The following is a 103,228-nucleotide window of genomic DNA, read 5'->3' as shown; positions in this document are numbered from 1 at the left end:
ATATTTGGTGGACAGCTTGTAGCACACTCAGTGAGTCAGAACAGATGAAAAATCTTGTAATGCGATGCCTGTGAATCCACACCAGTGCCATTACGTCATGTAACTCTGCATCATAAACTATAAATTGTTACGGAAGCACTCTTTGAGAATCCTATCAACAAAAACAGCTGAACAATTGAGCACTTTCCCTTTCAGGGCTCCATACATAAAAACAATGATAAAACTCTGGTCCATATCTAAAATTGAAGAAAACCAACTTTTAAATCTTAATCTGGAGTACAAGTTTTCTTCTGCTCTATCAACCTTAAAATTACTGTGGGCCTCAGAACATATCAAGGCAGCAATTTGTTCCACCCGTCTGTGTGTTTAGAGGTCTAATATATCCAGATCCCTGACACTGTTAGTAGTTCATACACCGAATGGCATGGTCACATGGAGTCAATTCTTGAACAGCTGCAAAAATTGTCAATGACCGAGGCAACACAGATTTTTAGGCCTATTGAGCCAGAAGGAGATGCTGCCAAATCCATAATGGTGATTCACCAGCTTCTGCCCATGAGCTTTGATGTGTGCTGGTAGAAAAGGCTGCAGTCAATATCCAAATGTCTGCATACTGGACAGTGCCTAATATCTTGGGGTAGGAAATATGAGCTGATCCATAAAGCACACTGCTGTAATCTTATCATATTCTAACAAATATCCCATGATACTGCAATAAGTGGGACTTATCAAAGTTCCACATGTCTTTTCACCGAGGCATTTCGAAGTACACACATCAAAAAAAGTTTTGCATCACCCTGGTTCCCAGAAATCCTGAAGATAGACGTTGACTGTGGATATTGTATCACAGACACATTCCCTGTGACTGTCCAGAGATGTCACTAAACCCACCCAAAGATGAAAACAACCATGCATGAGCAGTGCCTATTAGACGGAGGGGTCATTTTACCAGGAAGGAGGTACAAGGCTCGTGTTGTCTGTAGTTCAGCCATGCCTAGACGGTCACTAACACAGCTCAATTGTGTCCACATTGTTACTTTGTGCCAGGAAGGGGTCTCAACAAGGGAAGTGTCCAGGCATATCGGAGGGAACCAAAGCGATGTTTTTGGACACAAAGGAGATACAGAGAAACAGGAACTGTCGATGACATGCCTTGTTCAGGCTGCCCAAGGGCTACTACTGCAGTGGATGACCGCTACCTATGGATTATGGCTTGCAGGAATCCTGACAGCAATGCCACCATGTTGAATAATGCTTTTCATGCAGCCACAAGACGTTGTGATATGACTCAAACGGTGCGCAATGGTCTGCATGGTGCGCAACTTCACTCCCGATGCCCATGGCGAGGTCCATCTTTACAACCATGACACCATGCAGAGTAGTACAGATGGGCCCAACAACATGCCCAATGCACCGCTCAGGATTGGCATCACATTCTCTTCACCGATGAGTGTTGCATATGCCTTCAACCGGACAATCGTCAAAGACATGTTTGGAGGCAACCCGGTCAGGCTGAACGCCTTAAGACACACTGCCCAACAAGTGCAGCAAGGTGGAGGTTCCCTGCTGTTTTGGGGTGGCATTATGTGGGGCTGATGGACACCGCTGGTGGTCATGAAAACAGCTCTAGGATACACGAACGCCATCCTCCAACCGATAGTGCAACCACATCAGCAGTACATTGGCGAGGCATTCGCCTTCATGGACAACAATTCGCACCCTCATCCTGTACATCTTGTGAATGACTTCCTCCAGGATAACGACATCGCTCGACTAGAGTGGCCAGAATGTTCTCCAGACATAAACCCTATCGAACATGCCTGGGATAGAGAGAAAAGAGCTGTTTATGGATGACGTGACCCACCAGCCACTCTGAGGGATCTATGCCAAATCATCATTGAGGAGTGGGACAATCTGGACCAACAGTGCCTTGATGAACTTCTGGATAGTATGGCATGACGAATACAGGCATTCATCAAGGCAATAGGACATGCTATTGGGTATTAGAGGTACGGTGTGTACTGCAATCTATACCACCGCCTCTGAAGGTCTCGCTGTATGGTGCTGCAACACGCAATGTACAATTTTCATGAGCAGTAAAAAGGGTGGAAATGATGTTTATGTTGATCTCTATTCCAATTTTCTGTTCAGGTTCCGGAACTCTCGGAACTGAGGTGATGCAAAACTTTTTTTAATGTGTGTATTTAACGATTTGAAGTCCTTTGTTCGTACGTCTTTCATGTGTGGAAGCCAGGTTAATTCAGAGTCGGACAGGAGATACAAAAAGCAGACATTGTTCTTAAAATGTGAACTACTGTCCCCATTGTGAGCTCTGGTTGGTTAAAAATTCGACAAGCATGGTTAAAATGGACACACAAAATCTTCTCTGGCAAGAACCCACAACCAGTTATATTGGCCCAGGCTTCCAACCTCCTGGTGGTCAGCGGTGGTTGCCTTGTTGTCTTAAATTTGGAGGAAAAGTAGCAGACTGTAAAATCATCCACAAAGAAGGAGCATTTACTAGGGTGGCTTATTGTGGAGGAGGTGCCATTGATAGCGATTGCAAACAATGTGACACTGAATACACTGCCTTGGGGGACCCCACATTCCGAAACATACCAATCAGACAAGGCATCATCAACACAATATCAAAAGCACTGGTCTTTATGAAGGATCTGATAAAAAGTCGCAGGCGTCCACATAATCCCCAGTTATGAAGTTGGCAAAGGACGACATATCTCCAAGTGGTGTCATATGCTTTTCCCAGGTCAAAAAATACACCAAACAAATGGTTTCGGCGAAGGAGTCTTGTCTCCATCTCCAGTAGAATTACGTCGTCAAGGGCAGAAATACAGCACCTGTAACTGTACTGGGAGCAGCACAGGTGACATCAGGATTCGAGAAGCCAGTGGTTGAGCACGTGTTCAAGAGTTTTACCCATACAACTGGTAAATGCTAGACTAACGTAACTGTTAGGGTCTGTACAATCGTAGCCTGCTTTCCATTCTGGAATTAATGTTGCCTCCATCCAAGTCATGAGTTAATGTGAATCAAACCAGATCTTATAAGAACTTGCCTTTGGCTCCAGGGCACAGATGACAAAATGAAACTGATCCGGTCCTAGAGCAGTGTTTCTGACCACAGACAGAGCTGATTCCAATTCCCACATGGAGAATCAAATATTGTAAACCACCTCGTTATAAAAGAATGAAACAGAGCCTTGTGATCTCCAAAGTCCTACGGAACACCTGGAATGCAAGAGTTTGTCTGAATGACACAGTGACAGTGAACACATGTGCAGTTAAAACTTGCGCCATGTCTTTAGGTATGTCCCCCAAGATCCCTTTTGTCGACAAGGCCATGAGGGGAGGTGTACTGTCCTGGCCTAAAAACCACCTTATTGAGTTACAAACTTGTACAGTGGTAGTGGACAGATTAATGGAGGCCATAAATTCCTCCCAGCATTTATTTTTCTGTTCTTTTATCACTCACCTCACTTGTGCTCTTACAGACCTGCAGGAACAAATATTTTCTGTAGTTGGACTGTGATTTTCCACAATGTTGCACACCTGCCTGATTGTCAAGTGACATTCACCATTCCACCAAGGGACATCTTGTGATCCGAGATGGTTCATAGACTGGGAAATGGAATCTATGAGAGCTTGCTGAATCACACAGCTGATAAAGTGAATGGCTCAAAGGGCAAACTGGTTGTGATACAGTCAGCAGACTATCTTCAAACAACAGGATTGTGCCCTCGAGATGGTGCACCTTATCCACTATCTCCTGCTGTTTGAAAATGGCCTGCTGACTGTATTCTTTGACAGATATTCTTTGAATGGATGAGGCACTCAATAATTTGATCCCTGGAGCAAGGGGTAGCTGAGCCCCGCAGCACATTGTGTGCACTGAAGTCATGTAAGAGGAGAAATGGGTGGGGGAGTGTCCAGAAGAGTTCTGCCAGGGTACAAAGAGCGTTTAAAAAGTTTTGCACAGTCGTCTCTAATTTTTTTTATTTTTTGCAGGAGAAGACAAATTTTTTATGAACATACTTTGAAGATTTAGCTATAATTTGGTATATAAAAGTATTTTCTTTTATTTACGGGTGAGCCATAATGGACTGTAAGTAGATATCAGGTTGCGACAACGGTCAGTGATGGAGTTCCTCTTCCAGACCGGCAATGACTCCGCTACATCGGATCACAGGAAGGTTCTCCCCATTTGTGGGGAGGACACAGTGGATCACAGCAGTATCCAGTGGTGGTTGCAGGGGTTTAAAGTGGGTGATTTCTGTCTACTGGACAATCCATGATGTGGTAGACCATCAACGGCAGTGAGTGATGTGAATAAGGACACCATTGATCAAATCATCCAAAATGACAGATGTGCGACAACACGACAGCTTGCTGATATGACTCAGTCATTGGGTAGTGTAGCATCACTAGGGTACAAAAAAATCTGTGCACGTTGGGTGCCTAATTATTGACAAGAGAAACGAAAATGATGAGGAAGAATGTGTGCGAGGGTCTCATGATGACCTTCATTGAAGAGTGGAAACAGTGTTTTGACGGTGTCATTACCCAGGATGAAACATGGTTGTTTTTGTCTGAACCTGAGAGCAAAACCCAATTCAAGGAGTTGTGTCATCCGGTGTGGGGCGGCTGTTAGAAAATTTTCTGTTGTTTAAATGTTTGAATGTTGAAACACTTCACGGCCGATTAGCCATATGTGGGGCGGCGGGTGGAATTATTGTTATTTAAAATGTTCCTATTATTTATGCTGTCTTTTGCCGTTCTCAACACTGGCTCTCTAACTACAATATTGGCAACCAGAAAGTGATTAGCAAAACGTGAAGCCTGTAATTAGAATTCCTAGTGCCCACTTCATCTGAGAAATACACTTATAGCTACAACTTAGAGCTCTGAGAAATTAGGAGATTGTCTGGGATTCATAATCAAAAACGATTTTGATTAAAAATAGTTCAGTATATTCTGAAAGTCACAGATCAAAAAAAGAAGAATCCACACAATCTGACTAACAGAGCAGTTCAGAGTCTAATGCGCTGATGCAACTATAACTGTCCAAATTAAATGTTTAAATGAATGCTCGCCATAATTTGATGATAATGTTCATCAAACGCCACGCTAAATAATGGTAGAATGTCTGTCCCGCGGCGGCACGTGAAAATACGACATATGCAAACTGAAGATATATCATTAAAGTCATCCCAGAATTAACAGTTCTCTCGAAAATGATTTCATGGTTACGTGTATCCCGAGTAACTTAATACGGCATCCGAGGCTGTTTATAGCAATGATACCGACGCGACGCGACGCGACGCGACGCGACTCCCGACACAGATGGCGTGCTATTCAGTGTCTGGAGAGAACTGGGGCCTTGCTTCCTCGCGCCGCGTTCTTATATATAAAACCGCGATGCGGACGGCTAAGGGAACGCCTGATCTAATCGGCTCTCCCAACTAGCCGCTGGGCTAGTAATACACCACATTAAGTTACCGAATAAATCATAGCTTCTTTTGCTGATGGCCGATGAAGCTCTCAATTTAAATGTGCATTCAGCACACAGGTAAGTAATCATAATAACAGTCTGACGTGGCTAAGTAAAATATTTTGGGCGAGAGAATTAATTTAATTACACTGCACGCAGTAGACGAGCTCTGAACTTGCCCTTTGGAGATACGCTATCGCTATAGTTTTATAGTTGTTCTAATTAAACTTCTCACATCTTTATGGTTATAGCGGATCTCCATTCTACTTAAATATAAACATCCTAGCCTTACTTATTAGCCTACTTAATCTATCTTGCTTCCTTAATTTTTAAGACAAAAACCAGAAAATCATGAATTTCCACTAAAATCTTAATTTGTGAGATCCAAAGTACTGTTTCTATTAAATTATTATGAAAAAGGAATCTAAATATAAATTTTTAAGTCTCTAGCTCTTTTCTGTTGCGCCAATGATTTTTACAGAAAAACATCCAAATTTCGAAAATGGTTAAAGTTATCGAACTGATATTCAACACATATTAATTTAGTATTACTCCTGACATGCTAGAAACATTTTAGGTTATTTACTTGATTTTTAAAGTATCGCGCAACCTTTATGACGTCAGAGCTAGTTACAGCGGACTGGCTGGCACACAATGGAAAGACTGATGTGAATTTACTGCGGCGTGAGTAGGCTGCTTCCCTACACCGGGTTCCCCTCAGAAGAAGAAACCAAGATTTTCAGGAACAGCAGGCCGAAAGGTGATGGCCTCCTCCTTCTGGTGTCATTTTCATTGACTTTTTGGAACCTGGCTCCACAATTAACCGGGACTGTTACTGTTTGTCACTGGACAAGCTGCGATGTGCCATCAAGACCCACAGACCAAAGCTTCAGGGTCAGCTCATCAGACTACATCATTACAATGCCAAAGACCATACAGCCCTTATGAGATGGGAGAAAATCAGGAAAAGGGGTTGGAAAATTGTTCCTCATCTTCCCTCCAGTCCGGACTTGGTTCTGTCTGATTTTTACCTCTTTGGTCGTCTGAAGGCCCACCTGCATGATAAAACATTTGATAGTGAGAAAAACCTTATTTTCTCTGTCAAGCGATGGTGTAAAAGTCAATCCCCAGAATTTTACCAAAGTGCATTTACATCACAAAAAGAATGCGGGGCCAGATGTGTCACAGCTGATGGAGGCTACATTGAGTAGGCTCAATGTCTAGGTAAATGTTCCAAGTACGCTCACAAAAAATTTCATTCTCCTCCTGCAAAAAGTAAAAAAATTAGAGACGACTGTCCAAAACTTTTTGAATGCCCTTTGTACCTGCATCCAGCAGATCATGAGATGGAAGATTTACAGAAAACATTGTGATTTTAATTGATGTGAACACTTCCAGTGCAAACACTTATAAGGCCGTGGTAAGTGGGACAGGAGAGGAGTGGCGCTGTAACAAAGCATGTGGATTTTTCCCCATTATGTTTTTCTTCCCCATAAATATTTATTCTATTTATCTATTTTTGCAAATATCTTCCGTATTATCACTTATATGGCATGTGTACCACACCAGAATTCTTTAATATTAACTCAGGGTGCCAGCAACCATGTGTGCTGCGGACATTACCTCTTGTTCATCAGGTGCTCCATGGGTATGCAAATTAGATAGATGCTGAATCTACACTCTAGATCATACAAACTGATAGTTTACCCCCATGAAGCTAATAGGCTACTTGAAAATTCAGCACCAGCGCATATCGGAAAACATAATTGGATAAGTTCCTGCACTTGTCAGGGGCCTCACCAATTGCATTTCGGTTGAATAATAGATTTTGATGGTTGCTGAATGACAAGAGTTTAATCTGGTAAAGTAATATCTATTTAAACTGTGTAAAAATTATTCATGACAAACATCGAGGTTATAAAACAATTTGAGAATAAATTTACATAATTAAAACAGAACAATGATAAGACAATGAATGGTTGTCAGAGTCACCACCAGCATGATACTGGACAATTATGCCTTAGATGATGCCCAGACACACGAATGGTGCAAATTATGCTTTCAACTGTGATTGCAAAACTTTAAAATTACCCAGAAAAAGGTGTGAATTTGATCAGACCATACAACAGGTCAATGAATAAAGGAAGAATCAGAAACAAACACCTCTAGGTGAGTGAGCTCCAATGAGTTAACTTGATAGTGAAACAAACATGGGTGGCTATGAGAAAAATTCTCTTTGAAGCAAGAACCAGATTGCAGAAAAATCTGCAAACCAGTGTGTGAAACGTGTAGATCAAGTTAGGAAGACTAAAAAATAGAAACAAGGAATGAACCCCTCTTTCCTCAACATATCACAATTCCCAAATTCAGGAGTGTGCATTGCAAATACGGTCTTATCAGGATTGCCATATAGATGGTTGTCGACAAGTCGGGGTGTGTGAAACCGTGGTTGCTGTTGACTGTTGCTGGGTTCAGCCGTTGTGATGAGATTGTGAATCATGGATCTCATCGTCCTCCCAATTACTCGTCACGGGTGGGCCTAAGCTCAAAGTGAAGCTTCGAAGAATTGGCAGAGGTCTGAAGTCAAGTGAAATACATAGGAGCTCAAGTTCAGAGTAGCCTCACCAAGTAGAAGATGGAATCAGAATCTACATGTACATCGATAATCTGCAAACCACAGTGAGGTGCATGGCATAGGGAACATCCCACTGTACCAGTTATTAGGGTTTCTTCCTGTCCCACTGATGTAAGAAGTGTGGGAAGAATGATTATTTGAATGCCTCTGTGTGTGCAGTAATGACTAATCTTATTATATTCTCACTATGACTATGTGAGCAGTGCATGGGGGATTGCAGATATTCCTAGAGTCAGCATTTAAAGCCAGTTCTTTAAACTTTGTTAACAGACTTTCTCGGGATAATTTACGACTGTCTTCGAGAGTCTTGCAAGTTCAGTTCCATCAAATCTCTGACTCTCTCCCATGTGTCGAACAAACCTGTGACCATTCACGCTGCCCTTCTCTGTAAACATTCAATATCCCCTATTAGTCCAATTTGGTACAAGTCCCACACACTTGAGCAACATTCGAGAACTGCTCGCACAAGTGATTTATAAACAATCTCCTTTGTAGGCTGCCTACACTTTCCCAGTACTCTGACAGTAAACCAAAGGCTACCACCTGCTTTATCCTCAACATAACCTATTTGATTATTTCATCTCATATCCCCAACAAAGTGTTACAAGCAGGTATTTGTACCAGTTGGCCGATTCCAACAGTGACTCATTGCCAAGTTTATTTTTCATTTTGTGAAGCGCAAAATTATACATTTCTGAACATTTAAAACAAGTTGCCAATCTTTGCACCACGTTGAAATCTTATCAAGATCTGACTGACTGCTGATGCAGCTTCTTTCAGATAGTACTTAATTATAGATAACTGCACCATCTGCAAAAAACCTAATTTTACTATTAATATTGTCTGCAAGGCCAGTAACATACAACATGAACAGCAAGGGTCCCAACACATTTCCCTGGGGCACACCCAGTATTACTTCTACATCTGACAATGACTCTTCACCCAAGATAAGATGCTGTGTCCTCCGTACCAAAAAATCCTTAATCCAGTCACAAACTTCACTTTATACCCCATGTGATCATACTTTTAACAGTAAGCATACGTGCAGTACTCAGACAAATGCTTTTCGGAAATCAAGCAATATCACATCTAACTGGTTGCCTTGATCCAAAGCTTGCAGTATGTCATGTGACAAAAGTGAGAGTTGGATTTCACATGATTGATGTTTTCGAAATCCATGCTGGTTGGCACTGCGGAGGTCATTCTGTTCAAGGTACTTCAGAATATGTTCTATGATTCAACAACAAATCTATGCCAAGGATACTGGACAGTAATTTTGTTGATCACTAGCGCTGTTTTAGACAGGTGAGATCTGTGCCTTTTTCCAAGAACTGGGCACAGCGTTTTGTCTGGAGAATCTATGATAGACCATAGTTAGCTATAGTTAGAAGAGGGGCCAACTCAGCCGCAAATTCAGTATAGAATCTGACCGAGATTCCATCAGGACCTGGCACTTTGTTCAAGTCCAACGATTTCAGCTGTTTCTCAACACCACTGATACTAGTACTTGTGTCATTCACCTTTCCAGTGGTATGAGGAGTAAATTCGGGCAGTTCTACTGGGCTTTTCTTTGTAAAGGAACATTTGAAAAATGGAGTTAAGCATTTCAGCTTTTGCTTTGCTCCTCTCAGTTTCAGTTCCTGTCTCATTCACTGAGAAGTGGATGCTAACTTTGATGCGACTAACAGCCTTTACATATGACCAGAATTTCTTTGGTCTCTGTGAAAGGTCATATAACAATATTCTGCTGTGGTAGTCACTGAAGACATTGCGCCTTGCTCTCGACAGACACACATTTCATTCGCCATCTCTCTGTCTTTAGCCCTACACTTTGTTTTACAGCTGTTATGCGGTAATTTCAGTTTCTTAAGAAGTTTCTTTATAGTTACTGTATACCAAGGAGGTTCCCTCCCATTATAAACTATTCAATTGGGTACGTATCTATCCAGTACATGGATAACTATTCTTTTAAATTTGAGCCAGAGTTCCTTAGATCCTCCTGCTCTGTGCTGAAAGTTTCAAGTTCCTCATTCATATATGAAACTACTGATTTTTTATCTGCTTGTTTTAGCTGTTCTTTGTGCTTTGGTTCATTGTTGCCACAACCATGTCATGGTCACTGACCCCAGTTTTGATGTGGACGTCCTTAAAGAGGTCAGGTCTATTAGAAGCCATTAGATCCAATATTTCCATCATAACTAGGGTTCCTAACTATTTGTCCTAGATAGTTTTCAGAGAACGCATTTAGTAAAGTTTTACAGGATGTCTTATGTCCACCACTAGCAGAAGTGCAATTTTCCCAATTGATTGTTGGATGATTAATGTCTCCATGGATGATTACAGTATGACTGGGGAACTTAGGTAGATGTGAACTGAGGTTTTCTCTGATGTTTTCAGTTACAGCACAAGATGAGTCTGGTGGGCAACAGAAGGATCCAATCATCATTTTACGCCCACACCAGATACCAAGTCTTGTGCAATTAATCTCCATTTCTATCTCAGTGGATTCGTGTTTCTTGTCTATTGCGACAAATACACCATCGCCATTTCCTATCCTTTCAATGCACACTTAAATTTTCCCCAAAAATCTCACCACTATCAATATCAGGTTTCAACTAGCTTTCTGAACATAGTATTATGTAAGCTTCACTGCTTTTTAAGACTGCTTCAAACTCTGGCACTTCATTGTGAATGCTTCGGCAGTTTACCTTTCAGATTTTAATACTCTCACCTGTGGGAGGCATTTCTTTCAATCTTACACTGATACTTCTGGGTTTCCTACAGTATCGTTATCTGGATTGGAAGGAGAGCCGCAAAAAAAAAAAAAAAAAAAACACACACACACCCGAAGCTTGTGTGCGTGCCACACAAGAGTCAGATACCTAAGTAGCAGCTTCTGATGTGTATTGCACATCTGAGCTATTTAGGGGGACCCTACAGTTCTCAACCCTATGGTGGAAGTCACAGCCTAACAGGGTGCCGCCTCATGAGGGCTTAGCCAACTTTATTGTCCATTATATTTTTTTATTAACTGGAATTTTTAAGTGTGATTTGTTTACATAAAAATTGTGCCAACTGCGAAACACCAGTAACTGCAAACTTTGTTATCACCGTTTGCATATAAACATATACCCAATTACTGACTTTCAGATAAAGCAGACCAAGAGTACACATAAATAACTGAAGTATATAGACAGCCAATGTTGAAAATATGTTAGCAACTTCTACACTTCTTTAGTTTTAGAGTAATTGCTATTATAATCAAAAACATTGTTACTGAAGTAGTACCCAGTATTTTGGCAAATGAGACAATTGAATTCAATAGTAATTATTGTTTACGTCCTCATTGAAACAAATCTTGTTCCACTATTCAGTTACTCAGGAATGTAAATGTTTAATCATAACATGTGCCAATAGCAAACAATAATAGCTAAATGTAGTTTTCAGTATTGCAGACTTATGAAAGAAACATTTCAAAAGCCAGTTGAGTTAGTCTGCAGGTTACGAAACGAGCAAGATCTGTGCCCAAAATTACCAGGCAATGTACTGCAGATGATTTAGTACACAATGCAAATAAAAAATGTATCTCTAGTTACCTAAATTTCGTGCATGAGTGTTTATTCAGGGACTGTCTTTAATGATCGACTGTGAACTTGTATTTAACTTCATGAAATATGTCGATCTTTTAATAATGCCTTCTGTTAACTGTGACAATAGAGTGTGAGTGTGTTTTGATGTGACTACCTACTTGAGATGATAGTGTCATTAGTAACTTTGTTAATGATTTACTTGCCACACAATTTTTTGGGTCACTTCAGTGTTAGGTTACTGCCCTGGAACAATCGCAATACAAGACATCAGTCAAGTGTAGTAAGTGGCTAGCTGTTTACCTGCAAATGAACTGTAGTGAATGAACTGTAGTGAATGAACTGTAGTGAATGAACTGTAGTGAATGAACTGTAGTGAATGAACTGTAGTGAATGAGACTCAGTCTGGCCATAAAATGTAGGTTATTCAAAAACTAAATGCGATTAAGCTATTTGGACTAAAAATCTGATGAAAACCATATAATTTAAAATAGCTTACTTTAGACAAGTTTTCAGCCATATTCGGTGGAGGTGCAGCTACCGGAGGCACATTAGCATAGGTAAATATGACCGATTCAGCATCTGTAATCGACAAAAACAGCCACTCCACCCTTATCCCTTTCTCCGTATCATCATCCTTCCTGCAGGTGTGGTAACCTTTAATGCAGGTGTATCAGTGACTTTAAAATGCGTTTCTTCTAAGCAGATGCAGAATGTTCTCTCCTGGGCCAGGAGCTGCAATTCTTTTAACTGCAATCGCTATCCATTTAAGTTCCATTGGAATAGGTAAGCCCCTGTGGGAGTCACTGATTGCCAATGGTTCTCCTTGTCTGTCCCCCTCGGCAGTAGTGATTCACCCAAGAGGTCAGTGGGAACATGAGATGGTCACCAGCTTTCTAGTTCCTCTGTGTTCATGTTCATACCAGTGTCCTTAACCATAAAATCACCACAGGAAAGAGAGAGTGCTCACCAACCCAATGGTTCTGCTGTCAATTCAACTTAAAAAAATAACTTTTTGTGTGACTTTCTTACTGATAGGAGGAGTTAGTTGCATGGGCAGAGGGGACAGCTTAGTGGGATTCTGATGCTGTGCAGTGGGATGCATCTGAGCGCACACACACACACACACACACACACACAAAATTGCCACTAATGCACAAATGCAACTGGCTCGTCACAATACGCCACTCACTACTCTTGATTAACTGTGGTATCGTGTTGAAGCTGCATGGGCAGCTGTACCTGCAGTTGCAACAAAAAATCTTAATGCTGAACATGCCTTTTAATATTCACCAGTGGTACCATTTACCCTTTGGCATGGTTAGGGCATTGCTTGTATTCCAGCATTATACAATGCATTATACAATTGTGCTAACCACCCTGACAATATTATTGTAACAGAGCTCACACAGCAGCTGTGTATGCAAAGTCCGCAGTTAATATTCACTCACTACAAGAACAACAGTTTAACTGCTGAGGCCAGTATTAAGTACTTACGTCATGTATTGAGAAAGAGTCCATGTTGGACTGTATGGAGGAAATCATCAAACTACTGATACCCAAAAATCTCAAAGAGCATCAAATTTTTTGGGCAAAGTTAACTACTATGGCAAATTTATACCTAAAACAGCTTAAATTTAATGACCACTGAACAGACTCCATGAAAAAGGTGTGAAGTTCCAGTTGTTCCTGTCTGTCAACAAACCTTCCTCAAATTTAAAAAATCAACATTCAGTCTGCCCAGAACTTTTACATCCAGGATGTGCCTTATGGTGGCAACCCCAATAAAACGTTAGCACTGTGCTGTTACACAAAGCTTTGCATTGCATGGAATATCTAATTGCTGTCACAATAAGACGTGCGATAGAAACTCAAACTATTCATGAATTACAAAAGATGGTTTAGCAATACTTCATGGCCTAAGGAGGTTGTATTTCTGCTTGCAGATCACAAGCTGATCATCTGACTTCCTTCAAAATAAACTGTGGCCAATACTGCTCAACATTGTAAAACCTTTGTGAATTTTTGTATCAGTTCATGCACAAAATAGTTCAGCAGCAGCAGCAGCAGCAGCAGCAGCAGACCCTAGTTTAGAGCAAATAAGAGATCCACTAGCAACTCACTGGTTAACATGTGACTGGGGGGCACAGTGTTGCACCCGATACTCAACATACCTTGCTTTTTCCCCTGGGCTGCGTATGCAAATTAGCTTCTCAGACTTCTGAATACCCCATTCGTAAAGTAGCTGCGACTTCTAGCAGAAAACTGGTGTGATGTGAGAATGCTTACTAACTAGCTATATAACCAAATAAAACACATTCCTAGAGAAGAATACTCATTCCTTCACACATCTCCAAGTATTACTTGCAGATTTCGACATCTGCGTTTTGCTATCAATGTTCTTCCAACTGAGCCATCAAAGCATGCCTGACATATTCCCTAATACATTTTCTTCTTCCCTCCCAAATTCAACTGAGGTTAGCTATTGAAACCTGATAATTTATAGTAAGGTATGAAGTATGTAACAGAATGCATATTAAAACATTGGCTAAGTAATTCATTAAATTATATCATATCTTCATGGATGCTAGTTCTACAGTGTTGCAGAATATGGCGTTTAGAAAGGCTGGGCAGAAATAATTAAAATTAAGTTCGGTATTGACCCATGAAGTTCACTTGGGCGGCTGTATAGGTATAGCACTGCCAAAAAAATAAATGCAATGGGCTCACAGAACAGGTGTTTTACTCATAATGTATCATACCTTTCCATTCTCTTTCTTTCTTTTTGCTGTTTTATTTGTATTAATAGTGTCCTTTTAACTATCTTTCCTTAAAATAATGAAAATTCTCTCTTTTCTCAGACTGTTCCACTGCCACTGTGATGTTTATGTTTGGTTGGGCAGACGAGTGAGGTGCCGTTGCCAATAGAGAACCACCTGCCTATCCCTCTTCAGACTCCTGACACTTCAGTTCTGTAGCACCTCCTGGTCCTGCAAATCTTTCCCTCTTCCACCTGACCCAACTCTTTCCTTCCCCCCTCAAACTCATTTGCTTAGGCAAGGTCTCAATCAGCATCAAAATGAATATGTGCATGTGCACACTCATTTTCACTAAAAACTGGAGGTAGTGAATAAGTGTGACTAGCAGATGAGCAGGATGCCTCAGAGACACAGGCATGAACTGTACCATCAAATCAGTGAGTTTGAAAGAGGGCACATTATTGGCACGAGATAATGTGATGCACCCATCTGGGAAACTTCTGCTGATGTGGAATTAAGTGTTTCAGCAGTGCAATGGGTGTGTGCATATTGGTTCACGGCAGGTCATAGAACACGACAAGATGAGTCAGGTCGCACCACCCAAACCACTCCTCTGAGAAAATTCACACCTCATCCAAATGACACTACAGGACAGATCTGCATCATCCTCGGGTCTGGCACAATATTAGAAGAGTGTAACACATTGTAGACTATCAGAGGTGACTGTCACTGTTTATTACACCATGGGTTACGTACTCACAGGCCACTTCTCGGCCTACCTTTGACGAATGGGCAGGAAAGTGCTGGACGGCAACAGTGTATTCAACTACATCACTGGGGACAGAACTGGCATCACATACCGTTTTCGGATGAGTGCAGTTTGTTTGTTCGAAAATGATGGCCACATTTTGGTTCACCGCAGACAGGGGAAGTGGCATCTCAGTGACTACATTGGCCCAATACATACAGCACCAACTCAAGGCCTTATCGTGTGAGGTGCTATTAGGTACAATTGCGTATCACAGCTGGTGTGTGTCCAGTGCACTGTGACCAGTGGGACACCTTAGACACTATTTTTCAGCAAGACAATGCATGACCACATGATGCTGCATGAACATGTGCCTTCTTAGTGTTACAGGATACTAGCCTTTACCCTGACCTACCCGATCACCAGACTTGTCGCCAGTCAAAAATGTGTGGGGTATGGTGAAACAACGGGTGCAGTGCTGTGACCCAATGCCGGTCACCACAGATGAACTTTGGAACCAGGTGAATAGAGCATGGATGGTTATACCATAGCATACCATTCACACCTTATATACATCAATGCCATCATACATGGAATAAGTTATCAGGACGCATGGTGGACCACATGTCTACTAGGCAACAGGACACACACTGAACTGAGGTAACACACACACACACACACACACACACACACACACACACACACACACACACGTACGTTCAACTGCAGAACACTGATTGCCTCATTTTCTTCATTTGTTTACAAAATTGTTAGACTTCCCACCTCACCAAATAATTCTTTTCTCTAATATTTGGATTTTATGTAATGACTCTACTTGATGTAGATAGTATCCCCAACCAAAAGAAAGATCTGAATTACAAAATAAATTTGATTTCCTTTTACAACATAATATTTTTATGTTCATTAATAATGAAAATGTCTTTTGTTGATTACCTGCAGATTCTGCAGATGCAGAGAATTGGGTGAAATGCTTAAAGGTAATAAATTATGTACTGGTAACTCGCTATTCACTATTCATAAATAAATTACTTTAAAATAATTTTCTTAATTTAGACCAGTATATTTATTTGGTTATGTCCATACTATTTAATACTGGCAACCGAAGTCAACAATTACAAAAGATAAAAATCAACATTACTTTTGACATGAAAAAGTTACACAGATTTCTTGTACAATTAACAAAAAAATATATTTATATTATAATTACAATGCCATAATTATGTTGTTTTTGGCAGTGAAAGTTCAAAGGGCTCCAAATGATTTGTGAGCCAAGCTTCGTACAATTTATTTCAAGATTACATAACAAGATAGTACCATGCAACAACCCATTGAACATACGGTCTTTCTCAAAGCTAGCTTTTAATTTCAGTTCAACCTAACTTCCAAAACCGATCTGGGTTTACTTTAACAGTCCTTCACAGTTACTTTTCTGCAATACTTTCACTACAAGGTATTATCTCAATGATGTTTTTGAGATGGTCAGTAGAACATACACTAAATAAAATAACACTGCTTAAATTTCTTCGTGCATAAAACTAACAGTTGTTGAAAGAATGTCAAAACCATTCAAGTTATGATCTTCTCATGGTCAACATTGTGTTAATTTCCCATATTATGCGGCGCAGATGGTCTATTATTTCTTTCAAGTGCCTATTCTTCAGGATAACTTGCTGGAAAGGAAGTGAAGATTTCTATTAGCACAGTACATAGTGAGATCTTTTTGTACAAATTTTAAGGATAAAGCTACAAAAAATTATGGCATTATTAAATGAATGAACAATCCTAGGGAAAAAAACCAGTCATTTCTTGGTAGAACAACAAAATTATACATGAAAATCGCTACATTGTGTATGTTCCAAAAATTAATATATTTAATTGATTGGCTGACTTGGGATGGAGGGGGGGGGGGGGGGACCGAACAGTGAGGTTGTCAGTCCCATGATTAACATGGCAGAAATCAAAGGAGGAACAACGCGAACAGTACAGTTCAATCAAGAGGAATTGGCAAAGCACAAACAAAGAGGATAAATGATCAGGGCAGCAGAAAAAGGAAAGAATAGGAGGGGGTGGGTGGAAACGGGGGCAGGGGTGCCTCAGAAACCCTGCGTGCAGCACTGCCACTGACCCGTCCTGACACCTATGTCATGCCATTATCACGATACAATGGAGACAATACCAGGGAAAGACAGAACAGAAGTGGAAACAAAACTGTGTAACAGACCAGACAAAATGTAAGGAAAAGCTGACTGGTATGAAGGCAAGGCCAAAGTCTCCATAACCAGTGCCTACACTGAGGGACTCAAGTTCTAGAGGAAAATTCAATGACTTAAATCTGAGAACAAGCCACTTTTGGGAAGAAAACCGTGGACAGACCATGCGAGAGTCATCCATTAACACCCAAGACAGGAAGGTGGAAGGGCATATTTAGTCTGAAGGGTCAAAAGGCAGTGGAGCCCCACAGAAGGGGGGGCCGGGTCACTGTGACATAAAAACTATGCATCAACCTAGTATGGCCAATACGAAGCAGCAGAGGATGGTAGATTCCTGTGGGGATAGGCAGAGTTTAGAGTGCCACTTGGTGGATGCCTCCTTGATTGCGTGAAGTTTATTAGACAGTGGGGGTATCCTCCCAAGAGTTGGCCACAATTGAGGGGGGTAGGTGAACATTTCCCTGTCAGACTATCAGCAAGTTTATTACCTGGCTTACCAATGTGGCCAAGAAACCAAAGTAAATCAACGGAACAAGCAACATCACCATTATCAGCGAGAAGTCATGGATTGCAGAGGCCAAGGGATGGCAGGAAAACTAACGACAGCCCGAAGGCCACTCATTGCGTCCATGTGTAACAAAAATCGGGTTAATAAGGACCATTTAACGAAGCAGAGGGCCCAACAGGTGGTCACCAATTCCACAGTAAACACTCCATGCATGGCAGGCAAGGGATGGTGTTCAGTGCCAACAGAAGATGGTAACGCATATCCCACATGACACATGCATTTAGAGCCACCAGTGTAAAAAAAAAAAAACAATGGCATCCTGAAACTCCTGTACGAGCATTTGGAAGAAACAATGGAACAATATTGGAATTACGAGGCTTTCAGACCCCAGAAGAGATTCATCCGAATCCGCAGCTGAGGTTCAAACAAGTGGGGTCGAGAGAGGTCAGGAGAGAACATGGTGATGAGGACAAGGGGGAAGATGGAAGTCACAGCGAAGACAAGCTACGCGGGACCCAAATGGTAAACCCACATGAGGGCTTACAGCGGGTGGGCGATGGTCTGAAGCTGCAAAACTAACAGGAGGGAGGGACAGGAGAGAGCGGATATCATGGTGTAGGAAACCAGGAGCTGGGACCACTGAATCAAAAGGGAAGGGATCGCATAGGGCTAGTGCGAAAGGCAGCGATGGCTAAACGGATACCACGATGGTTAATCGGATCCATGAGCAGCAGCAAAACTGCTGCCAAGATGGCGACACTGAGAAAAGTTCTGCTGAACTGTGGTTTCCAATTGAAGCAGATGATCAATAGGAGACTGTACCTTGGGAAAGCCACACTGATAAGGAGTTAAAAGGTCCCAAGAGTCAAGGACCCAACTGAGCTGATGAGCCAGAAGCTGGTCTAATAACTTACAGGGGTCTTTGGTCCCACTGAGTGGCCAGTAACTAACAAGAAATGACGGACCCTTGCCAGGCCTAAGAACAAGAACCACAATACTGTCTTTCCACTCAGAGGGGTAATGCCTTGGAGCCAAATATGGTTCAAGACCTGGAGGAGACAATGTCTTCATGGGGGATTGATGTGTTGAAGTAATTGGTTACTGATGGAGTCTGGGTCAGGAGCTGAATCATGGGAAGAAAAGAAGGCCAGAAGCAGCTCTCATTCAGTAAAAGGTTCATTGTAAGATTCTGCCTGGCAAGTGGTAAAACCATAAGCAGGTAGCTTCAGCCCGCTGCTTCCGGAGGAAAAGGCGGCTGAATAGGAGGCCGATGTCAATGCTATCACAAAATGGTCCCGAAGTGTTCCATGAGAACTGACAGACCTGCACAAAGGCCACCTGGAAGGGGAACACACAGAATGGTATACTGCGCTGACAACCTCGGGGTTCGCAGAATATAGCCCACACCCGTAATGGAGGGACTGATGACCGTAGAGATGAGATGAAGCATTCCCTACACACCCACTTGCTCTGTTTGATTAAGTAACAGGCTTTGGTGCAAAGATATTTAAGTAATAAGACCATCTGACGATGTGTGCTGCTTAAGATGATGCAAGGCGCAATGACAATCACAGATAGCGGTGGCAATGTGTGTGCTCCACCACAGAACTAGACGACAATGAACAGAGCCTGTTCAAGCGGTGGACAGCAATGTTGGCAGTGCGGATTAGCAGGGTAACCTGGTCATCAGGAGGGCATCCTCAGTGGCTGCTTAAGAAGGGAGACACTGCTTCTGCCAGTGACAGGGAGCAGGTCTCAGAAGGGAGGGCATGGGAACCACAGGGGATGGGGAGAGGAGACAGGGACAGGACTGGGATAATGAAGAGGTAAGAGCTGTGCTTAAAAAATGTCAAAGTGCAAAAGGGTGGTGTTATCATAATAAACATCACTGATTAATTAAAAAATGGGAGAAATTTGTATTAAGTCAGCCAACAAGTGTGATGTAGGTATCTGTATGAGGAGCAATATTAAGAAGAATACCAATTCAGTTTTGAAGTACACCTGCAAAGTTGATAATGAAGACGTGAGTAAACATCAAAGTGATGATGGTTTTTACAAAAACAATCAACTGAGCAACCAATATCTGGTCCTTTGCTCAATGAAAAAGGCATTACAGTTAGACAAATAAATGGGTGGCAATGAACTGTTTGTGGCAACTAATGGATGGTTGTACAGATTTATATCTTGCCATGGAATTCTGTGAACCAGAAACAAGGTAAAAAATGCTGATGTAGATGCAGTAAATTTTATTTTAAAGATGGTTTTCAAAAATAAATGGAGGAAAATGACCAACTTGGACTTTGTTTACAACACTGATGAAACTTGATTAAATTGGAAATCATTACCATCAAAATCTTCAGGGTTCTCGGCAAGATACTTCAACTCCAGGATATAAAACAAAGAGCGAGCGACAATACTGATTTGAACAAATGCTACCAGGAGCCAAACATTCGAAAGTCCTAGATGCTTTAAAAATATCAAGGTTCACTTAACTAATTTATTATTTACTGTGTGTTTTAGGGTGTTAAGGCTCTCTCTTACATCTGACGTAACATCTTACAAAAACATTCACAAGGATAATAATAATAATAATAATAATAATAATAATAATAATCCCGTGGAGGCCCAGGAAAAGAATGGGCCTCCGGTATGTTCTGCCAGTCGTAAAAGGCGACGAAAAGAACAAACCACTAATAGGGCTAACCCCCCTTTTAGTGTAATTAGTTGGTTCAGGAGAGAACTAAAGAAGCCTCGGACAAGCGCCGTCATGGTCGGGGACGACGCTTGAACCCTATGCCCACCCACAATGGTAATGACACTGCTAGCCAACTGGAAAATGATTCAAATCCAAATAGAGGTGTTTTGCAGGATATGCTTCCTGCAACCACCCTAGAAGGAAAAGAAAGACAGAGGATGAGATGGTCAGATGAAGTTAATCGATACCTCATGTTCTGTTATTACCAAGCAACAAACCTAGGAACCAACACAACTGGATACACATCACAAGTATACACAACATTTATTACCAGATACCCAGAATTAAAATTTTTAACAGAACGAGGACTAGCTGATCAGATCCGTGTAATAATCAAAAAATAACAGGATACCCCAGTCAGAATTAGAAAACGTCAAACAACAAGTACAACAAATACTGGAACAAAATAATGTGCAATCAGAAGAAGAAGAAGAAGAAGAAGAAAATACAGTAATGGACTCAAACATCCCAGAGCGAACAAAGAACAACACGCATCAATTAAACAATCAGAGGAAAACGAAATCTTAAGACAGCCACCAGAACAAGCACAAATAGAACACGAAGTGACACACATGTTAGATATAGAAGAAAAATTTCAGCTGACATATATAGAATACAAAAACACGAATACAGACATTAGACCATTCTTGCATAGACCGCCAAATAACCCACAAGTCGAAACAACAATAAAAACTATTAACACAATCATACACAACAAAATAAATGAAAACACAACTATGGAAGAGTTACAACTACTGGTTTATATAGGAGCACTCACTACACTAGGCAGAGATCAGAACCAACCAACACACAGAAGAAACCCACAAAACCAGCATGGCAACACAGGCTACAAATCAGAATAGAAAAACTGAGAAAAGACATCGGACAGCTAACACAATTTATAAGAAATGAAATATCAGACAAAAAACGAAAAAGGTTAGGTAAAACCTCACAACAAGAAGCGATAGAGCAATTAGATGAAAAGAAGCAGAAATTACAAGCATTGGCCAAACGACTTAGAAGATACAAAAAAAGTGAAAATAGAAGGAAACAAAACCAAACATTCAACACAAACCAAAAGAAGTTTTACCAGACAATAGATAACACACACATTAAAATAGACAATCCACCAAACATAACAGACATGGAACACTTCTGGAGCAACATATGGTCAAACCCGGTGCAACATAACAGGCATGCACGGTGGATACAAGCAGAAACAGATACGTACAATATGATACCACAAATGCCTGAAGTGATAATTTTGCAACATGAAGTCACCCAAGCAATTAATTCTACTCACAATTGGAAAGCCCCTGGAAAAGATAAAATAGCAAATTTCTGGCTAAAGAAATTCACCTCAACACATTCACATCTAATTAAATTATTTAACTTAATGATATGAATATAATAGAGGGAAACATTCCACGTGGGAAAAATATATCTAAAAACAAAGATGATGTGACTTACCAAACGAAGCACTGGCAGGTCGATAGACACACAAACACACACAAACAAAAACACAAAATTCAAGCTTTCGCAACAAACTGTTGCCTCATCAGGAAAGAGGGAAGGAGAGGGAAAGACGAAAGGATGTGGGTTTTAAGGGAGAGGGTAAGGAGTCATTCCAATCCCGGGAGCGGAAAGACTTACCTTAGGGGGAAAAAAGGACGGGTTTACACTCGCACACACACACACACACACACATACACATATATCCCTCCACACATATACAGACACAAGCAGATGTCTGCTTGTGTCTGTATATATGTGTGTGTGTGTGTGTGTGTGTGTGTGTGTGTGTGTGTGTGTGTGTGTGTGTGTGTGTGTAAACCCGTCCTTTTTTCCCCCTAAGGTAAGTCTTTCCGCTCCCGGGATTGGAATGACTCCTTACCCTCTCCCTTAAAACCCACATCCTTTCGTCTTTCCCTCTCCTTCCCTCTTTCCTGATGAGGCAACAGTGTTGCGAAAGCTTGAATTTTGTGTGTTTGTTTGTGTTTGTGTATCTATCGACCTGCCAGCGCTTCGTTTGGTAAGTCACATCATCTTTGTTTTTAGATATAAATTATTTAACTGTTACGTTGCAGACCCATACACATTCCCTGATACACTTACACATGGAATAACTTATCTGAAACCTGAAGATCAAGCAGACACAGCAAACCCAGCTAAATATCGCCCCATAACATGCCTTCCAACAATATACAAAATATTAACTTCAGTCATTACACAGAAATTAATGACACATACAACACAGAACAAAATTATAAATGAAGAACAAAAGGGCTGTTGCAAAGGAGCACAAGGATGTAAAGAGCAACTGATAATAGATGCAGAGGTGACATATCAAGCTAAAACTAAACAAAGGTCGCTACACTACGCATACATTGACTACCAGAAAGCTTTTGATAGTGTACCCCACTCATGGTTACTACAAATATTGGAAATATACAAAGTAGATCCTAAATCGATACAGTTCCTAAACATAGTAATGAAAAATTGGAAAACCACACTTAATATCCAAACAAATTCAAATAATATCACATCACAGCCAATACAGATTAAGCGTGGAATATACGAAGGAGACTCATTAAGTCCTTTCTGGTTCTGCCTTGCTCTGAGCCCACTATCGAACATGCTAAATAATACAAATTATGGATACAATATTACTGGAACATACCCACACAAAATCACACATCTGCTATACATGGATGATCTAAAACTACTGGCAGCAACAAATCAACAACTCAACCAGTTACTAAAGATAACAGAAGTATTCAGCAATGATATAAATATGGCTTTTGGAACAGACAAATGTAAGAAAAATAGCACAGTCAAGGGAAAACACACTAAACAAGAAGATTACGTATTTGATAACCACAGCGACTGCATGGAAGCGATGGAAAAAAACAGAAGCCTATAAATATCTAGGATACAGACAAAAAATATCAATAGATAATACAAATATTGAAGAAGAACTAAAAGAAAAAAATAGACAAAGACTAACAAAAATACTGAAAACAGAATTGACAGCAAGAAACAAGACAAAAGCTATAAATACTTACGCTATACCAATATTGACCTATTCTCTTGGAGTAGTGAAATGGAGTAACACAGAACTAGAAGCACTCAATACACTTACACAATCACAATGCCACAAATATAGAATACATCGCATACATTCAGCAACAGAAAAATTCACATTAAGCAGAAAGGAAGGATGAAGGGGATTTATCGACATAAAAAACCTACATTATGGACAGGTAGACAATTTAAGAAAATTCTTTATAGAAAGAGCAGAAACTAGCAAGATACACAAAGCAATCACTCATATAAATACATCGGCTACACCACTGCAATTTCATAACCACTTCTACAACCCTTTAGATCACATAACATCAACAGATACGAAGAAAGTAAATTGGAAAAAGAAAACACTACTCACGAGTAAAAAGAAGAAATTAACACAACTAATCGAAATATCCATACCCAATACAACAAATATACAAAAGAAAACAGGAGAAAAAATTGAAAAATACATCCAACTGGCTGAGAAAGTCAAGGACATGTGGCATCAGGATAAAGTTGACATTATACCAATTATACTATCAACTACAGGAGTCATACCACACAATATCCACCAGTACATCAATGCAATACAGCTACATCCAAACTTATACATACAACTACAGAAATCTGTAATTATTGACACTTGTTCAATTACCCTAAAGCTCCTAAATGCAATGTAACATATACCATACAGTTAAAAGGAAGTCACGCTTGATCAAGCTCCGCGTCACCTTCCATTTTTAACCAGACATAACGTCTGAGGCAAGAAAGAAATAATAATAATAGTAGTTCACAAAATTAAATCCCAGTGCCTCATCGATAGAGCACAACAACAACTAGAATAAAAAACTGGAGAATATCAGGTAGGACTCAGACCAGGCCGTTCATGTCCAGAGCACATTCTGAACTTGAAACTAATCTTAAGACATCAGAGAATAAGCGGCAAAGATTTAGTTTGCTCATTTGTTGACTTTAAAAAAACCTACAATTTAGTTGATCGTCAATCTTTATTCCAAATATTAAAAGAACAGGGTTTAGATCAGAAAACACTTGGAATCATACAATAGACACTGAGACAAAATCTTTAGTCTAATTTATGGGGGAAATCTCTGAACCTTTTCTGATGAAAACAGGAGTAAGACAAGGAGATGGACTCTCTCCACTACTGTTCAACTGCATCCTCGAAAAGGTGATACAAGAATGGCACTAACTGAAAACAGTCCTTAAGAGTGACCAACCCATTACTCTCGGCAGAGGAAAATTAACAGTAGATTGCTTAGCATTTGCAAATGATGTAGCCATGATGTTTCAACAACCAAAAAACAGATTGAACTCCTGAAAGAAGCTGCGGAAGAAGTCGGCCTGAAAATATGTTTTGGAAAGACAGAATATATGACTTGCAACAAACAAGCATCAAAATTCATGGAGACAAAATATGGCAAAATTAAACGAGTCTCACAATTTAAATATCTCAGTAAAACGATTCAGGAAAATGGAATAGAAACAAAAGCCAATGAAGTCAGATGCCTAAAGATGGACACTGCTTATTGGCTCACTCAAAATATCTACAGTAAAAAAATGTGTCCAAGCACACAAAACTACAACATTACAATACTGTCATAGAACCAGAATGCCTATATGGATGAGAAACTGACATAGAAAACTGACATAGAAAACATTCAGAACAAGGGAGGATTATCCCTTGCGAATCCCAAAAGACAGTCGCCATAACCTCTACTGGCCAAAGGAATGGTCTTCGCCTGTTTTGGTGCAGATTCTCCCTTGTTAACACATTGTGTAGACTGTTGTTTGGTCTCGAGAGTCTAGTAATGTATCGGAAGTTTCATCCACAGTGACAAAACAAAGCTTGAAGCCCTGCAGATTCTTCCTGAACAGTTGCAAACCTTCCTTGCAACACTTAACACGATTCTGTTTTTGGTCAAGTGTGAGCAATTGTGGAACCCGTCTTGCGAACAGCTTTCTCATGTCCAAATGTTTATGCAAAATATTATGTACCTGTTCATTTGAGATGCCGAAACCACCAGCAATCTCACGCACCTTAACTCTTCTGTCATGCATCACCATATCACGGATTTTATCAATGATTTCTGTAGTCGTAACCTCCACAAGGTGTCCAGAACGTTTAGCATCACTTGGGCCCATATGGCCACTCCAAAAATTTTGAAACCACTTATAAACTGTTCTAATCGAAGGTGCAGAGTCACCGTAATGATTATCAAGATTCTCTTTAGTCTCCTGAGGCGTTTTGCTTTTCATAAAGTAATGTTTAATCACCACACGAAATTCTTTTTCATCCATTTTTTGACAATTACTCAACTTTTTTGATTCACACGAATACCAGACACAAAGGAATAAACCAATATGGCTGAAACTTTGTGTACGTTCTTTCCAAAGACTCTGCTAACTAAACATTACCTCGATACGAGCCAGTGGTGCCATCTCTCTAACTTTTCATAGACTTTTCAAATGCCCTCATATTATAATAATAATACCAAAGGACATTAAGGATAATATAGATTACTATAGCACATTTGAGTAAACATTTAGTATTACAGGAACAGAAGGCATACGGGAGGAAGAAAATTTTGATGTAGGAAACTGTCAAGTTGCTTTTTTTTTTTTTTTTTTTTTTTACTTAATTGATGCCTAGTTTTGGGTTACCTGAGTCCATTTTCAAATCATCCAGCAGACATAGCATGCAAACCACGTTACAACCATACATACTCTTATCAAAGTCAAGGTTTTCAACAAACAATGGCAGGACAAACCAACAACTCCTGCCAATGTTAAATGAGAAATTTGTTTTTGATGTAAGTGTAGGTACAATCTTAACACGGTTTGCATGCTATTACAGAATACACTATTTTGTCTGACGATGTTTTAAGAACGCATGCTAACAAAATATACATGTTTCATACAAAGCACTAACTAAACGGTACTGGTTACTTCCGCACAAGATGCAATTCAACATACACAGTTATTACAGTCACAAAGATCAGTCTGCATTAGATAGGCTTATACACTCCTGGAAATTGAAATAAGAACACCGTGAATTCATTGTCCCAGGAAGGGGAAACTTTATTGACACATTCCTGGGGTCAGATACATCACATGATCACACTGACAGAACCACAGGCACATAGACACAGGCAACAGAGCATGCACAATGTCGGCACTAGTACAGTGTATATCCACCTTTCGCAGCAATGCAGGCTGCTATTCTCCCATGGAGACGATCGTAGAGATGCTGGATGTAGTCCTGTGGAACGGCTTGCCATGCCATTTCCACCTGGCGCCTCAGTTGGACCAGCGTTCGCGCTGGACGTGCAGACCGCGTGAGACGACGCTTCATCCAGTCCCAAACATGCTCAATGGGGGACAGATCCGGAGATCTTGCTGGCCAGGGTAGTTGACTTACACCTTCTAGAGCACGTTGGGTGGCACGGGATACATGCGGACGTGCATTGTCCTGTTGGAACAGCAAGTTCCCTTGCCGGTCTAGGAATGGTAGAACGATGGGTTCGATGACGGTTTGGATGTACCGTGAACTATTCAGTGTCCCCTCGACGATCACCAGTGGTGTACGGCCAGTGTAGGAGATCGCTCCCCACACCATGATGCCGGGTGTTGGCCCTGTGTGCCTCGGTCGTATGCAGTCCTGATTGTGGCGCTCACCTGCACAGCGCCAAACATGCATACGACTATCATTGGCACCAAGGCAGAAGCGACTCTCATCGCTGAAGACGACACGTCTCCATTCGTCCCTCCATTCACGCCAGTCGCGACACCACTGGAGGCGGGCTGCACGATGTTGGGGCGTGAGCAGAAGACGGCCTAACGGTGTGCGGGACCGTAGCCCAGCTTCATGGAGACGGTTGCGAATGGTCCTCGCCGATACCCCAGGAGCAACAGTGTCCCTAATTTGCTGGGAAGTGGCGGTGCGGTCCCCTACGGCACTGCGTAGGATCCTACGGTCTTGGCGTGCATCCGTGCATCCGTGCGTCGCTGCGGTCCGGTCCCAGGTCGACGGGCACGTGCACCTTCCGCCGACCACTGGCGACAACATCGATGTACTGTGGAGACCTCACGCCCCACGTGTTGAGCAATTCGGCGGTATGTCCACCCGGCCTCCCGCATGCCCACTATACGCCCTCGCTCAAAGTCCGTCAACTGCACATACAGTTCACGTCCACGCTGTCGCGGCATGCTACCAGTGTTAAAGACTGCGATGGAGCTCCGTATGCCACGGCAAACTGGCTGACACTGACGGCGGCGGTGCACATATGCTGCGCAGCTAGCGCCATTCGACGGCCAACACCGCGGTTCCTGGTGTGTCCGCTGTGCCGTGCGTGTGATCATTGCTTGTACAGCCCTCTCGCAGTGTCCGGAGCAAGTATGGTGGGTCTGACACACCGGTGTCAATGTGTTCTCTTTTCCATTTCCAGGAGTGTATATACAATATTACCTTAAGTCAAAATTTTTAAGGCTGCACTTAATCACTGTGACTGGGTCACCACAGTCATAAATAAAACAATTCCCTGCAGCGTAATTGCCTAGTGCAATGGTTAACATAGAAACCTGACGTCTGGAAGACCACAGACTCAAGTCCCATCATATGCAGCATGTGTGTCATTTTTTTACATCTAATGAAAAAACTATCATTTTTATTCGATTAACTGGTTTCACTGTTTTTAGTTTTTATATCTAATGCTTTACCATGTTATTTTCATCACTTTATTGACTTTTTTATTTGTTCTTATATTTCTGGAATCTGCTTGTGTTGCTATAATTTGCAACTAAGTGCCAGCCAAGACTGCTCATTCGTAGCCAGTATGAGGACAGTTTCAGGTAATCAAGAACAGCGAGAAATTACAGTTTGCTTTTACTGCTGAAACTGAAATTTTGTTGCAGAAGATGGCTACACAAATAAACATAATATGAAATTTCCCTGTCTTGAGTTTGCTCTTAGACGTTTGCCTTAAACCCAGGAACAAAGTGATCAGATCATTGATCATTGTTTTCTGGGATACATTGCACATCATGATATAGTGGTTAGGTGAAGACCCAGGGCTACAAAACATATCGTCTGCTGCAGTCCAGTCTTTGGTCATATAAAGTCAGCTGTCGACAGAGGATCTCCTATTTCCAGTGGCCCCTTCCCACATTGCTCTGCATTACACATAACAAGCATTCGTGAAGTGACCTGTTGTGTTTATGAGTCACCTATAACCAAGCTGCAGCTGGCAGCAGATGTGGCAACATTGAAACGGCAGGTGACAGATGTCAATTATCAAGTAATTTTGATCAGACTACAGTAATCAATTAAATAAAGAAACTGAATCTTGCAACTTTGGCCATTTTCCACATCAAACTTGTTCATACAAGTTTCAGTCCCCTTATTAACCCAGCAGGCTGGAAACCCCATAAAGAACCAAGATTGAAATGACAGTGACTGTGGCTGTTAGGAAAGAACAAAATTTAAATGAACTCTGCTATAATAGGGGAGGGAGAAGTCATAGGGGAGGGGAGAATTGGTGAGAGTAGGCTGTAGACTAGCATAGGGGAGAAATGGCTATTGTGAAACATGATGGACCATTAAGTTTGAGAGGAATTTAATTTCTGTGATTTTTTAAAGGGCAACTGTTCTAAAGTTACGTTCCTGATACAGGGAACTATTTTCAGAACATTGCAGTGTTATGTGATGGTACAGAAAAAAAATTCTACTTTGTCGAGAACGAATATTTCTGCTGTGCCATTCAGATAGCACCATGAGAGTTGAAGTTACGTAAGAGGGTGTGCTAGATTGAGAATATGATACAGCAGACAGAATATGATTTATAAAAACCAAAAATAGGTGTGGATGAATACCAAAATATTCGCTGACTGGTTTGACAAAAACTTTTATCCACGAAGTAAAAAATTTCAGCACAAAGTTAGTGAAGAGGGAAAGTCCTACTTTTACTGGATAATATGCCAAACCATCCTTTGGCTGAACTGTTGGAGAGAGGAAATGCAAGTTTACAATAAAATTTGTGTCTCCTAATGTGACATACTCACTACAACTAATGGATCAAAATATTACTGAAACATTAAAAGCACTATACAGAAAAAAAAACTTTTACTAGGGTCGTTATCTGTTGCTGAAGGTAACACAGAAATCATTTGGTCTTTTGTTGAAGGAAATGAATTTAAAGGACACTTCTTACATGGTTGCAGATGCACAGGATTGACTGAAAGGAACACTTTGAACAAAGCTTAGAAAAAATGCTGAAACAAGAGCAATAACTCTTAAGGATGATTCTGTTTTGGAGAATATAAATGAGCTGCTGACAAACATACAAATATTCCTGTACTGCGATGCTGATGATAAGAAGAGTGGCTCACTTGTGATAGTAGTGACTGAAGTTCTCAGATCATGCTGGATGGCAAAATTGTTGAAACCGTATTGCAGGCAAACAAACTACAGAAAGTACAAGAACATGAAACAAAATTAAACAGAGATAAAGAACCATTTCATGTGGAAGCATTTCAAGCCCCGGAAACAGTTTTTAAATGGTGACACCTTGTGATTACTGCAATTAAAACAAATTCATGATGCAGCAGCAATGAAAATAATAAACTATTTATGTAAAGTGACAAATATTAAATATTTAAAACAAAATTAAACTGCATTTACCGTCCTATGTGACTTGTGTTATGTATTTCATGATTAAGGTTACAGTACTTTAGTCATTTTAACGAAGTGCATACGTAGTATGAAATGTGTGCCTAATATCTAAACAAACCTTTATTTTCATTGATTTTAGTAAGTTTTTCTTGTTTTGAATATACCTCTAGCATTATACATTAATTTCATGAAATTTATTTGCAATTGCGGAATCTCTCTGGCATTAGTCACATTAGGTATGAAGATATTACCTACTGATGAAACACGAATATTTGTGCCAGACCATGACTAACTCAAATTTCCTGCTTGTCCTGAGTGGCTGCCGTCCGTATGTCATACTGACTATGACTCCATCACTCACAATTTTAGTTGGATTCCTGGTGTAGGATTTCAAGGAGACAAACATATTCAACATCAGTATTACGATTTTCATTGTGCTTGTTGAGGCTTCTAAAAAATATCTGAAGAAACAGACACTGGTAATGATCTTGCAGCTGCATGAAATTTATTCACAATTGCAGAATCTTTCTGAAATTAACTTGCATTGGGTACAAAGATACAGTGGAGCATCAATTACCTGAATTTGGTCAATCGAATGACCATTTCACTGTACTCACTGAAGCATGGCTTACAGGGCAGTTGAAAAGCCAGAGGAAAGGGTATAATACAGTTAGAACAGATACAAATAAGTAAAAATTAATATCGGGATAAAAATGAAACCATGGAGAAGTAGTGAGAGGAATGTAAAGACAAGAAATGAACCTGTCAATTTAAAAAAAAAAAGGACAAATAGGGAAATTAAAATAAATTTAAAAGATTAGCTTACTGGCACAATTCAATTTAGGAATGGGTCAAAATGGAAAAAAAAGAGGTCGCAACAACAGGATCAGTTGGCAAAAATAAGGCCAAGAGGAGGTACAAACTGAGCATATGCTGCTGCAAGAAAGAATTAGTATCACCTGCATGGTGAAGCAGGAACTAAAGTTGCAATAACTGAATTGCAGTGCATGCATTATAGCCTGTTATTGTGTATTACCTCATTAATACACAGTTTCTTTGCTGACATGGAAAGCTGAAATGTGATCTTATATACTATATGAAACATTTATGAGTTATGAGCATGGAGCAGATAACAAAGACACAGCAAATTAGCAATTTTTGCAGTAAGTGTACTCACAAGGATATTAGACTCACGGCAACAAAATGGGTTAAGCAGTGATGTTAGAATGGTGTAAAAGGTATAGTCAGGATCTAATGTCACGTTAGTAAAAGGTACAACCATGTGCAATTCTTCGTTTTATCTGATTTGATCCATTATAAATGGTTTTTGAAAGCCTGCGACTGTAGAAACAATAGGTTTGTTTATAAATAAATAAATCTTCTGCTACTAGTCACGATTTTTCTTTATTTTACTATTCGCACAACGCGTTTCGAGAAATAATTCCCATTTTCAAGTGCATTTTGTGTGTGTATTAAGCCATTTCTTTTGATGTTGTCAGTGTGTGAGAGTATGCTTCATTTTGTTGACTTTTAAGTTTTCTAATGGGCAATTTGTGTAGAGTCTCACACACATTTAACATCACATACAACTTCTTGTACACTTTACACATCGAAAATATCTTATATAAACAAAACAGTTACGAAGATCTTACAGATCTTAGAAAACTTAAAAGTCAACAAAATGAAGCACACACACACACACACACACACACACACACACACACACACACACACACACACACACTGACAACATCAAAAGAAATGGCTTAATATCTTCATTTTATGTTTACCGGTTACCAGGTACAATATTTCAGCGATCAGACAAGTTGCCAATGGCAGGGGCACTGCCAAACTGACCTCCTGGGGCACATGGCCAACTTACATCCCCTTCCCTTTGTGAGCCATTTCCTATGCGGTCTGCGCCCGAGGCATGCGTCTGGGGCAGCAGAGGTGTTGACATCGGCGTCTGTGGTAGTGCAGGTGTAGTTACCCCATTTGGACTGGTCGCCAGATCGTTGTATTTTCTGAGTGTCTTCTTAATTAGGTTCAGTGCTGGTTCTAAAGTCTCACTAAGACTTTGTGGTCTACTTTGGGGAGAGGGGCGTGTGATGTCTATCTACCTCAATCACTGTTAACTGAACTTGCCACTGTTTTGCAAGAAGAATGGTTTATGGTCCCTTTGAAAGCCATACAAGACCTGTATTTATCCATTCTGAGATGGCTGGAAGCTATTTTGACTGTCAATAGTTACCCTACACTGTATTAGGCACGATTATGTGTTGTGACTGGTTTTTCCAAATTTTTGCCCACTCCCTTTATCTCCTCACCACGTACGGCAGAATTTTTTTTCATTTTTTACTTGAATTATAAAGTCAGAACCCTCACTGACTGAAAAGCCTGCTTCACCTCATTATCACAGCTATTTAAGTCAAGATCCCATTCATTCACTGTTCACCTGCGTGGTACAGTCCTGATTACACTACTAACCTTGAGTTCATTGACTAACATATCTCCAAGATTTTGCATCAGAAAATGCTTTCCATTGTTTTCACATGTAATGCTTCCCACCAATACAGGATTAAGTATTTGAAGTAAAGGTATTTACTCAAATATAGATTTACTACACATATATACATCCAGCCTTGGCACTTTCTTCGATTCTTACAATTACCCCATTCGCTTATTTTCCAAGTGTTTTTCTAAGCTGTTTTAGTCAATCTCAAAATGTCAAAATAAACAGTCCTGGATGATGCGAGCTGTTTGAACAGGCTGTTTCATCTTCGAACATAGCATCACCATTGGGGAACAAGTATTTATGTTATTTATTCGTTCGGCATATACAAGGCAAATATTATAGTGTCATTACAATCCACCAGGAAATTACAACACTACACAATGCTACTTATAGTTTTGAGCCAATCTATGGCTAGGTCAGGCAGGTAATGTATGTCCTTCAGTTCACCACTATATCCTACCACTTCACACACCAGTAGGTGGTCCATTGTCTGGATTTCACCACATTCACACACGGGACTCTCCCCAAGTCCCCACTTATTCATTAGATGTTTGCATCTTCCCACGCTTGTTCTAAGGTGATTTAAGGCAACCCAGAGCTTCCGAGGGAGATCAAAACCATTTATCTTCTTGTACCATGCGACAGACCTGATCAGCCATAATGATCGCATAAACCTTGGCCATAATGTGACCTTGATAATAATCATGGGGCCCCTGGAATATCACAATATGGCTGCCCACATCATAACCCAACACCTGCCATGTTTCACTCTTAACAGCAAACAGTCTGCATTGTAGGCTTGGGACAAAGTAAGCCAGATTGAAACTCAACCAGAAGTTGGAAAGAGTGTGAAACAAGTCTCATCTAACCAAATGACATTCTGCCATTGCTCCCTACTCTAGGTTTTATAATGTCTGCACAGTTTTCTGGTACAGGCATTTGCACCACAGAGCAGCTTTGGAATTCCAGCTCACCCCTAAATTCCCTACTTACGTAGCTCCCTTCATGTCTTGACACTAATGGGATTCACAAGTGCGACATCCAGTTTTGTAGTGACTTTTGCAGCTTCTTGTCCCCCTCTTCTTTGTCACAATCCTCTGCAAAGACTGTGTCACAGTTACTGAACACACACTTTTATCCAAGCTGTGACTTAGCAGGTGATGTTTCCCTGCTTTCCCTGTATGTGGTATGCTGCCTCTTGAAATACCAAACATTTCAGCTCCTTTTGTTATGGAAGTTCCCACAATACAAGCACCAACATGCTCATGTTCAAATCCACTTAGCTCCAGCACAATGCACTCACAACTAAATAAAACATTGTTCTGACCTTGGCTGACACTTCAAAATGTTGAGGGCATGGCACAGTTGTCATTCAGGTTCTAATACAACAGCAGAACCTGCAGGCTTGGCTAGCATGTGCATTTACGTTCAAGCATGAATTTCTGGAATGTTCCCACATTTTTGTCCATTTGTAGCATTGATCAAACAATCAGTAAAATAGGTATAAAAGTATGGTGCAACTAACCATATAGCAAACATACCACCTGACAACACCAAAGAAAAATTAAGCCACATGTTTGTGCACTATACCTCAAGTGAAGTAGCTGGAAGTACAAATCACTGAGCCAGGTACTGTTATTTGTTGGTTAGTTTACAATGTGTTTATGTATAGAAATGACCTACAACAGTTCAGTAGAAGCTGCATCAATGGAAGTCACAAAATGGTATAAAGAAAGTATTAGTTATGAAAAATTATTCATGTCCTACAGAATTTCATCATTCAACTTCATTGCGGATTGAGGTAATGACATCAACACCATCAACAGAAAAAACTGTCATGGTTGCACAAGATAGATGTATGTAATCTTCACACATGAAGTTTTTCACCTGTTCTGGACGTCAGACAATCTAGGGCAATTACAAACTGGTTTAAGTATAAATAGCCAATAAAGGCAATAATAATAAATGAATAAATTAAAAGTAACAAGAGGAAGACACTGATTGGACTATGAGGCACAAGCCCACATTTGTGCTTCAGGGAGAGGAGAGAGGTATAAATTTCAACTAATAAAATATTGCACGACAATTGAGCTCATTGATAAAAATTCTTGCTGATCTTAACCAAGGCACTGAACCTAACGGCGTCCCATAGAACTGGAAGGTATAAGTCAGATAGCCATTGTCAATGCTTTATTACATCCCTAGAAGCAACACGAAGAAAGATAATGACAGTAAGGAAAAGAAACCTACTTGAGCATGCAAGGCAAATAGGTATATTCAGTGACCAGAAAAACAAGTGTAAAGTTCGCCCATATAATGGCTAGGCTAATACACCTTTGGCAAATGACTGGGTACTAACAAGAATAGAGGAACAGCTAAAATTTTTAGTAAAAATATGAAGCAACAAAGCCACAAGTAATGGTGAACTGGAATACCGACTGTAACAATGATAACTTACCCACACAGAAGCTGCCCCATGAGCACAAATATGGTCAGTTTACAATATTGTGAGCACGTGCTGTCATGCTGGCAACATTGTCAAGTAAATGTCAAGGCCCCATGGAGACATAGTGAGAAAAGGTTCAAATGGTGGTGTGCTAAAACTTAACTGCGGACTAAGGCTTAAACAAAACAAAAAATAAGTAATATAGGTGGCAGCCATCATTTAAAGATACGCATCATAATATCAAAGAAGGTTTGACATTTGAACAAAACTTTCGTATAGTAGATTTGGAAATTTGAAAAAGATACGATTAGAAATTTCAAACTCTTCCAAAAAATTCAGTTTCTTCCCTTTGTTGGCCATGAATGATTTTAAGGTTTTCTAAATCTGGAGGCTGATGGCCATTACATTTGAGATGCTGGGCAAAAGTGAAAAATTTTTTCACCTTATAATGTAAGTAAGTTATACAGAACTGCAACCAGTCACTTTTTTGAATAATTATGTTTTATTCCATGAACCGGTTTTCGAACCTTTTCAGGTTCATCTTCAGCATGGTTTCAGGAAGTTACATCATTATTGCTAGCATAATGCTGGGTGCTGGCTTGCGACAGCATAGGCCACTTTTTTCGGTTAGTGTCCATCTGCCTGCCTTCATTTTGGTGTCCAGTTGTTATATCACTACACACACTTCCACACAAACTATATTAATTTGCACTCTGACAGCAAAACTTTTCCAGCATCCAGCATGAGCTTTACAACTGTTGCTGTTGAACCATTCATATGCATAACGAAAGAACACTGTAGTCTCTACTATTAATTTTTCCCTTAGATCCACAATGTGCAACAGCACACTTCTGACTATATCATTTTCATACAACTTGGCTATGCTATTTCAGCATACTAATGTTCAAGTTGTTTTTTCGAAGGCTCTCCCATGCAATACACACTCCATAACGAGCAACCTATCAGAAATTCTTTAAGCTAGGTGTCTACAAAATGAGGTGTACAGAATATTCCACCAACTATATCAGTCAAACGTGGAGACCTTTCGCTGTTAGGTTTAGTGAGCATCTACTGACAAAAAAGGTCATGTGAAAAAATTTTCCCCTCTGCTCAGCACCTCAAATCTTCTGGCCATCGAACCCCACATTTTTTTATGTACCTTGAATTCTATCAGGTGGTTTTCTTTTTCAGCACCCCAAAAAATTATGCCCTATCTTACAACTGATATAAAATATGGCAACAAAGCCAACAAAGGCAAGAAACTGAATTCATTGGAAGAGTTTGAAATGTCTAAGCATATCTTTCTGAAATTTCCGAATCTGATACACGACCAAGCCTCTTCAAAACACGACCAAGCCTCTTCAAAACACGACCAAGCCTCTTCAAAACACGACCAAGCCTCTTCAAAACACGACCAAGCCTCTTCAAAACACGACCAAGCCTCTTCAAAACACGACCAAGCCTCTTCAAAACACGACCAAGCCTCTTCAAAACATCAAATATTTTTTGATATTACTACGCATATCTTTAAATGATTGTTGCCACCTGTTTTACTTTTTGGTTATTTTATCTAAGCCTTAGCCATCAGTTAAGTTTTAGCACGCTACTTTTGAGCCTTTTCTTACTGTGGCTCTATGGGAGTTTGACACTTACTTGAGTCTAGATGCCGGCACGACAGCACATGCTCTTGGTATTGTAAACAGACCATATGTGTGTTCATGGGGCAGTTTCTTTAAGGGTGAATTACCTATGTTACAGACAATCTTCCAGTTTAGCACTGCTTCTGGCTTTATTACTTCATGTTTTTACCAAAAAAATTTTAGCTATTTCTTTATTCTTAATAGAGTCCAGTCATTTGAAAGGCTGTTTTAGCCTAGCAATTCTGTGTATGTCTTTCATGTGCTCAGGTTTTTTCTGCTCACTGAATATGCCTATTTCCTTAAGTTAGGTATCCTTTTAACACTTTAGTAGCTTTCTTTTTCCTACTGTCTTTGCCTTCCAGGGATGTAATGAAGCACTGATTCTGGCTATCTGGCTGTTACCTCCCAGTCCTATGAGAAAACTCTTAATAACATTCAACATCTTGGTTATGATTAGCAAGAATTTTTGTCAGTAAGTTCAGTTATGGTGCAGTATTTTATGAGTTGAAATTTATACCCCTCACCAAACCTTTAAACACAAATGTGGCACTGTGCTCCATAGTTCAATCAGTGTATGCCTTCCTCTAGTTATCTTTATTCTTTTGCTATTGCCTTCAATACTATTTACACGTAACACCAGTTTGTAATTTCCCCACATTGTCTGATGATGCCTAAAACAGGCAAAACACATTACATGTGAAGATTAAATAAACGTATCTTGGGGAATCAAGACTGTTTTTTCTGTTCAAAAGACCTATTACAATTGCTGCACCAATACTACAGTGGTAGCCATGGAGTGGGATGATTTTAATGAACACCATTAATTTACTGGAACTAGACGAATAGCTAGTAGTTCTTGGGCTCTAAGGCATCCCTCTAATAGCAAATCATGAGACAACTACCTCAAATACCAGAATTTCAAGATGGCACCTTGGGTAAAGTCATAGGCAAAAACTGCACCACTAAAAATGAAGTTAAGAGTGCAAACAACTGCAAGATTTGTGACAAAGTGTTAAAAGGTATCCAGTGTAGCAACTATCAATGTTTGTTTCATGAGAAGTGTTCCAAAGTAAGCATAAAATTTTTAACTGTCTATTCACAGTCCTGTCTTAACTGCATTAGTGATGGTTGTGGACGCAAATGTAGACACATTATCAGAAAAGGGGCAAAATAATCATAGCATTTCAAAGCGGTATGTTTGGTATAAACAAAAAATATACTGCTCTGAAAACTAGGAGTGCATTTTTGCAAAAGAAACACATCTATCCATCACTCGAAGATCACGATAAAGAATCCAATGTAAACACAGTTGACATGTTGATTCACTCTACGAAATGTACTTCAGCAATAGAAGACAGCCTTTAACACCAGTTAAGTGTAAAAAGTATCTCAGCTTCTTGTAATAACCGATTTTCAAAGATATATGCTCAATGTACATCAAACGACAGCTCAGCAGAGGTAAAACAGCTACAAAAGAAGAAAGTGAAACTATTTGGCGACAGTCGTGCACACAACATTCCAAAATTATTGATAAACAATGTGAATGGCAAGTGTTCAAGTTTCTGACATCGTAAAGCCTTGAGCAAATTGCAATTGTGTAGCAATGAGTATTAATGAAGCATGTTCTGATCTCAGGAGGACTGATTGTGTTGTGCTCACAGGGGGTGCTAATAATGTTAACAGAAACAAAGCTAATGCCTTTATTAAAAAGCTGTTTACATTGCTGAAGTCCTCAAATTTCACCAATGTCATCATAATAACTTTGCCATTAAGGTATGATCTAACAGACTGGTGATGCGTTAACAAAGAAATTAGACTATCTTATTTGAAGCTGAACAGTTTCTGCACCAAGTTTGCGAATGTTAAGGAGATAGAAATTATTAAACAATGGAAGACACCGTTTCACACACCATGAGCTGCACCTCAACAAACACAGTAAAACGATGCTAGCTTCTAACACAAGCAATGCTCTTTAAGAGATATCTCTTGTCAACAAAAGTAAAAATAAGTTTGTTCTTGTACTAGGTGCTATCTCATGTGGAAATGAACACTGAGTGGACCAATTCCCATAGAATTTGGTCCACAAGAAACAAAATAACAAATGAATGCAATTTAGAATTAAAGACCCATGCAGGTGCCACATTCAACGAACGATTAAATAATTAACTGTTTGATTTAGTTCATAATAATTCCATAATGCATCTTGATATAGGCAGCCATTAGTAGGAACAATGAAAAAGTTGTATGAACTGGAAGTATTTCTGGAGAACACAAATTCTGCAGAACTTGTATGCTTAAATGAACAATGGCTTAAAAGTGAAAACAAATTTGATAACTTCATTTTCAGATTACAATTTGGCAGCAAGTTTCTGTACGAAAAACTAGTTTGGTAGAATGTGCATTCTAGTAGAAGATTCATTAAGCTTTGAAGAGAGAAACTTAATTGCTTGAACAGCAGCTGTTATTTGGAAACCGCTGCATTGAACTTTTGGAACATGGCGTATTAACTACTACCGTATGTCATATCCCTGACTGTTCAGCTACATGTCTATTTGTAGACAAATCTGAAACCTTGCTGAGTAGGTTGCAGGTAGGAAAGTTGTGTAAGAAGATCATAATTTGCACCAACTTCAAAATTTTTGGTTTGTAATGGGGACTCATTTCAGTGAACTGCAGTGCTCATTTAGTTAAAATGACAAGAATCTTTGGCAAGGTGGCACCATGTACGTTGTATGTGTTGATAAAGTGAACAGAAGTTACAATGAAGCAGTAAAAAGTGATTTTGTAGTGACGAATGGGGAAATTGTGAAATTAAATAAATGCTTAATGAGTCTACACTTCATAATGGATGCATTAAGAGATAAAAATTCCCACCTAACAAAAAATTCTGTGCTGTGAAAATCTACAGACATCAGAAGTTCCTGACCTTCCAGCAAGTAGGCCTAAATTGTAAGACTGCAAACAAGTAAGTGTTGTAACAGCAAAAAAGGTATGAATTGCAGCAAACACACCAAAGTTTGTTGATAGAAACAGGTATAATACACAATCAATAAATGATCATACCAATGGCAGTAAACTTACAGAACTGGATAATGAACATGGTGAATGCAATTTTGAAAGAGTGAGAAATATGAAAGAAAAATGTAACACCACATCCTCAGTAAAAAACTGTAATGAATCTCTGAAAACTAAAAAACAAACAAAAACAGACAGTTAATAAGGAAAACACACAGTTCACAGTGTGAATATAACTATGGCAATGCAGTCAGCGACTAATTCAATGAACTCTGTAGTTCTGGTACTTTGAAACATACAGTTAAGTGCAATGTGATTTTACTCTCCAACAGCCATGGAAGAAATCTAGCTGAAATCCTAAATAACTCAATCATCTTCAAGTAAGCAGTGTTGAAAATCCCCAAAGAGAAAACAAGAAGAGTCGTAAAAGGTGCTAACCTGAAATGAAATTCTGCGAAGCAATGATTTTATGGTTTCTGTAACTGGTGCAAATGATGTGGCAAGCAATGAAGTTTATGTCTGCATTGAAGCTCTGAAGAATTTTCTTGAAGAAAAGCAAAAGAACTTGATTGTCGCTACTGTCCCACATGGGTATGGTCTGACCTACAACTCGTGCCTAAACTGGGATATAAGAAAAACAAGTACCAGAATTAAGGCACAATGTTCAAACGATGGAAATTGTTCAATTCTAGATATAGGAAAGCTGAGTAGACATCAACACACCCATCATGGATTGCATGTAATTGTGCAGGTAAACATTATTTGTGTGAAAAATTAAATCAAATAATAAAAGGAAAGGTCAAACTGAAAAGCCTTGTGTATAAAAACAGTTTGTTTAGAAGTGAAAGTAGCTCTACAGACACTTTTAGAGTACAACAGCCTTCACTACGCACACGTGAAGGCAAAGCACTTGACACACCACCATAACTGACAGTAAATTCAAAATAATATGACAAAACGTCCAGTACGTTACCAACAAGTGGTAGTAGTCCTCATTTTTCTTGTGAATGAACAAGGGTGAAAAACTGAAGAAATGCATATTATTAATTTAAGTAATTATGGAACTGTCCGTGTCTACTGTAGGAAACAACAAAGATGATTGTGTTGCTATTGGTGTCTACAATAATGTCCAGTGCAAAAAAAATGATTAGATATATAAATTTGCATGTGGGATGATTTTTGAAACAGCTGAAATAAGAACAAAGCTCAGAAACAGCACTTTCATAATAATTCAGATCCCTTAACAGTAAGAAGAAAGAATTCTTTTGTCATTTAGAGGAACTTGTTAATAAATTCACCTCATAAAAACAGACTATAATAGTAGGCATTGTATAAATTACCTTAGATATGCTGCTATGTTACAGTCCAATAATTACACCCATTTGAATTAAACACCAATGAGAGTGACATGTGTCTTTCAGGCATGTACTGACCATGTCGTTACGAACTGAAGGAAGGGAGATCTTTTAGTTTGAATTGTTTGAAACCACTTTTCAGTTCATAGTGCATTACTCTTATAGCTTCATACAGACAAAGAGATAGTATCTCATGGGGACCTATTTACCAATAAAAGAAAGCTAGATTACCATTAAAGGTAACTCTGGCACACAAACTGGTACTGGGTAGGCCTACAGGAAACAGAAGATGTAAGTGGAAAGTAAGACATATTTTATACAAAATAAACCCACTGTCTTTATCAAACGTGCCCAGTGATCAAAATACTAAGGAAAACCGAGTTCCAAGGATCTTAAGCCAACATCATAAAATTAAAGGAAGATATGAAGGACTTATACATTCTCTTTAGAAACGCCAAACTGCAGTACTTCCAATCTTCATAGAAAGCCTGTAGAAAAGCATACAGTGATGCACTTGAGACATTAAAAGCACAGATATATGCAGAACAAATTAGGCAATCCAGTAATACAGTGTGGAGTATAGTGAATTGTGTATTGTTCATCTAATGACGTACATTTGCAATCCATTTGATTTGCATACCGGAGACATGTCAAAATTTATAAAATAATTACAATGATTTTTATATTAATAAATAATAGCACTATAATAAATAACAACACTCTAAGGATAACATTGTACCCAGCTCAAATTTCCAGTTTGTCTCACATGAATTCATCCACTGAGTAATAACACTTCAGTGTCAGTACCTCCTATAGCTTTCTTTTAAGTGAGCCTAAATTAATCTGCATCAACTTGTTCCCTTTTAATTTATTACAAATTTTCATTCCCATGTACCGAGATCCCTGGGCATACAGTCTGACGCAGTGGGTGGGAAGCATAAAATTTTCTTTGTTTCTGGTATCATGTGAATGGACAAAATGGTTTCCCTCAAATAATTCATGTCTGGTGTACAAAAATACAATAATCTCATATGTATAAGGATAGCAGAATTAGTATTTTAAGGTTTCTAAATAATGGTTGACATGGTTCTTTGTGATTTGCAGTGCACATATTTCACATGATTTTTTTCAATATTTTTAGTATCCGCACTATGTTTGTCGAGTTACCCCAAAAACAATACCATACCAAAAGGGGATTCGAAATAGCTTGTATATGCTACTTTCCGTGTGTCCGTGTCAGTTACAGTTGAGAATATTTGCATTGCAAATGTAAAGCTGCTCAGTTTGTTTGCCAGGTATTCCATGTATGCCTGCCAGCCCAAATTTTTATCTACATTTAAACCTAAGAATTTGATTGAGTCAATTTCTTCTATACCTTGGTGGTTGTGTACAATCTTAATCTGCTCACATTTTGACAGTTTGGTTCTAAACTGCGTCACATGCGTCAGATATATCTAAATTCAACCCTTTTAGCTGAAACCAAGTTTCTAAGGTAGTGAGGGTACTGGTCACAGATTTGGGAAGTTTTTCTGAGTCCTGATCTTCAACTAAGGCAGAAATATCATCTGCGAACAGAACTGATGGGGAGCTGATATTTAATGGTAGATCATTAACATAAAATAATAGGACTGGGCCTAATATGGTGCCTTGTAGAACACCATGAGATTTTTTTCCAGAAAGAAAAATAATATGTGCCATTTGAAGAAATGCCAACTCTTTGCTTTCTGTTGGACAAGTAGGATTTAAGCCCTTTTAGGGCACTGCCACTAATGCCATATTTTTCAAGTTTGTAAACAAGCAATGCATGGTTTACGGAATCAAACACCTTTGTGAGGTCGCAGAAAATTCCTGCCACCTTATTTCTCTTGTCTAATGATTTAATTATTTTCTCAATGAAACTGTTTACTGCATTGATGGTGTTTTTACCCTGCTGAAAACCAAAGTAATTGTTTAGAACAACAGAATATTTTGCAATGAAGTTTTGGATTTGTGCAACACCAAGTTTTTCAAATATTTTAGATAGGACTGGGAGAATAGAGATAGAATGATAATTTCCCATGATCTCTCTTGATCCCTTCTTGAAGAGTGGTCTGACTTCAGCATATTTCAGTACCTCTGGGAAACAGCCCTCTTCAAAACATTGATTAATTATCTAAGCTAGTGGGTTTGCTACTCTATTTGGTGGGTATTCCATCCCAACTTGCAGAATTTTTGTTTCTTAATGTTAGAATAGCATTTTCTGTATTCTCCACAGAAACTTTTGAGAATTTTGTAACGTTTTCAGAGTTTTCGCCTAGGCCAGGGGGATTTACTTTGTTGTGATAATCTGCTACATCTACATCAGACTTTGCTACATTTAAAAAGAATTATAAAGTACTCTGGTATTTGAGTTGGATTTACAGCAGTATTTCCTTCAATGTAAACTTTTGGAATTTCTTGGTTACAGGCTCTAACAACTAACTCAGATTTAATGACTGGCCACACAGCCTTTGTCTTATTGTTATGATTTAAAATTAGCCTGTTATTTGCCAGTTGTTTTACAGAGTTTAACATATTTAATCAAATCAATATCTTCATTATATTTTAGTTCTCTGTGCAGTTTCCTTTTCGTTACACTGGAAATTTTTTTGCCCTGGGTAATCCACTTTATTTGTTATTTTACTGCTGCAGAGTCTAGGTGGATATGTTTCATTAAAGTCTCCAAGAAAACTATTTAGGAATTTCTCAACGTTTTCGTTACTTGAGTTACAATAATCAAAAGGCCATGTTTTATCTCTTAGCTTCTCACTAAATGTTAGCAAGTTTTCTTTGCTGAAGTTCCTGCTCATATGGGTTCTCATACGTGAAATGTTCCTGTCCGTGGCAGCTCAATGAACAATGCACAATGATCTGAAATACCTAGATCTAGACAAAATTTACACACATCTTCATATACATAATTAGTTAGAACATTGTCAATGCATGTTGGTGATTGCCCAATGTCTCTGGTAGATTCAAAGGAATTCAATTTGAAACCATATTTCTTTACTAAGTCAGTGAAACTTGAAGCGTGGCTACTGTCAAATATGATATCAATATTAAAATCAGCAGCTATTACAACTTTCCTCTTTTTTTCCTGCAAAGGTCTTCTAGCATAATTTGAAGCTTAGATAAGAATAGTTCTGTTGTTGACGTCCCTGGAATTCTGTATATTGAGATTATTGTAACATTTGCTAGTGAGTCCACTATTTCTACACAACAGCTCTCTAACACACATTCTTCATTTAAATAATTAAAACCATTTGTGGTCTCATAATTTATATCACTATGTAGAAGGATACGTGAGCCTCCACGTGACTTGTTTCTTCTGCAAAAGCTACTTGCTAATCTGAAGTTCCCTATTTTGTTTAGAATTTTAATTGTGTCTTCAGTAAACCAGTGCTCATTTAAGCAAACAACTTTAATATTTGCACATTCTGTCAGAATGATTTCCAAATCATCTATTTTGGAGCTTTTATTGTTAGAAGCATCAGTGTTAAAGACATTTACATTCCAGTGGATAACATACCTACTTTGACTATCACTTACAGGCTTTAGCACATTTCCTGCCAGATGATTGATTGGTTCTGTCTTTCTTAATGCTACACAAGTTTTTTCACCCCCATCACTACTTACAAGTTTCCCTTTTTTTATGATATGGCAAGTATCTACGAACATCTTACTGAATATTTTTGAGCCCAGCCTATTCAGATGTAGACCATCTTTGGCAAGACACTTTGCACTTAGAAAGTTGTTGGGATCAATGAAAACGACTCAGTTTATTGCACTGTTCTTTAATATTGCCATTTTTCTCTGCACATAGCTGTCACTCACTGATCTTCTGTACACAATGCCACGTATTATTATTCTGGAATTCGGGTAGAGTCTCCTGGCTGCTATCTGCTGCTTTCTCTCTTGAGTTTAAGATCTTGTTTAGGTGTGTATGCAATTGATGCATCCTGATTCCAGGTCAAATGTCCATTTCGGAGTTTGGTACAACTATGTTTCTCAACAATGAGTCACCTATAATAAAGAATTCACTTTCTGTCTTATTATAATGCTTCTTTCTGTCTTTTTTGTATGTTATGCTGGTCCACTTATATTTGTTTGGTTCTTTAGCATCTTCAGTTTCTTTTCCTTTTGTAATGGCAGCTGAAATTTTTTGTTGTTTGTCAGTTGTATCACTCCGTGTATTTGCCGAAGTAGGCCCATCTAATACTGAAGTTATTCAAAGACATTGCTGTGGTTTAGGACCGTCATGGAAGTCCACTTTTGCGGCCAGCTATTCATGTGTCAGAGACACCAGGTTGATAAAGTGAGACCACAATAATCAATACATGCAAAGATAACTTGTGCGGATACTCTGAGAATCAATGCGAATGAGGATAGTTAGCAACTCAACATAAAGATGATCGTTGAGCTGCAGACAGGCACGTAGAAAAGACAATGACTCTCCCAACTACATTTTTGGCCATGCCTTTTTCAGAAAACAGAGAGAGAGAGAGAGAGAGAGAGAGAGAGAGAGAGAGAGAGAGAGAGAGAGCACACAACTGCCATCTCCAGCCACTTCATCAACACTCTCTGAGAATCAGATCTGAACAAACCACTCCTCACACCTCCCTGCCTCTCGTCAGCAGCTGCTAGGCTAGTGGCAAGAAGTGGTGGCAGCAATGACTGCAAACTGAGGGGTGTGGTAGAAAGGGGAGAAGCAGTACGAATGAGGGAGTAGGGAAGCAGCGCACGTACTCAGCTGCACCCAACCAGTGATGATGCACGACATCTTGGTAAACAAACCATTTCATCTTCTGAGACAAAGATTTTTCCAGTCCTTTTTTTTCAGATTCCCTAATAAGTTTGAAATTCTCCGATTTCCAGAAATTGTGGCAACCTTGTTAATGGATATCTGACCATCCAGCTGCTTTTATCTCATTGTCAAATTTAGATAAAGCTGTGAACAGTGAAATGAGTCAGGAACTTCCGCCAACAAAATATAAGTACATATGTCTGGAGACTAAATGAAGCTTCCCAGCTGATCAGCAACTGGTATTCGGTACACACCAAATTACAACACTTTTGTATCAGAATTCATGAGTGTTTTCAATGAATGTTTCCCCTTTACAACAGCACATCACAAAAACTGTAAAAAAGACTTGTGCATAACTGAAGGTATCAGTCTCTCTAGAATTAGAAAGAGGAAACTGCACATGGAAGCAAAGCAACTTTGGTGGGGAGTTTGTCAGGTATGTAAACAAATACAAAAGAATATTTGGCAGAGTAGTTAAACTGGCAAAACAAATGGCGAACAGTAAATACATGTCAAATGCCATAAATAAATGAAAAGCTGTATGGCAGATTGTTAAGACTCAAATAGGTGCTGAAAAAACAAAGTTTTAATCCTAAATTAGAAATTGAGGGGGAAATGATTACAAACTCCAGACTTATATGTGACAATATAATGTAATTGGACAGACGAAAAATCTACTCACTAAGCAGCAGCAGGATAACACATATATAAAAGGAGATTATACTTATGCAAGCTTTTAGAGCCAGTGTGTCCTCTTGCCATGAGTAAGACACTTTGGCTCCAAAAGCTCGCATAAGTATAACCTCCTCCTCATGTGTTTATTCTCCTGCTGCCACTTTGTGAGTAGATTTTTAGTCTATCCATTTACATTATATTGTCAAAAACTGGTTATTTTCGTTGTTTTAGACATTCGTTGAGAACTCAACCAGTATTTTATAACTACAAACAAAATTGTTTATCTCCTTGCTCCACACGAAAGTCCCAAAATAACGCAACACAGACCAGGAGAATTCAAACTGACTCATGCATTCTGCTATGAAGTGGCTAACGTTATGAAAATCCCTAAAGAATCTTAAATCTGTAGCCTGGGACAAAATTCCAACAAAAATAATAAAGGCGAGAGTCTACATTACTAATATAGAAACCAAATCTAACAATGGAAAATCCAGGAAGGAAGATAACAATATTACAGAAGGAAAGTTGCTTCTTACCATATAGCAGAGATGCTGAGTCGCAGATAGGGACAACAGAAAGATTCTCACAATTATAGCTTTCGGCCATTAAGGTCTCAGTCAACAACAACAACAACAACAACAACCAAACAAACAAACAAACAAAGAACTTGCACATACAACTGCAGTCTTAGGCAACTGAACCCACACTGCGAGCATCAGCACCAGTGCATGATGGGAGTGGCGACTGGATGGGGTAAAGAGGAGGCTGGGACGGGGAGCCCAAATTTTTCAAAGCAAACAAAACTGAAAATAGCAGGATCATTTATTATGAACATTATGTTCATGGCATCTTAATAATATACATCCCAAAATACAATTTACAGTTGAACACCGAACACAAGAAGTAATTTTTTTGACCTAAACATAACCTGTCATAACAATAAAATCCCAAATTTATAGAAATCTACTATATCAGACGTCATAAATAACACATCATGCCACCCAAAACAACACAGATGAGCAGTTTTCGGATCAGCACTCAACCATCTAAACAAAATGCTTATGACCCATTCATAGTCGAAAAATTAGATGAAAAGATAAAAACCACGCAAACAGTGTTAATAACACTGTCATCAATAGCACAAGAAACTAAATATATCTCCATACCATTCCTCAGTAACATCTCATACCAACTTGCAAAATGGTTTAAATCACACCGAGCCAAAATAGATCACCACACAACCAACGAAATACAAAACAAAATAGTTTATAACACCTTTTCAAAAATCTGGTACATATAAATTATCCTGCGACAGTTGCTCCTGCTACTACATAGGGAATACAGGACAAAACTTTGAAATCCGATACAAAGAACACACAGATGCACTACGTTTACAAATTTAAGGGACCTAGTCTTACAGCCCACGTAGCACAAATAGGTCATTCAGTTACACACATCAAAACAAACTTCCATATCCTACAAGCTGCAGAACAAAGGAATAAAAATGGATCTCCTGGAACAACTAGAGATTTTTGCTCATAAGAAAAAGCCCCTCCAAACCTTAAATGAACAAACAGATTTAGCAAATAACCCATTCTACCAAAATTGTGGAAAATTTAATTTAGTATTGTAGCCTTTATTATTCTGTTCTTCAGCACCATGATCAATTAGCAAATAGGCAGATGACTGATCCTTGACAAATTTTAGATGGAAGCTTAGCTTTGAGATCATTTTACGTCTGAACTGTTTTGGTCCCACTGGGAGTGAACTAGACCTTACATCCCTCTTCATAGCTAATTTAAGTACTGCTAACATATAAAATTAGTACTGCAAATAAATAGCAACTGTAACCTTCAATGTTCAATGTTGACATAAAAATGAACTTAAAGATACATTGAGACATTATGAAGCAGTAATAGCGGTAATTAAATATACAATTAACAATGAGAGAACCATACCTCCATAATCTCTTTGTTTTCATCACATGCCAAACGGTATGATTCAGATGTTTTCTTCTCATCTGATTTCATATCCCATTCTTCTTTCAATGGAATTAAGCTCTGTAAAGTTGTTGAAAGTTTATTAGTAGCAATGATACCACTGGAAATAAGTTATAAAGGATTAAATGCTTGCAATAAACATATATAAAATAAATACCAGCTGAAAGTAAAAGGTTTCACTGCCAATTTCTTCACTAGTAGTTAAGGTGTTAAACATACATACAGGGTGATTGTAATTAAAGTTAAACTTTCAATCCGCTGTAGAAATAATACCACTGGTCCAAATGACATCAAATTGCAATGGAATATTATCAGAGAAGGGGGAAAATGAATGGCAGAAGAAAAATAAATAGTTACAAAATGTAGCAATAGATGGAGCTGTAAGCAATATAATTTAATATTGGTGAACTACAAATGACAAATGAATCATACAACAATGCCTAAGGTGCATGTTTGATGTTTAACAAACTGTACTATTCCATGTGCATGGATGTACAGGTGTGATACTGTTAGCTACGTAAGCCCATGCACCACGGCAAGGTCATATCACACTGAATGGGGACGATCTCTTTTTAACTGTCCTGAGGCCAAGAACTGCATAAAATGCATCAATCAAAATCAAATCAGATTATTAATTTCTGTGTGACTGGCGCAAAACATGTTCAATATGCCGTCCACCATTTTCTGCAACAAGCTGAAATTAGAAACAGCACATTCCACAACTGACTGAAGTGTTCCCAGTGCCACATTCAGAATGTGTTGCGCAATGCGTGCCTTCAACACAGCAAAGTTTGGAATTGAAACACTGAACACAACATCTTTCAGATAGCCCCACAGCCAGAAGTCACGTGGATTAAGACCAGGTAAGCGCAACGGCCAAGCTGTAGGGAAATGGCAGCTGGTAATTCTAGCCTTTTCAAAATGGCACTTCAGCAGCTGCTTAACTGGATTTGCAATGTGCGGTGGGTGCCATCTTGCATAAAAATAATCCCATCCACGCTGTTGGAGAGCTGGAATGATGTAGTTGCACAAAAGACACTCCTAGCACTTACCAGTGACAGTACAGGTAATACGTCTGGAAGCACCTATCTCTTCAAAAAAATATGGTCCGATGATAAACGATGCTGTAAACCCGCACAAGACTGACCTTTTCAGAATGAAGTTCTACTGGTTGATTTGCATGTGGATTTTCCATTGTCCATATTCAATTCGCCAGTTCTGTGTACCAACATATCTTGTCAGATAGAAGGGAGCTTCGTCTGTCCAAAAAATCTTCCAAGGCCAATAATCTTCCACTTCCATGCGAGCGAGAAATTCTAAAGCGAAGGTCTCTCTTGCTGGCAGGCCAACAAGAGGCAACTTGTGCACATGCATAATTTTGAATGGATAGTAAAGAAGTATGTTTCATAGGATTTTACGCACCGTGCTCACAGTTATGTCCAACATTCGGGCAATTCTCCGTGCACTACACATTTGCACACCACCACTCATCTCCTCCTGCACTGCTTGGCCACTGCTTCCACTGGTGTCTAATCCGTTTTCTCCCTCTACCAGGTTGCACACCAAAAGAACCTGTCTTTTCGAATTTCTGAATAGTTTTCTCCAGACCCACAGCAGTCATCAGACCAACGCCTTTTTTCGAACCCTTCAGTGTCCAGAATGTCTGCAGAGCAACGTGTGCACAGTCATCACTCTTGTAATACAGCCTTACAAGTAGAGTGCAATCCTGCATTGAGACAGTCATGGCTAACATCGCAGACGCGAAAGGAGGAAAAAACCTGGCATGTTTATACCAACTTCAATGGGTCATGCGCATGACAGTTGTTTTCATTTAGCTTATCTGACACAGAGCACCATCTATTGATCAATTTTCACACTATTTTTTTTTTCTTCTGCATATATTTTGCCCCTTCTTCAATAATATTCTGTTGCAATTTGACGTCATTGTGACCAGTGGTTTTATTTCTACAGTGTTTTGAAAGTTTAACTTTAATTATAATCACCCTGTACAGAGAACTGCGAGCTATTTACTGAACTGCTTGGAACGCATCCCCTTCAAATGTTTTACACAATCCTAACTTCAACAAGCAATCTATCAAAAGTTGCAATTTAATATTTCCCTGTGACACACATTCAATGAAAACCAGCTCGAGGTCTTGTGAATTGTGGTTTATTTGTCTCATAACATACGTAATCTAAATCATTTGATTCAGTTACAGGAGACACATCAAATTGTGCTAAAATTTCACCATAAACAAAGAACAGCTGATGTTAACAAACAGCATCATAGTAATAATGAATAGTAGCACTTCTCCCACACAATCTGCTGTAGCCTCGTTTTAAACATTTCTGACTTCATATTAAATATGTTTGCCCACTCATTTGCTGTATACTGTCATCCCCACATACTGTGGAGTTCGTGCACATAATTTCAACTGGTGCGTGGGTAGCATAAAATTATTTTTATTTGTTGTATGTACGGTTAAAATTATTCTCCTCAAATCAAGATGGTAATATGTATGAAGCAACACACAACAACTTAAATTTTTTATCCACTAACATGTTTCCTTTCACTTTATTCAGAAGAATTTTAGAGTGATATACACTGCTCACAGTAAATTATGTTAGCCTCCTGATCAGTCACAAAATACTAGGCCTTGTGAGTCCCAGAAAATCATTATCATCATCTCACTTGCAGACAACTATGATTTGAAAATTCTCTCAGTGGATGAACACAAATGTTTCCATTTAAGACTGCTGTTTCGATTCAGGTTCAAACATGTGCTGACAAGTTACAATTCCACCTAGAATTGACGCGCAAGTCGCCGAAGTGGCGTCAAATCGAAAGACTTGCACCAGATGAGCGGTCTACCTGACAGGAGGCCCTCGTCACACACCATTCATTTATTTTCCACCTAGAAAGTCATTTAGGTAACACAAAAAACTGTTGATTAAAAAAAGCAAACATTTATTTCCTAAAGAATATCACTGAACTTTATTGGAACCAACATCAAATGCATTTTGCAAAAAGTTTAAAATGCATGAATGACAATGTGCTCGCCAACTGTAGCACTGCACACATCCATATTTCTCACAATTTTTACGCAAATATCTTCACAAGTGAGGACATTTATGCTATTTTGTAGCATGATGGTTGAAAAAGCAACAAATATTGTTGACATCCAACATTAAACACTTACAGCTTCTGTACTTTAAAAACTTTAAACCGTAATGTTCAAATATTCTTGGGTAAAATTAAGCTAGTTTTGCATTTTTGAAAAGTAAATGTGAGTGAATATTGCTTTTCTGGCCTACATATTTTTAAAGAAACTGAAATTTCATAGTGATCAATAGCATTTCTGTTTCATTCGAACAGCCAACTACTTGTCCCTGAGTATGCCAACTTGGCCCACAGAAAGTTTTAGTTAATAATATTAATAATAGTTCTCCACTACCTGTAACTCAATCTGTCACATTTATCATTTAAGTACCTCATATTGTGCGCTTATAATTAAACTAATGGTGTTCCGAGTGCCACAGTGCTGGCTGCCTACATTGCAGGATGCTGCAACATCTTAGTATGTTCATTAATAGGTGCACTTGCGGAGTATACTGGAAAAAATAATAGTTACACTTTCACCAGCAGAAAATATGGCACTGTAAGCAGTCAGAATGTGGCGTGGCTGCACAGAAGAGGGAGAACGATCAGACAGGTGGTTATGTTGGTTCTGGCACATTTACTAGGATGGTCACGAATTATGACACACATTCAGTACTGTGTCCTCACTCAGCAACATGCTGCATATATAACATGGCATGGCCGATAGTTGACAGCAAATCCCTTATCAGATCCCTTTCAGATCAGGAAGAGTCCCAGTAAATCCAGGATGGACACGATCTTTCAGATATCACCACAACCAGGAGTCGAATGGATTGAAGTTGGGAGTTCTGTAAGGTCGCACGTCTTTCGATTGTAAAGAGACGATGCCGTCGTTACCAAAAGTTTCTCGAAGCAAATCCTTCATCTGGCAAGTGACATGTGGTGTCGCAAATCTTGCATGAAAATATGGTGTGACACATCTCCATTCTTGTAATGCTTCAGTCAAGTGTTGCAGGAGGAGGTCCACACAGCATGCAGCTGTTGCTGAGTGCTGAGTGCAATGTGTCATCTCCTAGATGAAAAACAGACAGAGATTGAAGGAGCTTGAGTAAACACACCACACAGTCACATAAGCTGAGTGCAGTGGATGTTACTGCATAATATGTGGCAGAGTAGAACGCCATATGTGACAGTTCTATTCCTTCAAGGCACCGTGTAGAGTATAATGTACCTCATCCATCCAAAAAAATATTCCCTGGCCCCAAGTCATCCATTCTCATTTGTGTGAAAAAAATGACTGGCAAAATCACAGCATTGTAGCCTATCTTGAGCCCCATTTGCTGCACATTCTGAATGTTTGAGGGATGCCAGTGTAAATATGTGCTGCATAATCTTTTGAACTGTTGACTAGAGGGAGACAGTTACATTGACTTTTGGCATGCTTTAATTTTTCCGGAAATACTCTATTTTGCCATATCATTCCACAAACTCGAATTTTCTTTTCAAGTAACTTCTCTGCAAGTTCTACACTGTTATAATTATCCATGTGGAGGTGATGCCACTTTAAATAAGAAGCCGTAAATAGTTCCAGCACTGTTTTCGCTGAAGGCTGTCCAGTGCCGGAATATATCGAATGAGGAAATGTATCCTGTACTCTAATCAAACAGTGTGCGAGTGAGTAGGCCATATTTCATAATTTTCGACGGATTGTAAACTTTAAAATTTAACAATCTTCACTACGGTATCATTCCTTCATCAATTGAGATGTTTTGACTTACATTAAAAGTTTCTTTGAACTCTTTGGAAAAATAACCAATTACGAACTACACTTTGAAAAGCTGGTCAGCATTATCCAGTTTGTTGCTGTTGTCGGAGTAATGTAAAAATTATAATATTTGTCTGAATCGGTTGTGCGGCACCTTTTTGCGAAACACCGTTGTGTCTTTCAACGGATTCGTTGGCCAATAATCACTGATCGTTGCCTTTTCTTTTTTTTACAATTTCCATAAGGATAGCAAGTCCAAACCATTTTCTAAGATCGGGTCCCGTAACATCGACAAATTTGACATTTTTAAAATCCAGTTTCCTTCTGTTGCAATTTTGACTGTAGTACTTGTCGGTTTCATTGTTAATATATTCAACTAGATCATTTCCCATGTATAATTCTACGATATCCTCGATGCTCTGTTTATCTCTAGGAAATGTGTTTGGACCCGGAGATCCTTCAAATTTATTATTGGTTCTCGATAAATCAAAGTCTGACCACTATGCACTGTCTTCTTCATCTGATTTGTCCTTATCAGTTGGCAACCGTAGTGTTCGCCAAATTCTTCTTTGATGTATTTCACTACCTTCCAACAACTCTGCTTCACTTTCTATTTTTTTTATATCCAATGTCTTCTTCCCAATCGGCCAAATTGTCCAGAACGTCACACAAGACGTCCACGCATTTACCGTAAATAATGACGTCTTTTTTGGCGGCTATTATGAAAGGGCACAAGCACTGTGTGCGTAACTCACTGTTACCTAAACAAAACACAAACAGAATGCAAAAGATACTAAAGTGCTGTCGCCAGCCACTGAGCGATACTACGCATACGACACCACTGTGGTGTCATTGGATGGCATAGTGTTAATAAGTGATTCCCATACAGAGGCCTGAGCTCATGGTGCCCCTTGCACCTACCACTGTCGACCTCTGTTCACCATCTAGCCCATATGCAATGATGTGGGCACATCTGACATGGAATCTCATTGACTAGAGTAGAATTGTCTTCAGTGATGAGTCCCATTTCGAGCTGACTCCCGATGACCAAGAAGGATATGCCTGGAGATGCCCTGGACAGCGGTGGGATACCAACCTGACTATCACCTGCCATACAGCCAGACAATCAGAAGCGATAGTCTAAAGGGCCACTTCATTTCAAAGCAGGACTACTTTGATTGTCATCCGCAGCACCCATTATGCCGATACTCTATGCTCCAGTTTGTTGCCCTTCATGGCAAGCCACTTTGGGCTTACGTGTTCACCACCACGTGGTAAGAGTTTCTACTGCCTGTCTTCATGCTGCCAAACCCTACCTTGGCCAGCAATGTCGCCGAATCTCCCCAACTGAGAATGTTAGGAGCATTTTGTTCAAGAACCTCCAATTGGCTCAGAATTTTGAGAATCTAATGCAGCAATTGGACAGAATTGTGGCACACTATCCTTTCAGAGGACTCCCAACAAGTATATCAATCAATCCCAAGCTGAATAACTGCTTGTGTAATGATCAGAGGAGGATCAATGTGTTAGACTTGCTCAATTTGTGAAGCTCTTTCTCCTCAATAAATCTTCCATCTTTTCTGGCATTACAATCATTCGTTTGTCTGTACATGTACATCATACTACCTATTTCATTTCCATTCAGTTTGTTAATGTTACTTCTACAGTCAATTGTAAATACATTTTGCTCAGATAATGTACTCACCTCAATGTGCGTATACTCCATACCCTGACAATTTTCATTGCATTTATCATATATTAACCTTAATCTCTTGAAAAGAATGCGAACATTTCGGATCTGTTCCTGAAGTTTTGCCTTCCTTTCAGCGCTTGTGTTTGTTCCTTGTGCTGTGCCATTTGGGGGCTGCAAAGAAAAAAAAAGGTGTTGAGTAAGTACGATGATATATTCTAGTCAAAATGTGCTAGCACCGATGATATGCTACGGATCCTAGGGAAAATATCGTGGCTGCAGAAGTTTTATGTACACCTGCTCAGAATTACTCCATGAAGAAGGAACAAGTCAGTCCACTCTTCTTGAAGTGTCACAGAGATAAACAATATATGAGGCTATTGGTCAAGCTTTGGAGCTGTAGGAATTACTCTTCATTCTGATGTGAGTCAAGATCATGAAATGTCTCACCAGTGTAGCTACAATCTGTAGCTTGATGAGCTTTTGGATGCACAAGAGCTGCTCAGTCTTAGTAAGAGGTAATAAATGATGTGAATGACCAGAAGGATATTTTTCCAATATTTTCAAATAACTGGACAGGAAGAGAAGGGCAAGATCATCCATGAACAACCACAAGCTAAGCAATATTTGCTTCTTGTTCAGCAGTTACTCTATTAATAGGTAACAAAATAAGTGGTCCTGAAACAATGGAGATGGCAGCATGATAAGCAACCACACGAGATGTTGACCACACTTCTTGTTGCAGTGCAGTCTAACTAGAAGCACAAAGGTCATGTCCACACTCATAATTAAGAAGTCAATATTGTACCTGTGTCAACTGCTATTACCATTATTACTATGACCATTGCTTGTAACGCAGACTGTTTAGACTGATTCTGCAACACCAGTACACGGTTGTATTGAACTCTGCACATCGTGATCATAGTCCACCCCCGGTAGCTGGAATGGTCAGCGCGACAGACTGTCGATCCTAAGGGCCCGGGTTCGATTCTCGGCAGGGTCGGAGATTTCTCCGCTCAGGGAGTGGGTGTTGTGTTGTCCTAATCATCATCATTTCATCCCCATCGCCGTGCAAGTCGCCGAAGTGGTGTCAAATCGAAAGACTTGCACCAGGCGAGCGGTCTACCCGACAGGAGGCCCTCGTCACACGCCATTATATCGTGATCATAGAATTAAATACAATAGACAATACAGTGGTCGTGATGCTATTCTATGATCTGTACATCATTGTAGATGTAGCATTGGTAAAATCTGGGAACAGTTACATTGACAGTAACTCGCACTTCACTAGCAACAACTGATACAGCAAGAAAAACACCAGGAACAGCAAGAAAAATGTTATCTGTAGCAATGTGAACACCACTAGCAGCAACAGCCCCTGCTGAACTGGCTTCTGCGACAGTCCACTTCATCTACTGTGCCGATTGGAGTGTCCTCGTTTCGATTCCTGTCCCCACATTTGCACCCCAAATTAACATAAAGGATCAGGACTCATATGTTCCATGGCTTTGGCAGCATTTTCACTCATTCTAGGCAACAGATCCACAATCTCAATAGTCTTTCATCATGTTTGTTGCCTAATTCTAAGATTGATTGATTGATTGAATTTCCAGCTTCGAACTAGTTCATGCAGTAAAACTAGAAGAATTATCATTTGAGGAGGGTTGGGTTGTTTGGGGGAAGAGAACAAACTGTGACATCTGTCTCATTGGATTAGGGCAGGATGGGGAAGGAAGTCGCCCATGCCCTTTCAAAGGAACCATCTCGGCATTTGCCTGGAGCGATTTAGGGAAATCACGGAAAACCTAAATCAGGATGGCCGGACACAGGATTGAACTGTAATCCTCCCGAATGCGAGTCCAGTGTGCTTACCACTGCACTACCTCGCTCGGTATCATTTGAGGAAGTAAGTGACTTATTAGGCTACAGTTTGTAGCCTGACTAACAATCGACAAATTTTGCAGACAAAAATAAATCGTCTTATTGCTCATGAGTTACTGACTTGTTTGTCTAGTAGTAAATGTAAATTCACTGTGGAAAGTGTCAAACATCTCATGCAGATTCACAAATCCATGACCTTACGTTTTGCTATGTCTCTGCCAGGGAAATTTGGGAGAAAGCTTGAAATCAGAAGGTCCACTGTTAAGAGGCAGTGCTGGGCACAGCTGAGGATTCCGAGGAGATACTCCACACAATAGACAAACAGCTGCAGGTGGCGCTGTCTTATCACATGTAAACAACTTGGCTCAGCACTGGCCCTCTTTTTCCTCTTAGGACTGATCAGACCAAACATGAAGCTGGCCAGGTGTCTACATTTTTGTGCATTGCAAGAATGCAGTGCCACATTTTGTACTAGTCTTCTGATAGTAACTAATGAAACAGCATTTCCTCACCATTTTAGCAACCCTATCACACACAGAGCTCTGCATCACAGTGAGCCATTTATGTGGAAAGTGTTTGGGGTATACATCCTTGATTCACATGTCCAACAGCAACTCTGACAACACAGATAAGAGCTCCTTGCATGAAGGTACAGACCTGTAGACTGCATGTGTCTTGCCATGTTCCCATAGAACATAGGTGTCGTCTACATACCAGGAGAAGTGATTAGGTTTGAACCATGCAGTTTTTAGTGCCATCTCCTCAAAGTGCTCTGTACTGATACCGGTAAACACTAGGGGCAAGTGACAAGCCCCTGACTATGCTACCAACTTGTTAACAGAACTCTCTGCAACATTTAGGTTGTGATGAGTGCATGTTCAAACAGCTTCACCCTTTCAAGCTCATAGCTTCACCATTTGAAGATCAAAATAATCTGGTAGGAGCACCAAGGCACCTGTAAGTGGTATTCGTGTGGAAAGAGATGTGATGTTGAAGCTTGCATGCCCTTCAGCTGCATCTCTTTCAGTATGGTTCCGAATTCAGCCGAGTTCTTCATATGATGACTACAGTGTCCTACTATGGTTTTCAGAGGGGCGGCTAGATACATGGCCATTCCATACTTGAATGCATTAATGATGCTGATTATAGGCTACAGTGGTGTACATTCTTTAAGAATTTTATGCAAGCCACACAAGCATTGTGGTAGTGGAGTCTTTGGATATAGTGGCTCCATCCACTAGACTGTCACTTTGGCACTGTAAGTTCTGAGTTGCAATGATCATCCATTAGTGATAAATTTCCTTGAACTTGATATGCTACAGTGTGTTCACATTCCTGTGAAATGGGACTTTCATCCAGCACATACTGCTGACATGAACCTGAATGTTGACATCATACATAAACTAAGTGTTCCCTATACCCACACGGAAGGATGGTCACGTTGTCAACATATGCTAGAGATTCTAGAAAAAAAGACTTGGCAAAAAGTATCACTGAGTCATCATCTGGCAGGTTATGTTGTTTATCAAGCAGAATCAGCTCCAAAATGCCACGTCTGGAATTTGTCTGAAATGCCACTCTGCTTCCATATTTAGAGATTATGGTTCTACCAAAGGAAAGACATTTCTCCCATATAAATCGGAAGGCATTAGCGAAGTTTCCTACCCAGGTGGAAAATACCACAATGATACAACTTCTTGGGAACAATTCACAAAGTGACAGTGATGAATGTCTAGACAATGTAGATCACATTAGTTCTGACTTTTCCAATGTAAGATGCTTCTTAGATCATGTGATGGACATCATTTCTGAACTGATTCTTCATTATGTGATATGCTTGTTTTTCATGGTAATTAAACTTGGATAGAGCCAAAGATCTCAAAAACAGATGCCTAACCAGAAACAACATAAAAGGACATCTAAATGTTCACACATTTATTTATTTCACTATATATATTTATGCTCATAACTTCTGTCATAGCAGTGCTTCCTCAGTTCACAAGCAGCAGCCAGGTGGGGCAGGTGAACTATGAGGAGTCAGTACACTTTCTCTTCCACCTGCTATGAATGTGGATTACACAAACCTGAATTGTTTTAAGTGCCATGAAGACTTCCTGAGTACGGGCTACAATATCTTGAACAGTTTCTTGGCCAAACCGGCAGAGGGAAGCTGTGTTGATTTCTTTTGATTGTGCAGGCTGCTGTGGAACTTGCTGCTGTGGCTGTTGCCCTCCAACTCCAACCTGAGACTGCTGGGCTCCTTGAACTGCTGCTACCTGCTGTTGCTGCTGGATTTGCTGCTGAACAGCTGCCTACAAAAAACATTTAAATCATATGTAATTTTAAATATATGCGACCCAAACTAATATTTTTAAAAGTGAATGGTGGTGTTACGATTACAAGTATGGTAAAGCAGCACATGGGGGCAGGTGGCAAGGCGAAGGTAAGCAAACATATTCTGTATGATCTCATGAAGAATGGGTAGCCCACTCTTTGATTCAGTTATTTTACAGATGAGAAGTCTCATATTAAGCTTTTGGAGACAATACAGTTAATAAATTACATTCTTTAGAAAATGATGGAAGCACAGAAAAGGAATGAGAATTTCTGCTACATCAATAGTAAAGCAGACCAATATATATGGCAATAGTAGGTAGGTAGTTGTTGGCTGCCCCAACTGCTGATTGGTTACTGAAACCAAATGTTTCTGTTGTCCGTTGGCAATTTTACCATCATTTCATGAGCAAGACAATATGGAACTCATCAAGCCAGAAAGAGGGTTTGATATTAACAAAAATACTAGCTATGTTTTGAAACTTACATTGTATTATTTTACCTTTTAACCAATTTCAATGTAATTACTTTTAAAATTCATGGTAAACCTTCAGCTGTCCTTTATTTTGCACAATGTGCTTTGCTACTAGTTTCAGTCAAATGACAATTATTAAGCATAAGCTGGTATGAATGGCTGGGATGTTATACTATAATAAAAGTAACTTGCTATTTTGACCCCACCACAGTAGCAATATTTTTTTTTTTTTTTTAATAGCGGTGTACAACGGATTTCGTAAGGACGCAAAGATCATGATGACAGCTAGTCACACACCGAGCTGAGCATGTGACTAGCTGTCTTTGTGATCTTTGCTTCTTTATGACATCTATTGTACACGGCTATTACTGTAAAAAATTTTGTAGAACTATGGTGAGCTCAAAACAGCAAATTACTTCTATTATACTCCAACTTCCCAGCCGTTCATAGCAGCTAATGCTTAATAATGGTCATTTGACCGAAACTAGTAGTGACGTGCATTGTGAAATTAAAGGGCATCTGAAGGTTCACTATGAATTTTAATAATTATTTGGCCTGCAAACATACATAAATAATTCCCATGTCACTTAGAAACTTCATTTTCTGAGACCACTCCCCAAATAATAGTGTCTCAAAAGTCTTCTCATAGTGGACTACCAACAATTATGGAAAAGATAGATTGGTACTAACCATAAAGAGGACACCTTGAGTTGCAGAGAAGACTGTTGCAGAAAAGACTGTTACATATAAGCTTTTGGTCAAAGCCAAGTTCAGTAAAGAAAAATGCACAACCCCCCCTCCCCCCCCCACCCCTCTCTCTCTCTCTCTCTCTCTCTCTCTCTCTCTCTCTCTCTCTCTCTCTCTCTCTCTCTCTCTAAAAAACTGCCTCAGGCCACTCCAGCCAGACTAACAGAGAAGCGTTGAATGAGAGCAATAATCTGGAGAGAGAGGAGGGGGAGGGGGGGGTGAAGGATAGCAGGGCTCAGATGGGTGGAGAGGGATCAGTGTTGGCTGGCAGAGCATGCAGGGACTAGAGATGTCAGGACAGGGACAACACATACGGCTTTGGGAGGCTGTGGGGAAGGGAGAGGGGAAGGGAGAGGGAGAGGGGAGGAAGAGGAAAGGAAAAAATGGGGAGCAGAAAGAAGAGTGAGCAGAGGAGGAGAAAAGACTGATGGACACACCGACAGATAGCAGCACACAATGAGTGTAAAGGGAGGCGAATTGTGAGGATGTGACAAGATAGAGGACAAAACTCTTCAGTGGAGGGTGTGAGGACAGTTTCCACTCCCTCTGTCTGATCCCCACCTCCCAACTCACTTCCCCACCCTCACTTCACATTGATCCCTGCCAATGATCCACCAATCCGTTCCCCTTCTCTGCTCCTCTCCTTCCCATTCCTTTTTTACCTTCCCTCCCTCCCCCACAGTCTTCCTACACTGCACTGGATAGCACTGTCTGCTATCTGCAGAACCCTGCACACTGCCAGGCAGCTACAATATTACCACAAACTTTTTATTATGTGCTGGACTATTATGTAAATGAGCTAGAATATCAGACTGGGCAGGATTCACACTTGGCTCACACTCGCAATAGTAAGTTTCATACCTTAGATTGCTCTGTTCCTCTGACAATTTCTGGACTCTTGAGTTTCGGGCTCATTTCAAGATCACTGTATAAAAAACTATGAATTCCAGCTCAATAAGAAACACACTGAAGCTATGTAGTTTAACGGTAACACTACAGTATTTTGCATTTCGGTAACTGAAAGAAACGAGTGATCAGTATAGAAAAAGATGAACTACTACTTTCAATCGGAAAGTACCCATAATACATTCAATCTTCAGAATCTTCTTGTGGAAAGTTATTCATAAAACAGTTGGCACTTGATAGAAGTTACGGATAACTATGCTGCAAATGAGACAACTACCACAAACTTACAAGCATTAGTAATCTGCACATCTCTTTATGGAAACTCAACTAATGAACATCCAAAGAGCAACAAAAATTCTACAATGCTAATGAACATTCTTCGCTGTCTCAGTTGAGCCCACATGTTGCGGCTGCATACAGCTCTACCCATCAGGCATGGTGAAAGGACAGTCTTAAACCACAAAGACTTTGGTACAGCTTTGCATATCTGGCTCTGAGACGACACCACATGATCGCCGTTACACACGCCATACACTGGCCCATACGAAGTTCTGGTAAAAGGAAAGAATACCTTCACTATTGATCAAAATGGCAGGCATGAAAAACCTACACCTGCCTGCCTCAACAGGGAAGACTCTCAGAAGCTCAGTTCTGGTTGCAAACGTCTAGCACAGAACAACATGGCAGTCAATCAAATAATGCAGTAGGACAACACCAATCAGCCAGCAGCTGTTGTAATACAAACACCCCGACCAGTTATCATGAGGGCAGGCCAACAAGTTAAGCACCAGTATCCCAACATTCCTAGGGCACCAGTTTTGAAGGGCATGGGGGCAAGGCGGGTCTGTAGTGCACCAACAAAGTACTGTGTGCACTGCTACTCTCAACGACTTTCAGACTCTACAACCACTACCTCATTCCCAAAACACCTTCCTAACTAAATTGTAACACACAACTGCTACTCCTTTGAAGGGACAGTATGCTAACAAATCCATCGCACAGCCACACGCACCCCTTCTATGCCTATCTATTTATGGGCCATCTAGAGGAAATCTTCCTAAGCCTCCCATAACCCCAAATTCCTGATATGGTTCTGGTCCATTAATGAAATCTTCAAGCTCTGGACCCATGGCCAGAACATCCTATCCTTATTCCTTCACAACCACAACACCTTTTCTTCCATCCACATCACTTGGTCCTGCTAAATCCAGCATGCCACCTTCCTGGTTGGTGACAGTCCTCTCTGATAGTTCCATCCACACCTCTGTCCACATTAAACCCACCAACCACCAACATTACTTGTATTTTCATTCCTTTCCAGACCAAAAAATTCTTTCATATAACCTGGCTACCCAGGGACAGCATACGTCAGTGATGGGAGCTTCCTTGCCCAGTATGATTGTCTCACTAAGGCCTTCACAGGCAGACACTAACCCCCAAACCTTATCGGCAAACAGATTCCTCGTGCCATGTCCCCACACACCTCCTATCTTCCCACCACCTCCAAGAACCAGCTACTGAAGAGGGCCCGCTTTGTCACCCAACATCATCACAGACTGGAACAACTGAATCATATCCTTCATCAGAGCTTTGATCACATTGTCAACATGCCCCGAAACCAGGGACATCCTACTCAACATCCTTCCAAACCCTCTTTAAGTGATGTTCCATCATCCAGCGAACTCCAAAACATCCTAGTCCATCCATACGCCACTCCCAACTCCAACTCCTTGCCACAGGGATCATATTACTGTGGAAGACCCAGGTGCAGGACCTGCCAATCTGCCCACCCAGCACTTCCTATTCCAGTCCTGTCACAGGCTTATCCTATACCATCAGAGGCTGAGCTATCTGTGAATGCTGGTATGTTATACACAAACTCTGCTGCAATCATTGTTCAGCTTTTTATATTGGTATGACTACTAATGAACTGCCCACAATGATGAATGGCCACTGCCAAACTGTTGCCAGGAGTAGTGGATTACTTTGCTGGACACAACATGCTTTATTTCAATCACTGTTTCACAATCTGGGCCATTTGGATCCTTCCCTCCTTCGCCAGCTTTTTTGAGTTGTGCAGACTGGAGCTATCATTGTAACACATTCTCCACTTCCAAAATCATTCCGGCCTCAATGTATGGTTCTACTGCCCCCGCACCCTCCACACAACTGCTTCCGCCTGCTCTGACCTGCCACCTCACAGTTCACCTCCCTTTACCCTCACTGTGCACTCCTCTCTGCCAGTGCATTCACCAGTTTCTTCCCTTCTCTATTCCTCTCCTTTGCACTCTGTTTTCCCCCTCCTCTCCCTCCTGATATTGTGCCTGTCAGCCCTGTCCTCCCACCTCTAGTCCCTGCAAGCTATGCCAGGCAGCACCAATTCCTCTTCCCCGACCTGTGTTCTGCTACTCCTCCCATTCCCCACCATATTCCAGATTGTTGCTCCCATTCAATGTGTTTCCATTGTTGTCTGGCTGGAGAAGCCCAAGATAGCTGCCATGTGTGTGAGGTGTGCTTGTTTGTGCAAATGTGAGTCTTTTTCTGATGCAGACTTTGGTCAAAAGGTTATATGTAACAGTCTTTTCAGAATGCCTGTCTGCAATTCAAGGTGTCATCTTCATGGTGATTAGTAACTATCCTTCTAACAATACTGTTAACATTTCAACATCAACTTTCCATTGTTAGATATCATTAAATCTTAGTTTTCAGACTGTCTTGCATTTGCTATATTAGTGCCGAGTGTTTTAAACATGAATTGTAGTGTACTTGACTGTTAGTCTCAATTCTACGTTTACCACTGCTTAATGATTTATTAGCTACAAAACTGGCACATGACAGCTACCAGTCCACTAAGTGTGGGAACTCTACAATCTGCAACTCTTAATACTTTTTTCTCTTACCTATTCATTTGCCTTCATTTTATCTCTCATTACTGACAAACATTCTTCAATCTTTTGCTTTCTCCTCCTAAAGAACACACTGTAGTTTTCCTTAAAAGATGTGCAGTATCATTATTTTTCCATTTTAACTTAAATGGAGTATGTAAGGCTACATTATAAACAACATATGGGAAGCCATAACTGTGTTATATTATCAGCCCACCGTGACAAGAGGCACACATCCACCAGCAGAGGTTTCTTGTATACGGAGCTTGTAAGTCACTGAGCTTCATCCTGTACTATTTGCCATAACCCAACTAACCTAGGCCTCTTCTGGCTGCATGGTAGGAGCTGCACGTACAACCACCCTATGTTCTTATGAAGCCTGATTTAGTAGAAACCACACACTGGTGATTTATGATGCTTAGTTACGTTAGGAGCATGTGGAAAACAATGAGTCTGTTTAGATTTTCAAAATAGTGACCAATACCTAAAGTTGTTCAGATCAAATGTGTCTTAGTAAAAGGAGGACACAGCTCCTGAAAAAGAATCCTACTTTTTCATAAATGTGTCTTTTCTTTGTGTAGGTATGTTAACAAGTATCATCTTTTGCAACTGAATGTTTGGGTTTTGTCTCACTTAAAACATTCCACAAATCATTAACAGCATTTTGCCATTCATGCTGTGGAATCAGTTTCCTGACTCTTGATTCTTGTCTTGTGCCAACCTCTTCATCTCCGAGTATTCCATTCTGTCTTCCCTTGCAGGTTTTACCCTTTACAGCTTCTCTAGTACCATGGATGTTGTACCTTTATGGCTCAATACATGTCCTATCATCCTGTCCCTGCTTTTTACCCATGTTTTCTGTGTGTTCCCTTCGTCACTGATTCTGCAGAGGACTTCCTCATCTTATCAGTCCACCTAATTTGCAACATACTTCTATAACGCCACATCTCTAACACTTTGATTCTCTCCTTTTCTGATTTTCTTAGAGTTGATGACATACATTTCCAGAAATTTCACCAGCAGATTAAGGGGAGAGAGGATGGGAGTAAGAGGTCACATCCATAAAATTGACTGAAAAGTCCATTTTCAATTTATTTTTCATTTATTAGTAGAACTCATAGGCAAAGTTTCAATGATGAAATCACATCCGAAGTGACTGAAAAATAAATATCCAACACAACCTTCCTGCTGGGACCACTTTTTGAAGAAACACTTCAATATCTAAAGGCTCAGTGGATAACAACTCCTACATTCAAAAGGAGAAGATTCTGAATATTATCCTAGATCTTGCCACCCCCACTTACAGGTTTCTGGCCAATCCTTAACTTCTAAAAAGTGTGCTCCTGGTAAAACCTAGAATCCAAATGAGAGTCTAAATTCCCTTATATGGAAACCATGCCCCCAAACCACATTTGCATCTGCTACAGTTGTCAAAATCACAACTTATCATGCAGTTCTTGTATTTAATAATGAAAATGTGGGGAGAATGAAGGTTTGAGAGAGACTGGGCATTAAGATGGGAAATTTCATCCAAAACATCTTGAGAAAAATAGATTTACAGCACCTCTCTAGAGCTGAAAAGAAAGTTGAAGCCCTGGTAAAGGAAAAAGCTGAACAAGAAACCAGAATAGAAGCCTCAAAGCAGAGGAGGGCCCTGAGTACATATCTGGAGCCATCTGAAATGGTGACATAAGGAAGTAGTTAGGACGAACTTTAATTGCATTTCATGGGAATTGGGTTTTTCAAAAGTTTTTGTACCTTGTTCTCAGAATTTATGAAGGCTAGATTTATGAAATTTTGTACACTTATTTCCATAAAACCAATAAAATTTTTCTCAAGGGTAAACTTTGAAATTCTGCAGGTAAGGTGAGATATGGGGCAAAGTGCTCGGAATTTCACAGGAATTTCTTTATCCAATACTTAAAATAACAGAATAGTAATTATTTTTTAAAAAATTCTCCTATTAAATATATTACAAAACCCTCATAAGAGAAGCTTACAATATGCAAAGAGATTAAACATACAATATTTTGTAGAAAGCTCCAACAGTTCTCTAGAAAAAGACAACACTATTTTATGAAAATAAGATTTTTAAATTCCGTAAAAAATGTTAAATATGTTGTTGTTGTTGTTGTTGTCGTCTTCAGTCCAGAGACTGGTTTGATGCAGCTCTCCATGCTACCCTATCCTGTGCAAGCTGCTTCATGTCCCAGTACCTACTGCAACCTATATCCTTCTGAATTTGCTTAGTGTATTCATCTCTTGGTCTCCCTCTACAATTTTTACCCCGACGCTGCCCTCCAATATTAAATTGGTGATCCCTTGATGCCTCAGAATGTGTCATACCAACCGATCCCTTCTTCTAGTCAAGTTGTGCCACAAACTTCTCTTCTCCCCAATCCTATTCAACACCTCCTCATTAGTTATGTGATCTACCCATCTAATCTTCAGCATTCTTCTGTAGCACCACATTTAGAAAGCTATGCTCTTCTTGTCTAAACTATTTATCATCCATGATTCACTTCCATACATGGCAACACTCCATATAAATACTTTCAGGAAAGACTTCATCTATACTCGATGTTAAATTTCTCTTCTTCAGAAATGCTTTCCTTGCCATTGTCAGTCTACATTTTATATCTCCTCTACTTCGACCATCATGAGTTATTTTGCTCCCCAAATAGCAAAACTTCTTTACTACTTTAAGTGTCTCCTTTCCTAATCTAATTCCCTCAGCATCACCCGAGTTAATTCGACTACATTCCATTATCCTCGTTTTGCTTTTGTTGATGTCCATCTTATATCCTCCTTTCAAGACACTGTCCATTCCGTTCAACTGCTCTTCCAAGTCCTTTGCTGTCTGTCAGAATTACAATGTCATCGGCGAACCTCAAAGTTTTTATTTCTTCTCCATGGATTTTAATACCTACTCCGAACTTTTTTTTTTGTTTCCTTTACTGCTTGCTCAATATACAGATTGAAGAACATCGGGGATAGGCTACAACTCTGTCTCACTCCCCTCCCAACCACTGCTTCCCTTTCATGCCCTCTACCCTTGTAACTGCCATCTGGTTTCTGTACAAATTGTAAATAACCTTTTGCTCCCTGTATTTTACCCCAGCCACCTACAGAATTTGAAAGAAAGTATTCCAGTCAACATTGTCAAAAGCTTTCTCTAAGTCTACAAATGTTAGAAACCTAAGTTTGCCTTTCCTTTATATATCTTCTAAGATCAGTCTTAAGGTCAATATTGCCTCCCACGTTCCAACATTTGTAACGAATCCAAACTGACCTTCCCACAGGTCATCATCTACCAGTTTTTCCATTCGTCTGTAAATAATTCGTGTTCGTATTTTGCAGCCGTGACTTATTAAACTGACAGTTCGGTAATCTTCACATCTGTGAACACCTGCTTTCTTTGGGATTGGAAATTTTATATTATTCTTGAAGTCTGAGGGTATTTCGCCTGTCTCGTACATCTTGCTCACCAGATGGTAGAGTTTTGTCAGGACTGGCTCTCCCAAGGCTATCAGTAATTCTAATGAAATGTTGTCTACTCCTGGGGCCTTGTTTCGACTTAGGTCTTTCAGTGCTCTGTCAAACTCTTCAAACAATATCGTATCTCCCATTTCATCATTATCTACGCCATCTTCCATTTAAATAATATTGTCCTCATGTACGTTGCCTTTGTATAGGCCCTCTACACAGGGTGTTACAAAAAGGTACGGCCAAACTTTCAGGAAACATTCCTCACACACAAATAAAAAAAAGATGTTATGTGGACATGTGTCCGGAAACGCTTAATTTCCATGTTAGAGCTTATTTTAGTTTCGTCAGTATGTACTGTACTTCCTCGATTCACTGCCAGTTGGCCCAATTGAAGGAAGGTATTGTTGACTTCGGTGCTTGGGTTGACATGAGACTCATTGCTCTACAGTACTAGCATCAAGCACATCAGTACATAGCATCAACAGGTTAGTGTTCATCACGAACGTGGTTTTGCAGTCAGTGCAATGTTTACAAATGCGGAGTTGGCAGATGCCCTTTGATGTATGGATTAGCACGGGGCAATAGCCGTGGCGCGGTACGTTTGTATTGAGACAAACTTCCAGAACAAAGGTGTCCCGACTGGAAGACATTCGAAGCAATTGATCGGCGTCTTAGGGAGCACAGAACATTCCAGCCTATGACTCGCGACTGGGGAAGACCTAGAACAACAAGGACACCTGCAATGGACGAGGCAATTCTTCGTGCAGTTGACAATAACCCTAATGCCAGAGTCAGAGAAGTTGCTGCTGTACAAGGTAACGTTGACATCATCACTGTATGGAGAGTGCTACGGGAGAACCAGTTGTTTCCGTACCATGTACAGCGTGTGCAGGCACTATCAGCAGCTGATTGGCCTACACGGGTACACTTCTGCGAATGGTTCATCCAACAATGTGTCAATCCTCATTTCAGTGCAAATGTTCTCTTTATAGATGAGGCTTCATTCCAACGTGATCAAATTGTGAATCTTCACAATCAATATGTGTGGGCTGACGAGAATCCGCACGCAATTGTGCAATCACGTCATCAACACAGATTTTCTGTGAACGTTTGGGCAGGCATTGTTGGTGATGTCTTGATTGGGCCCCATGTTCTTCCACCTACGCTCAATGGAGCACGTTATCATGATTTCATACGGGATACTCTACCTGTGCTGCTAGAACATGTGCCTTTACAAGTACGACAACATGTGGTTGATGCACAATGGAGCTCCTGCACATTTCAGTCGAAGTGTTCATACGCTTAACAACAGATTCGGTGACTGATGGATTGGTAGAGGCGGACCAATTCCATGGCCTCCAAGCTCTCCTGACCTCAACCCTCTTGACTTTCATTTATGGGGGCATTTGAAAGCTCTTTCCTACGCGACCCCGGTACCAAATGTAGAGACTCTTCGTGCTCATATTGTGGACGGCTGTGATACAATACGCCATTCTCCAGGGCTGCATCAGCGCATCAGGGATTCCATGCGACGGAGGGTGGATGCATGTACCCTCACTAATGGAGGACATTTTGAACATTTCCTGTAACGAAGTATTGGAAGTCATGCTGGTACGTTCTGTTGCTGTGTGTTTCCATTCCATGACTGATTTGAAGAGAAGTAATAAATGAGCTCTAACATGGAAAGTAAGCATTTCTGGACTCATGTCCACCTAACATATTTTCTTTCATTGTGTGTGAGGAATGTTTCCTGACAGTTTGGCCTTGCCTTTTTGTAACACCCTGTATACTCCTTCCACCTTTCTGCTTTCCCTTCTTTGCTTAGAACTGGGTTTCCATCTGAGTTCTTCATATTCATACAAGTGGTTCTCTTTTCTACAAAGGTGTCTCTGATTTTCCTGTAGGCAGTATCTATCTTACCCCTAGAGATGTGTGCCTCTACATCCTTACATTTGTCCTCTAGCCATCCCTGCTTAGCCATTTTGCACTTCCTGTCGAGCTCATTTAGGAGACATTTGTATTCCTTGTTGCCTGCTTCATTTACTGCATTTTTATATTTTTTCCTTTCATCAATTAAATTCAATATTTCTTGTGTTACCCAAGGATTTCTACTAGCCCTCATCTTTTTACTTACTTGATCCTCTGCAACCTTCACTATTTCATCTCTCAAAGCTACCCATTCTTCTTCTACTGAGTTTCTTTTCCCCGTTCTTATCAATCATTCCCTAATGCTTTCCCTGAAACTCTCTCCAACCTCTAGTTCTGTCAGTTTTTCCACGTCCCATCTCCTTAAATTCCGACCTCTTTGCAGTTTCTTCAGTTTTAATCTACAGTTAATAACCATTAGCTTGTGGTCAGAGTCCATATCTGCCCCTGGAAATATAATTTAAAACCTGGTTCCTGAATCTCTGTCTTGCCATTATATAATATATTTGAAACCTTCCAGTGTCTCCAAGGCCTCTTCCATGTATACAACCTTCTTTCATGATTCCTGAACCAAGTATTAGCTATGATTAAGTTGTGCTCTGTGCAAAATTCTACCAGGCAGCTTCCTCTTTCATTCCTTACCCGCATACCATATTCACCTACTACTTTTCCTGCTCTTCCTTTCCCTACTATCAAATTCCGGTCATCGATGACTATTAAATTTTCGTCTTCCTTCACTATCTGAATAATTTCTTTTATTTCATCATACATTTCATCAATCTCTTCGTCATCTGCGGAGTTAGTTGGTATATAAACTTTTACTACTGTGGTATGCATAGGCTTTGAGTATCATTGCTACAATAGTGTATTCACTATGCTGTTTGTAGTAGCTTACCCACTCTCCTATTGTTTTATTCATTATGAAACCTACACCTGCAGTACACCTATTTGATTTTGTATTTATAACCCAGTATTCACCTGACCAGAAGTCTCGTTCCTCTGCCACCGAACTTCTCTAATTCCCACGATATCTAACTTTAACATATCCATTCCCTTTTTTAAATTTTCTAACCTGCCTGCCCGATTAAGGGCTCCGACATTCCACGTTCCAATACATAGAATGCCAGTTTTCTTTCTCCTGGCAATGACGTCCTCCTGAGTAGTCCCTGCCCGGAGATCCGAATGGAGGACTATTTTACCTCAGTGATATTTAACCAAAGAGGATGCCATCATCATTTAACCATAAAGTAAAGCTCTGCATGCCCTCAAGATAAATTATAGCTGTTGTTTCCTCTTGCTTTCAGCCATTCACAGTACCAGCACAGTAAGGCGGTTTTGGTTAATGTTACAAGGCCAAATCAGTCAATCATGCCGACTGTTGTCCCTGCAACTACTGAAAAGGCTGCTGCCCCTCTTCAGGAACTACATGTTTGTCCTGCCTCTCAACAGATACCCCTCCATTGTGGTTGCACCTACAGTACGGCTATCTGTATCGCTGAGGAACGCAAGCCTCTCCACCAACGGCAAGGTCTATGTTCATGAGGGGAGGACGATTCAATAACATGCACCCAAAAATTAATTTCACTTTAGAGTTGAAACAGGATTGTACTACTAATTACCTTGAACTGACCATGACTAGAAGAACAACAAACACGCATTTAGAATTCTCAGAAAGCCAACTTGCACTGATGATCCATTGTTTGTTAAATATACTGTTACGAAGGATGAAGTTAATAAAGAAATTGGCATCTTAAAGCAGATTGCACTAGCTAATGGATATAAAGTTTCCAATGTTAGTAGCATCTACAATAAAATACCAAAAAAAAATTTACATATAATATAGTCACTTGCCTACTAATGATAGCAACCATACACCACACCTTAGGTCGTGGCGCTCTACCCAGATCAGCAGTCTTGTTACCTTATTTTTATTTATTTAATCTTATATACTATCATGTATGATAAATCAGTTGCCTTCCATTGTAATTTTCTAACAGATTGTATTAAAACATAGTGTGCTCAATTTGCAGCTTCTCTGTTAAACATTATATGCCCAATCTTTGTGCTGTGACACTTTTTCTTGTAATTTTTTTTATATTTTCTTTGTGTCAACGTTCTTATTGCATATACAGAGGGTTCCATTTATCTGAGGAACACATATGCAGGGTTGCACTTGCTGCCTACCAGAACTGTGCAGGTATGTCTTCTCAGCCAATGTCTTTTGAACAGTGGAACATTCATTTTGAATTTAACAGGAAGCCTACAAATTCAACAATGGCAAGATCGAATTATTCCATTCCCAAGTGTTTATTTGTAATTCGTACATGCATACAGAGTCCACTCATATTACCCAGAGGTCATTTAACCAAAACTTTCCAGATGTTCAAATTCCGAGGATTGATGCAATTCGCAAATTAGTGAATAAATTTCATGAAATGGGAAATGCGCCTGACAAGAAATGTGAACGATGCCATACTGTGCTCACAGGAACTCACCTATACAACACTTCATACTGCTTTGAAAATTTCTCTACAAAAATTCCATTTATATGGGATGTTAATTCCCAAAACTGTCAACAATCAAACACCAATAGACCTATTCTTTTTCATGATGAACCCTTCTCCATCAGAAAACAGGAACAAGGTGCACAGTTAGTGAAGACGATAGTATATCCAATTTTCTTAATGATACAGCTAACTTTGAAAAATATGCGCAAAACATTTTTGCAACTGTTTTTTTTTTTTTTTTTAAAGAAGTGAGTGAAAGAGAATGAAGCTTCACACTTTTTCCAAGAGGAGTCAGCAAGACCTCATATAGCCAGTGTTGCTTTGGACACAACTCATTGTGTGTTCCAGGACAGAGTCATTAGCAACAATATCTGGCCCACTCGAAGCCCTGATTTAACCCCCATGTGATCTGTATTTTAATCTATACTGCAATTATTCTTGTTCTTATTCATGATGTATGATGTAAGTGCGTATACTTTAACTCCAACTACTTGCCTTTCTAGCAACTTTCAACTTGACCTTCACAAGTGCAGGAGTTAGTCTTGCTACAGCTGTGAGTAGGCCACAATCAAATCAGAGCTACATGTTGCTTTGACAGGTTACTCAATGTAACGAAGTATATATAGATTTTGTGTAACTGAGTGCGATCTCAGTAAGGATGGTATGATCCTTTTTGCATAATGTTGCTGTTTTTATCTTTGTAATAGTTTTCGCCATCTAACCGTTTCTCTTGTTCCGATCAGTTTTGAACTTTTTGGTTTTACCTTACTGGTTCAGCTTATTTATTGGAAGAATTACTCATATGGATGTGGTATGCTTTACACATTACCTCTTTGATGTAATGTTGTTAATTTATATATAGTTGACCCTTATCTGATAGCCATTTCCTTTCTCATAACTAACTCCCAGCTACATAAACGATGCAGCGTTTCCAATACACTATTTGCCGACACATTTACTACAAATGGTATATTATTACTTTTCTTTATTTCCACACTTCCAAACTTTTCTATGTTCGAGGTTTAATTTGTAAAATTTAACTTAAGGCAATTTTCTGCTCTACACTTTATCTCAAATCTGAAGATAGTTGCTGAGTCAACTGAAAGTAGTCATCTCATTTTAATGCTATATAATGTGTGCTATCTAGACATCCACAAAAAATTTTAAATAGTTTTAATTTTAAGATATCCTTATTTTATTGCTTTCTCCTTTTCTTCCATCAGATATAACCAACTAAATTCTAAATTTGCTGTGAGCAAATGAATGAAAATGAGCTGAATCTCATAGCTGTATTTGGTATCTATTTCTCAAAGTGGGCATAAATGGTGGCATGGTCTTGATGGGACATCTGCAATGTGGATGGAGAATATTTGAAATCTAGATGTTTATTGCTGGTGGTTAACATGGCACTTGCGTGAACAAATGGCCGTTTATTCAACTTGCACTACCTCATAACAAATAAAATTCCTCTTCCATGCTAAAAAGAGAAATTTTAATTTATTTCTGTCTTGCACTAACTGGGTTTTGAAGACATGTTGACCCTCTCTCCCCCTTTCGATGATAAGAGACATGTAGCACTACACTATAATTTCCACTTGTGCTCTCTAAGACAGAGAGAAAGGGAATAGATATTAACTTATTTATTTTGTTGCAGAGAACAGAAACACAAATGCAGTGCTCTATTGTTGAGTGAATTCTTTGTAAATGATTCAGTCAATAACTTCTGATACAAACATATGTATGTAAGTAAACATTATTGCTTAAATTAATAAAAAGCTGAATTCTCACTGAACACAAAAACATAGCTGTATTTCTTATAAAAATAATAACTAACAATAAGTCATTGTTTTCACTTTCAGTGAGAATTTTTCTATAGTTTCATCCCACTACAATCTCATGATGTCGCTTTTTTTTATAAAACAACAATAACATAATAAAAGTTGTAGTCGATTGTATTGATTTGTAGTAGCTCTTTGCTTCATTATAATGAAGTATGGAGTTGGACAGTTTATTTATTTCAAAAATATTAGGCACCCAACAACTTTTTAGTATTCTTTACAAGTACACTTCCCTCAGAAATTGGAACAGAAAGAAATACTGTAAGGTGATTGAAAGATTCTTGGAGGTGATTAGATTGTTCAGTTAAGGCCCAAAAACCCTTCCAGTCATTTACATTGCACCTAGTGCAGTGGCACGAAGTAGCTAAACGCAACAGTCAGGATACACCTTTTAAATGTCGTGTGCGCCAAACGGTAAATTTGAAAACTTGTTCTGGAAACTGAAGTGTGCTCCATTATTATAAATGCATACCTGTTGCTGCTGTTGTAATTGCTGCAACTGCTGTTGCTGCTGTAACTGTTGCTGTATTTGTTGTTGCTGCTGCATTTGTAATTGTTGATTCTGTTGTTGCTGTTGCTGTACCAATGCTTGCTGAGCATTTGGCTGCATTCCAACACCATATGCCTGCTGACCAACCATCACTATAAAATTACGTTTTATTAGCACAGTTGTGATATTTAATAACCAATCATAATAAATAAATTAACAGTAACAGATAAAGAGTAGGAATTCTACAACATTCATTACAATTATGATTTTGCAGCTCCTTGTATCTTAATTGTTTAATATATTGAGTGACATGAAAAATATATAAAAGCAACTGGCAACAGTGGAGAGAGTACATCCATTGGAAAGGAGTGTAAGGAAAAAATTAAGCTGCTGACATGTATTTAGTAATGAGAAAAACAAGGTATAGAGTGTTCGTAAGTTCATAATGCTACAGAGGCAAATTCTTTCAGGGTCTCAATAAGGGTAAAACAACTCAGAGAAACTACTCATTACTAGTAACATTCTGAGTGACAACAGAGTGGAATCTTGTTATTAAAATTCACTACTATTACATTCACACTATATAGAAATAGTATGCTACTCTCAGTAACCTTACCTCATATTCTGACTAGAGACATCTCACCGTTTTCCATTCTAAGAACCCATCTTTCACACTCTTCCAATTTTTTCTGATCTTTTATTTGATTGTTTGTCTATTTTTTATGTTCTCAATTTGCCCTCGCATCCTGAGCTTGGATACAAGTACTGTGCTTCAGCCCAATCATTTTGCTTTCAAAAGTAATCTCTGTGAAAAGTTAAACTTTTATGTTGCACTGAGGCTCAACTATATTCTGACCTTTCACAGGGCATGTGCTAGCAACTGCACCATCGGTGCACAGTTCACAGAGCAAATCAAAGTATCAACTTTGATCCCTCCACACCTTCCAAGTCTTTCTTCAGTCTTCTAAAAACATTTCTAAACCCATTGCTTGGCTGCTCCATTAGAAATAACTGACTGAACAATAGGGTTACACACCACATTCCACTGTGTCCTAAAAATTACCTGTTCTCTGACTCAATAGAATTACAGAGGTTTCAATTGTGTGACTCAAGATCTGTGTTTAGCATGAATATTCTTGTGTACACTGAAGTAGCTGAAACCACTTACCACATATATGTACTAGCTCCTAACTTGCTATATTAATTTAGAATTTCTGGTCTCTTCGTTTACACACACACACACACACACACACACACACACACACACACACACACACACACACACACTACTGACCTAACTATGGGTGATGATCCCTTCAATTACATACAAATAGCTTTCTAATTACTAATTATTTCAATATGAAGTGTATACAATTATAGAAGTGTTCTGCATGCCATGCCAGTTCTTTACACTGTTGTTTATCCCCTTCATATTTTATCCAAATAACTGTCTGCACCTTAGTATGAATTCCAACCTTTCTTTTCTTATTCTTAGAGTCATTACTCATAACATAAAATGGAGGAAAGAGAATTAACTTATGGTTTGTTTTAAAAATTTCCTCAGACACTGCAATGGAAAGAATGTCATATTCCATCTAAAGATTCCCCACAAATCATTGTAACATCCTGTTACTGATTGAGTAGCCAGTTACTAATCTAATATGTCACTGAATTGGTTAATATTCTCATGTAATTTAATCTGGTGTAAATACCAAACATTCATGTAGTAATCAAGAGTTGGAAATAAGACTTTTTTATGCTGTCTACTATGCAGCTATCCTATACACTAATATAGCTTTAATGAATTTACTCTATAAACAAGCTGGCAACACCGAGAGGCAGCACACTTATAAAAGTAAGTGCCACAGGAATTCACCTCAAGCTTTGACCACAACTGTAAGCTTTTGTCAAAAATTTATTTGCATACACGTTTCACAGAATTGATAGAAGTTGTGAAACTAAAAATAAAGTTGATCGAAACTATATTACTGCACTATGGAGTATGCTTCAGAACACGTTTACTGTTTACTATGATTGGATGGTTTAAAAGAGGGGGGAGAGGGAGAAAATTGCTATGTCATTGGTCCCTTGTTCCAGTTAAAATAATTCCACAAGGGTGGGAGTAAAATAATTGAGATATTCAAAACACAGCTGGAAGAAAGCAGAAAACCACAAGAATTATAGAAGGGCAACAAAAACTAAAATGGACAAAATCAGACAAGAAAACTACAGAGAGGTGCAAGGAACATGTAGAAGAGATCAAAACAGGAGAGCAGATTACCATGGCCGGCTGACCATGAGAATAAAAAGGAGAAGCCGGTCACTCTGCAACACATTAAAACCTCCACTCTAAAAGCACTATGTACTGTGACTACCTGTCATATGTATCTTCAAATGTCACTATTCCTGCTATATATAACGTAGGTCTTGATAAGCGGGGATCTGAGTAATGTTAGCAAATAAAGTGACATTATACATAGGCAAGTTTTGCAATGAGATCAGCAACAACGTGCAGACTAATTACATACAAAGGGGGATATACACACAAATAGAGGTAATACAAACAATGGAAAGTGTGGTGTGTGGTGGGACTGACAATTTCATCAGACTATGAGGCTGGGAGAATATTAATTTACATAAATTATGTGGAAATTGGAAGAACAAGGGTGTTCCATTTCTGCATGAAATACAGACCATTCTCAGAGTACAACTCATATCAGACAGTTGAGCAATAAAACAAGCTACGTCCAAAAGTTGATAAATAGAGGCCATGATTATTTTACATAATAGGGGAAAAATCTGTACTGGTATCGTGACGAACGCTGGTATCCTGATAACCACTTCATTTTAAACCTCTGGTTGTTGACACAGTGATATGTGAATGAGTATAGTATAGTGTTAGAACAAAATCAGAACTGCAGATAAACTACTTCAGTTACCTAAGAACAGGTACCATCTAGGTTCCCAAGGCTGTGGACCTGGTCTGATTTACATGACTGGTCTTCAAAACATCAGCAATGATGAAACTGATTAAATTAGAAAGATGAATTTTGCCATGCACTGTTATGTATTGGGAGTGAAAAAGTTACTTGCTGGCAGACAGAATTTATACATACATGAGTACAAGAGTTGCTAAAGATGACCACAAGAGACACCAGAATGACTTATATGTGATGCAGGGCAGAGTTTGAATTGATTAAGCACCTGGTATTACTAATGTTTCAGGCACTGAAAACAAGGGTCAAGACACATAATTTGATGCACCAACAAGAATTAAATATAAAAGGCATGATGGACAATTTTACAGATCTTGGGAAGCAAATAAAATAATGCAGTACTTGGCTTAGATGTGTTATGTAATTATGTAAGTGTTCATGGGAGCCACCAGTTAGAACCTAATATTACTGATCATTTGAACCACAGTCACAATTTTCTTGCTATAATCCACAAATTATTTTGTCACAATCTGATGCCAACATGTTAACACCAATGTTACAAAGAAACTTACTGGCAAAGAATGTTTAAAACTCCTGTGCCAGCAAAACTACCACAAACTTTTTCATAAAATTAATAGGAACACTCAACTATGGTATACTAACAATGCACTGTACAGATTTGATGCTTAGTTTATGATCCACAGTGCACTTTTATCACTTCACAGATATGCAAGTTTATGGCCACCTTCTGGGAAGCACTTCATGTGTGCTAACTGCTTGCCGAAAGTTCTCAGGAATCTTTTACTGCTGGCTATTCTTCAACCCTTCCTCCCAGAATACCACCTTACGAACCCAATATGCTTCTGCATATTTGAAAATTACATGTGTAAGATGTCAAGACAGCTGGCCTTATGCTTGAAGTAATACATACGAGTAGTTAATCTCATCATTGTAACCCAAACAGAAAATGAGCAAAGAAAATATTTTGAAATGTTTTTGAGCAAGCCCAGAATCTCAAATCTGTCTGGCCTGCAGATAAATGTAATAAAAAATTCCTTCCGAACTGCATTTCTGAAAGCAATGTCAAGAGAATTTTATAATGCCTTGCACACTGCCAAGATCAGTTAACTGCCCACACCCTGATGACATCATGCTGGCTATAACCTACATAATATAGGCAAGTTCATTTTCATCCTTGTCCTTCATCGCACATAATGTAAACAGACAAGTCACCAGTTAGAAAAAAAAAATTACGTTAAATGTTCATGTCGAGTTCATACCGTATGTCCTAACATGTATCTTACCAATCTTCAATTTTTCGACACCTATGTAACTCCTAATTTGAAAGGTAAGAAAAAACTGTTTTCATACTTAAAGGAGCAAACAGTAATATCAAAAGTTATTTTCCAGTGTGAAAGAATTCACTACAAGGTTTTACTCAATGACAAAGAAGGAACTACTGAAATCATTTTAACACCATATTGGTCTGGAAAACTATGGTAAATAAAGGCATGATATACTGAATATCTATTCTGAAGAAACTGTGGTTTAGCATCATTATCATTCGCTGTTAACTATCATAAATATCCATGATATAATGCGACCCTCTCTACCAATTATTTCATATGAAATAATTCACTTCTTTTTCAAATCTAACTGTATGTAAGGTTGGGGGAGTGAATGGTTTTCAGCCTTGAGTATTATGATTCTCCTTCATAACAAATGTATGTGAGCAATTTTACACACACACACACACACACACACACACACACACAAAATGGGCATTGGCAAAAACTAGTTGCAGAAAGAAAATTATCTTCAAAAATAGAAGATTTTGATGATTTTCAAAATGTCATTCATTAGCTACTATATGGATAATGAATGTTATCAAGCAGAAAGAAATATCACCAATCTGTGAAAAGAGTGAAGTGTGTTTCTCATATCTTTGAACTTCATAAATTTTGATATCCTGAAACTGTCACAAAAAGATTATGTAAGCTCTCTTTATCATCTTTCTTCTGTTATTTAGAAGAACAAATATTACAGTTTCAAGATGGAGACACGAGGTACACTGTATGTTTACATTACTCAATTTTGTTCCAGTGTGAATGGTGATATTTCATTTCATTGTGAAATACCTTCATAGTGCCAGTGCAGGTGACCATTTATGAGGCAGAAAAAAAAATTAAAACAAAAATTGAGCCTAAACTCAGAAACATGTAGAGTAACAAAGATAACAACAGGAATACTACGATAAGATCAAACTACGAAAATGTTACATCTGCCTCACAAAGTGGTATTACGTAAATTGGAGAAAATATAAAACTAACTTTTATCTCAAATACACTACATGATAACCTAAAGCAAGACCTCAAAATGGCTGGCTATTATACTTAACTTCAGGATTTTGCAGGGGCATGTGCTCCACATGTCCTGCACACAACATTTTCCATTCTGATAGAACATTCATATCTGGACAGAGAGGAAATAAAATGCTCTCAGACATCACATGACAATGGTGATATATGGTGAAAGCACAGTTTGCAATGCCCAAAGATTATAGCTCAATACATATGCGCATTTTTATTTCCTTCATTATGCGAAGGTACAAAAATCATTTCAACTTTATTTCTGTTCCACAGCACACAACTTTCATGGATAATCTTTTGGCATGGAACAACATGTACTTTTACCATAACATATATTTATGATGTGTAATGTGCCTTATACAAACAATTTACTAAGCACCACAAATCATACAATGACTTTTTAGACAGAAAGTGCAAACATTCATTAAGTGACAAATCATAAATGACTGCTCTACGTGTCTCCAGATAATTTATTTAAAAAGTTAAAACTTTGTAACAGCATGGAACATAGAGAAAGAGTGTAGCCATGAGTCTCTCTCTCTCTCTCTCTCTCTCTCTCTCTCTCTCTCTCTCTGCACAAACTGCCGCAGTAACCCCCCCCCCCCCCCCCCCCCCCCCCCCCCCCCACACACACACACACACACACACACACACACACACACACACACAATGTCCCTGTTTACATGGGTCAATAAATAAGTGTTTACAATCACAGACACTCAAACTTTCACTATCATAAATCTTATGGTTTACACATACTTGTCAGCTTTAGTAACTCAAACGTTCACACACATTTCACTTTGGGTATTTCATGAAAGAGATCCTGCAGAGATGTGAAACTGTCAAGAGTTTGCTTGGCTTTTGACAACTGGTTTTAAACTGATGTTAGCCATTATCAATGTGATAAAACTTATGAACTGTATGATTGGGCTACTGTGTAGATACTGGATGTTAATAGGAAAGGGCACATATGCCCCACAGTTTAAGTAATGCTCAATTACTTTCGTCATGAAACGGTACACCTACAAACTGAAGAATCACCAAAATAATTACTGTTTGAAAATGTAATACAATTGCATAGACAAAAAAATCTACTCAAGAGGCAATGGCAGGAAAAACGCATATGGAATATCTTACGTGCATTGTCCTGCTGCCACGTGATAAGTAGATTTTTTTATACATAATATTATATTACAAATATAAATGTAAGTAACTGTAAATCATTGTTGATTGGCACAATAACTATGAAATAAAAACAAAGCAGAAAGTTGTAATCTGTGATGCTAAATTGGAACTAAACAGACATAATTAAATTTAATAGTGCAAAAATGTAGGCCTAATACTTTTATTGTGCTACTACAGAAATATTTTTGGAGACAAATGCTTAAAATGTGGAAGAATGTGTAAAACATCCAAGAGATGTGCTTTCTATGTTAACTGAGCGCACAGCTTGAAATAGAGATCTATTTAACGTTCTGTGAAATACAGCTGTTAAAAAATTACTTGTTTAACCACAGTAAACCATTTGTGTCACTACATTATACTGACAGACAAGTTATATGTTTCAAAACCTAGAACCAAAGAGCAATTAATACAATCAAAAGAAATGAAGGAGGAAGGAGAAACAACATGGAACCAACACTCAGAAACAACATTTTCAATTACATAAACCATACTTCCAATTAGAGGAAACACAAACAATTCTCTCTTCATAAAATATATATTTTAGATGTAACATTTAGTTTGTAAAAGTAGACTTCTGGCACTATCGGCTAACTGATCACAAGATCCCTTGATAAGTAAAGTTTTTAAACAAAAGAAAAAAAATGAGGAAGACTATCAAACCATCCCATCACACATTAAAAGAAAATTAAACTTTATTACAAAAATTGTTAAGTTATGAATTGCACATCTTAACTTACAATAAATATTACCCATATCACAATCAATCAGTTCTCAATAAATATCATCCAAGACAAATAGCACATTTCAACTACTGCTGCAATTAATGGATATATGGAGTAAACAAATTTTAAGTTTCAATCTGATCTCCAAAACAAATAAGAACACTTTTTCAAGGAGGTGGGAGAAGAGGGGTGGGGTGGAGAGACGAAGAGAAAAATATTAAAAGAGGAGGAGGGGGGAGACGGCAGAAGAAAATTTTATCAGGAGAGCCAAATGTGTGTTAACACACTGACATCCGGCACAATGTACACTGAGGTGACAGAAGTCATGGGGTAGAGATGTGCACATAATGCAAATGGCAGTATTATCGCACATACAATGTATAAAGGAGCAGTGCATTGGCAGAGCTGTCATTTGTACTCAGGTGACTAAGGTTTCAGAAGTGATTAGAGCCTCACATTGGGAATTAACAGACTGAATGGGAACATTAGCTGGTGATAGACACATGGGAAATTCCATTTCAGAAAATGTTAGGAGTTCAATATTCTATGATCCACAGTGTCTAGCGTGTGCCAAGAATATCAAATTTGAGACATTATCTCTCACCACAGACAATGCAGCAGCTGACAGCCTTCACTGAAATAACCACAGACATCAATGTAGGATTTACAACAGACATATCCATTAGGACAGAGGGGCAAAATTTGAGATTAATAGGCTGTGGCAGCAGAGGACTTACCCAAGTGCCTTTTCTAACAGCAGGATATCGTCTGCAGCACTTGGTTGCACCCCATACAACTGGAAAACTGTAGCATGGTAAGATGAGTCCCAATATTAGTTGGCAAGAGCCAACAGTAGGTTTGGAGTGTGGTGCAGGCCCCATGAAGCCATGGACCCTGGCTGTCATAAAAGCACTGTGCAAGCTGACAATGGCTCCATAATGGTGTGCATTGGGTTCACAGGGAATAGACTGGATGCTCAGGTCCAACTGAACCACTCACTCACCAGAGTACTACTTTGGGATAGTATGCAGCCATTCTATAATGGCATTTTTATGGGTGACAGTGCACTGTCACAGACCACTGTGGTTGGTGATTGGTTTGAACAACATTCTGGACAATTTGAGCGAAAGATCTGAACACCCAGATCACGCAACAAGAATCACATCGAACATTTATGGGACACAATTGTGAGGTTAGTTCATGGACATAAACGTGAAGTGGAAACAGTTTCACAATTATGGACAGCTATAGTGATAGCATGGCTCATTACTTCTGCAGAGGACTTCCAATGACTTGTTGAGTCCATGCCACATCGAGTTGCTGCACTAAGCTGGGCAGAAAGTCCGAAAATATTAGAAGATATCCCATGATTTGTGTCATCTATGTACGTTTTGAGCATGCAAATACGTGAGCGTGCACTCTAGCTCAAATGATTTCTTCCTAAAGACAGTAAAGCTTTTGTTCTTTTTTGTGTGCCTGTCAACTTCAACACTTCCACTATTCAGTGAATGGTCTCCTTTACTCTATTATTTCATTCTGCCAGAACTTTCATAACTATATTAAAACACTATATGGATTATCCACAAAAATTCTGGGGAGGGGGGAATAGCTATATCTGAACCTCAAGAAATGACCTGACCACAGTTCTTCAATAAAATTACAGTTTTATTTACGGTGAAAAAGTATCTATAGTATAGTTCCTCCGAAGCTACATATTAAAATGATCTGTCTTCCGTCATGTTTCCAGGCAAACAAGAATAATATGTAACGTTGAAACTGAAATGTATGAGAAATTAAATAGTATATTTTCATTCCTGTTGGCACCACACTGACACTATATTTATGACATTACATTTTTATCAGGTGACTAAAGGAAGTTAATGTCCAATTTATTCCACAACAATAGTTCATCCAATTTTGTGAGTGAGGAAACATCATGTGCTCCATTTCAGACAGCTCAAACATGCTTCATAAGTAATCCACACTGCTCAAGTAAAAATTACATAGAGGACTCAGATTAGGTGTTCAAAGAGGAAAACTGCAATACCTATTACATTACAATACATGACCGCACTAATAATTTAGACATAGATCATGTGTTGAGATCTGCTGTGCATGACATGACAGTAATGTCTCATTCTCCTGAATTCATCTCACCCATAATGGGAGGATGTTGACTGTTTTCCAGATGAACTGAAAGCAAGACATGTATGTGTACAATGGGCATAGTAGCATGTAGGCAAGCCCAGAGTCAAGTTTTCTGACCAGATTTAAGGCAGTAGAAAGAGCACAGCAGTACATACACGACGAGGTCAACCACAGGTATCCACACTTTGTGCAGTGATGCAGTCCACAACTAAATTTTATAATACAAGTTACCTGGTGCAGATTTTGTGTGATCAAAGGAACACTGAACAAAATGGACCTGGCAAATGACACAGTGCAGTTGTTAAGACACTGACCTCACTTGCAAGATGGAGTCTGATCCATCATCCATTCTTATTTAGGTTTCCTGTGACTTTCTTAAATCATTTCAGGCAAATACCAGGTTGGTTCATTCAGCAAGGCCATGGCCAACTACTTGTCCTACCCTCAGAAAATGTATATTTTGTGTGTATGTGAGCAGCATTATCTTATAATGGCAATCTTAAGTGAGCCACTACTTTAACCACAAAATATGGACTAGTTACTTTTCTCCTTATCCTTTTCTGATGTTTTAGCTGTGTTGTCATTAATATGAGATTATGATCAGAGTCTATCTACTATACTGATTAAATATCTACACCATCAACATCTTTAATAGTTTCCCCATAAATGGCAGGGTTTGGTTGCAATACCAACTGCTTCATCTTCTCCACCTTCCCACCACTTGTATATCACTGCACTGGCCCTGTCTTCTCCTCTCTTCCAAAAGCTTCCTTCCACTCCTTTTAGCCCCTTCCACTTAAGAGTCTTGGACTCCATCTTAAGCTTGTGCATCTTCCTGGACATTCTTTTCTCATCCATTCTTTTCACAAGGAGAGATCCCCAGCAGTAGGATCAACTTTGAAATCAAACCTACAGTGATGTAGCTTGATGTACCAGGTATGATATCCCACAGCCATTCACCCTGGTGGACCCTCATTTGCGAGTAACTGACAGGAAAAGTTTCAAGATTTCGAGTTATGTAATCTGTTGGTATGGTGTAATGGATTAGATAATAGCTTCACATGCAAGAAGTTGTGTGTAAGAATTTCGTCACATGCAATAAATTCTTTTACTTTTAAATCTTTAGTGGAATGATATGGGTCATTATTTTTATTCCATTAAATGGTTTAAATGTAATTTTTTTATTTCTACTCCTTTGTCTTTGTTTTAATCACTGTATGATTTGTTTCATTCTTTTTCTAACTGGAATTTCTGCGAATATGAGTTAATCATTTTCATCTATTATAACATTCAATTATTTGAAAATTCTGATCTATCAGTTAAGAAATGAAAGAGCACAAAAACTACTTATATTGACTGTGCAGTGGTGTGAAAAATGTGTTTTTCGTTTCCAAATGTGCATTTTTTTGCATGGTAATCATACAAACATTTAACTGTAAACTAAATACCCATGGCACAATGAACTCAATAAATCAGATGAAGATTGGAAAAACAAAAATAAATAAATAAATAAAAATAAATAAATAAAAAAAAATAAAAGGTCTAAGTATAATAAAATTCAAACAAAATAAGAAATAGATGATGATGAATGCAATTATGTGGATGAAAAAACAGAGTGATGAAATAAAAGAAACTAAATCTAAATTAATAAATAATATTAATTTAAAAACACATGAACATAGATTTCAAATGGAAAAAAGATGGAAAAAATGAGATCAAACGAAGAAGTTGATATTGTGATAAAAATGATGTGCCAAAGGAATGGAAATAAAAGAATTACATTTAAATCAATTAACTGGATAAAAACAGTGATCAAAGTCATTTTGACAAAGATTTAAAAATAAAAAAATTTACTGCACCTGGTAAGAATTGAACCCACAACTTTCTACATGTGGAACTACTATGTTATCCATTACACTGCACAACCAGACTACTTGATGCAACTATTTAACACTACTTAGTGTCACACGAAATTCTGAAATTCTTTTTCTGTCACTTGCTCGCAAATGAGGACCCACCACGGTAAACGGCTGCAGGGTGTGATACCTGCGAACTTAATCTGCATAACCGTACAGATAGAGTCAAAAACTGATCCCACTGCTGGGTACCTTTACTTGTGAGCCAAATAATATGCTGCATGGTTTCGACCATTAACTAACCATCTTCAAACCAAAGGATCATCATCTCCAACACTGCCTTGAGTGTCCACAATTGCAACCATATCAAGAACCAGTCCTTAAACTATACTGATGTAACAGGGTTCTGTTGCTAAGCATTTTTGTTATCTTTCTCCCCATCATAAATGTCAAAGTCTAGATCAGACATGTCACCTTTGAGAAGCTACAATATTTCTTCCTCTGAAAACGAGTTAAGTGTGCAAATCATCCAGTAAACATACAAAGAATTTTTATGAAAGCAACAAAAATACCAATAAATTATTTCAATACAAAATATTAAAATATTATCAACCAATTATTATACCACAGCATCAAAAAAAGGAGTTACACTTCACATTTAAAATTTAATATCGAGGATTTTGCACATACTGCATTCACTATCTTAATAAATACCCACTGTAACCAAATGGAATCATACATATTTGTGACTTCCAACCAACAAATTGTCGTAACTGACATTTTAAAACTGTTTACTAATTAATTTATGCATTCAACAATAATTCATTAGTGCGAGGTCCAAATTATTTTGCCTTCTTCACCCTGATATAATAAGCAAAAAAATATTTGTCAATGCACTGTAGCCCGATGTTCTGTTTTATCGAGCTCTCTGTATTAAATTTTTGGTCATTCTTGTTCATCTTCTCAAAACCCAGCTTCTTTATTTCCTACTCACTGTTTCCCCACACCAGTACATCATTAATAGGCCTAAACAACATTGCTGTCATCCTGTCTCCTATTGCTCTTGCTACTTTTGCATTGTACCATTCATTACCACTATGAAAAATAATGGAGATAGTGCATCGCCTTGTTTAGACTGTTTCTCGATATCATCTATCCTGTTCTCACTCTTCTTAGTGTCTCACAACTCAACTCATACATCTCTGTAATATTCTTTTATGATTTATTAGTCTGCTTTTTACTCCTTTCCTTCTTAGTGCCGCCCAAACTTTACTTCTGAATACAATGTTGCAGGTTTTCTCTGAATCTAGGAAGGCCATCAGTGGATATATCTCAAACTCAGTGCTGTTGCTGCCGTTGTCTCACTGTAAATATGGGCTCTACTGTGGAGCTTCCTGGCCCAAAGCATTCAGATTTGTCTCTCCAGAATCTTCTCAAAGTTTCACACACTGGCAAATCAGGGTAACATTTCTATAGTTTTTGCATCATTTTGGCTTCATCCCTTAAAGAAAGGTACAATTATTCTCGTCTTACAGTCTCTCAGAGCTCTCACTTCCTTCCGTATCACACTCATAGCTTTATACAGCCATTGTGTTCTCATATCTTTTGCTACTTTGATCACTTCCACAGTTCATCCAACTCCTATGGCTTTCCTCCTCTCATGTTGTTCAGCATCTCTTACACTTCTGTACACTTTAGATCTTTTCCCCATTTCTGGTTCAACCTATATACACACTATACGTCTTTCTCCACTACTTCCTCTGGATTCAGCAAATTGTTAAAACACACATTCCACAACACTTTTGAAGTAGTCCTACTATCTCATACCCATCTTTATTAAGCGTTTTTATATTCTCTGTAGTTACTCTTCTATTTCTAATCACTCCAGTGATTATGCGTAAAATGCAAGGTGATAAACTTTCAAAATGCTGTAGTGAATGACGTTAAATTGCAACGGAATATTATCGGAGAAGAGGGAAAATGTATAGCAGAAGAAGAAGAAGAAGAAAAAACCAGTGTGAAAACTGATAAATAGATGGCAATGTATGTGTCAGAATACGTAAACGAAAACACCTGTCATGTGCATGACCCGTTGAAGTTGGTATAAACACGCCAGGTACACGGATTTTTCTCCTTTCGCATCTGCGACATTCACCATTACTAACTCAATACAGGATCGTGCTTTGCTTGTAAAGCTGTATTACAAAAATGATGACTGTGCACACATCACTCTGCAGAAGTTCCCAACACGGAAGGGTTTGAAAAAAGGCGTTGGTCCGATGACTGCTGTGGGTATGGAAAAAATAATTTGAAAACTCAAAAAGAATTGTTCTTTTGATGTGCAACCTGGTAGAGGGAGGAAACAAACTGATTTGATGTCAGTGTAAGCAGTGGCCACAGCAATGCACGAGGAGACGAGTGGTGGTGTGCAAATATGTAGTGCATGGAGAATTGCCCAAACATTGGACAATATCTGTGTGAGCATGGTGCGTAAAATACTTTGAAACATCCTTCTTTGGTATCCATTCAAAATTACCCATGTGCACAAGTTGCTTCCTGTTGACCTGCCGGCAAGAGAGACCTTTGATTTAGAATTTCTTGCTCACATGGAAGTGGACAATGACTGGCCATGGAAGATATTGTGGACAAATGAAGCCCACTTCCATTTGACAAGATATGTCAACACACAGAACTGTCAAATATCGGCAACAGACAACCCACACACAAATCAACCAGTACCACTTCATACTGAAAAGGTTACTGTGTGGAGGGGGTTTATGGCATCATTTATCATACAGCCATATTTTTTCCAAGGAGACATGTGCTTCCGGTCCTGTGACCTGTCCCATCAGTGGCAAACACTATGAGTGTCTTTTGCACAACTACATCATTCCAGCTCTCGAGCAGCGTGGATGGGGTCATTTTTATGCAAGATGACGCACACCTCACAGTGCAAATCCAGTTAAGCAGCTGCTGACGGGCCATTTCAAAAATTCTAGAATTATCAGCCACCATTTCTCTACAGCCTGGCCGTCCCAATCACTATCTTAATTCGTGTGACTTCTGAATCTGGAAGATGTTGTGTTCCGTGTTCCGACTGCAAACACAGCTGCACTGAAGGAACACATTGTGCAACACATTCTGAATGTGACCTTGGAAATACTATCAGTTGTGGAACATGCTGTTTCTTGATTTCAACTTGCTGCAGAAAACGGTGAACAGCATATTGAACATGTTTTGCACCAGTTACACAGAAATTAATAATCCGATTTGATTTTGCTTGATGATTTTTATGCAGTTTTTGGACTCAGGACTATTAAAAACCTATTTTACCCATCCAACGTGATAAGACCTTTCCGTGGTGGTTGGTTGGATTACAAGATGGGGAAGGTACCAAACTAAAAGGTCATCGTCCCTTGTTCTGAATAAAACAATGCCACAAATGCAGGAATAAAACTAACGAGACTGACAACTCATAACGGAATGAAAAGAAAATTCACGAGAATGATGAAGTACAACAAACATGCAAATGGACAAAAGGGGACAAGAAAACGACAAACGCAAGAAATGGGATGAAGAGATTAAAACAACAAAGCAGATTACAATAGGTGTCTGACCACGAGAATAAAAAGGAGAAGCCAGCCACGCTGCAACTCATTAAAACCTCCACCCTAGAAGCACTAGGGCGGAGGACATGAGGACAAAGGACATGCACTAAAACTTAGTTCAAATGATAAAACCCACCCTCACGAACAAAACTAAATCAGCAGATGAGGCGTTGTCAGATAAAATTAGCAGCAACAAGTCCAGTAACCCAAGATTTCGTCAATGGGCAATCAAAGTGGGACAGTGCACCAGAATATGGGCCACTGTCAACCGGGCACCGCACAGACACTGAGGCAGGTCTTCACGACGCAGGAGGTAACCGTGGGTCGCCCAAGCTTGGCCATTGCGGAGCCGGCAGAGGACAACTTATTCCCTACGAGAGGCCCGTTGGAAGACTCCACACATTCGTAATCTCCTTAATAACACACAGCTTGTTGTGCGTACTGTTATGCCATTCCGTCTCCCAAAACTGAAACACCCTGCAGTGTAAGGCAGAATGCAGGTCACGTTCAGAGATGCCCATCTCCAGAATCGGTTTCTGCGTAACCTGTTTGGCCAGCCTGTTGGCAAGTTCGTTGCCTGGGATTCCGACGTGACCTCCCCAGGTCACGTCGGAATCCCAGGCAACGAACTTGCAGACATACTGAACGACAGGACCGTTCCAGGGCATGGAAGGACTCTTGGATGGTTGCTACCAAAGGACGATAAGGGTAGCACTTGTCGATAGCTTGTAGGCTGCTCAAGGAGTCCGTTCACAGCAGAAATGATGCGCCAGGGCATGAGCGAATGTGCTCAAGAGCATGAGATATGGGCGCCAGCTCCGCAATGGAAACACTGCAGCCATCTGGTAACAAGTGCTGTTCTATATGTCCTCCATGGACATAGGCAAAGCCAACGTGACCATCAGCCATCGAGCCGTCAGTGTGAAACAACATGTAGAGAATAGAGAGGAAGTGACAGCATAGAGTCGCAGGATTAACTGAGTCCTTAGGGTCATGTGAAAGGTCCAGGTGAAGCCACGGCCTAGGTGTGCCCCACAGAGGTGTACGTGAATGGACCTCAAGTATGGGTGGTAAAGGGAAGGACTCCAGTTCTGACAGAAGATATCGCCCTGACCTGGGCCGCCGAAGTGGAAGACGGACTGCCACAGGTGGGAAAAGGAGATGGTAATTTGGATGCACAAGAGAACTACGAAGGTGTGCACCATAAACTGGCGAGCAGTTGTGCACACCTAATCTTCAATGGAGGCACTCCAGCCTCCACCAGTACACTGGTCACCGGACTTTCTCCAAGAACCTGTCGCTAGGCGAACGCCACAATGGTGCACTGGGTCAATTAAACACAATGCTGAGGGTGCTGCCAAACCATAAACCACACTCCCATAGTCAAGGTGGGACTGAACAAGGGCTCTGTAGAGCTGCAGCAACATAGAGTGATCTGCACCCCAGTCGGTGTTGCTCAGGCAGCAGAGGGCATTGAGGTGCTGCCACCATTTCCACTTAAGCTGACGAAGGTGAGGTATCCAAGTCAATCGGGCATCGAAAACCAGTCCTAAGAATCGATATCCTCCACAACGGTACGTCAACTGTCAGTAATATAAAGTTCTTGTTTCAGATGAATGGTAAGACACCGACAGAAGTGCACAACACACAACTTTGCGACTGAAATGTGGAAGCCGTGGGCTAGAGCCCATGACTGCCTTGTGAATGGTTCCCTGTAGGCACCACTCAACAAAACCAGTACTGGAGGACCAGTAAGAAATGCAGACATCTGCATACAGAGAAGGCTAGACAGATGGCCCTACAGCTGCCACTGGACCATTAATGGCCACTGAAAAGAGAGAGACACTCAAAATAGAGCCCTGCAGGACTCCATTCTCCTGGATATGGATGGAACTATGGGAGGCACCAACTTGGACATGGAAAGCACGAAGAGACGGGAAATTTTGGATCGAAATCTGAAGCGGGCCTCTGAGACCCCACTCGTATAATGTGGCAAGGATGATGATGTCGCCAGGTGGTGTCATACGCATTGCGTAGATAAAAAAAGATGGCAACAAGGTGTTGGCGTCTGGAAAAGGCTGTTCAGATGGCAGACTCAAGGGACCCAAGATTATCAGTGGTAGAGCGACCCTGGCAGAAGCCACCCTGACATGGAGCCAGTAGATCACGTGACTCCAGGACCCAACCCAACCGCCGACACACCATACGTTCCAGCAGCTTACAAAGAACGTTGGTGAGGCTGATGAGCCGATAGCTATCCACAACCAGTGGGTTTTTACCGGGTTTGAGCACCAGAATGATGGTGCTCTCCTGCCATTGCATGCTTAAAGACGACAAGGAGATGTCGCTTTAGTCAGATGAGAGATGTTTAATCATATGACTGTGGACTCTATCTGGCCCAGGAGCAGTGTCAGAGCAATTTGCCAGAGCGCTGAGGAGCTCCCACTCTGTAAATGGGGCGTTATAGGATTCAATGTGGCGTGTAGTGAACGAGAGGACTTTCCCTTGGGGGGTAATTCTCCGGTGCAGAGGCTCGAGCATAGTGCTCAGCAATCTCGTTTTCATCGGTAGGTAATACGCCATTTATGTTAACACCAGGAACACCAGGTTAGGGTCTGATAACCGAAAACACATTTGATCTTAGCCCAGACTTGGGAAGGTGACATATAGCACCCAATGGTCAAGATGTATCTCTCCCAACACTCCTGCTTCTGTCATTTGATAAGATGGCAAATGCAGGCACAGAGCTGTCTAAAGGCTATGAGGTGCTTCAGGGAAGGGTGCTGCTTATGCCACTGTAGAGGTCGCCAATGCTCCTTAATTGCTTTAACGACTTCCGGCGACCACCATGGGACTGCCTTTCACCGCCAGCACCCTAAAGAGCAAGGGACTGCGTCTTCTGCCGCAGAAACGATAGTTGTAGCCACCTGCTCAACCATCACATCAATGTTACCGTGTGGGGGAGATTCAAGGGTGACAGCAGAGGTAAAGTTTCCAAGTCCACCTTGTTTGAAGCTCACCTGGGCAGTTGTCCATGGGCCTGACGCCGGAGCAGTGACAGGAAGATGGGGAAAAGGTCACTATCACACTTGTCGTCATGTGCTCTCCAGTGGATGGATGGGAGAAGGCTAGGACTGCACACCGAGAGATGAATGGTCAAATACGTGCCATGTGCCACACTGAAATGTGTGGGGGCACCTGTATTTGAGAGGCAGAGGTTGAGTTGTGACAGCAAATTTTCGACATCTCTGCCTCGGCCAGTAAGCATGCTGCCACACCACAAGGGGTTATGAGCATTAAAATCTCCCAATAGTAGGAAGGGTTTAGGGAGTTAATCAGTACAGCCAATGTGTTCAGGAGTACTGCACCATCTGGAAGAAGATATACATTGCAGACAGTTATTTTGTGCATCGTCCTTATCCTGACAGCCACAGGTTCACCACATACCGAGTTCAGGACATAGACGCAAACTCCACTTGACGCTATTATAGTTGCTACTGCTCCTGTAATAACCCTTATTGCCATGGACGGTAGGGTTCCACATTGCTGGGAACCAGATTTCCTGGAGGGCAATGCAGAAATCTGGCGTAGAGCGTAACAGTTGGCACAGCTCAGCCAGGTAGTGGACAAAACTGCCACAATTCCACTGGAGGATGACGTAATTGTGAGGCTGAGAAGGCATGGAACATTCAACGAGGCAGTTTACGCCTCATGGCCACCTGCTGCCACCGATTTATTTCCTAAGCAGTCCATATCCGTAGTGTGAGTATCCGGTGAGATCTAGGTCTTCAGCAGACACCAGAATCTCCACCTCATCCTCAGAAGCATAGCTTGTACCTCAGAAGCATAGCTTGTAGGTAGCAGTGGTGTGGGTGCCACTGCACGTCTCTTGGTCTTGGGGTCTTCTTTTTGGATTTCTCTTGCTGCTCCTTGGGTTTCACTGGCTGGGAGGGATAGGCTGATTCAGTCTCCGGAACTGAGGATGATCGTAAAGCCCTACGACCAGCTACTTTTGGGTGCTTCAGTCACTGGCAGGAGTCATCTTCCCACAAGCAAAAACCTGGGAAGTGAGTGACCCAAAGGTCCCCTTCCTAGCGAGAGGTGCTGAAGAAGACTTATGCTTATCCGGCTGCTGAGAAGTGGGGACTGGTGCCCCTGAGGTTGGAGGGGGGGAGGGGAGGGGCATGTAAGTGCCCCCCCCCCCCATCAAGGGGGCAGGTGTAGTCTTCCAGCTCTGAGAGCTGACCGGAATTTGCGGAACATATGAGGCTACAGCTGTTCTCGTAGCGGCGGCATAAGAGGTCATAGTCACAGCATGTAGATGCTCAAATTTTCTCTTATCCTCAGTGTAGGTCAGTCGGTCCACGGCCTTTTATTCCATGATTTTCCTTTTGTGCTGTAAAATCCTGCAGTCTGGTGAGCAAGGGGAATGATGCTCTCTGCAGTCGATACAGATGGGAGGTTGGGCAGATAGAATATAGGGGTGTGATGGATGTCCACAATCTCGACATGTGACACTAAGTGTAGCGGGAAGATATATGGCCGTACTTCCAGCACTTAAAGCACTGCATAGGGGGAGGGACATACAGCTTTACATCACAGCAATATACCATCACCTTGACCTTTTCGGGCAATGTGTCACCCTCGAAGGCCAAGATGAAGGCACCGTTGATAACCTGATTATCCCTCAGACCCTGATGGGCGCGCCAGACAAAGTGAACACCTCGTCGCTCCAAGTTGGCGTGCAGCTCGTCGTCAAACTGCAAAAGAAGGTCCCTGTGGAATATAATACCTTGGACCATATTTAAGCTCTTACAGGGTGTGATGGTAATGGAAACATCCCCCAGCTTGTCACAAGCGAGTAATGCCCGTGACTGGGCAGGATGCTGTTTTTATTAAGACTAACCCTGCCTGCATTTTGGACAAGCCCTCCACCTCTCCAAACTTGTCTTCTAAATGGTCTACAAAAAACTGTGGTTTCATCGAAACAAAGGAGACCCCCATCAGTTCTTGTATATACGAGGTACTGGGTTGGGTAAGGTTCGCTGCCAACCTGGTGTTCCTCCCATGGTGTGGCCAGGGAGGGGAATGATTTAAGGTCCTACTTCCTTGCACTGTACTGAGACTTAAAATGATTAAAGACTGCTGGTGTATGATCACCAGCAAGTGATGACGTGGTACGCTTCTTCGCGCATCATCCGCCCTGATGCCACCCACTCCAACCAGCCGCCCCCCCCCCCCCCCCATGGGCACCACCCAGCTGCAGCAATGACCACCTGTCAGGATGGCCATTGCCGGGAGTCCGATGCCCCAGGGTGACAGGCATCTACTCCTTAGCATACATGGGGAGTTAACAGAACAGGCATCAGCAGATCGATCCTTGTGTTGTCAGTGGGCTACAACCAACAGGATAATGGCAGCCCCAACACAATGGACTAGCTACTGTGCTGGTTATCAGATACAAAGAAGTCCATGGTCACCATGAGCATAGAAGGTGACACTGCATAGTGCATGGTGGAATATGCACCCAGGAAGGTCTCCTCACCCAAGAGATGGAGAATGAGCGGGTCTGCGACAACGAGAAAACAGGCTACAGATCTTAAGGCATGACTGATACAATGCATCATGTAAGGCGTCCTTCCCCAATTGGCTCACTCTTGGTACAAATTTTGAACAATGGACATCAAACCCTACAGGGACCACCATATATTACGACACACAGGAATACCTCAGGCCTATTCTTAGCCCCAGACCCACAGGGGGGTATCCGTGGTGGATGGGCTTACATAAGTAACAGTATCACACCTGTACACCCATGTACACTGAGTAGTACAGTTTTTTTAGCATCAAATGTACACCTTAGGCATTGTTGTATGATTCATTTGTCATTTGTAGTCTACTACTCTAAGATTATGATGCTTACAGCGCCACCTATTTCTACATTTTTTAACTATATTTTTCTTCTGCCATTCATTTTACCCCTTCTCCGATTATATTCCGTTGCTATTTGTCGTCATTCTGACCAGTGGTGTTATTTTAATTTTAATTATAATCACCATGTATTTGAAATATGTGCCAGACTGGTAAGCATAATACTTTAAACAATTCTGAATGCCTACCTGGTTTTCCAGAAGTGTAACACATTATACAATATGAGTAAGTTCTCATTATTCTCTACGATGATGATACACACGTACATCTATATTCATACTCTGCAAAGCACTTAAGTGCATGGCAGAAGGTACTTGGCTTGATAACACATTTAAGCATTTTTCACATTCCAGTCAAACAGGTATCACAAGAAAAATGATTACTTAAATGACTGTGCTGTAAGTATCTAATCTTCGTCTCGTGATCACTACAAAAGCAATACATAGGGAAACTGAAGAGTACCTCTAGATTCTTCACATAATACTTGTTCTGGAAATTTTCTAAGCTTCCACGACAACTTGTGCTGACTTCAATAGTCTGCCAATTCAGAATTTTCAGCACTCTCCCAAGAATCACACCAACCTGTGGTCATTCGTGCACCCCTTGTGTTTATAAATTCAACATCCCCTGTTAATCCTACTTGGTACAGCAGCCAAACAGTTGAGTTTTTTTTAACTGTATGACTAGGGGCTCTCGTCGGGCAGACTATTCGCCGGGTGCCAGTCTTTCAATTTGACGCAACTTCAGCCACCCGCAGTCAATGAGGATGATGAGGACAGCACAACACCCAGTCCCTGGGCAGAGAAAATCCCCCGAACCAGCCAGGAATCAAACCCGGGCCCAGTGGATTGACAATCTGTCACGATGACCATTAAGCTACCAGGGCGGACGAAATAGTTGAGTAATATTATAAGATGGAATGCACAAATTATTTGTAAGCTAACTCTTTGTGGCTGAGAGGATTATCCCCGTATACTAGCAATTAATCAAAGCCTGCCAACCATTTTCCTATCACTGAGGTTATGTCGTCATTCCATTTCACATCCCTACAAATTGTTACACCCAGTATTTGAAGAGTTAACTGATTTTTAACTGTGAATCATTGATATTTTTGTCATTGGATACCACATTTTATCCTCCTGTGAAGTGCCGAATTTTATACTTCTGTACATTTAAAGCAAGTTGCCAATATTTGTACATTTATAAATCTTATCAATATCTGATTGAATATTTCCGCAGCTTCTGTCTGACACTATTTCATTAGAGATACCTGCATTATCTGCCAAAAGTCTGAAGCTACAATATATATTGTCATTAATATACAACAAGAACAGCAGCAGTCCCAACACACTTCCACCTTAAGTTGCTTCAACTTTTGTCAATGAATCCATCCAAGATAACATATCGCATCCTACTTACAAGAAATCCTCAACTTAGTTACAAATTTTGTTTCATACCCAACAGAACCACAGTTTTGTTAGTAAATGTTTGAGTGGTATTGAGTCAAATGCCTTTTGGATGACAAGAAATACTGTATCTACCCGACCGCTTTGATCCATGCTTTCAAAATGTCATGTGAGAAAAGCACAAGGCATGTTTTGCATGATCTAAGTTTCCTGAATCCACACTAGTTGACATGCAAGAAGTCATTCTGTTCAAGATACTGCATTCTGTTTGAGGTCGAGAATTGTTCTAGGACTCTACAACAAAGGGACATTAATGAGATTGGATGGTAATTTCATGGATCACTTCTGTTACCCCTCTTATCAATAGGTGAGACCTGTACTTGTTTTGGATGAACTGAAGTACTTATGCCAGATGTTGGCTATGACTAGTAATGTAATGATGATGTAGAGTACAATGTGATGCAAGTGGAAGACAGAACAGAACACTGACAATATTTCTTTCGGATATGTGTGAATTTTTAGAATGTACATTGTGGTGATACACTTATCTATACTGTAACCTAATGTCTAGGTTAAGGTGAGTTGGAAAAGCAAATGAATGTAAATACAAAACATTATGTGAGGTGGCATACTGATCTTAAGTGGAGTTATAGGTCTAGGTTACATTGAAAGGAGATAGGTTGTGAGTTGGCAAAGTGGTACTGAACAATTCACTTAATTGCTTTTCCCAATCATTGAGCACAGTACTTTGTTCAAGGGATCTACGGTATATTATGGTTAAAACATGATTAACTCTGTGGAGAACTGAACAGGTAATCAATTGCACCTGGAGTCTAAGTTAGTGATTTTTCCTGGGTCTTGAAGTCATCGGCACCAATAGCTACCTCACTTATTACGCCAGTAGTGAGAGTTCAAGTAAACTGCCATAGTGAATCTGCAGCTTCCTAAGTAGACAAACTTTTAAAAATGGAGTTCAGCATCTCTGGCTTAGCTTTGCTACCCTCAGCTTCAGTCATCATCTATCAATGTCTGGACACTAAATTTTGTGCCATTGACAGCCTTTACACAAGATCAAAATTTCTTTGGGTTTTGTTAGAGATCTTTCACTCTGATAGTCACTGAAAGTTTCACACAATGCCCTCTTGACAATCATACGTGTTTCATTCAGCATCTTTGTATCTATAGCACTTGCTTCACTTTAATTTACACATATTATGCAGTAGTCGTCAATTCTTTACACTAACTGTATACCAAAGTGAGACCCTATAGTCATGAACCAATCTACTAGGTACATATCCATCCTCCAGTGCATGGTCAATTATTCTTTTAAACTTCAGTCACAGTTCTTCCACATGCTACTGCCCAGAGGTAAATGTTTTTAACTCCTCTTTGAGATGTAGCACAATTGCCTCTTTATCCAAGTTACTAAACACGTAAATCTGCCAACTTGTTTTAGCTGCACTTTAGTAATTATTACTCTAACTACTGCCTCATGGTCACTGATACCAGTTTCACTATGGACTTCAAAGATTGTTGCCATTCCATCAATAGGGAGCTCCAAACTATCTTCCTCTGATTGACTTTCAGACAGGCCAATTAATAATGGTTTGCAGGATGTTTTGTCACACATACAATCTATAAAACTGTAATTATAGAAACTTACTGTTACATGACAGTATTACCGGGAAACTGACGTTTGCTCTAAAGTTGTCTGTTGCATCTGGGTTGAGTCTCACAATACAAAGAAAGTTTCAAGGAGCCACACGTTGATTACCACCCTCGATACTGAGTCTTCCCCAACAATCTGATGTGCTGCCTGAATTTCGATTTCTGGGGATTTAAGTTTCCTGTCTCTTGTAACAATTGCACCACCTCAAATTCCCATTACCATAGACTTTCAATATACACTTAAATTAGGAAAACCTCCTGGCAGATTAAAACTGTGTGCTGGACCAAGTCTCAAACTCAGGACCTTTGCCTTTTGCGGGTAAGTGCTCTACCGTCGGAGCTAGGCAAGCACGACTCACGGCCTGTCCTCACAACTTTACTTGAACTGCCAGTACCTCATCTTCTACCTTCCAAATTACACTTAGATTTACCTTAAAAAACCTCACTGCAGTCAAATTTGGGTTTTACAGAAAAATTAAATCTGGTGGGCTTGGTGGTAACATCACTCTTCCCAAATGAGGGTCCCTTGACTTGCCCAATGATCCCTGTCACTCAAATTCAATAAAAGATTTGCATAAATTTCACTGAGGACACAGAGTATGTTAATTAACGATTTACTGACAATATCTGGTGAGAGTTACGAAGTTCTCCCCTATAATCATATTTTCTTCATAGTTAATGCACAAAATATGTAATTTGCATCAAAATACTCTTGAGAACTGTCTATTCTGTCCTACAGCATTTCTTCTAAATTTACCTTACAGTTGTTCATAGTGAAAGATAGGTTAACTTTGGAGCAAACAGCACTATCCTGCAAGTTGGATCCATCTATTAACACAAATTGAATTCATATCAACATCTGTGACTTTGTCAAGTCAACCAATTTGTCACCTCGAAACCTAACCTAGACTGCAGGCTGCTCTATGGAGCAATTTGTCACTATAACAATACTTCAGGAGGGTGGTGGCACTATCACACTCTAGCCAGAATCTATCTGCAATAAGCTGTGATAAAACATTCATGTTCATTACACTTAAACATCTCAACCTGACCAAATTACCTGCAACAGGTAGACTACAGTAAGTTACAAATCCCACAGTGATGTGGTAGTGGGTGCAGAACTTTGGGCAAGACCAAAATGACAAAATGTTATCAAGGGTAATTACCAAAACAATTTTAACAGGGAAAGCTGATACATTCCTTAAGGACGCATGAAACTACAACTGTCACAATGTAAATGGCACTAAACCTACAAATGAAGCCATCTGATGAATTAAAGTACACAGTCCTACAATTCCTGTGGAGATAATTCAACTCACTTGAAAAGATTAACAATCAAATTTGTTTTTACACATACCCCAAGAACTTGGGTATGGTGTGAACATAACAGAATGACAATGTTGACTTTTGTAACATGCCAACACCAAGTATCACTGAAGAAAATACCAATGTGGATCTGGTGTTGTTTTTTGTTTATTTACAAAGGGTACAGTTCTGCTTGATTCTCATGTTAAGACACACAAACTATTATTATTTAATATTCCAGAAGAAAGCAAAATTCAAAAATTTTTGACTGTCCTTGCAGTACTCACAAATACTCAGACACCAACAACAATTCATTTGTTGAAAGAAAAACACAAATCCAAGGACTATAGCAGTAATGATATGTTGGATGGAATAAGTAAATCCTACAACTATAGAAATAACATTTCATGCACATGACTTTTTGGGGTGTAGTGCACTTCAAACATAGTGGAGAAGTTCAACCTGTAGATGTGTGTTGTCCATGTAACAATATTGTATGCAGGCCTTATATTCCTGAGAGGTTGCAAACTGACAGCACATTGTCAATACGCAAAATGATCCAGTGTCAAGTAAGCTATTACACAAAGCTTCCCGAAACAATTCTTCTACCTTAACAAGCAAGTTCCATTTAAATGTTCACTAATCTAGTATTAACTAATAATACTGGACTTACATAATAAATCAGAATTATTTTGTGGTTATCATGGGTAAACATAATTAAAATCCAAATTTACTAAGACTTGCATGACAGCTAATGGAAATCCAAGCAAAGTATTAACGTCTTGACAATCACAGGTTTTGTTTAGAAGTTACCAAATCAACAGCAGTAGTATTCTTACCAAACATGTTTGTATTAATATGTCAACACATGCAGATGTGTTTTTCCTTTGTACAAAGGTGACGATTTCTATGTCATTGTAAAATTATTCTTGGTCAAATAAATTAATGATTCCGCCCACGTAAGTGTTTCTTACAAAACAAAGATGAGGCTGACAACAGTATACCTGCTTGTTGACTGGAAGCCATGAGGCTAGCCATCTGGGGGCCGGCTCCGAACTGGTTTCTCATGGGACCTTGCTGTGGGTTTGGGAATCCTGTGGGAAATGTGTGTTGTGGCCCAGCCATTTTACACACGGTTCATATGCTTAAATTATATGATCACAACACTCCAACCACTTCAAAGAAAGCCTGGAACGTCGACTTCACAGCTTCATAACTGAGGCTTTGGCGGAAACAGAAAATTGCCAATCAAGTAAGACATTACATTTACTGCTTTTCAACAGCGTATCTTCACTTAACAACGCTATTTGTTGAGAGCAATGTACTAAAGTGCATCTTTCCTATCAAAAAAATCAGTCGCACATCATTATCTTCCTATATTCGATTTAAAGTCAGAATATTAAATAAAATTTGACACTACTTCTAACTTTCTGAGTTTGGAAACATGCATATAAACAAATGTTTCTTCCTTAAACCGCTTACAACACCACAGGCACAGTTTATTTTTGTTGTCATATCAAAGCTTATAAAGGAAGATAGCAAACAAACCTCTACCCATGAACGATGTCAAACTCTGAGGAACTTTGACTTCCGTTTCAGTCGTAGTTCGGAAATTTAACTTAAAGGAAATCGAGACCACATAAGCGTTTTGCTCTAAATCCTTTTTTCCCAATGAAAATTAATGTACTTTATGCAGAAAAGAAGTAATTTACTGCTACGCCATATACGAAATATACTGTCAAGATCGAACCGAACAATACTATACTATGTCAAATATATTTCGTGTAGCAATTGATCTGAGGGAACGGAATCAAGGGCTTTCGAAAACTCTAGAAACATCGAATCGACATGACTGTTTTTGCCTATGAAGAGTTATTCATGTACATTTTCGTAATCTGTGTTGGTTTGAATGAAAAAAAGTTTACTAGAAAAACGTCATAACGTTTGAACTAAGACTTGGTTGTACAACTCTTCTGCAAGTAGACTTAGTGAATATCGGACAGAAGCTGGTCAGAACAGCTGTGGTTCCTTTCTTATACACTGATATGACATGTCCTTTTTCAGTTGCAGGGTAAGGTTCTTTCTTAAAGGGGTATTTGTTGAATTCTAAGTCAAGACCGGAGCTGTTTACTCGTAAATTGTGCCTGGGACCTATAGGGATTGTGCCAGATCTAGAGACCTCAACTAGTTTTAACAGTCTGAACTGCTTCTCAGCTCCACTACTAGCGATTACCCCATCGCTCATCTTTGTTACTGTACTTACATTGAATAGTGACACTTTTCCTCCAAAACATATAAAGACTAATCCTACATACTTCGCTGTAGCCACTAGGAGTGGCTAGTTGCAACAGTGATTCAAACTGACAATTTATGTGGGTATAGCCAATATACAATCAGCAGCTTCATTGAAAACCGAGACTACTTATTTTGTGTACCAGCAACAAGTTTTCAAGTCACTTCAAATGAATTGTGATAAAGCGATGGCACAGACACGGTATCTGGAGCATATGGAGCTGAACACTATGGGCATGGTGCTTGCATTGCCTTGTTGTATCCCTTACAAAATCATTATGATAATATATGTTTTGCAGGATATACATACTAAGTATTCAGCAGCACTTTATTTCGAATGGAGCTAAATACTGTGTGTGTGTGTGTGTGTGTGTGTGTGTGTATATATACAACCTGCGAAATATACACTAACAAAGCGACTTTGTCATGGATACAAACAGGCAGTGAAACCACCATGCGTGTAGCCAGGGCTGGAGTTAGGGGGGGGGGGGGGGGGGGGGGGCCGGGGGGTATCTGCATCTGCCCCGGGTGGCAATTTCAGAGGGCGCCAAATTAATTTTCTTGAAGTGAAAAACCTTGTTTCGCAAAGCTCCTAGCATCCAGTATACGTAGGTTTATCGATTGTTCATATGATTTTGAAACGCAGCCCTGTAGGTTTTTGAACATTTTCAAACACATTCTAAGTTGATTTCTGAACGAATGGTAAGTTGATTTTTTAATGTGTGCAAAGTGTACGTGATGTCTCTTCCAGGGGAATCTCAGTCTCACCTAGAAACAAAACATTTTCCTGCAGACGAAGATTCAGACTGCCAG

At 39.7% G+C, this 103,228-nt stretch overlaps 1 protein-coding gene across 3 annotated transcripts; it reads right to left on the bottom strand.

Moving 5' to 3' along the window:
* Positions 1–16,321: 16,321 nt before the first annotated feature.
* LOC126416498 (mediator of RNA polymerase II transcription subunit 30-like) lies at positions 16,322–101,639 on the bottom strand. 3 transcript variants are annotated; one of them, XR_007575476.1, is made up of 8 exons: positions 101,128–101,639; positions 80,325–80,397; positions 74,972–75,143; positions 59,477–59,704; positions 55,527–55,685; positions 48,915–49,016; positions 21,963–22,047; positions 16,882–16,928 (listed from the first exon to the last, which is right to left on the bottom strand). XR_007575476.1 is itself a non-coding variant. In XM_050084242.1 (7 exons), exons 1-7 carry the CDS (start codon positions 101,246–101,248, stop codon positions 16,830–16,832), a joined length of 954 nt encoding a protein of 317 aa, XP_049940199.1. In that variant the 5' UTR covers positions 101,249–101,639; the 3' UTR covers positions 16,322–16,829. The 3 variants fall into 3 exon arrangements, 2 of the variants coding, with proteins under 2 accessions (XP_049940199.1, XP_049940207.1); XM_050084242.1 differs by lacking the exon at positions 21,963–22,047 and having other exon boundaries at positions 16,322–16,928; XM_050084250.1 differs by lacking the exons at positions 21,963–22,047; positions 80,325–80,397 and having other exon boundaries at positions 16,323–16,928; positions 74,972–75,141.
* Between the last annotated feature and the right edge of the window lie 1,589 nt (positions 101,640–103,228).

The sequence above is a fragment of the Schistocerca serialis genome, chromosome 1, assembly GCF_023864345.2.
Source record: "Schistocerca serialis cubense isolate TAMUIC-IGC-003099 chromosome 1, iqSchSeri2.2, whole genome shotgun sequence".
Classification (NCBI taxonomy): Eukaryota; Metazoa; Arthropoda; class Insecta; order Orthoptera; family Acrididae; genus Schistocerca; species Schistocerca serialis.
Note: the sequence above shows the minus strand (reverse complement) of the source record. Positions and strands in the feature narration are given on the sequence as shown.

Bases quoted from the DNA above. Each gene is read 5' to 3' on its own strand.
- LOC126416498 (XM_050084242.1), bottom strand. From the start codon at position 101,248: ATGGCTGGGCCACAACACACATTTCCCACAGGATTCCCAAACCCACAG. The intron at 49,017-55,526 runs GTGAGTACATTA...ACAACTTTACAG, and splicing joins TGGAGTATACGCACATTGAG to AGCTTAATTCCATTGAAAGA. The intron at 16,929-48,914 runs GTATGGTTCTCT...CTTCCTTTCCAG, and splicing joins AAAACAAAGAGATTATGGAG to CAAGTTATCCTGAAGAATAG.